The following is a 143,439-nucleotide window of genomic DNA, read 5'->3' on the forward strand; positions in this document are numbered from 1 at the left end:
TTATTATGTTTTCCGACAATGTATTCTGCTAGCTTTCAACAGACGCTAACTCTTTTAATTTTGTTAATTGATGGATGCTAATTGAAATGTACTTATGCAATGCTTTGCTTGTCCAGTGTTTAAGTAAATCGTGTTTATATCTCTGTATGATTTTCAGTTTTACGGATTGGATTGAAATAGAAGACTCCATTAAAGGACAAGAAAAGTCAAGCCTTGTGGTTTTTTGAAGGATTCTATCCGTTATCTGACTGTCTAGCTTTGCATAAGCACACGGCACTGCGAGGGCAGTACAGTAAAAAGATAAATCACGGCGGGCTCAAGCATTTAAACTCAACAATCAGCAATCATGAGTCTACGCTCAGGGAAAAAATATCTTAAAGATACAACTACACAGCAAGAAGAAGCTAGTGGGGAACAACAAACAGAGGTTGTAGATCAAGCAACCAAGAAGAAGGTGACTCATCAAGCACGTGATGCTAGGTCCCAGTCATCTAGAGCATCCACTAGATACTCATCAACAGCCTCTTCAGCCACAAAAGCCTACGCTAAGGCGAAAGCTGCTCAGGCTGAAGTAGCCTTCGCTGAACGAGAGGCTGAGATGATGAAGCAGAAAGCTGAACTGGAAGCAAACCTGCTGAAGCAGAAAGCTAGCTACGACGCTGATCTCCATCTTCTCCAGTGTCAGAGAGCTGCTGCTGCAGCTGACGCTGAGGCTACAGCCTTTAAGGAGGTTGAGGTTGAAAGCGGGGAGCGCAGCCAGCTTCCAGATGTGGAAGAAGAGCCCCTGAGTACAGTTCGACGTACTAGTGAGTACATCCTACAACACTCTGACATGTTTATGCAGGAACAGCCTTTGGAACCCACAGTTGTGGTGAAACATGAAAGAAAGATGGATAAACAGGAAACACTGGATACGCCTAGAGTTTTTCATGACATCCAAAGAAACACACAGCAAGTTTCCAAAGATTTGAAAAAAGAGCCAACTAGGAATATGGGTCTGAGTGACACTTACCCTCATGGTACTCAGCACGCAGCTAACCATGAAAGCAAGTACGTACCTGAGCCTAAAGGCACACAAGACTTTGCAAGATATCTCATCAGGAGAGAAATGGTGAGTGCTGGTCTTCTGCAATTCGACGACAAACCAGAAAATTATTGGGCGTGGAAAGCCTCATTTCTAAGTTCCACAAAGGACTTGAATCTGTCAGCCAGAGAAGAACTAGACCTGCTAACCAAATGGCTGGGAGCTGAATCGTCGGAACAGGCAAAGAGAATTCGTGCAGTGCACGTCCTCAATCCCAATGCAGGCGCTGCCATGGTTTGGCAACGTCTCGAAGAGTGTTATGGGGCTCCAGAGGTCATCGAAGACGCACTGTTTAAAAAGATTGAAAACTTTCCGAGGTTGACCAATAGAGATACTGTTAAGTTGAGAGAACTAAGTGACATTCTCCTTGAACTGGAGTGTGCTAAGCAAGATGGTGCACTACCAGGGCTTTCATATTTGGATACAGCTCGAGGGGTGAAACAGATAGTGGAGAAGCTCCCTTACAACCTCCAAGAGAGATGGATCAGTTTTGGAAGCAAGTACAAGGACGATTACAGAGTGGCCTTTCCTCCCTTCTCTGTCTTCTCAAGGTTTGTCGAACAACAGGCAAAGATAAAAAATGATCCAAGCTTCACTATAACCCCCAACAGCAGTCATGTCTCTTCCAGGACTGAAAAGCCTACAAAGTACAGTGGTAGAGGGTCTGTGGCTGTACATAAAACTGACATCCCTGTAGAGTCATCAGGCATTCAAGCCAATACTGCTCTGAAGAAGACGGAAGAACCTGATCGTCAGTGTCCGATACATAAAAAGCCCCACCCACTGAAAAAATGCAAGCTCTTTAGAAACAAAACTCTAGAGGAGCGCAAATCATACCTCAGAGAGAATTATATCTGCTACAGATGTTGTGGGTCTACTCAACACATGGCAAGAGATTGTAAAATGACTGTCAAGTGTCTTGAGTGTAACAGTGACAAACACATTGCAGCTCTGCACCCGGGTCCTCCTCTTGTGACTACACTGAGTGTGGTGGACGACAGAGATGAAAGCGGGGAGCAAGGTGAAAGCCCACCTTCTCCAGTCACTTCTAAATGTACAGAGGTTTGTGGAAATGCAGACGGTGCACGGTCTTGTTCCAAAATCTGCTTGGTGAAAGCTTACCCTGAAGGGAGAAAGGAGAAAACTATCAAGATGTATGCGGTGCTAGACGAACAAAGTAATAAGTCTCTCGCCAAGACAGAGTTTTTCAGTCTCTTTGAAGTAGTAACTAGCTCCGCTCCGTACACCCTGAAAACCTGTGCTGGGAAATTGGAGACTTCAGGTCGGAGAGCTGCTAATTTCATCATTGAATCTATAGATGGAAAAGTAAAGCTTGCCTTACCCCCTTTAATAGAGTGTGACATGGTGCCAGACGATAGGACAGAAATCCCCTCCCCAGAGGTTGCACACTATCATCCCCACCTACGGTCAGTTGCTAGTAAAATTCTACCTGTGGACCAAGATGCACCAATCCTCCTGCTCTTAGGGAGGGACATCCTAAGGGTGCACAAGGTACGTGAGCAAATAAACGGGCCCCACAACGCGCCTTATGCACAGCGGTTAGACCTAGGCTGGGTCATTGTGGGAGATGTGTGCTTGGGCACAGTACACAAACCATCAGAGGCGAACGTTTACAAGGCAAACGTCCTGAACAACGGCCGCGCATCCTTCCTTAGACCGTGTCCAAATAGTATCCACGTGAAGGAAGACTATGGTGGTATGATGCAGCATCACAGTGCAGCCTTCCCTGCATGTGCGGTGAACACAGGTCTCCATGTGAGTACAGACAACCTAGGGTGCTCTGTGTTTGACAGGTTCAAGGATGACAACAAACTAGCACTGTCCGTGGACGATAAAGCCTTCCTAGCTATTATGGATGCAGAAGTCTACCAAAATGAAGAAAATAGCTGGGTGGCTCCTTTACCATTCCGGGCTCCTAGACGACGCCTTCCAAGCAACAGAGAGCAAGCTTTAAAGCGTCTCTGCTCACTTCGGAGAACCCTGGAGAAAAAGCCAGAAATGAGAGAACATTATATCAAGTTCATGCAGAAGATGTTGGACAATGATCAAGCTGAGCTGGCTTCACCTTTGGACAAAGGGAAAGAGCACTGGTACTTGCCAACTTTTGGTGTGTATCATCCCAAAAAACCCAACCAGATACGTGTTGTTTTTGACTCAAGCGCTGAATGTGATGCAACCTCACTCAATGATGTCCTCCTTAGTGGACCAGATTTGAATAACACTCTGCTGGGAGTTCTCTTGCGGTTCCGTAAAGAACCAGTAGCTCTTACAGCAGACGTGGAGCAAATGTTTTATTGCTTTGTTGTCCAAGAAGAAGACAGGGATTATCTTCGGTACCTCTGGTATGAGGATAATGACATCACCAAGGATGTGACCGAGTACAGGATGAAGGTCCATGTTTTTGGAAACAGCCCTTCACCGGCTGTGGCCATCTACTGCATGAGACGGGCAGCGCAAAAAGGTGAACAAGACCATGGTTCGGATGCCAGACAGTTTGTTGAGAGGCAGTTTTACGTTGACGATGGTCTCGCTTCAGTTGCCACACCTGAAGAGGCAATAGACCTTCTCACACGAACCAGAGAAATGTTGGCGGAATCCAACCTACGACTGCACAAATTGGCATCAAACAGTAGACAGGTGGTGGAAGCGTTTCCAGTGGAGGACCGTGCCAAGGATCTGAAGGATCTGGACCTCGGAGTGGATCCTGTCCCTCTTCAGAGGAGTCTGGGCCTGTCTTGGAATTTGGAAACAGACAGTTTTACTTACCTGGTGTCCTGCGAAGAAAAGCCATACACTCGAAGAGGTGTGTTGTCAACAGTCAACAGTTTGTTTGACCCCTTGGGCTTTGTAGCTCCTATAACAATGCAAGGGAAAGCACTTCTCCGGGAATTGTCATCTGAAAACAGCGAGTGGGATGCTCCTCTCCTCCCGCAAAAGGAGGCAGAATGGAACTCATGGAGAGACTCTTTGAAGGCTCTGGAAGACTTGCATATAAAGAGGTGCTACATACCAGTTTCGCTGTCGTCAACACAGACGAAAGAACTGTGTGTCTTCTCAGATGCTTCCACAGTAGCTATAGGAGCGGTGGCCTACCTGAGAGCTACGGACACTGAGGGACAATATCATGTCGGATTTGTCATGGGGAAGTCAAAATTGGCCCCTCGCCCTGCTCACACCATTCCGCGTCTGGAGCTCTGCGCAGCTGTGCTGGCTGTTGAGCTATATGAACTGATCAGTGATGAGATGGACATCGAGGTGGACACTGTAAAGTTCTTTACTGACAGTAAGATCGTTCTTGGCTACATTCATAACTCTACAAGAAGGTTTTACCTCTATGTCTCCAACCGGGTAACTCGGATCAGGCGATCTACACAACCCAACCAGTGGCACTATGTGCCAACAGATCTGAATCCCGCTGACCAGGCTTATGCCAGCATGCCAGCTCCAACACAGCAGCTGGTTGTCAGGGCCAGCTTTTCTCTACCACAACGAAGCAGCGGAGACATCCGTCTCTGATATCTTTGCCCTGATTGAACCTGAAGCTGATGATGAGATTCGTCTGGAGGCTACTACTCTGGCAACCAAGGCATCAGAGTTTCAGATGGGCTCCCAACACTTCCAGCGATGCTCAAGCTGGAGAACACTCAATCACACTATAGCCAGACTCATTCATGTTGTGGCATCCTTCAAAGTAAAGTCAGACAAGACTGAAAGGAAAGGTTGGAAGTGTTTTGGAGAAGCATCCAGCATAAGTGAGCTTTTAAAAGCCAAAGCTGTGATCATCCGTTCTGTGCAGAACAGCGTCTTTAAGGAGGAATTCAAATGTCTTGAAGGCAAACAGACCTTACCCAAGCAGAGCACACTCAAAAAGCTAAATCCAATTGTGGATCAAGATGGTCTGCTTCGTGTCGGAGGTCGTCTTTCCTGTGCCGACCTGTCAAAAGAAGAAAGACACCCACTGATCATTCCAAACACCCATCACATTGCCACACTACTTGTGAGACACTTTCACGAACAAGTAGCTCACCAAGGGCGACACATTACAGAAGGAGCTATCAGATCAGCTGGATACTGGATAATTGGAAGCAAGCGTCTGGTGTCTTCTGTCATTCACAAGTGTGTTACCTGCCGCAGACTGCGAGGGAGGTTGGAGGACCAGAAGATGGCTGATCTACCTGCTGACCGACTTACGCCTGAGCCTCCATTCACTACTGTCGGCCTTGATGTCTTTGGGCCGTGGTCCATCATGACACGTCGGACTAGAGGAGGATATGCAGACAGCAAACGCTGGGCTGTGTTGTTTACGTGCATGTCAACCAGAGCAGTGCATATTGAGCTGATTGAAACCATGTCAACAGACAGCTTTATCAACGCTCTCCGGAGGTTTTTTGCGACTCGTGGTCCAGCCAAACTTCTGCGGTCTGACAGAGGGACCAATTTTGTGGGAGCTTGTAAGGAATTGAATATGAACACAGACGACACAACAGTCAGGAAGTACCTCCAGGAGAAAGGCTGCTCCTGGATGTTTAATCCCCCTCATGCTTCCCACATGGGTGGCTCCTGGGAAAGGCTCATCGGAGTTGCCAGGCACATCCTGGATGCAATGTTGCTTCAGGCAGGACCAACACGTCTCACACATGAAGTCTTGAGCACTTTCATGGCAGAAGTCATGGCAATCATGAATGCAAGACCTCTTGTAAGCATATCCACTGACCCAGATATGCCTATGGTGCTCACTCCAGCGATGCTCCTTACTCAAAAGATGAGTGCAGTTTCAGCCCCCTGTGGAAACTTTGGCACGGCACAGTTGTATGGGAAACAATGGAAACAAGTCCAGTGTCTTGCTGACACGTTTTGGAAGAGATGGAAGGGAGAGTATCTGTCTACACTACAGAGCCGCAGGAAGTGGACAGAAGACAAGCCAAATGTCAAAGAAGGAGATGTTGTCTTGCTGAAAGACAGCCAAGCCCACAGAAATGAATGGCCAATGGGACTAGTTGTTAAGACTTTGCCAAGCAGCGACAACAGAGTCCGCAAAGTAGAGGTGCGGATCGTGAAGGATGGGACAGCTAAGGTGTTCTTAAGGCCGGTCTCAGAGATCGTAGTCCTTCTTTCAGAGACTTAACGTGTATTGTTTCTAGAAGGCATTCCCCTTTAAATGTGTGTATATCTGGAGTGATATAATGTAATTATATCAAGCGGGGAGTGTTCTGCCTTTAAGGGTTAAAAAGTTAAAATGTTAAGTTAAAGTTCATACATTAAGCATTGAGCAGGTTTAAAAAGTCTATATTCTTTGGTTGTGAGAAACCGCGTCAGAGTGAGTGGTCTTTTCTTTGGTTTAGAGAAACTGCGTCGGAGTGAGCGCTCTTTTCGTTAGTTCCAGCTATGTTGTGTTTTTCCGATGCATGCTCAGGTGAGCACACGCAAGCTAAACAGACTACTGAGATAACATTGTTGGAGTTTTTGACGCTTTTGCCTTGGAGAATATTTATCTGTAAGTATTATTTGTGGACAATTGTCAAATAATTGTGTATTTCTGCAAGGAATTTATTATGTTTTCCGACAATGTATTCTGCTAGCTTTCAACAGACGCTAACTCTTTTAATTTTGTTAATTGATGGATGCTAATTGAAATGTACTTATGCAATGCTTTGCTTGTCCAGTGTTTAAGTAAATCGTGTTTATATCTCTGTATGATTTTCAGTTTTACGGATTGGATTGAAATAGAAGACTCCATTAAAGGACAAGAAAAGTCAAGCCTTGTGGTTTTTTGAAGGATTCTATCCGTTATCTGACTGTCTAGCTTTGCATAAGCACACGGCACTGCGAGAGCAGTACACCAGCCAAAAGCCTTTCGGCCCTTGGCTGTATCTTGTTGCGCCGATTGTTGTGTGAATGCATTGCGCTCTGTCTCTATGCAATTCACTGCAACAACACTACAGAACATAGTGTGATGGCCTTGAGGGTCAAAACACAAAAACACCTCACAAAAACATTTCAGAAAACACAAACACAACATCTTTGATCGCAGATTAAGGTGGGACATTTCTTCTTTGTGATTGTACAGAAATTAAGTCCCTGGCGACAGTTCAGTATCAATTCCTGTTTTAATTGCGTACCACTCCCAGCTTTATTCCCAGTTCCTTCATTCTTTCAGGGTTCTACAGGATATTTTAAAGGGATAACTTTTGAAATGGGTCCTCTACTTATCCACAGTCAGTGTATTACCAACTGTAGATGGAGGTCAGCAATTTTATTCCAATTTTTACAAAAAAGAATGAAAAAATAAGAATGGATTTGTTTGTGTTTTTTTGCTGATGGGAAGTGCAGACAGGAGCATTTTTTTTTTTGCCAAGCTATGAAAGCTTTTTGCCATAAGGCACTCAAGTGTAATGTTTTCTCGCCCTCCTTGTACTCAGTTGGCGAAACTCCTGAACTTTCGTCAACCTTTCTTCTATCTTGATGTAAAAGATGAGGTAACTGAAGGTTGGAAGGCGGTCAATGCCCCCCATCTTCACATAAGAAAACGAAAACCAAAAAAAAAAAAACCCCAGGCAAGCCTCATTCAGCAAGGCAGAAAAGCTCTTGAGGATCAGGAAGAAAAAACTATTGACCCATGAGTCGATAAATGGACAAAGTTACACAAGATTTTTTTAAGATAACACACAATGCTCAAAAACGGGTAGCATGACATAAATGTTGCTTCAATCCTGGATCTACAAGTCAAATCTTAACAACTCTTTCCTTATAATGTGCCCTGTTTTATTTTTCTGTATTATTTTTTCTTGTTAATTAATGAAAACCTTAATTAGCCATTTGCTGTATCCAGGCAGCTCACCACTATCAACAACTGGAAACAGAATCAACAGAAAGCTAATGTGTGATTAAACAGAAAGGTTCACTACTCGCTCCAACATGTAAATTAACATCTGTCTAAAATAGCCAGGAAGTGCAATGTTATTTTCTTGACACAAGACTGCTGAAAACAAACGATAGCTCACCTTTTCCCTCAGTGATAATTTATTTACACTTGCCTTTTTTTCATGCTGCTCCCTGCCTGGCTCTCTTCCGCTCAGTTTATTTTCTGCACTGTTGTGAAAATTATTCATGAAAACCAACACAAAAATGGATACTGTATCTCCAACTTCTTTGATGCGTTCAGGCGCATATATCCCCCCTGTCAGACAGATCGGCCCTGTCACAATTGTTCCAGACTCGCTCTTATATTTCTGGAGAACCAGGAGACACATAACAAATACAAGGAAACGCTCCTGCTCATGGGAGCTATTACATTTTGGAATTCAGCCCTCTCACAATGGGAACGGGGATGCTATATATAACATCATCAACAACAGCAGTAAGTTGACAAGCTGAAGCTCCAGACCAATGTCACATCCACACAGGTGTCTCCACCTATTCTGGTTGATTAGACCTCTTCTCGGGAATGTTTCAGCATTCAGCAGGATTGACAGCTCTGTGACTGTCCCTGTTAGCTTTGTACCTCTTAATAGGCAGCAGAACTCACACCTGTAAGCCGCAGATATAGCTGCTTTTTAACCACACGTTGGCATAGACAAGCAGCTGCGTTGTTAACTTAATCGCTCACATACATACTTGTATGTACGATGTGTGTTACTGAGGGGCAAACCAGAGAACTCAGACTGAAGGGTGTAGCTTAGTTACCAAGTATTTATCATGCCTAACCCAAACCAAGTAGTTTTCTTGACAAAACCTTTGAAAGCCTTCATACATAACTGGTGTACAGCAACATCTATACCAGCAGTCACAGTCCACATGATCTCCTTTCTAATTATGGCCTTCAGGCATTAACTAACAAGGTCAAGGATACTGCCACACAGTATATTTTATTTATGTGACAAATTCAGTGTCTACAAAGTTTTATACTTTATCTTTAAGACCTGTCAGACATTCTTGCTGCTCTGTTACAAGCATTAGCTGATGAGGAATTTTGCCTGTTTTACAGCCAGTAATCAGAGAGTGGCATCCAATATTAATGTTGGGATTTCAATTATGAACTAAACAATATCATAATGAGTTAATGTGACAACTTTTTGGCCTAGAAATGCCCAATCAGACAAAAGTGTGACTTGAGTACTGACCTCTGCTCTGATAGATAAACAGTGTGACAATTTGTGATTTCATCTTTGTTTTTGCTGATTAAACTCGTTCAAGAGCGATTTCCTCTCCCAAACTCCATTTCCTCCATCATTTGGATCGTGGCAGCGGGTCCCTCTGAGAGCCAAGTGGCACTCTGCCCATTCAGGAGAAACTCATCAAGTAAATAGGGGTTGACTTGTAATTTGTCCAGTCCAAACCCGGTTGACCTGCAATTAAGGTGCAGTGCTGAGGTCAGAGCCAGAGTTTGATGTTGAACAGCAGTATTTACAGGGGTCGCTTAGCCTGCTTAGAGAAATGGGTTGCGGTGTGCCAGTATTGTTGTTTTTGTTGGAGTTTTACTTGTTTTACTTGTTGGTATTTTTATATAATCTGATCATTAGCATTTAAACAAAATTTCATAGTCCTATAGTACAGTATGTGTATTATTTTCCAGTATATTTAGCATTAGTTGTATTGGACTGAGTATTCGATGGTATCATATGATGTAAATTAACGGTGGGGTCAGCAATTCTAATAAAATATATTTTTTGCCAAATTCAGTGATTATCTCCTCACTGCGGTTCACTGTCCTGGACTTGCTACTCTTTGCTGTAGACTTATTTGGCTGTATTGACTAGCTGCCATTTGCAAGCTAGTTTGGTTAGCCATGGAGCTGAGTGGCTCTATAAGCTGATGGCTGATGTCTGCTTGGGCAAACAACCTTGGGTTGCGGGCAACTACTAGCCTCCCACTGAACACAGCTGAACACCAGGGACCGAACACAGCCTCCGAGACCAACAGATCCCACTTTGAAGAGAGGGTTTATAGTACAGAGGTTAAGACCAGGGGTTCAAATACTTAATGTAGCTTTTGCTGCATGCAGTAAAATTTGGACATTGTAAAAACCTAATTTTGAACCCCAAGAAGTTCTTTAGATGTCTGTGACTAAAGTTGAAAAGATGTCTAAAAATTACATCGTAAAAACTTACATTTTTAACCCTGTAAGGATGTCACTTGGACATCACTAGTGAACGTTGATAAGATCTCTAAAAAATAAGTCAAAAAAACTTTAATAAGAGAGAAACTTGAATTCAGAGGGTGTATGGTTGTATTTTTCTGTTTAGTAAGGAAAAGTGAGTTTATTCCGTTTACTTTTCAGACTTAGTAGCAAACTCAGAGCTCACATGCATACATCTCCCAGCTGATTTATACCTGGAGCTTTAGTCTTATACATAGTGTATTTACAGTATACAGACACACAGTCACACAAAGGCACAACACATCTACAAAGGCTAGACTAAACAGAAGTATTTCTAAGGCAGAGAAATGTGTTTCTTGTCTTTATTAGTGGCTTTGGCATCCAATCTGGGCACCGTGTGACAGTGATGGAGCAGTCCATCTCAGCCAGATTGTATAGAGGGGAAGGGGGGGAGCGGGGAGCGGAGTGACCCATATCCTGAAGAAAGAGATTCATTTCATTACAGAACTCTAGAGAAAGAAAGAGAGAGAATCAGAGGGGGGAGAGGAGGCTGGAGGTTCATTTTTATTACAGAACCCCAGAGCAGAAACCTGTCCCATGGTGATAGATAGCTACAGCTGATGTTCAGTGTGAAGCATCGAGGCTCTCTGCAGGACACAGCCCTCTGATTAAGACAGAAACATATCCACATCCGCTGTTCAGCCTTCAGACTCTGATTACACATGCACACACTTGCACACTTAAGCATTCACACTCCCTCCCACTGTAGAGTTTAAGTCTGCAGGGGACTCACAACGCAGAATCACTCAGAGAAAGAGCACCTTCATTACATACAAGCAACACTCTTCTGCTGCCTCTCATGAACAAAGGCATGTGAATGCATTTATTCACACCATACAGTATTGATCTAATGGCATTGAGGGCTCTTATCTGTAATCCAAAATATTACAATTTTTTTTTTTCTATACTCAAGCCTGGAAGAGTCTTGTAATACGATTACAGACACCCCTAAACCCCTACATCTAGTATCATCATGATGATGTTAGTTGAAAGTCTCATCTGCCTGCCTTGCTCCTATCATTGCAGTGACTCATGTTCTGATTTGTGTGCATCATGCAAGCCAGTGGAGGTATAGATTAATGTGAGTAGCTGGCTATCTAGGTAGTTTGAAACACTTTTTCTTACCCTCAGAGTTTTAGATGAGATTGAGATTAGTTAGACTGTGTCAAATTTCTACAGATGAAGGCAGTTTCTATATTTTGCCTTAATGTTAGGGTTGGTAAGTTATTCTAGAAGCATTTTTGTTATATTTGTAGAAAATCTCCAGCATTCCGACCGCAATCAATAAATCAAATGCTGTGACAAATAAATTGGAAAAAAATCAATTATCTGTGGCTGCTGCAGGCCTCTAATAAGCCCATCCAGTCATCTCATTCAGCTGGTATGAAAAGATTAAACAGGCCACCTGTCTGTCTACCAACGTACCTGCCTCCCTGCATGCACTCTGAGTACCTGCACTCATTGTGCATGACTGGAGTCTTCCATGAGGCTATGCGGATGTATTGCTGAAGCTATTAGTGAGCTAGTGGCACAACAACAGCAGAGAAAGTGCAGACAAAATTTCAAAATTCTAACACACTAGGTTGACAGAATATTAACAATAGCCAGGTTTGTTGTTTACGTTCATATTGATCATTTTAGATGTTTTCTCACATGTGAGTGAGACGTGATGTGGTTGGATATGGTTAGCAGTGACAACAACATGCTGCTCTCACAGTACACAGCCACTGAGCCTGGTGTTCAGCAGCTTGCTAACCTTATAGCACTAGACACACAGCTCCTGACCCAAAGAACGAGGGAGCAGCAGCAACAGTGACTGACTGTCGTTCAGTTGCTAACCAAGTAACACAAAGCACACAGTCCCTGCGCCAAGCTAGCCGAGTTAGCACAAAGCACACACTCACAGCAGTAAGGAATGACTGTCGTGCCGGTTATTCTTGCTGGACTAAGGTACGTTTGTGATGGCTACATGGTTGCGGCATTTAACAGATTTGTTTATTTACGTATTAGACTAAAGAAGCTAGGAGCATGTTGAACATGGCAAACTAGCCACTAACACATCTCCCAGCTGGTCAGTGAGGGCTACTGGCCAGTTGGTGTTGGTGTAGTCAGGCAGAGTTTGTCATATGTTTCAGAGGAGTGAGGCTACAAGAGAGGGGGTGGGAAATTTTATGGCTGGATACTTTCAAAATTTTGCTTGCTCTTGCTGTGTTTCTATAATTTTATCAGTACCATCTTTAATTTACAGTTTAGCTAACTAACATTAGCTAGCTACTTTGTGTGGATATCAACGGAGCACGTTTGGAAAGCTTTGGTCCTACTTGACTTGTGATGTCCTGGGTGAAAGCTGGCTGTTGTCTTTCAACATCGTAGATGAAACGTGGGCCAGAAAAGCCCAGGAGAGTCAACCTAAACCTTTGTGATCAATGTTTTTTAAGGTAAGACTGATTTGATAAAATCTTTTGCATAAGGTTAGTTTAAAGAGTGAATCATTAGTCTAGCTACTAGTTAAAAGGCAGAGACCGGTTTTCTTACTTTGAACCTAGTCGAAGTACAAATCTATATTCTTCATGATATTTTGCACAGTAGCTATGCGTATGTTTCTCACTTTTTAATTGATAATAAGGGATGAGGAGTCCTATGTTATCATTTAATTCTAGTATTAGGACCAGTACAGGATCTACGATGTGGAATGTTTTATTCTTATATATTACATTTTCTCAATATGCAGTAGGCCCATAACATTACAATATTTCATGGATGCAAGCCAAGACAATCAGTCTATAGCCTACATGACAACACACACACGCACACACTTAACAATTTTTGACAATCCGATATGCTGTAGTATTAGTAAAGCAACACTGACATAGGAGGTTGCATTGGCTAAAGTTGTTTGGATGCACGTTGTTTTATAACAAGGAGAGGCAAAGTTGTGCATTACAATGCAGACACGACAATAATTGGCACCAATCTGGCGCACTTACAAGAGCAATCAACTGAATGAATGCCAGGTATAGCCTGTCGGAGACTGGCACGCAATCAGTGCACTTGCAAATGAGAGCCTGCAGTATGACCGATCGTGTGACATTATTTAACCATCCATCTACAGCAAATACGATCAGACAGATGCATCATTGAACACATACACAAAGCACATTCGCCTAACCGTGCAAACAAGCCATCTCTCAAACTGAAAAAAGCACCACGGCGGATGCTGACAGACAGACAGCCAGACAGCCTACAACAAGCCAAACAGCACCACGGCGGGTGCTGACAGACAGACAGCCAGACAGCCTACAACAAGCCAAACAGCACCACGGCGGGTGCTCTCTCTAAGACCACAACCAACCACCAGGCCTACACAACTTGCGGTCTTTCCATTTGCCCACCTGCTTCGTTGTCCAACCAGCCGGCAAGTCACCTGTGCTAGCAGCAGTAGCAGCTAACGTTACCTCAGCACCTGCTGCGTCTCCGAAGCACTCGGCCTCAACTTCACGTTGTTCCTCTGGGGAGTCGCTGGGCGGGAGAGGGTCCTCTGTTCTGGTAGCGAGTGGGCCCACTGTGTTAGCTGCACCAGCATAGTCTTTCTGTGCCTCTTCATCTCTTGCTCGCTTGCTAGCCAGCCATTTTTAGCATGACTTCTCAACGTTACGTCTTTCTTCTGTTTGGCGCACATGGCTAATTTGCATACGTGCGCAGGACCGGCTGGCTCCGCGTGGCAACAAATACAACATATGTGTGAATAAGTGTTTTGGATTCTGAATACTGGACATGGTGAGCTTGAAAACATTTTAGTGACCATTAGTGACAATAAAATATTTTATTTTTTTAAAAAATTTTGACAAAATTTGAGAGCCCCTTCAAATGTTGTTTTGAGTCTTTCAGGGGGTCTCATGGGTTAATTTCGCACACTGGTAGTAACACATCTGCTTACCTCTTTGGCATGTTGATAGTGTCTTGGTCATGTCTTGGCTATTAAATCTGATTCTGATTATCCTTTAAAGTACAGGAAATGAATAAAGTAATAAAAGTCATGCTTTTTCAAAAATAAACACAGGCAGATTGACCCACCTATGCTCTCTGAACCACTCCTCACTTCTCTTTTTTCCTCCTTCTAAAACAGATATCACAATGAACATTATTGGACTCCTTTCCCACAGGCGCTGGAGTAATGGGATTTTATACAGTTTAGTAGAGTTTTTGTTAAGTCCAGTGGGGGAGCTGATCAGTGTCTGGATTCATTCTCTCTTCCATTACTCTGATCTGTCCCAGTAACTCAACGGGAGGCGAGGCCATAGAGAGCTGCAGATGGGTGGAAATGACAGGAGTAGACATGGGTAACATACATCACTGTCCTAAGAACGTATACAGACACACAAAAACACACTTCGTGGATACACATGCTCAGTGAGCAGGTGGCACCTCGAGGTGGCCAAGTGCATCGTCTATGCAAATGAGCAAAATATTTCGCCTTCTGTCACAAATTCAGTAATCAAAATAATACAGTAGCACCTACTGTGTGAACAAGGAGCCCCAGCTTCACATATATTGGTTAGCTAAACTCTGCTACTAAATATTACTAACTACTTCAGTATAGTTTGAGGTTATTAACTTTCTTTTTCATGTTACTTTATATTTCTACTCTATCAGGCAAATATTGTACTTTTCACTCTACCCTACATTTATTTGACTGCTCTAGGTACTAATTACTTTGCATATCATTTTCTATGATAAATGTAATAGATGTCAGGGAACACGAGGGGGGAAAGTTTGCCTAGACTGTCTCATTCCTCCTGCCTGCATGTTGTTAAATTGGATTACATGGAGAAATCCCATGCAAACACAGGGAGAACATGCAAACTCATTTTGCCCCAGGCCTCTCTGTTGCTGTTTCTCCACCTGTCCACCAATTGCCCTCAGATTTTACCACCTGTCCCAGTTGGTGGACTCCTACTCACCTGTTTCCATTTTGCCTAATCAGTCTTGCAGTTTATAACCAGGTAATTTCCACTCATATCCTGCCAGTTTCTCAACGATGCCTCTGCTTGTTGTGTGGTCTAACCAGCTGAACCCGAATCATAACCTGATCTCACCTTGCTTTTTTCTTTTCTGTTCCTGTGTTTTGACCTCGTGCCTGTTCCTCACCTGTTGTGCCCCTCATGAATATATTTTACAGCTCAGACTATCATCCTGTAGTAAACTTGGAAGCCTGTTCTTAACCATTGGTTTAGCAAATTTCCCTTCATCTTCCGTGCTTGCCTGGTGTGTTTTGTCTGAAAATCCATTCATTGTTCCTTTGTCTCAAACTCCTCCCAGAAAGGCCCAGAAAGGGGACTCTCTTCTATGTTACACCATAGTGCAAACCTTTGATTTACCACCTCCCCCAGACAAGGTGATTGAGGAAAATATTGTGGAAAATTATTAATCCATCAATCTAGTCCATCTTTTTCTTCTGATCAGCTAAGAGTTTCTCAACATCCAGAATATTTAAGAAACCATTCCACTGAATTTATTAGTTCATTTTATAAAGAGCATCATGACAATCTGTGCCAGCAGCATGCAGAGGAACAAGAAGCTTAGAGATGTCCCTGAAGAGATCTCAAGGTGCATCGGGGTGATGAGCCAGATGTTGGATTAAATATGGCAAAGTACTCCACATCCTGCATGATGTTTTTTCGCTCTTCTTAATAATGCTACTGTATGCAGGGAGTCCTTTGACCTGTTCATGCATCAACAGGCCCATCTGTTCCACAGTAATGGGGCTTTGTGTTAAGTCAACTCCATTCTGCACAAAAACAGAGAAGAGAAAGGCAATGTTAAGCTCTAACATGTACCGAACGAACCAACATCTGCTGTTGAGATAGTCTTCATGACTGACCTGAGTATTGACATTTCTGTTCTTCCTGAGAGGAGAAGATTTATTCCTCTACAAAACTTAAATCTTAAATGACCTTGGAGGTAATCCTAAACACTGGATGACTTTTAGATAAAAATCATTACTTGCAGGAAGACTATATTTGATCATAGAATTATACATTTGTATTTGCGTTACTCGTGTGGCACCCTGTTCCATGAATTTCACCACCTTTTTCTAAATAGGACTGTTAAAATCAGTAAGTAGTAACTGTGACCAGCAAGTAAACACTGACTGAATAAATCTGTTTAACCTAATCAGTATGAACCCAAAACAAAGCGATTTCACTGGGATCTGTTGAAAAGGATGCCGAAATAACATCATTCTAATGCCGCCTTGTAAAAAGCCTAAATTCATGCTTTGTCAGGTCTGTCGGCTAGACGACAAGCAAACAACTTTTAAAATGCTTGTTGTATGCCATGTATGGAGTTCGGATCAATAAGTGCTATGCTTTGGTGAGACATTTTTCCATGACTTATGATGTAGTCCAGCTTCACTACATCACTATTCCTCCACGCAAGCTCCTTTTTTTTCTTTTTTTGGTTCTGTCTCGGTATAAGTAAATGTGCTTTCATACAGCTCTGGGTGTCCGCAAACGTCAACAATCATCCTTTCTATGATCCTCGCCTCCACTGCTGTTCATGAATGTCCGGATTCAAGAATGTCCAGATTCTAATTGTGTGCGTTTTCACAAAAGGTTAGACTCCTGTATTGTGAGTCCGGCCTCCCACTGAATGTAAGCTCACACTCATTACTTTAACAGTTAACATTTCTTTTAAAGTTACCTTTAAACATGTTGGAGTCCTTAAGTGTCCTCAGTGGTGGTACTGATGGTGAAATGACTGAGGTAGCTTAAGCCATTCTTGACATTGTGTAATCAAGCTGTGAACACAATTACCTTTCAAGTTGATACAGTGAACTTAAAAGGTGGTTTGTTTACACATCCAGCAATTTTGGAGCATTATTATCAACATTATCATTCACTGGAGTCATGTTTCTGTCCACCTGGCAAAGGTAAGTCCAATATTCTCTCTCTTTAATCTCTGTTTTTGGTCTCCACCATCCTGAGGTATATAACTGAGTGAACTAAGACTAGCTCTCTGTTTTTGGTTTTTGTTTTGGTCAATGAGTGATACATTTGTGACACACATCCCTTTTCTGTCAATAAATAATAGTACTTATAACACACATATAATACACATTTCACCTCACTTGCTCATTTTAATCTTACTGCTCAGCTTAGTCGTTCATAGACGTGTGTCTCCTGTTTCATGTCAACTTTGTTTTGACACTCTCTATCAGTAAACCACAGGTTTATCCAGCTGTAAAAAGAATTTCATGTTACAACAAAAAAAAATCAAAAAGACTTCAATTTCTTTTTGGCTGCAGCCAACACACCCCATTCATCTCTATTCATGTGCAGTCTCTGTCAGTTCTTTTGTGAATTAGGCTGTCAGTGTTTGACTTCAGATACCGAGTGCAGCCAGCATGATTTTAAGTTGAACGAACAGAGTGTTTTGCAAGCTGCATGACACTTTGTCCCCTCACTGCCAGCTATTAGCGGCAGGAGATGTGTTGTGATGTAATTCAGGGACAACAGGGGTCAGATGGGCCAGCGGCAACATGTCATCTGAAGTTATGCTGAAAGGCACAGTGGCCAGTGACACTAACTACAAATTCAACATAAATGACTTACTTAACGGTTTACAGTGCAGTAAATATAAAACCTGAATATAATTAACCTAAAAATTAAATCTGTCGATACTGGAAAATGGCAATAAGGTTGAGGGGAGGAAAACATGCACAATCTCATATTACAGAGTTGCTGTTGTTCCTACAGCATCATAATTAAAGTTGAAAAATGTAACAATTTTAGTTTAAAACATTCAAAAATGAACAAAAATGATCAACAGAGTTTTAAAAAAAATCGTTCTGATGTTTAGTCAAAGACTAGCCCCAGACCTAAAAACCTCTTTCTCTCAGCGGTCCGAAGCTCTTGTGCTAGCAGTGTAAACACAACACTCCCCTGGTAGTCTGGCTAGCTGCCCCGCTAACTGAGCTAACAAGCTAACAGTAGCTGCATTCATGGACGTATAAAAAGAATACAGGTAGCCGCAGTTTACTCTGCTTAAATGCTGCCCTTATTATTGAGAGTATGAATTCAAGGTGGCCGATTTTTACGTACTTAAAGTTGCTTCGGGACCATCGTTGCAGAAATCCCAAGACAGTGGTTATGGCAGATGAATAATGCTTAAGGTACATACATGAAACTAAACTATAGACACAAACACGTTGTTTATGTATGTGCTACATATGTGCTACATGTCTTAAAAGTACTTTCTGCCTCACCATTTTTTACAATGGTGTATTGACATCGGATGTTAATTGTTAAGCACAGAACCACCCAATAATGACCTCATTCCTGATTCCAAGGGACACTGGGTTATAATATAGTATATACAATCAAATCTTTACTTTTCACTAAATAATGCTGCTATTACATTTAACTAAGTTGACAATCTAAAAGTGAGCACTTTGTGTAATTTTCCTGATAAATGGCACCCACAGTCATATGACCTGTTTTTAGGTACAGTGCATGTTATGTGGTTTGGGTATATAGTATATGTGTATGCATGCACCCACAGAAAAAGCATTATCCGACATCTGCGTGCACACAAACACACACACACACACACACACACTCACACACAGGTATATAAACACATCCACTCTCTGGCGGTCATCCCTCAGAGGACAAAGTCATTACAGTTTATTCTGCAATGAAACATGTCCCACTCTTTCCAGTGAAGGCTCTATATGACCTGCCCCGGCCACAATAAATAGGCCACTCCGGCTACCTTCACTACTGCAATTCCCTTTAATAACCTTATCTAGACTGCAGCTCAAGCATACAGTAAAACCCCAGCTATACATACAGATATACTACCAAACACAGTGGCTGGTAAACTCCCTTCTTTTGCGAATGTGTCCAAACGTAAACACGGAGTGCGAGAAAGGAGGGAAACTTTAAAGTGATGGACGTGTATTGGTTTAGAGAGAGACAGAGGCTATCAGGGGAAATTTATTTAGGCTTGGGGGCTGATACTGCTGCTGTTGTAGAGGCTTTATTGGTGTTAGGTGAGAGTTAAGCCCTCTGCATACTGAGGAACTTTCTTTAGAGAATCGAGCAACAGAAAGCAAATTTCTATGTCCAGGAGATAATACTAGTCGTTTACAGTATATTGCATAATATTAATATTTAGATTTGTTTATTATTATTTTGGTAAGAGCAACAATTCAGAAAAAGCAGCACAACCACTTTGGCAATATAATTTGAAAGGGAGTCATTGATTCATTCTGACATTGGCTAATTGTACAAACAGTGAAACAAGATTTAAAGCAGTAGTTTACAAGCCTGAAGGAGAAAATACATGCATATTATTTCACAATTTGTTAGTTATATTGCTGAATTTATGTTTTTTATGTTCTTTTATAGAAGCTGGAGGCAAAAGAAGTTTATTTCTTCACATTAGGACTGAAGCTTTCATAAATATGCGTACAGACATGGTGCAGGAGATGTCAAAGGCCTGAGTCTTGTACCCCATTAAAACAACTCAAACAAACAACACGATAAATATAACCTATAAAACTCAAATGATAAAGCAGGAGGATGCTTGCGTGTGCATGCATGTATGCACTGAATGCAAAATGCAGCTGCTATAAAGCTCTTTTTGCTTTCTTGAATAGGTTGCAGTGATGGAAGAGGGATGTAATGCAGGTGCAAAGATCTTTCACACAGTTAGATATGTGCAAATATCAGGTATACTGTCTATCAGGATGATACAACAAGGCTGTGCCAGAAGTAGATCTATAGCCTGTGCAGTGTCCCACCACCAATCTCCTGTTATACATTCTTCAGCCTTGTAGTCACTGGTTGGTAGGAAAACCACTGAATGGATTTCCATGAAACTTGGATGGAGGATGGGTCTCAGTCCAGAATAGACCCCATTACCTTTTGTTGCTGATCTGGATAAAAGGACGGATCCAGGATTTTTTTCTGACTCATGTTAACATTGCAATGTACAGTGTTTTTAGATATTTTCATTAATTTCTTAGGGAATAATGCATGGATCAGGCTTATTTAGGTCGCTAATATGTATGAGTGAGAACAATTTCATGCCAATCCTAGATCTGTTGAGGTTAAATTATGGTTACGCAGTTACGGATGGTTTAAAATTTAGAATAATATAAGTCTATATAGTTTGATAATGGATTAGGTCTGATTGAATTAAAGGAGACTGTTGGCCTTTGAACTCTTGAGGTATTACAAGACATTTGATTTGGCTTTGATGTGACTTTCACTGGCAAGTCAGGATTAAAGATTGATTTGTTTATGAAAAGTTCAAGCAGCATGCAGTCATTTGAATGTCTAATGGACTCAATTTCTATTGTAAACCATCTGTCTCAGATACACGCTGCAAACAAACCACAAGGCTTTTGTTTCTTGTCATTATTGTCACTTAATTGTGTTTCGTTTTTCATCATCCAGCATTGATTCAATTTCTCCAACTTCCTCTTCATTTATCCTCTTACTGGCTCACTCTGAGTTTTTTTATTGTCTGTATCTCGTCCCTAATGTCCCTCTTCTACTCTCCATTTTCTCTCGGCCTTTAAAACACAAATAAAAATGTAGACACACAGACTGGCATGGGAACACTTTTCACAAACGCACACGTCATCTGTCCATTTCTCACTTTCATACGCTATTCATACTTTTTTTGCGCACGGACACAGCGAGTATACACACAGATTATCATCCCTCCCCCTGTCTGTTCAGTGCGAGTCTCCAGCGGGTTGACCTCCAGCCAAGGTCGCCTTGGTGACATGATGGAGAGCCGGGCTGAAAACATTTAGCCAGCTTCATTACTCCCCTTCCAGCGTCCTTGTGTGAGTCTCTCTCTCTGGATATGTGTGCGTGAGTCTGCACTATGAAGTGATTAACAGAATCAGGGCTATCAGAGCAGGACAGAGTAAAGGGTAGGGGAGCACAGACGGGAGGCTTGGTCTATCCAAGTGTGTGTGTGTGTGTGTGTGTGTGTGTGTGTGTGTGTGTGTGTGTGTGTGTGTGTGTGTGTGTGTGCGTGCATCAAAAAATACCAACAAAAATATAGAACCAAGAAATCAAGACCCCTTGTGAACAGCGTTGAAATTTTTTACGGTTTATTTTTATATGATACTGCAGCTGTGAGGACAGCATGTGTGTTTGTGAATCCAAACAAGATGAGCCATCAGTCTTTCTGGCTCCAACACTGTGGCTCAGGACAGAGGTTTGACAACTGGGTGGCGCTTGCAGGAGGTAGGAGGTAGGAGGGACAGGTGCATGCCAGTGTCCAACAAACAAGGGAGGTTAGTTAATGTAGTTTGGCAGCTGATTTGGCCGATTTATCTTCGGCGTCAGCAGTTGGAACAGCAGCAGTACCTGTGACACACAGCTCATGGAAGCAATGAAGGTGAAGTGTTTGCACTTGATTGCCACATTTTGCCTCAAAATCGCTCTCTTTCTCTGAGTCATAAGAGTGAAATGTGCACACACACATGAATCTTCAAAAAAAAAAGTGTTTTTTTGAACATTAAAGCATGTAAACATTTTAAAGTAGACACCAAAATAAAAGTGTAGTAGAAGAAGTAGGCTCCTCACCTCACGCCTGGCTATCAGAACAGCTTTATGCTCTCAGACAGCAGGAGTAGCGGAACGGGTGAGGTAACACAGAGGAGACACTGAAGGATGTCATGGATCTAGTATTTCTTTACCCAGTCTCCTGTGTCCCGGGGTCAGTCGTGCATATCTGACTGGTTGCAAATCTTTGACTGACTGTTTTTTGCATTTTCTGATCTTCATGACCGTGAGGAATATTTAAACATATGAGCACCTATTTGTCAGTGTTAATGACATTGCTGTGTTTTTCACTTTGAACTTCCTCAGGCGTTCCAGGAGATTTCAGTGGTGGAATGTAACTAAGTACATCTACTCCATTAACATGATTACAATGCAATTCGGCAGACCTCTGAATGTTTGTGCATGTGTCTTTTCTTGGCCAACAGTAGCTGTCACACCACCGCAGCATAAATGTGATGGAAGAACTGCCATTTTTCACCTGACTGCTCTGGATGAGGCCTGACTGTGAGAATAAGTTTACTTTGAGGTTGTAATTGTAACATTCCTACATCATGTTCATAATATTCATAAGCAGCTGTGTAATGTCAGGTGATTTATAGCAGTGTATATGTTTTCAGTTTAACCTGTTCCAATGATATGATAGTCAGTTTATGATATCTGTTTTCATCTTTTTCGGATGTACTGCTCATGGTGTGCACATGGAGTCTCGATATTCAGGTTTAATGCGTTAACTTTTTTCAGCCTCCATGAAAATGGTTTTACTAAATTGTTCAAATTGCTGATTTTGACCTTCACACAAGTGAAACAGCCATGTAAGCAGAGATGTTGCACTTGTATATCTAGAGTAAGAGGAGTGTGAGTGGCTGAAGATGAAGCCGGATGAGACTGGCCTGCGATTATTTATTAACCAACATAAAAGTTAATTGTGGCACTTGCTGAGGATGATGGAGGGAGGCCATTATCTACAGGTTTGTAGAGAGGCTATTGAAGAGTCAAAATGAAGAGCCAGCTCTGCCAGCTGCTCTGACAGGAAATGACTGAATTAGTAATGGCTAAGAACTGTGAGGATCAGTGTTTTCACCAAATGGATAAAATCCTGAATGAGAGGATTCAGTATTTGTGTCAGACTGGAGGAAATCCCAGACCTGAGAGGGAGGACTGGGTGACTTGTGGTGGAAACCAATGCCATGACAAAGAGATCTACGCTGAAACTGTCCTCAACAGGGTAAAAAACAAGATACTCCCAAAATGTTGTCTGCTCACCTCAGTAAAGTAGTATTTTTTTACCTGGCTATATGAGAAGTTTACAGGAAGAAAACGGGCATTGTTTTTGTATATTGATTTTTTTTTATGTCTCTTTATTCCAAAGCTAAATTGTCTCAGCATGTTTCATTCATCTAACGTTTCTGTTTCCCGGTGTATAATGAGCACTGCAGCCTCATGGGGCTGTTTTTTCCAGTACCAACAGAAAGAAAATGAAAGCAAGGACAGTGATTGGCAAGAATACAAATAAAGGTTTAAAGTAGGCCCTATATTTGATTTTTCAGCTTTGTGTGTGTGTCTGTGTGTGTGTGTGTGTGTGTGTGTGATAGACTTACTTAACCTTTGACATTATCCCTGACTGTTGACAGTGATGCACATTTCACTTTTAATGAAGCTAGCCAGTGAAGTTCAACAAAATGTATATAAGGAAATGGCTCAGAACCCAATCCGCACCACCAGAATCTACTACAGGATCTACTTCATCGAACTCAGAACCACCATCAGTTTCCGAATCCCAGGACACTTCTCCATGAGCGATCAACTCTGTCTCTGCTACAAAGCTAGCTAGCCAGTTAGCATTAGCGCCACAGCAGCAGGTTCCTCTGCTAAGGCAGAAGCTCAACTTTGGACCGGAGCTTCATCTTTAACTTTGCATGGACATTTCCCATTATCAAGTGTCACAAGTGTTTCTTTCAGTCATAGTAGATTGCCAGTGGATGGCTAACAACAACAACTGTTTTCAACATGGGCAACTTGAGAATTTATCACAGAAGGCATCCAGTGTCCGAACAACTTTAGAAAGCCTCCAAAAATACGCTGCAATTCAAGCTGGATTACAAAGCTTCTGGAAGGAATGCGATTGCACCGGAGCACTCGATGGGATGTTAAAACAGTCATTTTTGGGGCCAAAGGTAGGCTGAGTGTCTTAACACAGAGATTTTTGAAGATGTTAAGTATGTCTTATATTACAATGTCATCCCCAGACGATGACTTCTGGTGGTAAAAAACAAAAAAACGCTCTGATCTGCCAGGTCATGAAGTCAAGTATTATAACGTTACTGTACTTTAAAATAAACATAAGTAACTTACCATTTCCTTCACACTGGGTGTATAAGATCAGATATTATCAGTTATTCAATATTTGTGCTTGCTGTTCTTCCCTTCTTTGGGATTTTGTCAGAACAGCTGACTCTTCGTACCACTTTAGACCCACAGTGCAGGTAAAGGCTGATAGTCCTTTTGATTGTGGTCCAAATGGATCATTTTGTTGATTGGTTATTTGATAAATTGGCGTATGGTTATAATGGGATTACACAAGGGCTTGGCTGAATACATATTTCTGATGACTTAAATGTGATTATGTTACACTACAAACACTACAAAAAAAGAAAATAACCTGTTTGATGTACCACCATAACTGAGTGTCCACCTGTAAAAACCCTGTGCCCCCTTGCTACAAATTGTCCAGCGCTGGCGCTGAATACATCAGATGTAAATATACACTCATTCTGAGTGGATGCAATAGATACTTAGATACTACTACTGACTAAATGTTTTACCTTAAAATCATTGTTCCTATGCTATGATACATTAAACTTAATGTAAGTGAGCTTCAGTTTGACATTCTGTTGAACATCCAAAAACTACAGCCACAAAATCAGCGAACACAATCAAGCTTCGAGCAACATGCAAGTTATGAATTACAAACAATCTGTCGGGCCTGCCCGCAGGTATTGTATACAAGCAGGATCATGACTCATCTGGATGGGCTATCTGTCTCTGCCAAGGCTCCGCAGCACTGTGGAGGAGCAGCTGGTGGAGAAGCAACACAGCTTTCTTAAGGGAAAACTGCAGTCATCCCTCATATTCAGCAGGGGTTTAGAGACTAGCGTGTGCTTATGGCAAGTGAATGTGTATGTATTTGTATGCATGTGCAGGTGCATGGTGGGCGTGATCTATAGATTATGTGTATGTAGGGAACATCTCCTGTTCTATTTCTGCTGTCTACACTGAACATGTAGTGTCACAGCCTCCCAGAGGATGTGGGGGTTTTTTTTGTTGGCACAAAAGCGTCAAGATATCAGGATCATGTTTTACTTTAGTTTGGTGCAAATTTAGCTTGAATTTTCTTTTGGAAAAGCTGAAGCACTGAATGATTACTGGAAGATAAAAGGAGATATAAATGACAGTGTGTGACAATTTTTTTTTTTTTTTAGATCACACACATTCTCACTTATTTAATCTCTTCATGTCACAGGAGTTCAAAGATATTTTTTTCCAGTTTTCCCGTATCATGTCTGTGTGATGGCGGCGTTCTCCAGCTACTGATTTCTTCACTTCATGAAACCTTATCTAACATATCACACATATGAAAGGTATTCCCACTGGGTGAAGAAGTGTATATATTTCCCTTAATGCTTTTAGTATATAGCGAACACCCTCTGACCTTGCAAATTAATATTTTCAAAGGTAATTACCCACAATCCCTCAAAGTGTGATTAATCATTACAAATGAGCCTGGGGGAGGTACTGAGATGAGCCCTACATCAGTCACATGTATAATGTATGCATACATATTTGAATCCTGAGCCGTGCTTACATGAACATTAATCAAGTCATCATAAATAATTTCTCTGACTGAACACATTACCTCAGAGTAAGGACAGGAGTGATTTGAGCCTGCTGCCTCCAACATGGCCGGTGTCATTGAGGAGTCTGTAAGTTAATCACCTGTTTCATGTGAATGAGTGCCGGGTACAACACACCATGTTAATGAAGTCATTGGAATGTAAGAAAGGTTAAGCTAGCAAGGCTTAGGGCCCATGTCTTATAGAAGGTGTGGCAGGGTTGTTGCCTTCTGTCAGTGGTGAGAGTGGAGTGCAATTTTTCTGCATTTCCAATATAGTAGTGGCTCTTTATGTATATTTTGTAGTACAATGTTTTACTACATATAGGCAATAGTAAATAATGCACAGAAGAGGTTCTACTCTGATGAAAGAATCCAGGCAGCTGTGGCTCAGGAGGAAGAGCCAGTCGTCCACTAATCAGAGAGATTTTATAAAGGATTTTTTTGTGCTTGTGTCACACAGTATAAAAATCAGACCTCACAGAATAATCAGGTGCAGCCAGTAAGGTTTTTGCATGGTTGTACCTTCGTGTCTAAAAACCGCCCCTGTGGACACACACCATCACCCTGCCCAGATAGCAAAATTGTACCAGACATGTTCCTGCCCACATACAGCACCCCTTGGAATGATGGCATTTGGGCGGTCCACTCCTGTTAGCCAGATCTGAGCCACAAGCAGGCCATACCATGGCCACATCAGATCAAGCTCAGACCTGGTAAAGGGCTACTGGTAAAGTAGCCTCAGCTTGATGGATGCAAATAAGGAGCAGACAACGCAGAGCCCCGTCTCTCAAAATGCAACGCTACTCTACCAGTGGACCGTCCAAGTGCCATCATTCCACGTGGGCTGGATGAACGTGTCTGGTGTGGGCCAGATCTGGGCAACAAGAACTTTGCTATCTGGGTGTGTAGGTCGGATTTTCTTACTGTGATGGTTTTGCCCCGGGTGCTCCAGTTTCCTCCCACACACAACAAACAATAAATATGATATTGAGTATTGAGTTTCCACTTTAATATGTCCTTTTTCATCATTAACTGTCAGCATGCCTCTTAACAACTCAAAAAATAAAGTATTAGATATATGCCTCGTACATATGAGAAATTAAGTGAGAGATGTTAAATTAATAGTCATTTCCTCCTTTTGTCATTTTATTGTTTAGCTACTATGTGCAGTGAGATTTAAATTTGAGGTTGACACATGTTGGTGACCCCTGATCACATTTTAAGCCTTTTAGCCTTTAATGTTACAAAGGTTTTCTCATTGTTTTGTTGTGCTCATTAGCACCATTTATGTCCAGGTCACCCTTTAAAGTCTCTCTCTGTCTTAACTCTGTAGCCTCAGGCTCAGGCTAATCACTTGCTTTGATTGGGCCTAATGATGCTCATCAGGGCTGCTTATAGAGGTTTGGTCCCATGCTTCTGTGTGTGTGTGTGTGTGTGTGTGTGTGTGTGTGTGTGTGTGTGTGTGTGTGTGTGTGTGTGTGTGTGTGTGTGTGTGTGTGTGTGTGTGTGCCTGTTAATGAGGTGAAGCTTATCTGACCTCAAGGGAGACTTCGGAGCAAAAAAGTCTCTTGACCTTTAACTGCAGTTGCAATTACAGACATCCTGACCCTGTCCAAAGTAACAGTGTCCCCCTGGGTCAATGCCTAACAACATAAGCCTCCCAGAGAGAGGAACAGCCAAAGATGTTCTTTGTTGTGTTTTTTATATGTTCTCAGTACAGACGGCATGGATTTTCAGTAGATACTGCACCATTATTTACCATAAAATCTGAAGTACATTCCTACAGTGTGCCTTCTCCACTCTACAATAAGAAAAAATATCAGTAGAGATCAACCTTTATGATGACTGCTGTATTTAATGTTAAAGTATACTCAGTTTCAGTTTCATTGGTTACATCTGCTAATTTCTGTAAACACTGTGAATATTAACACACTCTAATAAAAGTCAAAGTGCCAGGGCAGTTTCCAGTTTTCATAGTAATTATCTGCCCTCCCTCCCATGTTTTCTAAAATTGCTAATGTAGATGACATGTTGGAAGAACGGTAATCTATTGCTGGTAATACACTGACTAAGGATAAGTACCTCATACAACCCAACATCAAAAGACCCGAACTATCCCTTTAAGGCTGCTGATCAAGCTGCCCCATTTGACGAGTTGGTCTTGAGAATGTGTTGCCCTACAATTTTGTTTCAATATTGAGGTATGTGGTCAAATATAGAGCACTATTTACTACGACAAGTTTTTTCTGTTTTTCAACATATAGCCTAAAAATATTATATTATCTTAAGGCCACACTTCCCTGCTCTAATGGTGCATATGATGCAGTAATGCTGATTTAAAATGTAGGTAACACTTTATATTAACTGAGGTTTTCATTTCTGCTGTGGAGAGTTATTTCAAAAGACAGTCCTTAAAGAGTCATAAACAACAAAAGATGTGATGTTTTAAAGTAGCAAGTCCGTGCAGTAGATTATTTCATTGTTTCTTATTTACATGCCTGTTTTTTTGCTTGCCATAACTGACTGTATAGGATTAGCAATAAGCTTTAAGTTTTGTCTCCGAAGGTTATTCAGGAGCTATCAGATAGCTACTGTGGAGACTGTTTGACTATTTGTGTGTGCAAGAAAGAGAGAGTATGTGTGTGTGTGTGTGTGTGTGTGTGTGTGTGTGTGTGTGTGTGTGTGTGTGTGTGTGTGTGTGTGTGTGTTTACTGTATAACCATGCTGAGGTTAAGCAGTATCAGAGAGGTCCCGAGTGTTGAGCCTCTTATCTCTATTCTGAATAATGCAGTTGACCCAGGGGCCAGAGAGCGGTCGGACCATCTCACTCTTTAAACACACACACACATTCATACTCATAAATAAACATAAACCTGAACCTACACACTCACCAGCCTCGCAGTTGATTATCTTTTCTGTGCCACACTTGGGAGAAGGCAGAGAGAAAACAGAAACTGGAGGGAGAGACCTTTTCACATCAGGCGAAACACAGCTCCTTCCCAAGCAGAAGACAGAAATCTGTTCAATACAATTATCATTTCATCTAGAAAACCAAATTAGCATAAGCACTGAGAGCGGAGCTGCACAGAGGAATAAAGGTGCTTGTGAGTCAACCTTCACATCCATGAGCTCATAGGGCCTGATATACACAACATGCTTTCATCCTATTTGACCTCTGAGGCTCTATTAGCATGAATCAATGGCAACAATTTGATTATGCAATAATTTGACAGCAAGACATCTTGTAACACACTACTGATGTCAGTCTACATTTCAATGTCCTTGTTGTCACTGCCCACGTCTGTCAGATCGCAATTATTTATTTTATATTGTCTCCATTATTGATAATTGCTATTTAAACTGTGGCATGTCTTTGTTTTGTCCCCTCCCTGAGATTCATCAACCTGACCCATTATTCATAATTATTTTCCAGTGAGTAAAAAAACATCAATTTCTTGTCCAAGGACCTGTCTCGCTTGTAAATATTGTATAGTACCTGTGAGATTTACTTGTCATATAAATAGATGAGACTGTGAGGCTTTAAGCTTTGGTTTCTTCATACTGTACCGCCTACACTTCATTATATTTCATGCAGTATATTTATGGCTCTGGTGTTGGTGGACTCTAATGAAAACTAATGGGTTAAACTAAGAAACAGTGTAAAGGCAGTTTAAAGTGATTCAGTGCAGTGTATGGTAATTATGTTGTGATAACTTTATGACCTATATTTAAACCAGTTCCACCTAACTGGAGAGGAATGGCGATGCCACAATTACTGTGCATGAATCAATACAAACACTAAAGCAAGAGCCTTAATTCTGCTGTAAATGTAGCACGGTAAAGGAGTCCACAGAAGATCACAGAACATCCACAATGTCTCATAGATAGGCAAAAGTTAAAGGAGCACTGCTGAGTTTTCTTGTAAACAAACATTAATGTTCTGTTTAAATTCAGTGTCCTGAAGATGTAACAAATATGTGAAATGCAGTTTCTTCTTCATAAAATCTTTTCAACTGCAGTTTTATCAATGTTTTACATCCTGCATCATTTATATCCCTCCATCTTAATAGTTTTACACCAATGGGGCTTTTCCTTCCACTTTAAGACATGTGTCAATGTTCCTCATATGAGTCACAACTGAGCAATAACATGAGTTTCCCTATCTCCAAAACCAAAAGGGGATTTTACTCTGAACTTCCTCCCTGTCGGGGTTCTCGAGGACTTTTGGCACACTACTCATCCCTTATTTGGCAAAATCAAAGTAATCTGCTAACATTATCTTTGGAACGCACACAAGGAACACCTGGCCAAGTCACTCTGACCTCTTCCTAGAAAACAGTCTGACTGGTGCCAGGCCCTACTCAGTATCCTGTTTTGCACAAAATCCAAGTGTGTGTGTGTGTGTGTGTGTGTGTGTGTGTGTGTGTGTGTGTGTGTGTGTGTGTGTGTGTGTGTGTGTGTGTGTGGTTTTATATAATAAGAACACACATGTAATACAATGTGACCTATAATTAATAATAAGTCTACAATATAGAAGGGCATTCACGACTGCTGCATTTTAGTAGTCATCAACTCCTCCCAAATAGTAGTTGAATAGTCAGATACTGTTTGACTGCAGATAGAAGCTGGCATCCATCAGTCTGTTTCTTAACCAGCAGCATCAACATAGAGACCTACTGTGACTACCTGGCAAAAAAATAAAATTGGGTCCTCATAGCCAACGCATAAGTGGTGATAACATACACACAATAACATAAGATTTAATACACTATTGTGTGTCAGGATAACCTGTCCTTCATCTGGAGCAGGAAAAGACAGCTGCAGCAGTGTTGAATCAAATTATTCCTGGGCACAATGACTCACATAGTCAAATATTGTGTGTGTGTGTTGTGTGTGGCCTAAGTTGACTAAATGACCTCAATCAACTTCAATTTCAGTGTGAGTCTGGGAATTGATTACTGACATTAATCCGATGACATGAACACTGATCTGGTATCTGTGCACTGATTGAAGCTGCAGGAGTGTCCCAGACCCCTAGTCTGGCAGGAATAAGCGGGTACCCTCTCGTCTTAATTTTGCACAACAATTTTTCAAAATAAAGGCACATCTTTAAACAAGATGCTTTAATTAGATGTTTTCACTTTGCATCGATCACACTGAATTGTTGATCATTCAGTCGATGCATTGATCTGGATCAGTGGCTCATTACACCCCTATTGGCTTCTGTTTTTATGAATGTCACAGCAAAAAAATCAATTGTCAAAAAGTATCCCAATTACAAGTATTCATTTAAGGTGATAATACTTCTTCTTTATATGGATCAAATTGCTCCATGATGCCGCTCCCTTCAGTGTAAAGCAATGTGGAGCACCAAGCTATTCGGCCTAATGTTGTTGTATGTGTTTGTCTAGGTTATTTGCTTTTCTCCTTAGGAGTTAACTCTACCATGAAGATGTTTTGCTTGCAAACCAAAGCACATGCAAAGTCAAATCCTTAACAACCCTCAGACCTAAGTGACACCATAACAAAGAAGAGAAACTCAAATAAGAGGACATCTCAGCTCGAGCTACAGAGCAGCGACCATGGACAGAGCCATCTTCTTAATTTTTCTCTGTGCAGCTTCTGAAGGGGATATTGGAAAACAAATTTTTGTTTCTCAACATTTGCCATGGGCTGACGCTCTGGCTTATTGTAGACAACATCACACTGATCTTTCCTATATCAGTCGCCAGAGCGATCAAGACAAAGTCCTAGCGGCATCTGGACATTCCTCATCGGGATGGATCGGTCTCTATCTAGATCCCAACAACAAGACAGCCTGGAAGTGGTCAGCAGGGGGATACATCACATATGAAAGTTGGGATGTTGGACAACCAGATTCTCGCGATCTTGTGCAGAATAGAGCTTTCACCGCTGCTAATGGAAAATGGCATGATGCCAGAGAAACATTATCCCTGCCTTTTTACTGCATCAGTGTTAAAATGGTGACAGATAGGAAGAACTGGGAGGCGGCTCTGAGGCACTGCAGAGACAGTCAGACTCAGCTCATCAGCCTGCACTCTGACAACGACCGCATGATGGCCCAGAGAGAGATTCAAAAAACTTACATCATTGAGCGGGTGTGGATCGGCCTGCGTTTCTTGGTGGACCGCTGGCTGTGGGTGAATGGTGAGCCTCTAGATTACCAGGCCTGGCCCCAAGGCGGAGATCAGGACCACCAGTGTCCAGTATGGAAACGCTGTGGAGCTTTAACCAAAGGGGGACTGTGGGAGAACTGGGACTGCAGCGAGAGACTCAACTTCATCTGCAACTGAGAGATTCAGAATATTATATCTGGTAAAATTGTCAGAATGGCATGACATCTATCACTGTGACTGACCTCTGTCACAATAAAGGAACTGCACTGTATAGAATATGGAAACACATAAACATAATGTAGCGAATGCAAGTACAGATCCAATCTAAATGAAATATCACACCACAGAATACTGTAAAATGAAGTCTTAACTCTGGACCTCTGCCTGAGGGACTATCACTGCTGCAGATTTGTTGTCCTTTGCATTCTTAACCATCATCCTTTAGTTTGGTTTCCATATTCTATACAATTACTCAATACCTTTTCAGATCTTATTACACAAGTTTTTAAACTGGTGAATATTTTATTTATTCGACACATGTCTCATGATTAGCTGACTGTTATTTGTCTGGTTTGACTTTGCGCATCTCATAAATACTGAACGTCAACGTCATCTTTAAAAAGAAATCCTTAACTGCAGTGTGCTGTGTTTGTGCATATTGATATTGATAACACTGTATTTATGCTGGAGTCCAATATTATTGATTAAATTATATCATGAAAAGTGAAGAGGAAATCAAGAAATTACCACAAAAATTGGGCAATCAGAAAAAAGCATCACACACAGCATTATGGCTTGAATCTACAAAAACATATTCTTATTTAAAAATTAAAGCAACATTATGTAGAATTTGGCATTTTGTGCGATTTGGCGACACCCACAGTTTCTGAGTGCAACACCGCTATTGTAAATACAAGTCCCATGTCTGTAACAATTTGTCAGATGTAATGTAGGTGCTGACTACAAACAAAACTCATTACGTCACAACAATGTAATGTGTTAAAAACTTGTATGTTGAAGTAAACATGTATGTAACACTGTGATCCTACCCTCTCACTGAAGTTACATAGTGCAGAAGCAAGTGATGGGGGGCGGGGCAGAGTTGCTGAGACAGAGACACCATTCATCCTATTACAAGACACTGTACCATCAACATGAATTAGAAGCTGTTATTTTAAGGTAAAAAAGTTACATAATGTTGCTTTAACGCAAATAAATTTGGGGATTGCAGGATTTAAAATGGCCGACTGGAAACAAAATTTAGATGTATTGCTTGTAATTGTTATTGGGTGGTGTGCCTGAGCTGAGAATCTTTTCAAATACATGAATTCCTTGGTTATTGTGGAGTTAAGTGAGACATTCCTTTTGGACATATTTATTGTTGTGTACGGCTGTCTTCTAATATGTCTTTTCGACCTTAGTGTACCAGTTTGATATGTATCTTAAGAAGTGATTTGTGTACGTTGTACTGTGATATTTATTTATGATATTAGTAGATGGATCAGTCCGAAATGTTTTTGTATCTCTTTATCTTATGGAAATGTAAGTTATAGTTTGTACAGAGGGATTGTGGTTGATATTGCTTATTGTTTTCAACTTTTTAAAGTGTATTTGTGTTGGGGAATGTGACCTTGCTGTATAATCCGCTAATTAGTACATATTTATATAAAGAAACACCTGTTGATAATCAAGCACAGAGCGAATCTAATGAAACAACATGTGAAATGCTTGGTTCACTAGTTTAATGTAACTGTTAATAAAATAGTGTCAGTCATATCCTCATGTGCACTGGAATATTGATTGTTTTGGTGCACTGTGGTTTTCCCTGCGCCAGCTGGCACCCAGGAGAGAAGCTCTGCTGTGCACGGAGCACCTTGGTGATTTTTCTATTTATTGTTGTGTATCAATGCACTAAAAATAGAAAAGACTTAAGTGTCGTACAGTTTTTAGTATATAGTTTTGTATCAGTGCTAATAACTTACCGAAGCAGCAGCAGCAGTATCTGATTTTCATGAACGCTTATGCTTTGATGAGCTAGGATTGCAAACTGGAGTTCCTGCAGCATTTAAGGACATAAACACCCAGCAAAAGAAAACAGCAGTCATTCACACAAAAGGAGAGGGTCTACATTGTATGCAATCCAGGCAGCTACAAACACTTGATGACTTTAGAAGAGGATAATGTCAGCAGAAAAAAACACTGACACAAGCACAGCAACAATGGAAACCACAGCTACTCTGGGCCTGGCTGTCTGCCAGTAAACAGCAACCCAGCTGTCTCCAAATATGGCAGCAGAAACCAAAAATCTTGAAGTTTAAATCTTTAACTTTTTCAGCTAAGCCAGTTTCTTCCAGGAGACCAAGACAGGTAAAGTGTTACATTAAAACAGCATAACATTAAATAGTACTGTTTGTAGAAGAGCAATATTTCATTAATAATCACCAACTGCAAGCTTTCTTAAACAGACCCTCTGTTATTGTCACAAGTTTGCAAACGATGCTGCAAAACCAATTCATCGCATGACACTCTTAACACTGGAACATGGGTATTCATATTTTACCACTATATGGATTGACACATAGCATGTCATAATGCATGCTAGACAGCAAACACTTTTTACAAAAAACAGAGCGTTAGAGAGGGAATACTGGACTACTGCATCACCTGCAAAGGTGAAATGTCAATGCTGTGTTCACAGCTTGTTTCTGCTGTCGCCTTCTGGCTAAAAATTTAATTTGTTGCAGGTATTAGCCAAGTAAACATTTCCTCGCTGACAGTGGGATAGTGAAACTCAGCTTCTGGTATGAAGTGGATGTTTGAGGACAACAGCCGATATAGGAAATTATCTACACCTACATGTTGTTCACACAATGTATCCTCAGATCCTGATGTGGCATGAGAGTGTTGCTCATGTGAACTGTTACATGAGCGGTAGCAGCAAGTGTTTGCAGCAGTGTAGGGGCATATATATTTTAAACAAACTGCCTTTTTGCAAGAGTGTATTGGATATACTGTTTACTGTATCACAGTGGGTAGTCATCTGTGAGAGTAGCATCAAGATGTCTGCCTGAACTATATCATAGGTTTTGCTCCATTAAAGACTGTCTCCTTTCTGAAGGCAAAATGATTGAATATTTAAACACTTTGGGAATATTTCTGGTTAAGTCTACAAACAGGAAGCATATTTGTACTTTCTCTCTCGCTCGCTAATAATATTCTGCCTCTGAGGCTTGGGTCAAATTGATCATTTAATATTTCATCTACAAAATTGTACGGATTAAAGCAATGTGTGTGATCACTCTCAAAATATTTTTTCCATTAAATAAATGACAGGATTTTCATCACACTGACAGAAAAGAAACATTTCTCTGCCAGAAAGAGTCAAGGTCCTCGAAAATTGCCTTAACAAGTAATGCACCAAAACACACACAACTTTACAAAAAACTCTTGAAAATGAATAAAAAGAAAAGTTTGCTCAGTTTGTTGATGAAAAAAAAACTTTTTCTCTGTGTTGTGATACCTAAAATAATTTCTAAAATGTCACTCACTCATCACTCAGTTAGCCGGCTTCAGAATTCATCAGCAGATGATGATCACAGGATCGAAACAGAAAACAGCATGCCATCACCAAACTCCCCGCTGGGTGTTTGTCTGACCTGCCTGTGTTTGCGTGTGAACATAGACGGACACATGCTGAAAGCTCCAGCAAATGATTTTCAAAGCCATTACTGTCGACTATTCAGCATTCAGTACCTCAGTATATTGTACATACTGAAGACTGAACAGTGGCTGCATGAGGGCACACAGATATAAACTATAATCATCACACATGCTTGTTTTTTTTTTCCTTTCATATTTTTATTTTATTTTCACAAATGATAGAAAACAAACAATAAACAACAATAAACACGCACTCAACAATAACACGTGACAACAACAAAAGCATCACAGACAAAAACCAAACAAGACAAACCGACTAAACAAAGCAGCAAAAAAAAAAAAAACAACAGCCACACATCATCACACATGCTTGTGATGCAGTCACATTATGCATCCATGGAAGCTGCCAATGTCCAAGTTTCTAGCTCTGGAGAAGTTTGAGCATGCACAGGACCTCCGTTTATTATGAAGCACGGATAAATCTGAGTGGCAAAGATTCTCAGCCCAGTGCCCGGGATCAAATGTCGGCAGTTAACATCTCTGCAAACCACTAGATATGTTTACTTTATTACGGGAGGTGGAGGGATGGTGTGGGGTTCTAGGCGAGTTTGTAAGTGTGACACCACTGGATATTTTTAAGGGGACCAAGGGACAATTTCCAGCTGTGTTTATGCCAACAAAAAAATGGCTATTTTTCATACAGTCTTTTGCATACAAAATTGAACAGGATAAATGGCTTATTTATGGTTTTGAAATGGTAACATCAAGGAAAATGTTGCATTTTCCAGACTGCGCTGCCTTATCTTCATTGATTCAGACATGTGAAATCAGACGAAACATCTGCCTGAACAGAGAACTTACAGCCGCCGAGGGGGAAACCCACTCTCATACTGTTCTTCCTCTCTGTGTCAACACCCAGCTATTACCTAAGACTTTGTGTTCACCTCTAGTCCTCCTACAGGTCTACATTTCATGCAGCAAAAGAAAGAAAAGAGCTGCCAGCAGTCTTACACCTCACCCCCTTCTCTCTGCCTGGCCGAGGAGGCCATGACACAGGGATCAAACAGTGCAGCACTTGGGCTTTTCTTGCTTTTTGCAAGCTCAAAATGCTGTGTCAAATACGCCTTTGAGTTATTTCATGGTGTTAAATTCTATTACATACACAGAAAATGTGCTTTTCAGCGATTTGTCATCCCAATAATGGCATACACACCCACACACACACTCTCTCTCCCTGTAAACGTCTTTTTCTTTCTTTTAATGCAAAAAGCACAAAAGTACTCATCAAACACTTTGCTCCAAACACATCATCACTTTATGAGCTACTTTTAAGCATCAACTCATCAACATCAAGGGAAATCAAAGTTCACTATTCACAAATGTCCTCAATCATACCATGTTTCAATTTTAGTAAAGGGAAAATATTGCAGATCTCAATGTGCCTCTTAAATGGTACAATTCGCTCTCACATCTGCAGGTTTTCACAACCGCACAAAAAGATGGTGCAAAGTTTGTGTATTTATAGGTATGTGTGTTATTACAAGAACGCTTTCTTCACATTCTGTTGGTGATTTTAGTACATTTTTTAGATTTTCTTTAAACTAAAATTATTTCATATTTGAAAAACAACAGAGAAGGTTGTAAAAAAAAAACAGTGAATAGTACAACACAGCTAATGAGCTAAGACATCTTTCTTTATTTTGGACCCTCAGGCTCTCCGTCTTGTCCAAGTTACGATGCAAACTCACACTGTGTGCATGGGAAATGTATAACAAAAGCAACAAATACACTGAGAATATTGCCAAGGAATAAAGTCCAAGAATGACAAGGATTTATAAAAAATCACCAAAACCATCAAAGATATAAAGCCATACACAAAAAATAAAGACACACACCTGATGTAGTCTGACAGTTTGATGAGGAGCCAATTTGGATGAAAATACTCTACTGTGTAGTAAACCTTGATAAGCAGAAATCACCTCACAGGTTTGGACTCAAAGAGGCAAACAGAGGGAGTTCTGTTTGTTCAACTAACTGAAAAACCCACTCATGCATCAGTTTCTGCATCTGTCTTCATCAAGCCTGTTAGACCTAATGTTCACTGATCGCACCGTCACAGTGGTGACATATGTTGGCTGCAGCAGAAGCTCTCCATGAGATATTGCCTCATTCTAAAAAGTGGAGGCTCTGAATATATTATCACTTTTTGGTGAGCATAAAGAAGGCTGCACCGCGTCCTTGATGAATTTTTGGGCTTCAGGGTTGCTGCCTCTGTAAGTAGCTCAAGGTGCCCGGGTGAGTGGAATAGACTGTTTTCCTCTGAGGCTGTTTTCTGTCTTCATTTTAAATTAAACATTCCCCCTCTGTCTCATAGATTCGCTTACGTATCCTCAGATCCACACAAGCGCTCATGACTGCAGACTGGTAAGCAGTTTTGCTCCTTCTTTGATTTATTCATGCCCTTCTGCTCAATATGTGGGAAGGGGAATTCAAGTAACAACATAGCAATTTTTTTTGGTCTTGTCCCTTCATTCAAGCGTCAAATTCGTCATGAAACCGAACTCACAGTAGATGGTCTCAGATAGTTTGTATTATAAATGTGGAAAATGAAACAACCAGGGCTCTATTTAAGTGCTTTTATCAAAAATGTTGTTTTTAGATCAGACACATCACAGTCTGCCTTTTTCACAGAAGACATTTTGACATGCCACTGTATAAATAATTAACTTAATGATGAAAATCATTCAGCAGCTTCAGTTTCAGGTCCTGGTATTGTGCATGCTGGCTCACCGTCACACTGTCATGTCTTGAACAGAAAAGAGACATTATTAATGTTTACACCTGCGCTTTCCCTATTATGAAAAGTCAAAATGTCAACTTTGAAAAAGGCCTTTGTTAAGACAGCCCAGCCACATAGAGGAACCCCACAGTTTAAGAATTAGGAGAGCCTCAAGGAACTGTTGGGATAATTAAGGAACGCTGCTCACTCGGGGGTCCTGGAGGAGCCTTTAACAGCTACATTTGGAGACAGACAAGACAGCTTTTTTAAGTCAGTCATGTGAGGATATTCAACATTTATGGAAATTCACCACGATCAACTTATCATGAGTGATTTTATCGCGCTATGTGATCAAATCAGTACTTTATAAGACTAATAAAGGGGAAAAAAACGATGTAGTGAGCAAAGATGGATGATTTAATATTCTATAGCTCGAATAAGATTTGTTGTGTTGAAACTCATAGCCTTTATCTCTCCTCTCCAAACTCTTGTGGAACATGTATTGCAAATTGCACCATCGTGTTGTCTTCCTCTGAGTCTGTAAAAAAAACTCCAATTGTATTTTTTCCCTTAAAAAACTGTGTAAAAGTGGTAAAACATCAATTCACCATTCAACTTGGCTAGTAGTAGTGAGTTGCTGGTCCCTGTACAAGATATAACATGTTTATTCATGAACTTTAGAGCTGCTGGTAGGAAGACTTTATTATTTTGAAGCTGTAAATGTGAGAGTCATATCAATCTTCTCATCTAACTCTCACTCAAATAAAAGCAAATAAGAATATTTTCCAAACCGTCTAACTATGCCTTTGAGTGCTCTATCTAATATCAAAGAGTAACATGATTTGAATTGCTTTGTCTCTTCATCTGCCAAGTCATATCAGAGGTGTAGAGCCAGAAAAATATTCAATGACCTTGATTATCAAATAGCCTCTTCAGATTTTCACTTCATTTCCTCCGTAATTGAAATCTGATGAGCTTCAAGCGTCTGAGTCGCCATCATGGCTGACTAATGTCTTCAGCTACTCCAGCCAATCATGTGTAGGCCTTTTTCGCCGTTCCCTGTGGACAAAAATTGTTGCTGTGAACTATCAGGCAAGACGCTCTGAGGAATGGAAGAACTCCTCGGGAATTCCCTGCTGCAGCTGCGAAGGAAGCAGATGGGAGAAGGGTGAGGAAGCTGAGAGGCCTCATACATCTTCATAAGACCCTCATTCCGTCAGGGTCGGAGCAAGCAGAGGAAGAGGAAACCGAGGAGAGGGAAATGAAGGATGGAGGGAGGGAGCAGAGAGAGATGTGGGTTATCTGTAAATGTTGCAGACTGAGATATCTGTGTTAGCGCGCGGCAGCTGATGGAAGGTTGCATCCGTTGTCAGCTTGTAGTGCATCTCCACAGGGATGGGGAGAAAAGGGTGTGCGCGTGTGAGGAATAGGTGGGAAGGAGGTGATGGATGAGGAATGGGAAAAGACGGGAAGTAGTAAGGGAGGGTGGGATGTTTAGCTCTGGACAGATGGAGAAGGAGGAGGGGTTAAGGAGTAAGGAAAAGAAGATGGCTAAGGAGAAGAAGCATGGAATTTATCTCAGTTCAACTTTGTTCTCAGCACATTTGTAAACAAGGAAAGATACCGTTAATCCAAAACAGTGAAACCTTCTAAAGATAAATAAAAAGTCTACAAGGAACGTAAAAGTTATGTGCAAAATCTTTTTAAGAAGCAGGATAATAAAGAGCGTACTGTTGTGTAAGCAAATATACAGAGTAATGCTACAAGAGTCTAGAGCAATCTGGGAGGCATCTGCATGCTAACATGCTTACAATGACAATGGCAATGTTAACATGCTGATTTTAAGCAATTATCATATTTACCATGTTCACCATCTTAGCTCATAATGTTAGCATGCTAACATTTCTAAAATATGTTTCATCATGTTCAGATTACATGTAAATGAGCTGATTTTCATGGTGACTTAACAGCTAGGCGAGAAGGTTTCCAAGCCACACACCACTGGGCAGGCTGGTGTTTCAACATTTGTAAGTGTGACACCAGCGGATATTTTTAATGAGATTTCCGGGGACAATTTCCAGGCATGCTTGTACTGACTGAACACTGTGCTATTTTCCTAACCCTATCCAAGTAGTTTTTGTGCAATATATCTGCACTTTGCCAACATTTATTTTGGTGATTAGGTCAGGCCTCCTCATTGTAGGCTGAACCATCATCACCGTGGTATAGTCTGCAAACATAACTATGATGTGAGATTGGAGAACAGGCACATAGTTATGTGTCGAGAACATAAACGACAGGTTTCAGCTGTTTATATATTACACTACGTTTACTATTTATCTTGTCCCACCTGCTTACATACATTTTCTACCTCTGCTGTTATTAGCGAAAAGTGAAACACAGCTGAAAGGCATGTTGTCTAAATTCACATGAGGACATATCCACCCCAAATCTGTTTTTCTTGTTACTTTATCCTCCAAACACGCCGCCTGTATACACACTGTATATCTCAGGCAGGTAAATGAATGGCTAATCACTGCTTTAAGGTAGCTGAGGGGCTGTTCAACATTTCTTAAACATCTTGAGCAGCTAGTCGCCAGCAGGCCAGCATATGTCTCCAATCAGTATTAAATGATTTGTTTATCTACATAAATCTATAAGCTTTCATGTAACTGGGTGTTAATTGCCAAGGGCTAAAATCCTGTCTTACACCACACATCTGCCCTGACAGCAGCTTCTGTGGAACAACCTTCCATATTTGTGCTTTTCACACCCAAAACTCCCATATGGGAAACAAAGGATCTAGTAGCTGGCCAAAGGGTAATCCCTGCCACCCAAACGAGCAGGATTTGGCTTATAAATCTTCAGCCAGCGCTGCTTCTACTCTGCCTGGGAAAAGCTTTTTCCTTCCCTGTCAGTCGGCTGCTCTGAGCCCCAGTGACTGCTAAAGGCTGGGGGGCAGTCTAATCAGGAGACCACGGGTGATGGGAGACAAGAGCGTGCTCCGAATAAAACCAGGTTCAAAGCAGCTACGCTCCTGCTGTCACAGTCTGGAGAAAGACAGGAGAGAAGAGGCGGGGAAGAGGACAGAGAGGAAAATAGGGAGGGAGAGGCAAAAGGGAAAGATAGTCAGAGAGGTTTAGTGAAAAGACATGAATTGGAAAAGATTGGAGGAAGGGAGGGAGAAAGATTGATAGTGAATATGAGGAGAAGGAGATGGTGTTCCTCAGCTCCACCACCTACTCACAGTCTGTTGAGGAGAGTTTAATTACATATCAGTGAGGGTGGACGAGTGAAGGAGGGAAGATGAAATAAACTAACATTTAAAGGTGGTGCAGCAGCCATTATTCTCATGAAATTGTTTGACATGACCACAACATGTAGACCTTCAGCGTGGTGTGTCTGGAGTGAAAACTTGATGCCTTTTAGTGACACATTGTTGCCTCAACACAACAATGTGTCTCTGACACCAAGACTGTGAAAAAAGTTGAAGTGAGCAGTTGTGAGTTATGGACAAGTTTCATGATGCTGATTTGGCCCTCTGTGGGTCTGCAGTGACGATGTTGACTTCGTGGCTCAGTACCTTTGTGCCAAACACTGGATCACATCCTGCCCTGGAGGCATGCACTTTTATCTATATTGTTGTGTTTGTCTCCATCTTGTGGAGGTTCAAGAAAAGATCACAGCCGATCACTGTGCGGCAAATTAATACAGAAAAAGAACAGAGTTTAAAGAGTTGATTAATATAATGACAGCAGTAATGCCTTAAAAAGCGGCATAACTCAAGAGCTGTTTTCAGAACAGATATCAGCACTTATTCAGTCAAGTTTCTGCTGTTTGTTCTATCCATTACTTTTTTAAAGGACATATTGTGCTCATTTTCAGGTTCATAATTTGGTTTCGGGTTACTACTAGAATAGGTTTACATGCTTTAGTGCTCAAAAAACAAATCAGTTTGTTCATACTGTCCAGTGCTGCAGCACCTCTCTGTCTGTTTTCACACCTATCTCAGTAAGGCCCCTCTCGAATACCCAGTCTGCTCTGATTGGTCAGCTCACACACACCTGAGCCAGCACCACTAACAACAACAGAGCAGCTGAGCTAAATCAATTCTTACATGCCAAACAAGCTGCAAGGCATGAATTATATAAATATGTGGCATGGTGAGGTAGTGTGATGTCACAAGGGACTCCTGACGAGGCGTTTCAGGAGCAGTGTTTTCCGTGGGAGAGAGGAGCTTCAGTTAGTGCGGAAGGTATTTTATACGCAGAAGAACATACTGAAGGAGAGGGGAAAAAAATAAAAAGCATAATCGGCCTCCGTTAATGTTCCCCTTCGATCCAAGCTCTGTTTTTCTTCTGGCTCCTCCAGTTGAATATTTGGGCTTTACTGTGTAGATTGATGTCCGTGCACAGTTTGACACTACAAGGCTGTTTTCACATTTGTTGATCAAAGTGTACATTATCTCTGAGCTCATTGAAAATCTGATTTTAAAAGGGCAGTGTGACTTGTGACATCACAAATTTTTTGGATGCCAATCCTGGTCCAATATTCAGCAAACACGTGTGATGTGGAAGCCTGAAGCCTCCAGTGCACATACACTGAGATTGGACTTTTCAGTGGAGCAGCAGTTACATTTAGTTATATTAGAGTACATTTTTAATGAGGGAGAAGGAATAGGTGCCATTTTAAGGATTTTAATGAGGTAATTATGCTTTTTTTATCGTCAAAAACCTTTCAGACACACATTAAAGAAGCTGAATGTTTGCATTATTACATGTCTGGAGAGGATCTTTAAACCTCCACCAGGGGGAGAAATTGCCCCAAGGAAGGTGTCTAGAGTTCAGTCTCTGCCAGGCCCGGAAAGCTGAGTCCTGCTCTCTTACGTAACTTTACGATGCTCTGTGAGTTTGGACTGCACAGTTCATTAACACAGAAACCAAATGTCGATGCCAGATTTAGCACATATCACATGACACATTATAATATTATATTATGAGTTCGGAGTGCGCACAATCCCAATCTCACTTGGAGCTTTCTCACACTTTTCTTATTTAAAAAAAAATGACACACACACACACACACACATTAACATTTTCTCCTTTCTGCCACCTCAAACACATACATATAAATGAGGTTCCCACACGTTTAACTTTTTTTCCACTGTTGCAGCAGTGAAACCTGTTTAATCACCCTGTCACCACCACTTGCGCTCTTTCTTCCTCCTTTTTCTCTCAGGACGTGACTTTTCTCCACAAGTCTCAATTTCATGCTCCCATTTGGATAATTACATTGGAATTATGTTATGCAACCTGTATTTCTTTACGTCTCTTTATGTATTTTAAAGTATATGACCTTAGTATCATGTAATTTGGTTTGTGTGACCTTAAAAGTGGTGTGGGCTGAAATACCAGCAGTGTGTTTTTGTGTGAAATACCAGACTGCCAGAACCCCATCAGGCCAGGGTGGACTAGACTAGGCAGCAGCGGGGCACTTGCTCACTCCTCCCCTTGAAAAAACAAACTCTCTTACCATGAAACACCTGTCGCCCCCCCCTCTACATATTTCTCCTCCTTCCCTCTGCCTTTTCTTCTTCTCACTCTCACACAACACCCTCACCTACTTTTATTCACTGTTCTTTCCTCTGGTCGTTTCCTGTTTTCCTACATCAGCCCTTTTTCATTAATCTGTGTCTCTCTCGATGTTTTTGTGTATCGTGTTGCACCTCTCAGGTGACAAAAGAAACAGAAACAGCACAATATCAGGCCTATCGCCCCTCTGATATCACCTCAGTACATCTTGTTACTGTTGTTGCTTCAGGAGAATCAGTAAGTTACAGTTAATTACCTCTACCAAAGAGGTTATGTTTTTGGCTGTGTCTGTTTGTTTCTTGGTTGGTTGGTTGGTTGGTTTGTCAGCAGGATTACACAAAAAGTACTGAACAGATTTCCACCAAACATGGATGGAAGATGGGTCTCTGCCCAGAATAAACCTCATCAACTTTTGGTGCGGATCCGGGAATTTTTTCGCACTTTCTTTAAACATCCTATTTGTAAGAAAAATGATTTTTGAGTCTCATTCCCAACTTGTCAAAAACTTTGGGATTGTAGGACGGGTTGGCCGTCATCCTAAAGCGTCAGTTTTTGTACTTTTCTTATGAATGATAAGTGATTTTGTTTCACAGTAGTGTGTTTTTAGGTTGTGAATAAATGCTGTTTGTGGTGTCACTTTGTTTCACTTTTTATCAACCTACTATTCTTTCTATTCTATGATCTCATCTGTATTATTTTGTTGTGCTAGTTGTTGACCGTTACAGATCTGGTGAGCTTAAAGGAGCGGTACGTAAGAGTTTCAGAATGTGAATGTGAAAAAATAGCAGTTTTGAACTTATGACCCCTATGTATTGTGTTGCAGATATATCTACTGGAGTTAGCATTCGGTCCAAAGCTCCTGTGCACCAACACACCGCTGCTTCTCTGAGCTCTGGACCGCTAGATGCACGGCTTACTGAGCTAACTAGCTAACGTAAAGCTGGCAGGGATTAGTGGTCACTCGAGTGATATGCTGCTCTCTATTAAGTTCGAGCATGAATTTGAACGGTGGCCAATTCTTACATATTGCACCTTTAAATCATGGTTTAGCAGTTGAGGGTGGTTTCAAATTCTACTCTACTGAGTAATTCATACTGAGTTCACCTGATTCACTTTTGAATAGGAAATAAACTGATGAGAAAATCCAAAATTGATTCCACTCTCATGTCCTTTCATGAAATACAAGGCTGCAGCAAGCAGGCAGTTAGCTTAGCACAGATTTAAGACGTGTAATGGGGGATATGGCAACATTTTACACTTCATGAGATGAGTATTAACTAGTGAGCTTTAGAGGTGATTGTAGACACATTTTGTTACTTTTGGACAGGGCCAGGCTAGTTGTTTCTCCTGTTTCCAGTCAGGTAACCAGCTGCTGGCTGTATCGTCATGGCAAACATACTGTATGATATTCAAATATATTAGAAGTTAGATTATTATCTAACTCTCCGCAAGAAAGCCAATAAGTGTATTTCCCTAAATGTCAAACTGTTGCTTTAAGTGAAGGAACTGAATGCTTCTACAAACATTGAAAAGTAATTGTAAGAACCATTCTAGCAAAACTATTGCACACTTCCTGATTAAATTAGGAGCAAATTCGCTGACCTGACTGTGACTCAGGCTCTGGTTTGAATATCTGCTTGGAGAAAAGTTTTCAGAGCTCCAAGGATAGACCGGCCCGTGTGAGACAATTTATAATTGTCTGATACCCTGCTAAACAATGCAGATAGTGTAGAATTAAACCATACAACTTCTCGCTGCTTACATACAGTACATGATTCTCCTGTCTAAATAGACTGGTCGACTTCATAACACATGATTAGTTTTACATCTCTGCCAGACTTCTGATTCACGCCCGTTCGGCATCAGTGCAGAAACTGAAAACAGCAGCAGTCACAGGACTTGCAGAACTCCCCCTGTACCATGACCAGCGGAGGATTAAAATAGATGGGCCATGACTTTGTCTCCTTGGTCACACTATTAGAGCTATGACTGACAGCTTCCTGAGGTGGTTTCTGCCTTTAAATTGAGAGTCATGACTCCAGTCCTCAACTTTTAATGCGTTTTTCAGTGGCACGCTCGTCTGACAGGTGGCCGCAGAACAAAGATGATTGTTAGAGAGGACTTGCCAGCTAGCTTAATTTCTTTAAAGCTAAAGTGGGTTCAACAAAGGAACATCCTGGTTGAACACAGGTCAGTTTAAGTAGGTAAGTAAGTGAAGAGTTATTCTTTAGTTTGTAGGGTTACAGGTGGTAACAAGATTAGTTCGACTGTTAATAATTAAAAATAAGACTGATAGGAGAAGTTCAAAACCACTCTGTCCGTTAAATATGAAGCTGGAGACGCTTAGCTTAGCATATGCTGGGAACTGTGGGAAACAGCTAGCCTAGCTCTGTCCAAAAGGTAACAGAAGTCACCTACCAGCACCTCCAAAGCTCACTTATTGCTAGTACTTTCTATGATATTTCATAATATTGTAACTAATTTGTTTAATCCGTACAAAAACCAAAGTGTAAAACAACAAGTTGTGCTTCTTTTGTTGGGTTTTGTGCCTGATGCTGATGTGCCTGGCCAGGAGCAGTGACTTCCCGGAGTCTCTGCTGCCAAAGCTAAGCTAACCAGCTGCTAGCTGTCGCTTCATATGTCCTGTACAGACGTGATAGTGGGGTCGATTTTCGTCAGGAAAAAAGCAGATACTCAAAATGTTGAGCTACTCCGTCAAGAGGTGTTACCTCAACCATCTTTCCACCTGGGCACACAGTTTATCTGTGTGTATGTTGGCAAGTTCATGAAGAAATCCTGCCTTCAGGAATAACATTGATTTTGGAGTCATTGCTGATCTGAAGGCGGTTTGCTTTTGTGAAGGAAACATACGTTTGTCAGGATGGAAATCAACTCAATGAATCACAAAATATGCCAAATTTTCCAGAGGCTGGTGATGATTTAGTTATGGGGAGGAACATGAGCGATGAACAGCTGGGGATGTTTACTGTGTCTGTAACTTAGACTCATCTGTCTCTCCCTTGTTAGGAGTGTGCATGTTGTAGCAACTGCATTAGGGCACTGATGAGACCTGCCAAATCGCCGAGGGGTGTGCATTTGTACACTCAAACTGAAGAACATTGCTTGTCAAGGCAGTGGAAACACCCAACATTTGTCACATGGCACAATCTAAACGGGGGATGAAGAAGAAGGTTGTCTGCTCAGCTAGATCTTTCAACTTGGAAAATTTGATCATTTTGAGTCTTAGTTTTAGTTTAAAGTCAAGAGGCTCAGAGATTTATTCGTCAGATACACTGTCATACACAGCGCAGTGAAATAAGTTACAGTCTTTATAGGCTTTGGAAAGTGCAAGTCAAGAAAAATACATTATTCAAGTAAAGAACATTATAAAGAATAAATTTAAGCAAAAGGAAATAGCGTTGGGATGAAATATAGTCAAAGTGTACAATAGTTGCAGAATAGTTACCAGATACAGCTTAAAGCATTTTCATCTGTGTTGGGTCTGTCAGTGATGTGCAGGTTTAAAACAAATCACTTTTCTCAAGTTGAAAATCAGTTATAGATTACCTCCTGATCATGAGTATCAGTATAGATTTAACTAATTCATTACAATATTTTTTCTCAGCACTTGAAAACACCACAGTAAAAGTGAGAAACCATGTGCGATGTTTGCCATTTTAGCTCTGAGCACACATATGTGGACAGTAATAGCAGGAACCTACCGCTGCCTATCAAATTTCTTTCATCAAACGAGGCCTCTGTGTTAGGGCAGGTGTGGCTGAAAACCTGTGGTTGAAAAGGAAGACAGCGAGGGGGGAGGAGGAGGAGGGGGAGGAGGCCAACCCTCATGTGAGCTGCCCTTAAAACAATAATCCTGCTTTCACCCTCGACTCGAACCATTCTTTCCAAGTGATCATATCCTCATCAGTCCCATGTCAGCACCATGTGGTTAGAAATAATAGTCAGAGGGAGACAGTCCACCTGAAGTCAAGATGAAGCATTCAGAATGAGAAAACAATCAAATGAACCTTTAAAAGCCATGGAAACACATTTTCTCAGGTTATGGGGTGTGTTCACTCTCTCTGACAGCTGCTATTATCTTACTATTTGCTTAATACACTCCACTTTAATTCTCTGCGTTGGCACCTACCTTGGTCTGGAAAAACAGAGGGAATTCCTGCCCCCTCCTTATTTTTTTTTTTTCCCCCAGAGGTGGAGGTCTTTTTAATGCTGTCTGGCCCCGGCTGAATATATTTACTTAGTGTTGGGAAGGTGGTGGCCACAAAGGCAGGAATGTGCCTAAGTGTGACTTGAAAGCGGCTGTTACATTTTAATTTTAAACCCATAAAATAAATACAGAGCGGCCCTGCGATTTTTTATGAATGGCTGCATTCATTCCAAACCACGCCCACTAATCAGCGCACTCACTCCGTGGTGAAGCCACGCCCCCTGAATGTCGGGGCTGTTGCCTGCGCGCTGATTGGTCGGGGGGCGGGGCTTCCTAGAGGCTCACCAGCGGGTATAAAGTAGAGTTTAGACGCTTTCCTCGGTAGAATAACAAGGAATACGCTTCAAACGACACTGAAACTCAGTGTGAAACAACTTTAGACTAACAATCTACCAGCAGATTGAAGCTTAAGGATATTATTTTATCTTCACTGGTATTTTTCTTCAATTTATCACAGGCTAATCATGGCGTTTCTGATATACCTGACTCTCCTGACAACAGCCGTCATCACACAGGTAAGATGTTTCTCTCCTGACTGAAGCTCCTCTCTGAGCCAAAAAAGTCTGCGTACAGAAATAAAAGATTCAGATTAGTGCAATGTGTAATCTGTCATGGATAATGTTGTCAAAATGTGATTAAACTTTGACCTCCAGGCAGGGTACGAACGGCATAAACATCCCCTGGTGTAAACAAACCTCAAAATGTATTTTTAGAAAAGCTCTCAGACTCGTTTCATCTTCAAAGACTCAGTCCTCATTAACCAAACATCAGATTAACTGTGATGACTTTATGGCTGTCAGCCTATAAAGTGGATTCAATACAAAGTTTGGCAAATAAAGTTTAGGTGAGGTTATTATCACTTTATTGCCGCTTATAAAATAATGAAAAGTTGGCTGACCCTGCTGGTAATCAGCATGTCTGCTCACGTCCTCCTTTTTGAAGCACAGTGACAAGTTAATTCCTACAAACAGTAACAAGTTGGCTCTAGTGCTGAGAGATGACTCAAATCACGAGCCAGCAGGAGACTGTGTATAAACTCTGAACTGTCTAGACATTCAAGGCTGACTGGCCAGCAGTGACTTGACTTACAGTAGAGAGAGGCATGTAGAAATCAGTCACAGTGTGTGTGGATAATACAAAATAAAAAAATGAGTGTACCAGAGCTCTTCCTCACGGGGGAAGAAAAGCTGGAACTAGTGCACTGAACACCCCTCATGATGACTTTGGCACTCTGGTTGCCAAAAAGCTGTTTTATGTCTGGATTTTCCAATCAAGTTCTCTATGTGTGGCACAGAATTGTCAAGGCTGTGGAGCTTGACCTCATTTGTCTTGTCTGACCATATGATCTCCCTCTCTGCGCCCTCCAGGTGACTGCTAGCTGCCCAGCAGTGTGTGAGTGCCCCAGCGAGCCCCGGCTTTGTCCTCCAGGAGTTAGCGCTGTGCCAGATGGATGTGGCTGCTGCAAGGTGTGCGCTGCGCAGCTTAACCAGGACTGCAGCCCCGTGAGGCCTTGCGATCACCACAAAGGGCTGGAGTGTAATTACGGCAACGATGTGACCATGGCCTGGGGCATCTGTCGAGGTGAGAGAGAAGGGAGCGATGTTACTGGGAGAGAAGGAATTTCACTTAGGAAAAAAGCTGCTTTCTAGTACAGCTACTTGCACTGCTCCCATATTCATATCAACCTATTCTAGATTATTTCTGTATTCTATATTTTAAATGAATATTGTGTATGTGCTGTAAAAGGTGCTACAATGTACAAAGATATCCCAGAAATGTGTGTTAATTGACCCTCCTCTCCATAAAGCCAAAGCCATTACATCTCAGTGATCAAACAACATGTAACCTTGCATATCCGGGAACAAGACAGGATGTATTTTAATGAGTAGTCAATGTTTTATGGCAGCAGCAGGGAGTTTCAGAGATAAAAATACACTGTCCATCTGCACCATGCCGGTGCTGCCCCACTAACTATGAATAGCTGGTTCTTCCATGCATTGGAGACAAGGAGTCTGACACTTCCTGTGTCCTTATTTCCACTGACCTTTCATTCTTAGTGGTAACCTGTGTGGTTTTGTAAACTGGTGCAATGTGAAGTCATTGTGTGTGTTTTGGCAAAGCCAGGAGAAGATTTGCTCAGCAGGGATCGTTTCAGCTGTTGGAATAAGTCAATGTGGTGAATTCCTGTGAACATACCCGCTGTAAGCGGAAGCATCATCATTGGTCCCTGTAGACTTTAAAGCATGTCCTGTAGAGCGATGTATCTCTGGGATGGTGCCAGGAATACCCCTAGTTGCCCTGTGGTTAATGCATAACAACAACCAGTTTGTGTACTTAATTTGGGTGTCATTAAAGCTGAGTGAAATGTGTCTTTCTAGCAAAATCAGAGGGACGCACATGCGAGTATAATGGCAGGATCTACCAGAATGGCGAGAGCTTCCGTGCCGGCTGCAAACACCAGTGTACCTGCATCGATGGCGCGGTCGGCTGCGCTCCTCTCTGTAGCAACAAGCTGCCACCTGCCTCACCATCCTGCCCCTACCCACGACTGGTCAGGATACCCGGGCAGTGCTGCTTCAGCGTCGACTGCCATAAGGGCACCTGGCGGCTCCCACCTAAGCATCAGGTTTGTTTTTTTCATGTAATGACCAGGAAACGAACCAACAAATAGGAATTTATTCAGCAATACCAAGTGATGGAGGTACAATCCATCATCTTCCACTGTGGCATTCTTACGATGTAGAAAACAAAGGTGACTGGGATGAATTATTTATACAAAAACCGAAATAAAAAAATGTTGATCAACCAATCAGCTGATCGACAGTTTATTTCAGCTCTTCATTACAGTATGTTCCAGTTTTAGACTAAGTGCATATGCTGATCAGTTCCCTGCAGAGTGCATGGACAAGGAAGTGTGGACACCAACTTGTTTACTTATTTCTGAGAAGCACATTGATCATATCTCTTGATAATAGAATGAGAGTTGTCCGTGATTAAAAGATTATGAAGGTTGGGTGAAAATGAGATATGAGACTAGATACTGTTCAACAAGTGCTATAATAACGACAAAGATTTATAGGTCTGTAGGTTCAAAGAATTAAAGTGTTTCTCCTCTGACTGACTACCCTGGAGTAAGCCTTTGATAGTCAGGGCGCCATGGTGTGAGTAACACTGTGAAAAAACAAACAACACATAGACATGACTGCGGTACAGATGAATCCCCAGTAAACAGCGCTGTCTCCTCTAATCTTTTCTCTTATCACAGGTGCCTCCAGCACAACAACACCTGCCCACACCTCAGCACCATCCTGCCCCGCACCAGCCTGACAACGAGCTAGCCAACGAGCTTGCTGACGTCAAGTCCAGCGGCTGGGAGAATGAACATGGCTACAAACACCTGCCTGGTAAGGGACAGAGAGACTGAGAGAGGAATATTTAGTATTTATTACCATGGTGTGACTCACATTTTAGTTTTGTCACATCCTCTTTGAACACTTTATACACAAATGTTGTTGTTTATAACCTTTTATTCTAGGATTTTGCAATCTAAGTAATACGAAAGTAATCATGAGAAGTGAGTTTTATAGCCTAATCCAGTAGTTCTCTGAGATTTAAGCTAACAAATGTGTCCATTTATGACCATTTGTCATTATTTGTTATTGTTGTGTTCTATCCTGTTAATCCTCCTGCGACCGCTCAGATTTGAAAGTGATCCCTTGATGGGGTGCCAAGTTACCACCAGGTTGGGAACCATTGACCTAATTAATTGATTGATTGATTGATTTTTCTTTTTCTTCCCCCCTCCTCCGTTTCTCTGACGCTCCCCAGAGTGGAATCACCTGAAAGAGAAGAAGTGTCCAGTCCAGACCACTGAGTGGTCCCAGTGCTCCCGCAGCTGTGGGATGGGCGTGTCTTCTCGTATCACCAACAAGAACCCCCAGTGCAAGCTGGAGAGAGAGACGAGAATCTGCACCGTACGGCCATGCCAGGGCCTCACTGCCCCCACCAAGGTGAAGTAGGCTAAAGGAGACATAAACAGCCATAGAGCATAGGTCACATATCCATGACTTCTTATCATAACAATTTATCTCTCACACAGTGAAACCTGAATGCCTCATGATAACACTTATCAATACGGCACCTCTTATCTGTCCATGTCTGACTACGCGTGGAAAAACAATACCTGCACATTTTTCTGCTTCCTTGTTTCACTCTTTAGACGTCAATTCTGTGAAGCAAAGAATGAATAATTAGATGCTCTGGCCCTGTGTAAATATGCTCTTAGTGCTAAAGCCATCTTTATCCCGAGCTTAAGAACAGAGATTATCTTAGCGGTACTTTTGGGAAGCTCTACATCCAGTGGGAACTGGGCAGTGCTGATTTACTCAGCGGTGTTTTGGTGGCAGGCAGGCGCCTTTTTAAATATAGTCCCCCACCCCCGGCATTCCTGCCAAGCAACTGTCCATAGCTAGGCCCCGTCTGTGTACTCAGAGTCGAGGGAAGTGGTGTGTCTATATTAATCCTCCACGTTGGACACACACTGAGTGATCTTTTCTCTAGTCTGCTGAGTTAAAATCTCTGGTGCCAGGAAAGATCACAGGTGTCGGTGAGTTTAACAGAATAAACAAATGTTAAATAAATTGTTAATTTTAAAATTAATCACTTAATCGCAATCCCTGTTTTGGCATAACATGTTGAAGTGTGGCCCTCTTTATGTGAAGCTAATGAGTCTGAGTGCAAAGCAGCTTAAATCTGCTGTTATGTAAAAGGACAGGGCAGATAGAAGTCAACCTTTATTAGATTTTACAAAACTTGTTTTGGGGAATTTTGCGATTAAGGCCAATTAGAAAGAAAAGACTGTGACATTCATATTTTTACTTCCACAGAAAGGGAAGAAGTGCACCCCAGCCCAGAAAGCCCCAGAGCCCACCCGCCTGTCCTATGGAGAATGTGTGAGTGTCCGCCTCTACCGGCCCAATTACTGCGGCGTGTGCACGGATGGACGGTGCTGCTCGCCACGTCGCACACGCACCGTCCCCGTGACCTTTGTCTGCCCGGACGGCGAGCGTTTCCAGAGGTCGGCCATGTTCATCCAGTCATGTAAATGCAGCGACGACTGCGGCCACCTGAATGAAGTGGCCCTCCCTCCGCAGCACTGGATGTACGGAGATACACACAAGTTCATAGACTAGTACGGAGGAGTTTTTTTAATTTTAGTGTAAAGACTTTCTTGATGAAGGAAGATGCTTCAAGACTACGAGCCTTTCTTCTCATCTGGCTCCGAGTGAGTGAAGACCACAGGCACCCATGAAGGGCCGCCTCGGTTCACAACCATAAAGGCAACTCTTATTGTAATACTATTGTGTGACCGGAGTGGATTGTACACTCGCCTGCTCCTGTTCAGACGTGGGACCTAAATTAGAGCCCTGAAGCACCCCTGCACTTCCTACACTCTGGACTGATTGCTGGTTTAGGTGTTGAGGATATTTTTTTTTCTTTTTTGAGAACCTCAATTCAGCCTGAGAGGAGAACGAGCAACAAAGCACTTTGATTAGCACTGAAACTTTAACTATGACAGCAGTGCACAAGGATCACCTCACCTGCAGCAACAGCCAGACATACTGTGATTGTGGATGACTACATATCCCACAATGCACTGTGCTACTCAGTGACAAGCAAAAGAGTAACTTTTACAGCTTTATGAACATTAGCAGACTTATTTGGCATGCTGACATGACAACCCATGAGACACATGTATACACAGCACTGAATGACTGTTTTGTGATAACGCAATCTTGAACCAACAGGCGTTCAGCGAGGACTGGACCAATGCCAACTGATTTCTTGTTTGTGCATTAAATGCAGTGTAGAGAAATGTCTTACACAAACCTGTTATTTTGGATCACACTGTACTCTGTACATATATTTTCTTTATTTGGATCCAAGTTTGCATTTCGTCACATTTATACACATTCTCTGGATGTAGACACGACAGCGAGGCTGTCACGTTTTGTAGTTGCTTCATCCATGTGATAAAACTGGCTGCTGAGCTCCAGTTTCATGTGGTTTTATTTTAAGTCAACTTGTACCGTTTCAAACTTGGCAGCCAGTTCAAAGTGGCTGCTTGGGAAAACAGTGGCTATGTCTTCATACTATGCAGATAGCACCCTCTGCTTGTGAGGTTTATTAACTGCAACACAAAGATTGTATTTTATGATTCGCTGTACTGTTACTGTATGTTTAATGTACCATCCAACACACTAAATGTTTGAAACTAGGTCAAATTAAATCAAAACAACACCATTACATAAGGTATAAAAACTTTATTTCTTCAACCAAAAACAATATATCCATGGGTTTAACAAGGAAAACACTAAAGCACTCTGCAAAGACAGGATAAAATTACAAAAAAAAGTTTTATCATTATGAATTTGCCAACATTTATGGTGGGAGGGGGGGACTTTAAAATAAAAGTTGAGGGTTTTTTCTCCACCAAAACACAGCAACACCAAGGGCCGTACACATCTTCACTGGAAAGACTCATCTGGACTGTTCAACTGCGAAGAGAAAAGTGAAAGATTTTCAGATTTGAGATCACAGGATGTAACGGAAAAAAGTAAAAGATGACAAAGATGTCGAACATCAGTGTGCTTACATAGTAATACTTTGCCTTATGTGTCATTCCATGTGTTTACAACCTTACATCACTGGATTTTATCCTCCAGTAATGTGGTTAGTCACTGTGTTGGTTGACATGCAGACTAATATCCTGATGTCTGATAATAATTTTGACTTTTTTTTTTAGGGCTGGTCAAAAAGTCATATTGCGATGATTCATGATTAGTGGGAATGATCATTTCTGCATTCAAATTTTCATTTTTGCTGAAAAAAACGTAATCATGATGATGTGACATTTGTTGTTGGTCTGTACCAAATAAACATGATTTCTTGCATTTGGAGAACAAGACTGTTGCACTACAGGACTTCATTATACTGTAAAGTCATTTGTCACATTTTACCTTTATCAAAAAAATTGCAGCTTCTTGCAATTTGGATGCTGCACTTTTCATTTATATATTTCAATTAAATGTGCAGAGTTAAAAAAAAACACACTGTACAGGCATAACTTCAACTTCTGGAAACTGCTGCCACTGTTTTCTGCCCCCACTGAGGTATCTGAACAGTTTAGGTTGAACACACCAATTTGTGGCTGCCTGCATCGTTCAGCTCTAATATTTTCTCACTAACAAGATGGGGCAAAAAGCCTTAATACATCCTCCACATTAACAAAGGATACGACATGTAACACATCAATGGGTCACCTAAAAACTGTTTAAACCCAGGATATTAGTATACATGTACAAAACTTGGTTGCTGAACGCGAGCACCATCACATGCAAGGCAGCTTGTGAGGAACGACAGAACTTACTGTAGGAGGAGATATCGATCTCATCTGGTAGCTCTGCTACATTGACCTCGAATCGGTCTTGGACGTCATTCAGGGTCTTAGCGTCCGTCTCGTCAGACACAAAAGTGACGGCCAGGCCTTTGGTCCCAAACCTGCCGGCACGGGCCACCTGAGGTACAGAGAAAGAAGCTAGGGCTTAAAACAGGCTCTGCTCAAAGCACCAAATCTATAATGAAGAAAGGGGTCTTAAAATCACAGACAATGGTTCAATCTCATTGATTACTTCTGATTGTACTATGGATTTCTATTAACATTTTCAATTACAAATTATATCATAAAACATTGACTAAACACAACATCCACAGTAAAGGTACCTGTGCCTTTTTACAGGCATCACATATAAACAAAGGTATTTTGGTAGTTTTTTTACAAGCTACATCTCTTTGTTTGTTTTGCAAGTTAAAGTAAACAGATATCTGATATAGATGACATAAAATGATTAAAGCTGGACTGACTCTGTGAAGGTATGTGTCGGAATCCTCTGGCATGTCGTAGTTGAAGACGATGTTGACTCGCTCAATGTCCATGCCCCGGCCAAACAGGTTGGTCGCAACCAGGATCCGCCGCTGGAAGTCTTTAAACTGCTGGTAACGGGATAACCTGGGGTGTGGGAGGCAACAACAGGACAAGGAATAAGTGAGATTCGATTCTAGTGAGCAAGATTAAGCACATAAACTGCCGATCAATCAAACAGTCTCATCTCTCTACTGTTGGCCATTACAGTACTGTGCTCTTTTCCACATTTTTTCATGCTCAAGACATTGAAGCTGCTGTTGAATCCAAGATCATGCTGGATTAGAATAGGTAGAAAGCCTAACATCAAAGGGAAATAAACCAGTAGCACCTACCGCTCCTCCTGTGCCATGCCCCTGTGGATGGCGATGGCAGGGAAATTTTGCTCCACCAGCAGCTGAGACAGAGCCACACAGCGATGCACTGACTTGACAAAAATCACCACCTGATGGGAAACAAAAGGACAAGATTGCATATTTTTGCTGGGATAGGAGAAACCATCATTGAGATACAAACAGGCTGAAATCAACATAAATATCTCCCTCTAGAGGAGACAAAATTATAGCTTTTAAAATGAGTCATACATACGTATATTTCATAATATTAATCCCTTTCAAAGATTTTAAATATTCTAATACGTACATAACTGATTTAGTATGTTGTAAAATACGTCTAGCCTTACCTGGTTGAACTCGAGCACATCAAGCAAGTCGAAGAGCTTTCGGTTCTTCTCACTGTCCTTCAACTTGCAGTAATACTGCTGTAAGCCGTGGAGAGTCAGCTTTGTCTCGTCATCTACAAACACTTCCATGGGCTGTACAGCAAGAGAGGAGTCAAATATTAGTCTCATTAACACCAACACACACACACAACTCTGCACACCACATCAGAAATGTGAGCATGAAACAAGACACCTTGCACACACACAAGCAATGTGGTAATAACATAAACACATGGTTCGTATTTGTCTGAGCTCTAGATGATACAAATCTCAATCTGAACGTGCACCAAGTTCTGTACATAAACTGTACATGACAGCTCACTGAACATGTTCTCCTGGGCTGCAGCAAAGCCAGGAGGACTGACTGTCCTGACCAAGCCAAATCTGCCTAGGAGGATCACTTTACCCCTCTGACATGGCCACTTATGACACTGACAGCCACAAGTGGGCAAAGCTACGAGGGATGATGCAACCAACACTGAACAGCCCTAAACCATCAAAATATAACAGATACAAATCAATTAAAAGCATGGCTTTTTGCTAAAAGAGCGATGACCTCAGGCTTATGCAGCCATTTTTTATCCTTTATTTATCCAGGGAGAGCGAGAGCCAGCAAGTTTAAACATGTCTTTAATCAATCAATGAAGCCAGCAATATTCATGTTGTAAAAAGACAAGGCCATGTATTCCAATTAAAAACAGATCTATTTGGCCATATCATAGTCATGTATCAATTTTCATTAGCATAAAGATTGCTTCCACTGGATGAAATGTTGCCAAATGAAGGTTTACACATCAGTAAATCATCATAACTCACATCCTGCATGAACTTGCGGCACACTGGGCGGATCTCCTTGCTTAGCGTTGCACTGAACATCATAACCTGCTTCTCATGGGGTGTCAGCCTGAAGATCTCCTGGACGTCACGCCTCATGTCTGTCGGAAAAAGAAAAACAATAGTACTCCAAAAAAGATTCATTGCTTTTTGATTCAACCTTGTCTACAAAAAATGAGAAACTTTCTAACCATGCTCATTATCTCTAAAAATCAGGTCATTTTTCAAGTTTATTTTTGAATTAATACATTTGCTGATTACTGCTCTTTAACTTGAGTTCTGCAATGTCAGCTTTTTTGGGAAAATGCTATGGAAAAAGTAATGAGTTGACCAATAAGAGAAGATGACTGAGATACAGAGCAATACCTGGGTCAACAGGAAGCCTCCAGTCTAATAGGTTGACCACAGACCCAACCAAAGCTACTTGTTTCTAAACACTACAATATTAAACACTTCCTGTCACTCACCCAGCTGCTCCAACATCTTGTCGCACTCGTCAAGCACAAAGTGCTTAACGTTCTTCAAGTTGAGGCTCTTGTTGGCAATCAGGGCCAGGGTACGTCCTGGAGTTCCAACGACAATGTGAGGGCAATTCTTCCTCAGGACCTCCTCGTCCTTCTTAATGGCCATGCCACCGAAGAACACAGAGACCTTGACAGTGGGCATGTACTTGGAGAAGCGCTCATACTCTTTGCTGATCTGGAAGGCCAACTCTCGCGTGTGGCACATTACAAGGACAGACACCTGGTATAGAGGGAATAAAAGATACTGGTCTTAGTAACTGCTTTGTCATTATGGAGTGCATTACCTGCTAACAGCTAACCTGTTTTACTGCTGCCTGACTTCAGGACCTGATGGACTTTTAAGTAATGATTCAGAAACAGTTCCTTGATCATACCCAAAGGTCATTTAAATGATCCCTTAGAACTTAAAAGGACCAAACCAAATGACACTTAAAATAGAGATTGCAGGACACCATGTTGGCCATGAACCACAACACCCCCAGTGTTTTGTTTAGCTGGGAACTTTTGTTGCATGTCATGTCTATCTGTGTCTCTCTCTACACATTCCCTACCATCTATCTAATGTTGGCAAGAAATGAGAATAAATAAACAATTAAATTAAAAAGAGGAACAGGGATATCTCAGACTTAAATTCCCAAACTGAAGCTGTATTTTGTTTGTGATCATAGTTCTGACATGACCCATTCATAAAATGGTATTATACTAAAAGGGCCATATACCACATTCCATACTAACAAGCCGATGTACATGCCTCTGTTATTGTAGACACACCTGTCAGGAGTGTTTTCCACTTAATGAAGCAAACACAGAACATGGTATTGAATGAAGCAGCTGTTGCTGTTGAACCAGGCAAACAGGCCAGTCCTGTGTCCAGGTCACACCTTTATAGATTGTGTGTCTTCTATTCAGAGTCTCTCTGAAATATCTGTACTCGTTATGGGGTGTCACAATTCTCCAAATTCTTGAGTTGATTTGTTTTTTTCTTTCTTTTAGCACAGATGGCTATGCCATTTTTAGACTAGTCTAGTGTAGTCTAGGATCATTAGTTTTAAACCATGATAACTCTTGATTTTTAAATTCTTTTCCACCTTGGCACACCTGCTGGACATGACACTTGGGGCGTGGCTAAATCCTCGATTCCACCTTCGATTTCGAAGGCCGAGATTGTGGCATCATTTCGATCAATATCCGACTTACAAATGAGGTCGTGACACCCCTGGTGCTCATGGTTCCATAAAAAAGTGCAACACATATGCCTATCAAGTTTGTGTTCCCAAATACAAACTATTTGTAGAAACATGGCATATGCATCTCTTAAAACCTTTCAATACATATGCAAGAGGCCTCAGGTCTGAGAACTAAGCATGGAATTGACATCTACCAACAACCATACAAAAGTAATCCAGAAGAGTTGAGATTTTCACCACCCCATCAACATGTTAAAATTCTGAGATAGTTTGAAAACATTACTACTCTTTAGCATGAAAGACAAGCAAACATAAATAATGTCAAACTCACCTGACCATCCACAGGTTCAATCTGCTGCAGGGTGGCCAGTACAAACACTGCTGTCTTTCCCATACCAGACTTGGCCTGACACAAGATGTCCATGCCCAGGATAGCTTGGGGAATACACTCATGTTGCACTGAAAATAAAACAAGTGGAAATTGTTAGTGAGGGGGAACAATTTTAAGGACCTTAACATTAATTCATAAAATCAAAACATGATAACAGTCACAAGAGACAGTAGGAGTTAATGTGGAGGTGTAGGAAAACCCACAACTGCTATTCACCTTCTGAGGGATGCTCAAAACCACAGTCGACAATGGCACGAAGCAGCTCTGGTTTGAGAAGAAAGTCCCTGAAGCCTGAGCTGTGGATGGATACATAGGACCCCTTCACCTCCTTCTTGCTTGCGGGGGTCCCACTCTCGGGGGCTCCCTGGGGCTCCTCGTCTTCCTCATAGTCCAGAAGTTCATTGTCTACGTCAGTCTCTGCCATCTGTATGAACAGGATGTAAATCTTTGTCTCACAACTGCTCTCAACCATTGACTGTGTTAAAGTCCCCTTTAACGTCCAAGCTCATGTTTGAGGAGAAGGCCAGGTGGTCTTTCACTTTAAGTAATAATTGGATATTGGAATATCTGGTACTGCCATTTTAAGGGTATTACTTGTGTCCATATTAGAAATACGCAAATGTATGAATTGGCTGTGTGTTATAAATTCGCTGTTAACGAAACAGTTTTAAAAAATGTTGATACAACCTTAACACGACGATGAACTTAAACCCAACAGCTGTCTCGAGCATTAGCCAAGTTAGCAGCCGGGTTCAAGGATCACTTGGCTAGCGTTAGCAGGCCGCAGTCGCAGTTCACATCAAAGTGAATTAATTCTTGAGGAGAAGATGTTAACATTGCCCTGTGTGTACTGACTTGAACTACCAATGTGGTAAATAGCATCTGTCTGACTATTACCACAACGCCGACCCAAAAGGATCCCACACGAGACGGCACGTCCATAAACAATGGAGACCCCGTCCTTCTCCTTCATTCAAACCGGCTAGTTAGCAAGCTAGCAGCTAACAGTTGAACGGGACGCACGAATTACTTTTAACAAGCATTAAAGCTTCGTGACTAACTTCTCTAACATTACATCGTTAATTAAATGATATTGTATAGTGGTCGAGCTCTCAGAAAAATAAAAATACCCACAATAATTAGTTAGACAGCTAAAGGTAATTGGCTAAGCGAACTCCGAACGAAGCTAATATAAATGCGGCTAGCATGTCCTGCTACAAAAGCAACACCTCAACGCCCCAACGTTAGATACCGCTGCAGAATACTCAAAACATTTCCCCATTATTAACAATTACATACATTTACAAACTGGCGAGTCTGGCGTGAAAAGTACGCAGGCACCGCAATATTACCTTGCTGTGATATTTTGTGTCCCGCCGATGTCAATGTGCGTGATACTGGCGAGTTTGCGAGTGAACTTCTTCTTCTGTAGGTTTAACGGCAGGCTGCACGCTTGGTGACGCACTACCGCCCCCTCCTGGAAGTAATCGACTGCTACAGTGTGCGGGTTGATAAACATCAAGTCATGCGGGACAGTGCTTAGAGCTGTGATTTTGTCACTTAGACTCACAAACAAAAACTATATATACGATTTAATACATTTTCTTAAATTAATGACAGGATTTTTGGTATTTTTGGAAGTTCCGACACGTGAACTCACGCTAACTATGGAGCCGTAAAAATCATGTAGACATTTTATGTTGTAATCTGTTTACAGTGACTGAATTGTTCCTGCTGTTTATATATTATGATACAGACAATATTCTCATAGGAGGTCATTTATTTTCACTTTTTGTCTAATGATGGGATGTATTATAAGGAAGAATAACACATTGTTGTGCCATGACCATAAAGGATATTAGACTGTCCATCCATTATCAGGCCTATAGCTCCCATATAGCATTGAGCGTTGGGCTGCAGTTTACACTTTGGCCACTTGATGGCAATAAAGTAAAGACATCTGGCCAGTTGACAGATGGCATTAAATGTCATTCAAACTGTGCTCAGATTTGTTATACAGCACGGATGCTGAGAACATCCCTCAAGGCCCTTTTTTTTGTGTGTGTTTTTTTTAAAGAAACAGAATAGGGATCTAATCAGAACTGGATTAACAGATGCCCCCTCCCGAATGACTGTCTGTCTGTTTCTGCTATGGAAGGCCACAGGATCAAATCTCCATTTACAATTCAATTCAGCCCGACTCTAAAAAAATAAGAGGAGATGCATTTGACTTCCCAAAATGTTACAGTGATCACACAATACTGTTTATGTATCTCAGAAAATAAAGAAAATGTGTGATTTATGTGGGAGTGAATCTCTACAGTCATTTGAACAACTTAAACAAAATACAAAATCTCCAGATGTCATTTCTGTAGCTGCCTCCGAATTTGAGATTTCATAACCAGAACATTTACCTTCCATATCAACATCATCATGAGTAGAGCAGTTACTGCGTCAATGTCCAACTAAAAAAATCCATAACTTGTTTCCATAATGTCTTAAGCCAGACTGATGCGTTGAATGTGCCGGATGTTGCACAGACATGGCAAAATGAACTTGGTATAAACATTGAGGAGGATAAATGGGATGTGAACCATACAAGGAAGATATCAGTGTGTAACTGTGCTGGACTGTTACAATTTAAAATTTGAATATCTCTCCCAGTAAAAGGCATACCATGAATCCCCAGATTTCTGGTTCTGGCTTAAAAAACAAGCATATTTGTGGATATTTTGCAATATATAGAAAAATGTGGAGTATTTTCCTCTTCAGTACTTGACCCATCTGCTTCACTCTGCAAAGGGACAGTTTGAGTCATCACAGATCAAGTTCATGTTCGCTGGCAGATGAACCAAAAAGGATTCTTCTTTGCACTTTTACATAGAGCGTACAAAATCACTGTTGCACCATCAGACACACATTCCTTATTGTTTGTTGCTGATATCTCTTGTTAGGGTTTAGGGTTATGTACAAATAATCCACTTGCCAAAATGACACACAAACCTGCACAAATATTATTATTTAACATTTCTCTATCAATCAATGATTTTTGCATGCTCTTTGGACACCATGTTCTTCTCCTGTTACAGCTTCCTGTTGCTTTATCTCAGCTGGAAAGCAGTTCTCAGAATAGGCTGTCTGCAGCATCTCGTCTCCTGCAGTCCACTCATCCTGCACCTCTTACACTACTGCATTACTGTAGATGTATGTGTTGTAGCATGGATAGCACTGGTATTGAAGGTAAACAAACAGGTTTCCCGATGATAGCTCTTTTATTTAGGAAGTGGTCTGGGCAAAAGATCCAAGGCCTAAATGGCAACAGTTGCAGTGTTTTCCTCCTTAACAGCTTGGATTAACAACCTCATCATGAAAATCACTACAGCACATGCACAAGAGCCTTTTTCATTACCTGGTTCATGTCACATCTTGTTTAATATGAGTGAAGTTCTACGGTTAACACATTTAATTGAGGAGCTCAGGGATAACACAGGTGGATTTTGTATTACTGGTGCTCAGTTTTGTAGGCTCAGAGGCTTCCAACGATGAACATAAATTCAACTTCAGTGTGTCATGGATAACAGGACAAAGTCTTTCTTTAGGTGTGTACAAACCTATTATCAATGTCACTCAGATCAACGTGACAGTCATGGTTATAAGTTATAATAGTTCTAATATTTTTACATTTAGCCCACTTTTTACTTTTGATACTCTAAGTACATTTTGCTGATAATACTGAACAGGCACTTGACTGACTGCCAATAAAATATAAAAGAAGGGTAAAATAGGGCTTTTATTTAGGCTATTTACTTATTTATGTATTTATTATAAAAAATAATAATGAAAAGAGCAATGCCGCCCAGACTACAGTTGGTTGCTATCATTTAATCGATCACAAAACGGAAGACTGACTGAAACTATTAGTACAACATGTCAGTCACATAATTAATCAGATAAAGCACCGCTGGATGACACCTGCGTGCCCCGCCTTCCCGCAGAATAAAGCTCCTCAGTGATTGGCTCTTGCTGTTGCCATTCTTGAGGAATCCCGCAGACCTCTGCAGGCCATTGGTCCCTGCCGTGCCAATCACGTCACGTTCTGTCACCTGATTGGTGCGCCCCTCCTCGTGCTCGGCAGAAGGCAGAGGACGCCAGCCATTCTGTGTGATGTACCCGCTATGATTGATGCCGCCGTTCACACCGCGTCCCCGTTGATCCGTCGGCTCCATCTACCCGCTGTCATGGTTATTTTAGCGGAAATGTAAAAGCGATATCTTTCTCCTCGAGATTCAGCCCTCACACACGAGCCTCTCCGCGTGCAGAGGCTCGCGGCCAGCTGTGCGACGCGGCGGCGCTGCCTCCCGGTAGGACGGCGGCAGGAGGATGGCTCTGCGCTGGACGGTCTCTCTGTGATTGTCCTCGGTGGTCCATTAAGATTTTAATTAGCTGATAACACGGTGGTTGACATTAACGACCGACTGGCGTGGCGGCGACGATACACGCACCGCTCTGAGTATGGAAACAGAGTCCAGGTAAGCAGTTCAGAGGGTTTCTCTCTTTATTGAAGGTGTTTGTTTTTAAACTGAATATCTGTGTTGTCGCGTGGAGACGGGCCCTAGCTTATTAGTTTGTGAATTTAACGTGAAAACTAACATAGCAGCAGAGGCCCGCACAGCTAAACGCGCCCGGTGATGGCTATTCATGAAGCGGCGTCAACAACAGCAGCGGCTCGGTCCGTCTGCTCCGGTTATCTCTGTGTAAAATTCCACTGTACAGCGTGCCAGCGGAGACACGGCCCGTTCATTAGCCCGTCAGCCGATTTTATTGCTAAAGCACATAGCATGTTGCTCTGTGTTCAGTCAGTGCTGTCTGTCCTCGTTGTTTTTTTTAATGTCGTTATACAATCGTCGTTGTTGCGGGGACGCCGGGACATTTGGTGCCGCAAAGAGAGGATGATGTGTCATTTTGGCCACAGATGTTGATCCAGCCGAGCCATGAGTCGACTGCAGAGCATGTAGGCCTGTTGTTTAGGCATCCTCAAGCAGCAGCAGCAGCGGTAAAGGCCAGGCCGGGATAATAATGAGCTGTCATGTCCAAACAATCCTTTTAATGGGATTACAGGATCGTCGAGGGTGAAACTGCACCGCAGTGGATTGTAGGAGTCGCTGTCATCTTCTTCTGGATGTGGCTACATGTTGGATCCACCTGTGTGTCTCTATCCAGATGTTTGTTGAGCTCCTACCTGCCCATTCAGTGGTTCAGTTTGCCATAACATGTCATTTCAATCAAAGGGTTTTCACTGTCTGGACTGGTGAGCCCACCGTCTATACTCTATCCATCTAATCAGACAGTGATTTGGAGGTGAACCCCTTTTAAATAAGACAGAAAATCAGCACTCATGTAAACGCTGAGAAGCAGGACTAGAGTTAAAGGGACACTATGTAGTTTTGGAGAAGAGATTCAAACAAAAAAATTCAAGATTTTTAATATTTGCAATATTATGGGGTAATAATACAAAGTCTGAGATATTTATTTTTCCATAAGTGAAAAAACAAATAAAGGAAAATAAAGTCATTAGAACTCTGTTTGAAGCTACTAAGGTGGCAGGGTCCGCCACATATAAACAAAGTAAGACAGTATTAGTGTTGTCCTTTTAAGGTCAGCTAAAACGGAAACAGTTTAATTAGTTTGTTTAGGCATAAAAACAAAAACAAAAACGTAATTACATTTTCTTCCCCAAAACTTCAGAGTGCACCTTTAAATGACTTTGTGTTTTAAAACTAGGCCAGGCACATCTCATTTTTACCTCGCTCTTGGAATAAACATCCAGGAACTGACATTGTTTTGGAGGTATGATGTTGAAGCATGAAGGATAATGCTGACTAGTCACAAAATGGAAGAGCTCCCTCAGGCGCTTATCTTTCTTTTTTTAGGAGGGCGAAACTATTCAAGGAATTAATTATCTCACTCTGTTGATTGTAATTACGTCTTGAATGCTCCACGACTAAGGACACGCAGCACTGAGTAAGAGGCTCATAATATCGTCATATGAGATACAATGAGGTCACTATCAGGCTTATCTGTGAATCCTCTCACCATGCAAAAGGCATCTCACATGTTTCCCCGTCAAGGAAACAGGTATCTGATTCTCACATCCTGGCGACCTTGTTTTTAAGTGCGGCAGCCTCGAAACTTCTTCTTTATCTGATCCCACGATCACATGCGCACACAAAAACACACACAAAAGCTTGCATACAACATCTGTGACACGCAAGCACACCTCAGCTTATCCCGGCTAACCCTTTCCTCTGCACTCACTCGCTGCTGCTGCTGCTGCTGCCACATTATTCATCCGTGTGAGAGAGTGGTAAGCTAATAGGCTCTGGACAGCGTCGTCAGGATAAACAGTTTCTGAGTTGTGCCCGCACTCGTTTGTGAATGTGTGCTTGCATGTGTGTGTTGCCTAAAGCAAGAACAGGAGGAGGGATGTCATCTCGCAGCCTTCTCCCTGTGCTGTGCAGTTTGCCTGTCTGCTGCTGTCCAGGTTTATTATTGTCTGCCGATGTTTGGTTGTAGAGCAGCGACAAACAGGAGCCACATGTTCAGGTCATATCAGAGGAAGGACGCATTGATTTCTCTGTCATGACGTCAAAACAAGATTAGCTTGTGATAAATTCTGGAAGGGGGTAATCCTAAGTCTTCTTTTTCTTAAGCTTGCAGTGGCATCTAACATCCACTGGATAGTGGCTTAACAAAGCAAGAAATTAGGGATGCATGATATGGAATTTTTCCGCTGACACCGATAACGAATAGTTACCTGTTTTTCATGGCCACTACCGGTGAGATAACTGATAATTTCAGAATTTTGTATTTTAAAAAGGAGGTTATAACCCCTCTACACAGTGTTGCTACCCTGAAAGCAACTTGGCTTTGTGTTATCTTTTGATATATATATTGGCTAAAATTTTACCAATACTGATATATAGCCGATGACATTTGACATTTGACATTTCCTAATATTTTTACAATAATGCATCTGCTTCATATATATCATGCATCTCTACAGTTAAACTTCAGATGAATGATTAAGGAGGAGTGTTGTGACATTTTGATGAACTTGTATTTGTGACTGCAGTAGCCAATCATCATCAGATGGAGAGCAGTTTACATTACATATGTTTGAACTTGATTGCACAATGTGATGACTATAGAATAATGACACCATAGGTATTTAGATTGGTTCCCCATTAACCTTGCTGACACTAAGCTTTTTTGTCTGCCACCAGGCACAAAATGTCCTGGAAAAATGAAAGCTGACTGGTAATCCATTCAGGCTGTCAGCCTGGCACCATTTCTATGTACTTTCATGTCTCCATTGTAGACTAAATGAATGAATAAACTTAAGTTTGGTCCCGTGTTGTCTGTATTTGCTGCTCTGGGGAAAACAGAAAGCAATCTGGTTGCCTTTGGGACAGTGGCGCCAACAATAACAAAACTTGGAAACAGCACAGTTAGAAAAGTTGCCTTTTTCCACTTTAACTTCTATTTGTTTGCAACTCTGTTTTCCAGATTCGAGGCAATGTTGCTTGAATAAATCAACGACTGTTGCACAAAAGGAAAGATTCAGTCTCACATTGTTTCTCTGCAGGTGTAATTTGTCTCTGAGAAGCCCTCAGATGCTCTTTCTGTTTCAGTGAAAGTTTTCCTCACAATGCAGATCTGAGCTTTATTAATCCCGAGCGGTGGCTTGTTGTGACAAGGGTGCCATTTATGAATGATGTAGGTTCCTTAGTCGAAGGACAAAACTGAGAAATATAAAACTAAAACAAATGATTTTCAGTAATCTTTGTTCTGCTGATTATTTTCTCAATTAAGTGATCAATTGTTTGGTTCATAAAATGTCCCATAGCTGAAGGTGACGTCTTCAGATGTCTTGTTTTGTGCAACCAGCAGACGAAAACCCAAAGATATTCAGTTTACTGTCACTGGAGACTAAAAAAACCCAGCAAAAATACAAACAAATTTGAGAAGCTGGAACCAGTCATCAAAATTGTTGCTGATTACTTTTGCTAAATAGCAGCACCATCCACAAGTCAGTCAGGTTTTTAAAGCCTTCAGTAACATCTGTCCTGGCTCATGCTAGTCTAGCTGGCTGCAGGCTGACAGTTGTGGTGCTGGCCTGGCCTGTGTGCACGTTGCTGCACTTCATCTCATTTGCTGACACATGGAAACAGGGAGCAGCTTGATGACCTGGCTGCCGCGGTTCAGGCTCACTACAACTGCAGCTCTCCTCTCGCTTTACTCTATTGTTCTTGTAGGCTGCAGATTTGTAACTGGATCTGTGTCGGCCTGCAGATTTTTACACTGACTGAATTGTGATCTCATTTTCAGACTGCTGCACGTTGGGTTTGTACCAGCATGCAAATGATCTTCAAACAATGAGGCAGGAATATGCACAGGGCCATTATAAACACTGTAGAGGAACTTTTTGAAATCAGTTAAGCTCTACTCTAAATATTGCCCTCTTTTCTATTCATTCATCTGTTTGAATAGTAATTTGATCTGTCTATTTACCCAACGTTAGGCAGGGGTGGAATAAATACTCTGATCCACACCTCAAGTAAGAGCACCAGTCTGACAACGTCACAATATTTCAATACAAATAAAAGTTCTGCATTCAAAATACAAGTATTACCAGCAAAATGTTCTTAAGAATCAAAAGTAAAAGTACTCAGTCTTTAGAGATCTGTAGGGCTGTAATTGAATTAACATTCAGATGTATGTATCGCACATCAGTGATTTTGGAGAAACATAGTTAATTGTTGAGTCTCGTTCCCAGGTTGTTGCTGCTGGTTTGGACTGAGCCACCAGACTGAAGTGTTGGTATTTGGGAATGACACTCAACAATCAACTTTCTCCAGAATCGTTCACCTTAAGTGGGGCAGCAAAACAAAAAAAAATCTATTACAATGAATGAATTAAGTTGTTCAAAAAAAGAGATCATAATATGTATTAGAGCCCGACTGATACTGGATATTTGGGGCCGATACCAATATTGGGGAGTAAAAAAACTCTGATATTGATATATCGGCTGGTATTCTTATATACATAGAATATACACATAAACACACATGTTTTGCAATGATCAGATAAATGCGGTGGTTAGTGAAAAGGCATCATATTTCTCTAAAATGTAGTGGAGTACAATTATGACATGGCATAAAATGGATATACTCAATATACTCCTTAACTGAGTATTACTAAACAGCAAAGACAAATATTTCACAAGCATCACTTAACCAGTGTATGGCTTTAATTAACACTATTTCTGAAGTAGTCAGATAACAAGAAGCTACTTCTCTGTACAAAGCATTTCATCAGCCAAGTTGAGGTATTGTTATTGTTTAAGATTAACATGAGGAGATGATTTACCTCAGGGTGAATCTGTGGGAGTATGATTAACAACACAGACGTGTTCTTGAGTGAGACACTGAGGCATTTTGAAACCTGTGTGTCGTCACACCGTGGCTGTTGATGATGCTTCCTTTGCACAATCAATCTGCAACATGTCAGCGAATGGGCCACGATGTGCCTGTGCTTTGGAGTAAACAGTGTGGACGTTAAAAAGGTTTTTGCAGCTCAAATTAGGTGGTACAGAAATTTCTTTAGATTTGGTTGATTTACAAAGGAGGTTTGCTTTCTTGCTAGCAGATGCCAGAATGAACAAGGGCCATAAATTGTGTTTTACATCTTTAGATTTCGGTTTCAAAGTCAACCTGATCCTCCCACAGAGCAGTCTTTGTGAACACCTGCTCGGATCATCTAACTAAAGGCACAGTTTGATTCATTTCCTCATCTCCCCAGGAGGCTTTAGGTCATTATGAAATAGAAGAAAACAAGCTTGCAAAAATGAATTACATTTTTCAGATGTTTGTGGATTTGTAGTGTTTGACTGTTTCATTCTCTCACAGCCGTTTCTAAGGCAAACAACAGATGTTTGTAATCAGACCAGGTGATTAAACAGCAGCTCAGCTACTGATCAGCGTTCGTGACGGAGCTGCTGGTAAAGTATGAAAAAAAGATAATATAATGAATGCAGCGGGAGAACTAGTGTCAGTCATTGCTTCAGCATCACATTAAGCAGTAGCTATGTGCCTGCAGTAGCACCCAGTTGGTAGCAGTTATCCTCGCCTGTGTAATCCAGTTTTGAGATTAGTGAGTGATTAGTGGATGTTGCAGTCAGTTTTATCATGCATTTTTTTTTCAAGATTTTAAATAATCTGAGCAGTATTAGGACTAATGCACTGACCAGTCAGTGGTGGAAAAGAGCAGAAGAGCCGCCTGTACTTGAAGGTAATTGATGGGTTGTGGGGATGGCTATTTCAGGACAATTTCCTCTCACAGTGGCACTCAGGGGAACCGAATCGTCTGGAGAGGGATACTAACTAAATTTAGAGCAGGAAAGCATTAGTCATGAAAGTGAACGTAGTTGGTAGATTTAGGGGACCAAGTCTTGAAAACATTTGTTGTCGGTGTCGCTTCGATTGCCCCAAATATGTCTCCTCATTCATTCAGGCTTAATGTCACACTTATTGGACAAATCCCCCCAAAAACATTTGCTGCATTGCACAGCACGAACATAAGAGAGTTACCAATTACATCTCTGTGATCTATACAGGGCAGTTGGTACATGAAGGCTGTTTGGTCGTTACTGTAATGATGGGGCTGGAGGGCTGATGTTCTCAGAGTTAATAGGTAACCATTCATTCCCAGCACACAGAGATATGAACATGAATCTCTGTGTCAGATTCACTGTACAGTAAACTACTCAGATCATTAACTTAGGTAAAAGTACCAGTACCAGTGTAATGGAATATAAAAATATTCCATTACAAGTTAAAGTCCTTCATTCAAATGTTTACTTGATGCTTGCTGCTGCATGTGTGACAAAAGTTGTATAAAGCTTTTGAGGCTAAAGATTAAGCTGTGTAATCTGATAAATCTTCTTCAATCATCTTGTTCTGTTATTACAGAATTGTCATAAAAAAGTACAATATTTGAAATGAAAATACTCAAGTGAAGCACAACCTCAAGTATCCTTCCACCACTGTCAGGCAGATGCTGTTAGGTCATTTAAAAGCCTGCTTTCATCATACACTAATTGATTGGTATGTGTTTTGCACCCCTGTGCACTATATAGAGAGTGTGTTTATCTTGTCAATATGTGCAGTCAAACTAATCCCATGCACTGGCTTTAGCTAATCGAGCTGCTTTCACAAACACGAAAAACATCCCTATTTATTAATGGGACACTTGGAGCAACAACATGCACAACGGCAGTCACAAGGACAGTGAGTCCAGTAGATCAGAAGCGTGGAAATGAACAGTCCACGTGTCAGCAACCAAACATGAGATCATGAGTTGGAACAACAGCGAGGTTAGCTGCTACGGATTAAGGAAAGGGTCGCCTAATGTCAGGGATGGAAGGACCCGAGGGTGAGACGCACACGCTAATAGTAGGAGGGAGGGGGTGACACATCTGCGAAGCTGGGATTTCTTTGAAAAAGGAGCTGATTTCTCTGTTTTTCCTTCATAAAATGCTGTTCAGGTTTTTTTCCATTTTTGTGTGTCTATGATTTTTCAGCCTCTGGGGAAATAATTTACACCTCAGAACGCATGTAATATCACCGCTTACGTCACAAGCAGGAAAATATGAATGGATATGTTGTTGGTGGGTGTTGTGAAAAGATCAAAGGGAGGGTATCTGCTTTATTTTTTTTTTTTTAAACCCTCCCTTATTTTATTTGCCCCAGGCTAGCTCAAAGTCACTGAGCCCAGATGGAGACCGTGAAAAGCTTCTTTACAACCCAGATGAAAAGTATTTTGTAAATCAGACACATCCTGCACTGATACAACATTATAAACATGGAGGGGCAAAGGGGATGTGTGTGTGTGTCTGTGTGTCTGTGTGTCTCTGTGTGTGGTGTGTGAAGGGGGGTCAGAAGAGGAAACAATAGCTCTGTCTGTTTCTGTAGACAGCGAGATCCACGTGTACACATTACACAATAACGTAGTTGTGCATGATATTAGTCAGGAGGAGACTAAACATAAACAAAAAACACACCAAAAACTTGCACATATGTGGGGTTAGGTTCCCATATCTATCACATTAACTAACACACACATACTGAGGTGGAATGTAAACATAGACACACCAAGCATGGTGACATGTCAGTGCACATGCTAAATAGTAACCTTTCATGCAGCACACACACACTGACACACTAAACATGCTTGGAAACACAATTTTAAATGGATTACAATGAAAGCAACTCCAAGCTGCCTTTATCTTTGTCCTCTGCAGTTTCTCCCAAGTACACAATGACATTAGAGGGAGCCTGCTGTCATATACAGAGCAACAGCCAAGCTCAGAAAATCTGGTGTGTTTTGCTTTGTCAGAGACCTTCAAAATGTCCTTCCATTAACCAGTGTATGTGTGCGTGTGTGTGTGTGTGTGTGTGAGAGAGAGAGAGAGGAAGGATAGGAAAAACACTTGCTTTAGTACCACTCTGCTGCATGACTCACACCTTTTACAGTGTGGCCTGACCACAGTGACAGAGCTGAATTGCCCTCTGTAGTGCTGAAGTATCTCTGAAGCATCTCTTCTTTGGTACTGTCGTCACTATCAGGCTGATACTTATGATGTTTAAGATGTTTTCACGCTGCTTGTGGGTTTCTTTTTAAATGCAATTCCTCCAGCAGACGTTGGTTTAATCCTCGGACATCCTTATTCACAAGTCCAGATTTCTGTTTCAACAGAATCTTAATTGTTTTGTGGTGGAAAAAATGTGGTTCTTCAGATGTAAGAAGCTGTTGGTGAGAATTCCAGTAGTGGTCAGTTGTCTGTGCAGGTAGCTAGCTGAAGAGCTTTGGGAACATTTTGCCATAAATCCAAACGCTCAGGCTGGTTTTATTCTCCCAGCCCGAGTAGTATCACCTCCAACAAGCTTTATCGTGTTCAGTTTGAGGGAGGCTATTATGTTATTGATTTTAAAGTTAAGGGTTAACAGGCCAAAATGAAAACAAAAAAATATGAATGTGAGATTTTATTTCTTCACCAACATGAGGGACATGAGTAGTCTCTCAGTTCCTCGCAGAAAATCAAATTTTTGAATTATTGTCATACTGTACCACAAACTGATCTAATGCTAACGACTGTGCCGCACACACAGGGGTGAGGATGTGTTAAAAACTGCGGACAATCTGCAGCGTTGTCGTCTGAATTCTGTGTGCGCAGACTCCGCGTGGGCCTGATGATTATCAAAATTTATAAAAGTTCCTTTAGCTCGACTGTTGTTTGCTGAAATATTCTGAGAATAAGGCGAAATTGGAAACTGTCACAAGCAGAATTCACAAGAATTATTGCAAATTATTACCACAAATTCCCGGGTGTGCTGTGATTCTGTATCAGTGACAATTCAATTTTCCCGAATTAAAGAAGATGGCTGTGTCAGCTGGGTAAATACTTTACTCTATGAGCCTAAATCCCAATGTGGATCTGCAGCAGAGAGTCCCGTCAACAATAATTTAAAATCTGGAGATCGGACCAAATGAAAATCAGGAGGAGGATGTGTACGCTGAAATCCAAACTCTGATCTTAGCATAAGAGAGCTGAACTCACAACGTCGTTTCTCTCTTGTGCCTTTGATTTAGAGTATCACAGACTGGACAGGAGGGTGAACACAAGCCTGCTGTATTCAGCTCCACAGTCGACTTACTGAAGGGTTTGTGGGTAATTAGATCAAGGTGAAAAGTGTCTGGCACAGTTATAAAATTTGTAAATAAAAACAGAGCTCACTGCTCGGATCGAGGTGAATTTTTGTGACTGAGAAGGCAGATGCTTGGGAGCCTGAGGCTCAGCCATCTGTCCGATGATTTTAATCTTAAAAGAAAAGGCAGGCTGACACTGTCAGTTCTGAGATCGTTGCAGTAAATTCATGCACAAAAAGTTGGTTTAGCTGTACCAGATTTAACATGAGTAAATATAAAGTATCTGGGAAAATCTGTTCTATGAGACTTGTCCTTTGACCGAGCCCTTTTACACATGTGATTTGGTCTCATTGGCTTGTTAATGGCTCTTTTGATCGGGCTGGTTTCTGTGCATGAATGTGGTCCTTGTCTCTTCCCCATGTAGTGTTGTCCCTGTTCAGATTGTTATTATGCTCCTCTCCTCTCCGCTCTCCTCTCCTGCAGGCTATTTTTCTGCTCTCCTTGTTTTGTGGCACATGTCTGCATCATATGCTTCAAAAACTGTACGTTGCTCTCGACCTTCATGACTGATTACACGGCTAAAATCAATTCTGTATTGCATTGTTGTTGAGTTTTCAGTTGTATGATGGTAATTGTCGATTAATTTACTGTACTGTTGTTGTGTATGTGACTTTGACTACACCACTGTGGTAATGTATTTTCTGTCTAGGATTTCTCTCATCTGGCCCTATATTTATTTTATTAATAGCTGGTTGTCAGCTACACTGTGTGTGTGTGTGTGTGTGTGTGTGTGTGTGTGTGTGTGTGTGTGTGTGTGTGTGTGTGTGTGTGTGTGTGTGTGTGTGTGTGTGTGTGTGTGTGTGTGTGTGTAAAGATGAATATAATAAAGGAAAACAAATCACAGCATCTCAATGAGCTGTCGAACATTAGCAAGTTAAATGTTGCACTAAAGAGTCAAGTATGCTCATAACTAATTAAACTTGAACGACACAAATACACATATTTGTTTTTTTGATCATTTATAAAACCCCCAATCAAACTCACAGCGCCTTCAGCCGAAACAAAACAGTTTTCCACAGTTTTTTCTTGGTGTGAAGTCACGCCTAGGTTTAAATCAGAAGGGAAGCAATTAAAAGCTCCCCGAACTCTTCTGTTTCTGCCAGAAGCCTCAGCTTGTTATTAGCTCTTTCTTATTGCTCTGAACTCACTCAATTATTAATCTGATTTATCAGTGATCTGATTGATTTATTACGACTTAATGCACATTAATCGCCCAGGAGCCGTGACCATAGCTCAATTCTTCTGAAAGCCATATGGTCTGATATTAATCGGAAAATCATTGTAGGTCATTATGTGTGAAAAGCTAATGACAGGTTCGTTCTTTCGTGTCAAGGTTCATCATTTATTTATAACTACAAAATTCTGTCTTGTGTAAAGAAAAACAGCTCTCTGATAGCAGAGTTTGTCTGTAGTGATGGGCTGTGATGTTCTCAGCCAGAATGATGTCATTACAGTGACTAAGAGTCACTCCCTCAGAGAAGTTTTTTGAACGAGGGTGTGGAGGGGCCATATTGGCATCTTCATGTGGACTGAATCACTGACATAACATGCTCCTCCTAATTTTCAAGTGCACAGACTAAACATGCAAAGGAATGGGTGTTTGCACATTGGTAGGACTGTGATTTGTTCATTGTTTGACTAAATTATGTTTATGCATTGGAGTTGGGCACTAAAATCTTTATAGGGTAATCTTGATATCAGTATGTTCTATTGAATTGAGTTCATCCCACTGAATTAAAGATATATAATGTAACATTTCTGCATTGAAATGAAAAAAAAAAAGAAAAACGACCAGAGTTCTGTTAGACATTTGTTGAGTTGTGTACTTACATTGTCCCAGATGTTTCAATGAATGTTCAAACCCAGATAAATCTGTAATTTTAGGTAACAACCAGGAGAGAACCAGAGAGTGAGGAGGAAACTTTAAAACCTTACCTTGTACATGAACATTTCTGCCTGAGTCACGTAGATAGATTTTCATCAGCAATGTTGGTTGTTGAGGACAACTCCCATGATCCCACACTGCTCAGGTTTTTTGTTCGGTTGTTATTGAGAGACCCCGAGCAGAAGCAGTTACTGTGCAGTTGAATTTTTCCACCATTACAAACTGGTATCATTTTCAATAATAAATGTTAAAGGTCAAGTATTTTGGATCTCCAGCAGATACAGATTTCAGCTCAAATTAGCTTCATAGCCCTTAAAAAAGCCCCTTTATTGCTGAAATGATCAGTCAAAACAATTAGTCAACAACAATCGATAATAATAATCGATACAGTATTGAAGTCATTGATCAAGCAATAATGAGCTTCTCAAATGTGGGGATTCTGTGCTTTTCTCTCTGTTGATATTGTAAATTTAATATGTTTGGGTGTAGGCCACTGGTCAGAGAAAACACGAGACTTGAATGTATCACCTAAAGTAGTGATTTTCAGTCCTGTTCCTGGCGGCCCCCTGCCCTGCATGCTTTATTTGTATCCCTGCTCCATCACACCTGATTCAAATAAATGGGTTGTTATCAGGCTTCAGCAGAGCTTGACAATGAGCTGATCATTTGAATCAGGTGTGATGGAGCAGGGAATCATCTAAAACATGCAGGAACAGGACTGATAAACACTGACCTAAAGATTTGGGAAAATGCGAAGGGATTAGTCAGTAAGAAAATGTGTCATTTGTTGCAGCCCTGCTCTTAAGATACAACTTATCAGGGCTGGACAGATGAAGCTGTGTAGCCACAGGTTTTGCGCATCTAGAGGATGTATTTGTCACATTAATTTGGTGATTTAATATTTACTTGTTAATTATCCGTAGTCAGCCATTTTCATTCATCTTTTCTGCATCCATGACAGGATTGAAGACCTCTGATCATATCTGCTCCACGGCCGGCCAGGCGGCCAATTAGGAGACAGCCAGGCTCACTGAGGAGCGAGACCAACAGACTGGAAGACCCTCTTACCACACCCACACAGCTTCACCCATCACTCCATCGTCACTGCCATGTCTATACCCAGCAGCAGCCCAGAAAGAGAGGGCTCTAGTGGGGCTCTCCCTCAGCTAGAGTGCCCTTCTTCTCCTACTGGCATGGATCCAGACCCGCCATCAACAGGCAGCCCAGTGCTCAGCCCAGATTCATCGTCCCATGATGCAGTGCTGTCAGCACCAGCCGCTTCCCCTGCAGACTCGGAGAACCTGAGTCCAGATGAACTGGAGCTGCTGGCCAAACTGGAGGAGCAGAACAGGTGAGAGCCGCCCTCATCGTATTAACCATTGTAGTGAAAACAAAGCATGTCTTACAGTTGTACAGTAGCAGCTTCAACCAATTAATTTGTCAATATTCATTGATTCTAATAATTGACTGTTAGCTAAACATCTCCTCTTGTCCTGTCTAGCTTTGCAACACAAGCTAGGCACAGCAGGTCTGTCAAGCTGTGGTTGCTCCGCATGCTGAAGCACTGTGCAGAGGGCTCAGGAAGTCTGGAGGGTCTTGTTAGCGTGTCCTGCTAATTAACTTGCTGCATCTTCATTAAATGACTACATTGGTTTTTTGTTTAGCGGTTATGTTTTTTTTTTGTTTTAAAAAAGCGCACTTCATGATTATCGTGATAATATCATGACATCAAATTTCTCAGTGTAGGTGAATCCTGTAAGGTAGTAGCTGTTTAACCAAAGAACCAACGATGGACAAGAAAAGTCTATAAACTGTAGAAAGTCGATGTTTGAGGTAGAATCTCTTGATCAAGGACATGAACACAGACTCAAGAATATAGATGAGTGGGCAAATAGGTCAAGTTCAAAGTGTTAAAAGTTCGACTTCAGATACAGAATGAAGTGCAGAAAATAATGAGGGTTGCAGGTAGTGTTAAAACAGTATCTTATTAATGAGATGGTCTAATATGGCATTTAATTAGTGCTTCATGATAGGAGATGAAAATTCGATCTCTAGAGGTGGTTTGTTAAATTCTGATAGGGGTGCAGGTTATCAGCCATCTAGAGAGCTGTTATCATCCTGAAATTTTAAAAGTTTCACCAGGAACATCAAAGAGTGTGAGTTGTGATCCCATACAGAGAACATGTTTTGCATTAAAAGCCCAATATTGTATATTACATAGCAACCACTGATATTACAGTTACAGAAAATAAACAGAATATGGCCGAACACAGTCCTTCACAGGCCACTCAAGAGCTTTTAAATGAATCCCTGATTTTCAAGAGACCATGAAAATATCAGAAATAGATTTATATTTGTGAGGCTTAAAGTGATACTCAAACATATCTATAACTTTTGAATGTGAGAAGACTGACATTTGAAGAAATGTCCGTTTCGGTGGATTTTTGCTTCCTAACCATCATGAATCCAAGCAGACTGCAGCCACTGTGCTCCATTAAACAGAGAAACCGAAGGTTTTACAGTCACCTTTCAAGCACACAAGGTGTGAGGTTCTCAAGTAATATATTTCAGGCGCTCTAAGGTTGTGGTCACAGTGACATCTGGAGAAACAGTGATAGTGTATTTTGCAGCGATATGACACAGATCCTTTGGGGCTAGAAATATAATTGGCATTGTTCAAATCGAGGTGTCTATGCGCTTAGTCCAGTCTAAAGGATTTTTTGAGTGACTACAAGCTAATGTCAGTTTGACCTAGAATCACAAATCTCAAATCCTAGCATGACTTCCTGTCGTCTGTTCCTGTTACCTGTTGCACTCCATAAACCAAACAACCTTTAATTCTCACTGAAAAGTAAAACACACACATGTACCCAGGATGTTACTGCATGTTCTTTCAGTAAGCTCATTATTTAATCAGTTCGAGATCTGTTTCCTCAAGGATAACATCGGGTATGTAATCACTTGATTTCACTATTCAAGGGGAAGGTTTAATCCCTGTGTTAGATAAGGCTTAATCCCACGCAAGTAAGAGCACCACGTTCTCCGTTGGAAATCTCTGTACATATAGTTTTGATTGGACTTTATTGAGTGCAGTGGGGATGGTAAATAACTTTCAGAAGAATAAACAGTAGCACTGTGATAGTTTTACTTTAAGGAGTCACATACTGTGCAGATCTTTATCCAGCCATCACATGTTTAAGCACAGGAGTCAAAGGGCAGGATGCAAGAGTCAAGTGATTTAAAAGAATCGGACATTCAGGGTTAAAGTGGGACTGAACTTAACACCCTCGGGGTAAAGAGCAGTCTCTTTAATCACATCATCTCTGCTTCCTGCTGTCCTGTTGAACCAGACTCAGAGGAATATACAAACAAAAAACTTATAAAAGGCCAGTTTGGGAAAGACGCTGACATGTGAAGTGACAGCCAGGTAGCATAGCTTAGCATGAAGCCTGGTAAGAGGGGAACACATCGGGCTTGGCTCTGCTCAAACAAAGGTGACAAAATCAGCCTACCAGCAACTGTAAAGCTCAGTAATTCACATATTTTACTTTGTTTGTTTAATCTGCACAAAACTGTGGCATAAAAACAAGCTGTGATATTATTTGATGGACTATTTATTGACCGGGAGCAATGAATTACTAGCTAAGCTAATTGGCTGCTGGCTGAAGATTTACGTTTACTTGTGCAAACATTAGAGAACTATTGGCTTTTTTTCTCCAAAATGTACAGCAATTCCTTCAACGCTTGATTGTTTGTGAGAAATACAGAATAAGGCTTTCTGACTTGGCTTGACCTCAGAGTCTAGGTTAATTATCAAGTGAATGTAGTGGAGTAAGTGTAAGTAAGTATAAATAGCAGAAAATGGAAGTACTCAAGTAAAGTACCTCAAAAATGTACTTGTACAGCACTTGAGTACAGTACATTGTAGTTAGTTACATTCCATCACTGTTATTCTAAATTTTGACACTAAGATTTCAATTTTTAATGCAAATGAATATCGTTTCCAAATATTGGTTATCAGACTTCTGTCAGCCAAATGTCATGTAGGCAGTGGCAGACAGTGGAAAGGTGACCTACAGATAATCCACCAAGCTCTTCGGTTACAATATACTACTTCTACTGTATGCAGAACAAACTATTACTGCAGATGACATATGGACTATTTTCTGCTGTATTTTAAATCAACTCGTCTACTGGGATATCTTCAGAAAAATGTCAGACTGTCCTAATATTTACAGTACCTTTTAGGTCATATTGTTTAGGCCGATGGGTCTAATATATAAATATATAAAAGCTAGATTATCTTATTACTTACTGTCAGTTTTTTATTACTTCCTTTCCAATTAATCTGGCCCTGTATACAAAGGCGTATTGTTGTTTTTCTTCTATATGAATTTTTCATAACCATCCAGCTGTGTGTCTAAAATCCTTGTGGGTTACTCAGCCTCTGATTCTGTAGTTTAAGGTAAAAAGCCCTGAGACTTCTGGTGCCTCTGCAGTGTTTCCACAAACCCACTGATCTGTGCAACGTCACAGTCTGCCTCAATGTCATATCTGCCTGCCATGGCTCCTAATGCTCATCTTAGCGTGTGTACCATGTTGTATAAGACCAACATGTCGTGCCTTGTAATCATGTGCCTTTTCCATCACAAGTAATCGGTCGTAATTTGAGCTTCCTGTCTTCTCTTCTTGCAGGTTGCTGGAGGCCGATTCCAAGTCGATGCGCTCGATGAGCGGTTCCCGGCGCAACAGTGGCTCCTCGCTGGTGTCCAGCTCCTCGGCCTCCTCCAACCTGTCACACCTGGAGGAGGACACCTGGATCCTGTGGGGCCGCATCGTCAACGAGTGGGAGGAGTGGAGACGCAAGAAGGACAAACTCCTGAAGGTGGGGATCCAGCACTGGAGAGGGAAAATGAGAGATTATGTGGCAGTATTTTCTCCAGAATGAGTCATTGAATGTAATTAAAAATGAGAACATCAATAAGAAGATTATCAGCCTCCTCGTTATGTTTTTAAATCTTGTTCGTCAGGTTTCACAGGAAGTTTACTGGGTCAGAAACAAAAAGAAAGAGGGCCCCATGAATCCCTGACTCATCGTAGAGGCTGGCTGGCCATCTATAACTACAGACTTTATCGCTGCTCTGTTTTTATTTAAAGGGTTATTTTTAGTTGTCAGAAACATGGCCTCGAGGTTTATTTTGCTGACGCTCCCCTTCAACTGAACAATTTTTTTTTTCGGAAGATAAACCTTCATAATAATTCAGATGCTATGTGTTAATACAATCATTTTGATATGACTGCACCAATGCCTTAAAGCTGCAGTGCATCAGTTTGCCTCTCTCTTCATCCTCTTTCCCTCCTACTTTGTTCTTCGTGTCTGTCTGTGTCCTCTGTGACAAAAAGAGAAAGCCCAGGGGAAGAGAAGATGGATGAGGGGACAGGACAGCAAAATGAGTCAGGGCGAAAGGGAAGGGCAGGCGAACAAAACAGCAAAAATTAAGACAGAATTTGTTTTCGACGAAGAAACATGAGCTGAGGGTTAGGAATTATTGTTGTAAATGCATTATAATGTACTGAGTGGCTGTAATTATAAAACAATCCTAACTTGTCCTTGTAAATACATCTATTCATCATCTGTAATTGATTTCTGTCAACTCATCTGCCTGCTCTTTGCTCTTAAAGAGATGCTTAGACATTTTTAAAATTACATCCATCAGCATATAAAGGAGAGGTATTAATCCTCTGTAATGTCTCTCTGTCTTTGTCCTGCAGGAGCTGATCAGAAAGGGCATCCCTCATCATTTCCGGGCCATCGTCTGGCAGCTGCTGGGCAATGCCACGGACATGCCGGTGAAGAACCAGTACTCTGAGCTGCTAAAGATGTCTTCCCCCTGCGAGAAGCTCATCCGCAGAGACATCGCCCGCACCTACCCCGAGCACGAGTTTTTCAAAGGCCAGGACAGCTTGGGGCAGGAAGTCCTCTTCAACGTCATGAAGGTGAGCACTGCAGAGTTTGACATCACATCAAGGTCTGGAAGTTATATAGTCATTTATGAATTAGGCATTCACACTGTGAGTGACTTGGTGGGTGTGGCTCAGATGATCACCTGTTGGTCTGCTCATCTGGTACCAGATGCAAAGGGTATGTTGTTAAAATTGTTAAGAATCAGGCATCCTGGTGGCCTACAGAGGTTTAATATGATGATCATGTAATTGCAGTGTTGCCAGGGACCTTTGTGTTCCCTTAAAGGACAAGTTCACACAAAAATGAAAAGATGGAAAGTCAACAAAACATTTCTGAAGTTTCACAGCAAAACAGCGTTGCACCATTCTTCTAAATAACTGAAGTAGATGGGGACTTGTTGTAAAATGTGAAGAAAATCAGAAAAAGCATAAAATGTCTCCATACAGCATATCTGGCATAATCCAAGTGTCTTGAAGATCCCAGATTGATTTGAAAAGACTTTATTTACACCCTTGGCTTGATTGCGTCAAGCTCATGCACCCACTTCAGACGTGGGTACGCTAACGCTTGTAGCTTACCAGCTACAGTGAAGATTTCGGCATAAAAAAGGGTCTAAATAATGTCTTTTCCAACCGATTTGGTATGTCGGGGCTTCGATGGACTTCGATAACATCGGGATTTTGTTATTTTGTTGTTGTATGGAGCCATTTTATGTTTTTGTTCTTTTGTTGTTGTTGGGTTTTTTTCCTGGTTGTTTTTTTTATGTTTTAAGTCCCCATCTACTTCAGTTGTTTTGCAGTGAAGCTCCTTTTCGGGTGAACTTTTCCATTTTATTTCCTGTCAACTCTCGATAAATACATTTATCCATTGCTTTAAACTCCATTGAGTAATTTTTTAATATGTTGATTATTTCTTCAAATATTTGAAAAAATGTCCACCACAAGTTCCCAAGAGCCTAAAGAGGTGCTTGTTTGGTCTAATCAACCCTTTGAAACCCTAAAGATGATTTACAATAGAGTAAAGGAGCAAATCTTCATGTTTTAGAAACTTGAACCACCATATGTTTTAAATTTTTGCTTAATGATTTGTCTTAAATCATTTAAGTGTTCAAAATTGTCAAATTCTTTGTTTCAGCATGACAAGCAAGTATGTAATACTACCTGAAAAAGGTAACAATAATAAAATCAGAGTGCAGTTTTGTGGCTGCAATTAACTGATCCATTTTGTATTTGCCAGGCTGAGTGTTACTTTCCTGATGTAATTTATATTCATGAGACAGAATCTGTAGGGAATCAAAAATGTGGACAACTGTTGCTCACAGCCATGGAAACAAGTTTGTAGACCGTCTACATATCAGTCGATTTTTCTGGTGGCTCAGCTGCGCAGGAAATGAAGAGACCTCTGGTGACTTGTTGATCCTGCTGCTCACAGTCTGGATGTTCGGTCAGGATTACAGATGTCATCTGTGCTGCTTTCTATAAATACAACACATTACGTGTGTGTGTGTGTGTGTGTTTCAGGCGTACTCTCTTGTGGATCGAGAGGTGGGCTACTGTCAAGGCAGCGCATTCATCGTTGGTCTGCTGCTTATGCAGGTAATGCTCAAATATCTCAGGATCTATAATGAGGATTTTTTTTCCTAAAGGTTCAGCGTATTATGTCTGAGCTTTGTTGTAATCAGTCCCACTAGATTTCTCTGAAATAAACACGTGATTTTTTTGAAAAACTGCAGGGCAACTTAGTTGTCTCTTGAGGTTATCTGTAATATATGGTCACTGTATAATAAGCTGTTCAACATAAGCTGTCTGTAATTTATACCTAATGAGGAAACTTGACTGACCCCTCTTCCCTCCTCCCAGATGCCCGAGGAGGAGGCGTTTTGTGTTTTTGTGCGTCTGATGCAGGAGTACCGCCTGAGGGAGCTGTTCAAACCCAGCATGGCCGAGCTGGGACTCTGCATCTACCAGTTTGAGTATCTGCTGCAGGTAAAGAGGAAGCAGTGCAGTCTGTTAACGAACATGAGGCTTGCAGTGTGAGACTCATCCACAGAGGGGCAGCAAATCATTTATTTGTGTCCAGCACACATGTCCTTGGACTGTATTGTATTTATTTGAGGCTTATGATCTTCCTCTTTTCATTGATCTCAGGAGCAACTTCCAGAGCTGAACGTCCATTTTCGGTCCCAGAGTTTCCACACATCCATGTATGCCTCGTCCTGGTTCCTCACGCTTTTCCTCACCTTCCTCCCTCTGCCTGTCGCCACACGCATTTTTGATATTTTCATGTATGAGGTAGGAAACAATACATACACAAGTATGTGTTTTTATGTATTTGATGTGCTTAACTGTGCATTTTCAGCACATGTTTTAAATAAATGACCTGTCTGCAGGGCCTAGAGATTATCTTCCGTGTGGGCCTCGCCATCCTGCAGTACAACCAGACTGACCTCATTCAGCTCGACATGGAGGGCATGTCACAGGTTAGCAGCTGCAGCTTTACACCGCTTGTCGTTGAAATTAGTTTCATGTACAGATTCAATCATGAGTGAATTGCTCCGCAATGTCCCACTTTCCCTTTTGCACAAGAGCTTCCTGAACGACAGATCTGCTTCACTCGGTCACATTAATTCAAAACAGAAACAGGAACTGGGGCTCATTCGATGATGTGTGATGGTGGAGCAGTAAGGCAGGAGAGAATAAACTCTAATTGGATGCTGCTTGGTAAAAGCTCTCCTAACCAGTGAATTAAGTATTGATTTGTATCTGATCTGAACTATGAGGCAAAATCCCCAACTTAGATCAAAGGTTGGACATTTTCACCTTGTTGTTTTGTTTTCATTTATACACTCTTAATAGCCTTTTTCCATTTCTTTTTCTTTCTATTGGGGTAAAATACAGCAGAAAATGGAAATGACCTAAAAATGTTATTTTCATAAGTGATAAATCTGTTGATTATTCATTTAGTTAATTGAGCAAATGTCAGACAATAGTGCTAAAATTAGCCATTTAATTTCCATTTCCACTATTCAAGCTCAAATTCCTTGTTTGATACAACAAACCCTCAAAACCTGCAGGATATTCAGTTTATACTGATAAACAGAGAGAAGCAGCAAATCTTGATATTGGCATTTTTGATTGAAAAATGACTGAAATGATTAAGTCTCATCTCAGTTTATGAAATGAAGTATGTTTGAATTCAAAATAAATACATCTATATAACTTAATTGTGCATCAGAACCATCGTAACCTTAGCTGCTTGTCTTCATTCTTCTAAAACGTGTCTGCCTGCTTCTTCATAAAATATGAATGAGCAGCTTTGTCTGTCTTGAGCTCTCTAATCTTGTGTTTCCCTCGGGGTCTGCCAGCATTTCCAGAAGGTGATCCCCCACCAGTTTGACAGCTGCCCAGACAAGCTGATCCTCAGGGCCTACCAGGTTAAATACAACCCCAAGAGGATGAAGAAGTAAGAGTGCTCATTACTCAGCTAACAACCAGTGAGAGTCAGAGTGGACGGGTTTCATGTAGCCCAGTAGGATTTTCTTGCTATCTGATTAATGCTCAGGGCTTCACACTGATCTGTTTGTTTTTAGCATTACTATTAAAATAGAGAACTAGTCAATGAAACACAGGAACCGAGGAACTAAGTTTTTAAAAAAAAAAAGCATAATCCTGTTGTTTTTGTTTATTTTTTTATCAGACTTGAGAAAGAATACACCACAATAAAGAACAAAGAAATGGAGGAACAAATTGAGATCAAGGTGTGTTTGTTTCTCTGTTTTTGTGCACGATGTGGATTACACAATAAACCATTTTTTATGCCTTCTAACTTTTCTGTACCACCCTCTCTCTGTTCAGAGGTTACGCACAGAAAACAGGCTGCTGAAGCAGAGGATCGAGACGCTGGAGAAGGTAAGAGACGGGGTTGGACTCCAGCCTCTCTATATGCTAAAATAAATCAGGTAAATGCAGCATCATTGAGAGGAAACGACGGAGGACTCTTCGTGTTCTGATTAGATCTTGTTAATGCTGTGGGTTTTAGATTAGCGAGCTCCTTTTCTGTGGTTGGTATTCTCTTGTGGAGGAGCTAGTTCTTGCAGTGTGTGTGTTTGTGTGTTTCTGGGTCAAGATGCTTCTCTCTTCTTCAGCACTACGCTGTAAAGAGACACTACAATTTTTAATCTTCTCCTCCTCTGAAATACTTTTCTCTGAGTGATCTCACGCTGCCTCTTGTTTCTTCACAAACATCTCCACATTTGTTTCGATTGATTGACTCCTCAAACTTCGATCCCGTTTCTTTCTTTTCCCTGAGTTTCCTCTTGGGTTTTGTTGTGGTTTATCCTCCCCGGTGTCCCATTTTCTTTTACTCTCTCTTCATCTCTTTTTTTCATCCTGTTGTTGCTCTACTTCGCTGCGCTGTAGGAGAGTGCCGCTCTGGCAGACAGACTGATACAGGTAGAGTACTGTGAACCACATTCCCACTGACCTGACTGTCCTTCTCCCTCCTCCTCTTTCTGCTCTCCTGACCTGCTTCTCTTCCTCTTCTAATCAGTAACCAGCCAAAAGTGCATGAGAGAATATTGCTTATGTTGTATATCTTTTCAGTCCACAAGGTGACCCTGTAATGCCTGAATGCATGTACTGTTTATCCATGATGGAAACTTTAATATGAGGTTGTACAATCCCTGCATGTGGCATGTAAAAGTGTATTATTATCACTACTACTATGACCAGTACAAATTATTATTATTATAAATACACATAGTTTACCAAAATGTGAATGAAATAACATCAGTTCAACTTTTTTTGGAAATGTACTTATTCGCTTCCCTGCAGAGGGTTAGATAAGAAGACTCATGTCAAACTACTGCCAGAGGATGGTTAGCTTAGCTTAGCACAAGACTGGAAACAAGGGGAAACAGCTAGCGTAGCTCGGTCCCAAGGTAACAAAATCCACCAGCACCCATGAAGCTCACTGATTAACAAGTAAACTCATTACTGGACAGATTTCAATGAAACTTGGATGAAGGATGGGTGTTGTCCCAGAATAGACGTCATTAACTGTTGGTGCAGATCTGGATAAAGGGACGGATCCAGGAATTTCTTTCTCACTTTCATATACATTGCAAGACAGGGCTTTTTTCAACATTTTCATTAATTTCTCAGGAATAAAGCATGGCTCTTGATGAAAAAAATCAGGCCTATGTAGGTGGCTGGTATCTATGAGTGAGAATGGTTTGATGCAGATCCTAAATCCTAAATGGTGAGCTTTAATTATGCAGTTGTGGGAGGTTTAAAATTTAGAGTGAAACAAGGCTATCGAGTTTGATATCGGATTAGGGTTGATTGAAGCAAAGGGGACTGTTGGGCCCTGGCAGAGGTATGCGCTCTACTGAGTGCCCTTGTAGTTTGTTTAATTTGGACACCAGCCGAAGCATTAAAATGACACATTGTGCTTTTAGCTAAAAAAAAAACTTGTCATTTTTAGCTTCTGTTTTTGAATAAATAAAACAAAAGAGATGTATGAATTAGTGAGCTTCAGAGGTGCTGGTTGGCAGATTTTGTTACTTCAGTTCAGAGCAAGGCTAGCTGTTTGCCCTGTTTACAGTCTTAATGCTAAACTATCTAATCAGCTAAACTATCAGCTAAACTATCTAATCAGCTTCATATTTAATGGAATTAAAATGAGAGCAGTATTGACCTTTTCAGCCAGATCTCTGCAAGAAAGCAAATAAGGACATTCCCCAAAATGTCAAACCATACCCTTAAAGGACTGTGCACCATGTAACAAATCTCACCTTGAGCATAATAATGCCGCAGATTCCCAAAGATGCTCAGAATTAACCTTTTCCCTCCATTGGTATATATGTTTTCTGCATTTTAAAGATTGAACTGCAGAGCTGATCTTGATGTTTTTTCTTGTTCTGGCCTGCTGTTGCAGGGTCAGGTGACGAGGGCACAGGAGGCAGAGGAGAACTACGTGATCAAGCGAGAGCTGGCTGTGGTGAGGCAGCAGTGCAACACTGCCAGCGAGAGCCTCGAGAAGGCGCAGGACACCATCAGAGAGCTGCAGCAACAGAAGGTAAACACAAATGCACAGTCTATGGACAGACTCTGTGCTCGCAACAGAAACAATTGTTCCAACACAGCAGACGACGGAAGCGAAATATCATTTTCCCCTCACGTATAACCAGTGATTTATGGTGATTTTCTGTCAAGTACAGTTGAGTCATTTGTTAAGTGATGGTTCATGAGATCAAGAGATCAGATAAGCTTTCAAATGTGTGAAATCTTGAATGTAGATTCAGCTGATACCAGTTTGGAGTACTGATTGTGCAAAAGTGTTGACAAAACCCATTTCCCAGTCATAATTACTTAAAGGACTAATTCGACTTTTGGGAAATTTCTTTTTGCTGAGAATTCAATTAGACTGATACCATTCTCATATCTGTTTGCTAAATGTAAAGCTGCAGCCTGCATGCACATAGCTTAGCTTAGCATGAAGACTGGGCCCCAGGGCAAATGGTTAGCCTGGCTCTGTCCAAAGATAACAAAGAAATTGGTCTCAAGAACCTGTAAATCTCACTAATTAACATTTGATCTCATTTGTTTGGTTCATATAAAACCTATGAAACTGGTATTAACAAAAAGACAGTTCCAGGCTACATGTACCCCCTGCTTCCAGTCTTTATGCTAAGTTTAGCTAAGTGTCTGTTGGCTGTAGCTTCATATTAAGAAAAACAGACATGAGCATGGCGTCAATCTTCTCAGCTAATTTCTGGAAAGAAGGCGAAAAAGTGGGTATTCCAAAATGTTTAGCTTTTCCTTTCATGCTGAAATATACCCATTTAAAAAGTTCAGGTCAGAATTATAGCAGCCAGTGTTTGACTTTAATGAACTGATTGCAACACTGAATATCGTCCAACTTCAGTGGAAATTTCTCAAAAGTTCAGATGTACTGTATGCAACACAAGCCACTAAAACCTAAGACATGTTTCACAACCCAGTAACATGGAATGTGTGTGCTGAACACGCCACCAGAAATATTAAAATTACAGAATTTAAGTTTGTTCGTCTTCTCTTCTTCTTTCTAAAATCTTGTGTTCAATAAATTATTCTATTGTAAAGAAATTATAAAAGAAAACGGCACCATTTATTGACACAAAGCACATCAAACATGTATAACGTGGTACCGGCGCTCGTGTGCTTAAAACCAACAAAACATTAAAAAAAAACTTTGCTTTAGATGTCAAATACTTTCTGATTGATATCATCTGGGTAATATGTTGAAATATTTCTATAGTAATTGCTGTATACTCACCTATTGTTCTGCTTTTATTGCATTTTACTTCATCAGCACTGTGTTTCCTCTGCATTAGTCAAACAACCACAACTTGAGTGGCATATTCAAACACACCCACATCAGGACCACACGCAGGGCCACAGCGCAGCACTGTCCAGCACTAATGGGACATTTTGTTCACACGTATGAAAATCATCGAGAAGTTTGGTTTCGATTTTTTGTTTCCTTCACTTTTTTTTTATTTACAAAGAAGCGACTAAATCCAAGATGCATCACTGCTAAATAGTGTCGAGGGGGAACTTGTTTTGTGTAACATTTGCATGTAAGGAGCCAAGCCGTGGCATTAAAATGGTTAAATCCCGTAAAAGAAATTTGAAAACAGGCGCTAGCTTGTTTGAGAACATTTGAACTTTTGATTTGACTTTGTCAAATAGATTAAGTGCATTTACACAAGTACTGCACTTAAGTACAAGTTTAAAGTACTTTATATTCCACTGCAATTCAGTGGAAAAAAATGTTGTTGGTTTTAAAACAATTTGTTTACCTTTTACACACTTAAAGTTGATAGCTGGAGTTACTCTTTACTTTACGAACTAAGATTTTTCATTCAGAACAAACAAAATAGTTCTAAAATATGATGTCTTGTTATAGATTAAACTACCCAACACTATATAAGTACACAGGGAAAATAGTTCTTAGTATATATGAATCATCAGCAATAATAATCTAATATGATAATATGTAATAGTATAACAATCACAGGGTCGGATTATATTCGTTAAGTTCTTTTATTTTTGATATTTCAAGTATATTTTAAAAACAATATTTGTGTAACACTTTAAAAGCAGGACTTTTTCCTTGTAACAGAGTATTTTTACATTGTAGTATTGTTAGTTTTACTTAAGTAAAGGATCTGAAAGCTGTCTTCATCAGTGGATTTTAAAACGTATTTAAATGATGATCTCTACCTGAAGGTGATTTGTTGTTTTACCATAACTGATTCTGTTGGAAGAAAAATTGATCAGGACTATAAATGCTTGAAGAGCACAAAGAGGCTTATTGTTCTGCATACATTAGCAGCTGTTTGTAATGATGAAGTAAGAAATACGAATGAGTAAAATGCCTGTTTCATTTGTCCAGCCACTGCTGACAAAACAAAGCCTTCTGCTCGCTCTCGATGGTTTTTACAAAGAATTCACAGTTTAAATTCACACTGCCACTTCAGCAGATCTTGTCTGTGAGAGTTTAAGGTGTGACAAAAGTCTAACATCCTCTCTGTTCAATGCTGCGTACATTCACACAGAATAAAGAGCAAGCGTCAGTGTGCCATTGATTTATTTTCTTAACGTTTTTAAAGACGGGACCTGCTCACAACTGATGCCATTGTGACGGGTGATTTTTATTCCAACTCAGATTGCTGAAAAAAAAATCACCCACCAGAGTTCACACACCTCCACACATTCACAGTTGTCTTTGATAACGAAGACTGAGAAACCCAAAATGACAAACCGAAACTCCCTTACGCACGCGATGTACCCAAATTCAAGCTTGTGTATTTTGCGTTGTAGGAAAAGTATTTTTCCACTCAGCCCAGTGTGTTTTTCTGCTGCGCTCACAACCCTCGACTTTGTAGTTTCACTTTGATGAGGTGACAATAAAATCTACAGTAGCTTTCTATTTTCTGACGTCACGCTGAGTCAGTCGGGCAGGAATGAGCTATTTCAGCTATTTTTAATGTTGGGTTACTTCAGTTTAGAGACATTTACTAAGCACTGTCAAGTTGTCATACAAAATTGAAATCCTCTACCCTAACCCTAAACAATTTCTATTTTGTAGCTACAGATGATTATGATAAGGAGTCAAAGTTGCATGTTGGCATTGATGCTCTTGAGTTACTTGTTGGAGAAATGAAGAATAACACAATAACTCTGCTTGGTGGCTGCAGCCAAAGAAATCAGATGTATGGCTGCAAATTTCCTGCTGTCTTTTCTGCTTCTTGATGACAGTGCTAGCTCTCACAAAAGCTCTCAAGGATTCATGAATACTGAATTTGCTGTTTCATTTCTCAGCAGAAAAGGAAAAAGAAAGAGAAAGAGATATAACGGCAGCGTGTGGCAGAATTCACACTGTGGTAATGCTGGCTTAACTGAGCTCGCAGTCGTGACAAATACATGTGACAATTAAAAAATGAAAGATTTTAATTTTGTCTAAGCCCAAACAAGGCCACTCTGTTCAACTAAGGCTCCCAGTAGTTTATAAATATCAACACACTCTCAAGAAAGATGATCAACTGGTGATGAATGTTGGCATCAAGCCCAACTGTCCCGTTGTACAATATAGCTGCGTAACACCTCTGATGTTTCTTTCAGTACACAGAGCAGTTTGTGAGCAATCTGCAGACCCAGCTGGAGCAGTCAAAGCTGCGCGAGGCTGAACTGCTGGGGGCGTTGAAGGAAATGCAAGACAAGGTCCTCGACCTGGAGAAGGTGAGCTAACAGACATGCATTTGTCCGTGTGAGAGAGAAGTGTCATAGTCGAGCGGAGGCCGCAGGCGTGTGCAGCTGTGAATGTGTTGAAGATAATAGTTCAGTTTACTGGAAGATAAATGTGTCAAAGTTGTTCCAAATGATGAGCTTTCAGTTTTACTTCATAAGGTGAGAAAGGACAGCTCTGCTTCCCCCTGATGATGATTTTACTGTAAGATAAAACTAAAGCTAGAAAAAGCAAATATGAGCCCGACCTGCTGTTGTTTACTTTTCCAGTTTGTTAATATTCCTGGAACTTGGTATGCTAAACCTCTATGGATGACAATGTCTGTGTGTCTGTTGATTGTTCAGTTGGTTGGTCTACTACTTTGGTCCAGACTGAAACATCTCAACACCTATTGAATAGATGGCCATGGGACTTGATACAGACATTCATGTTCCCTTCAGGATTAAATGATGATAACTTTTGATGCACCTTAGGCCGGGCTCACAGTTCAGGACTTATAAAATCCTAACCGACTGTGAAATGGGGTTGCATTACTCACAGAGGGAGAACCTTAACAGATGTCCCTAATCTCAAACCTGCACACACAGCCAGCAAGACTAAGAAATAATGATGCATCACACACTACAGGATATTATTAAGCTTACTGTGCCAGAGGAAGTCATGCACCACCTCATGTGATCTCTGTCATGTGATCCCATGGGGCAGCAAATGTAAACAAATGGAGACTTTGGCGCATGTAGTAATGTGAGTACTTTGCAGTAAGAAAAAACTAAAACAGAAGAAACGAGTCTGCATGAGAAAATGTTTGGGGAGACGTGGTCAGCGTGGGTGATTCCGGCATTGGTGCCATCTCGTCAAAAATGTAATAAGTCCGGTACTGGTTTATGAATAATAGCTGCAAATCTGATATCATTCCCATCAGCCTTCAGTACGGCCTCACAAAGCCGCTGCCGTGGCTGCAGACTAGTCAGTCTTTTTAAACTGTGTTATGTCCCCAAGAAAATCCAGGGAAGAAGCAGAGAAAATGAAAAGTACAAAAACAAATGTATAATTTATTCACAATTTAAATCAACTTGTGACAACAACAGAAAATAAATCAGATTACAGACTCAAGTTTAAGTAGTTCAAGTTTAAGTAGGCCTGCAACACACGGACTAAATTTGACCTTTGTTGATGATGCCCTGATGATGGAGCAAACACAGGCCTGACCAAACTGTAATCACAACATGTTTTTCCCACAGAGGAGCAGTTGTCTGCCTGATGAGAACAACGTGGTGGCTCTGCAGGAGGAGGTGAAGCAGATGAAGCTGAGGGAGCTCGAGACGCTGCGCTCATTCAGAGAGATGCAGGAAACCGTCACTGAGCTCAACCAGCGCTGGCAGGTAACAAACTGCTGCTGATTCTCTATAAACTACCTCTGAATGTTCACGTGTCCCACCTGTGCAGTTACACCTGCGACTCTGTGTCTCTGCAGCATCACATGTCCCGTGGCAGCAGCACAGGTGGCGGGGGCGGCCACTGGAAGGAATCCCCGAAGAAGAACGCCATGAACGAGCTGCAGGACAAACTGATGACGGTCCGACTGAGGGAGGCCCAGGCTCAGGCTGAGCTCCGAGAGGTCAAACTCAAAGCCTTGCAGCTGGAGAGCCAGGTCAGACGCACTGTATACATCGTCAGTCAGTCATAGAGGGATAATGCTTCAAACTATATGGCATTTTTTCTCCTCTATGGTCCTTAAACAATTAGTCAAATAATCAGTAAGAAGTTATGAAACAGCCATAATGCCAAACATTTACTGGTTCCAGCATCACCGTATCACTGTAAATGGAGTAGTTTTTGATGTTGACTGTTTCAAGATGTCACCTCAGGCTCTTGGAACTTCTCTACTCAAAAGTCTCCTCAATTTTCTTAAATTTGGAGACTAAATGATTCATTTATCACTCACTTAACTCAGTTTTTTAATGATGAAATAGTAATTTGTTCTACTCACAGTCTCACATTTTACTTCCTTCACTCTAGAACCAGATCAACAGCAAGCTGATTGGTCGCAATGACCAGGAACGCTCCGCTCTGCAGGACCGGCTCCAGATGCTTGCCAATCAGAACAAAGCTCTCCAGGCCCAACTCAACGAGATGAAAAGGAAGCAGGCAGAGTTTGACTGCAAGGTCTGGTTGGAGGAGGAGAGAGTGAAAGAAAAGGAGTTAGCAAGGGGGGAGGAAAAAGGCAGATTGATGGGGAGAGCAGCGTAACGAAACGTAAAAGATGCAAACATACAGTAATGAGACAAAACTGGAATGATGGCATAAAAAGACAGGAGGCATGGCAGATAAGGATGGAAAGAGGAATGGAGGCTCAGATTTTGTAGGACAGAAATAGAAAACGTTTCAGAAAAAGAGAGAGCAGAGTCTGACTATAAATTCAACGATTCATGTCCAGAAAAGAAGGATAGATGTTAATAAATGAGGACAGAGCGGGATGTAGATGGAGGGCTGAGACAGTTTATGATGCATCAATATCCATTTCTGAATCAGTCATCCACAGTGTTCAGCTTTTAAACAGGAAATATCTTCTTTCTCCTCTCATGCATGTAGAGTAAAGAGGAGGTGATGGCAGTGCGACTGAGGGAAGCAGACAGTATGGCGGCCATGGCTGAACTCAGGCAGAAGATTGCTGAACTCGAGATACAGGTGTGTGTTTATGTGCAGACAATTTTTTAATGTAGATATTACTGCCGTCTGTATGTGGATGATTGATTTAACAATAAGCAGACTGTGACGTTAACCGTCTGTGTGAAACAATGTGTTTTTCAGAAGGAGGAAGGGCTGATCCAGGGCCAGCTGAACCACTCGGACTCCAGACAGTACATCAACCAGCTCCGGGACCAGATCGCTGAGCTGAAGAACGAGGTTGGACACACACACACACACACACACACACACACACACACACACACACACACACACACACACACACACACACAAACACACCCTTTCATCACAGGGCAATCTTTGTTGTCTTTACTGTAGATGAGAGTACAGTATGTGTTTTCCATCCGATCTTTCTCTGATCTGACTTCTGGCAAGTAGAGATCTGACCTACTTGCTACTGATTTAAAACATTAACATTGAATCCTGTTGTTGCCATTATTCTGTCCCTGATTTTCATGTAGCTGGTTAGCTAGCTAGCTACAGTATGTTGAACAATGACATCCCCATTCGTTATCAGGAGGTGGCAAAGTATACACATTCTTTACTCTGGTAAAAGTACAGATACTTATGTAAGAAGACTGGTAAAAGTAGAAGTACCGATGCAAGTTATTTACTCAAGTAAAAGTACAGGCTCTGAAATATACTAAAAGTATAAAAGTAAATACTTCCCTCTGATGTTGCTGCCTTTGTCACTACTCGCCTTTTCTCCCCATTCAAGTCTTGCTACGTCTGCCGTGCATGATTTGCACTGATAGGTTGAAATGAGTCTTGTGATATTGGGAAGGGGCCGTGCAGAGATGCAAAATAAAAATAATTGTCAATTCCTCTAAAATGCATTACAACTAAAGTTACCAGCCTGTTCTGAAAATGTAAATAGGAAGTACAAATATCTGTGTTAAAATGTAGGGAGTCAAAGTAAAAAGATATATACTCAAGTAAGGAAAGGATAGCTGAAAAGTCTACTTTAGTACTGGAACAAAGTATTTGAACTTCTGTCATAATCCCACCATAACTCTGATTAGTTGACAGCTGTTTATAGAAAACAAAACCAGACCTATTTGAATCCTATTTTATATTTGAAGCCTTCAGCCTGCAGAGATTTAGAGGTCTGGAAGCAGGCGTTTCCTGTCAGTGACGCATGATTTAAAAAGAGGTTCAGAACCTGCAAATGTTTCAGCAGTTAATCATATTTTCTGATCTATGTACCTATGATTTATTTGGGTTAAATTGATATAGTTAACAAGCACATAGTCAATAACACTGTGATTTCATTGACCGATGGGTGCTGCTTCAAAATGGCGTTCAAATGTGTTAGACCCACACAGGCACTCAGTTCGTGTAGAGTGTAGAGGTGGATACCCTGCAGCCTTGCTAACCACCACAGAAGAGTGTTATCATCTACATGCAGCCTCACAACAGACACCACTTCCACCCGACACTCACAATCGGGTCGGTGTCTTTCTTGTAAGAGGAGACCAGTTCTCCTCCCAAACCACTGTTCTCTCCTCATACGGTTCCCAGTTAACTTTCATTCTGACAGATGAATGCGCTGCAAAAGAAAAAAATGTGTGACAGTCTGAAAGGTTTGATCGTTTCATCTTTTAGGTGAAGCCACAGCTGTTCAGCCTCTGTACACAGTTGCTCACTCACTCTGCCGGGTTAAAACATTTGTCATAACTTGAGTTTTGCAGATTTCCATATTTTAATTTCACCTTGAGATGATTTGTAGGTTGAGAAAATTCGATGACCTCTCAGTTTTAAGACGATCTTTCCAACCCCGTTTTGGAGATCAAGTTCTCACCCGATATGCACTCTGAGTTTGTTCATTCAGAGAGTGGCGGTGCGTGACTAGGGGGAGAGTGTTAAAGTTTAAAGTGAGGGGGTGTGATGAGACGGCCCTGCCCTTTACTGCTCCTCTCCTTTCTTCTCCTCTCCCCACCTTTTTTCATCAAAGCGGTGGTTTGATAAATGAGAGCGAAACTTGCGTGAGTAGTAATGAGGAAGCAGTGAACAATTTAGAAAAATCTCAGTGTAGTCTTCAGAGCGATCATCGTGTGATTGAGTCATAGTAGCAGAGCTGAGACATAATGCCAGATTGTACATCATGCAGCTGTGATCATTTGACACACATATTTTCACAAATTCTTTATTATGATTCATCTTGAAATGAATTCAGCAATTTTTGAAAGACAACACATTTTCTCAGAATTTCAGCATTTGCTCTTGCTAATTTTTATTAATTATTAACTGTTTGTTTTGAAAAAACGTTAGTAAAGGACCCAAAAGAACGGCCTGAGAAATTGCTGTAGCTTGACGAGCAGTCAAAACATTTCCACTGGTTAACCACTGGTTTCCCCCTCCCCCCGCTTTGCAGCTAGCCTGAGACTATGTTGGGGGGAAACAAAAACCTCTGAGATTTGTCATTAGTCACTGTGGTACATACAAGGTTAACACAGCAAAAGCATGCACATGCAGATAAACTGTTGTGGTAGCTCCTCTGTCGGGCGACAGCAACGGGCGTAATCTAGACAGCAGCAACGGAAAAGGAACACGAAAAAACGTTTATTTCAAAGTTTTTCTTAAAATCTAGCTGTTTCATGTGACTCTCATGCCAGGTAGTCACTCTGGTGCTCAGATTTCGCTGTAAAGACCCCACTGCCCTATTTACACAACCTCAAAACAGTAAGCAGGATACACGTCAGTGGCTTTCACAGGTTTTATTTTTACACCCAACAACCCATAAAAAAAAGTACTCTCCTGCATGACATTTAATGCTCTTACAAAGGCTCAACTTACGGTTTTAACACCATTCAAAGACTATTAAACATATTTACTATTATATACAAAGTTATCAAGTTCTTGCATTTCTACGATGAAGTTTTGAAACTCAGCTGAGAGCGTTTGTCGAGTTTCAAAACATCAACACGGATCTCAGAGGAGGAACAAACACAAAAACTGTATCTAATACTGTGTACTGCATGCTTGCACTGATGTACTATTGAATTTCTATTGAAACAAGACATCCGTAATCATCATATTATCGTCATCCTTGCAGACAGGACCGATGTTTTGCTGGAAATATGAAAAAATTCTTATTTTCCCTGCTGTTAGCCTGAGGTAAACAAAAAAAAAAACATTTATCAAACCTTCACTTGCCCATTTCTCCCTCATTGATATCCAATTAGCTTACACTTTTGATTGTGAATGTAATCTAAATATAAACAACGAATTGATAATTTAAAAAAAGCTGATAAAAAAATAAAACATACTTCTGCGCCACGGAGCTCTGTTATTGTCCAAAAATGTATAAAGGCAGATCGAGCTACACTGTAACTCTGGATGACTTATACCAAATATACAATGTACTCTTGTTTGAGTAACATTTGCTCAAGTGCCAAGTTGTGTAGGGAAGAAAAAAAAGGGAAGAAAGAAAATTGAGCTATAAACTTAGGAGCCATGTTGAAAGATGTACAGTACATCTTCAGTAGGATTGAGTGGACTTGGGTGTGAGTGCCTCTGACAAGGTAGAAAAGAAGCCCCTATGGAGGGATGGACTGACACATTGTAGGTAGTTCTTGGGATTTATTAGGGAAAAAACTACAGTAGCCTTTTAAATCTAGGTCCTCCTGTCCTTCAGTAGAATGAAATGCTTTTAATAGCAATGAAATACACTAAAACCGACTAAAATAAAATCTTCTAATAAAATAAAAATCTTCTTCTCTGTGTTCAGATCAGGCGCTTGCGAGGACAGAAGGCAGCCCCCCGGGTCAGCGGTGGAGGAAGTACCAACTACCCGGATCTCTGTCTGGCCAGCCCCACCTCCGCTGAGGGGGACTACCTGAGCTCAGACGAGGACCTCCTTCCCAGCCCGCTGCCTCCCAACGCCCTTTACCCCACCCTGTCCGGCCCGTGTCACCCATCTCCCCGCCTCGACAGCGAGGGCAGCACAGACAGCGAGGCAGAGGAGCGTGTGCGGACACATCCGGACCCACAGCAGCTGTACGGCAGCATGGTGTGCGCCGAGGCGCTGGATAACTGAGACCCGCACAAGGTGTGATGGTTTCATTGGATTTCTTTGACTTAAAAAGACGCTGGAGCTCTACAGGACGGGACCGCTGCTGTAAAATGGGACCAGACCTCCTCCTCTGCTTTTCCAGTGTTTACTTTTAACTTGATGCAGACATAGTGGCATTGACCGGACCTCTTCTGATCGTCACTCCCCTGTTAACTGTCTCCAACACTGTCCTGTGTTCCCTCAAAAAAAGAGGTATAGCCTCTCTCTTTGTTCCCACGTGTAACTGCGCCAGAAACTGTCTGTCTAAAACATATCCATCTAAACATATAACACACAAACAAACAAAATTGACCCGAACTGGACCAGCAAGAGTGCTGTTGCTGATCAAGATCGACCACTGGACCTGAACCTGTGACTGTGACGAGGAGTGAAACCTGGGTAGACAGACAGACAATAACTTTTCCCTCTCCCTATAAATAGACCCTTGACATACTGTATGCTCTGTCTACCCTTATATAACTCTCCTTCCTGATTGGTTCGGAGTTAATCTTTATCCTCTCTTTCCCCTTTTTATGCCTCTCATTAGGAAGACAAACAAGAAAAAAAAAACTTCTATCAGCCATCCATTTACCTCTCAGTAGACCAAGTGTTGAAAAGAACTGAGTATGAGAGGTGCAGTGTAGGAATATGTACACATCAAACTGTAGGGATATCACAAGATGGCATTCATAAATGAATCCTGAACACTTTAACGTACTAAATACGTGTGTTTTCTGTCTGTGGCTTGCAGATGACAAGAAGGCAAGCAAGTCTATAAAACAGCTCATGTCAAAACATATTCACAGTCACCCACAACAAAGGAAGGAAGAAACTCAATGTTGCCAAATCTTTTGTTTTGTTTTTAATTATTTATATGTTGTAATTTATTTTGATAATTTTTTATTTTTTATATCTATATGAAACTATAGGAGTGTAGAGATACCGACAGAGGCCAAACTTTCACCGTCCTTTGTGCCAACTCGTCGTCTGTCACAGGTTGACTGTGACACAGAGCGTTTCAGAGACAGAAGATGTGCTGCTATGATTTTGGATTAACTTCCTCCATTTTGTTCTTTCTATTTGTTGTTTTTTCTTTTAAATCTTTATGAGGTGAAAATGCAACCTTCTGTTAACTCTGCCGTATGTTAGGTTGACAACTACTGTGCAGACTGATTGAATCTGAAAACTGAGCAGTTTCACCTGATTCCTCCCTGGAGCTTCTCAGCATTTAGCAATGATGGGAACATCACGTGTTCCTTCAAATCAAGCGTGATCATTGTGTATGTGTCAGTTAAAGGTAGTTTAAAGTTTGACATTTAAGGAGATACTTTTATTCACTTTGCTGCTGAGAGTTAGATGAGAAGATCAACACCACTCTCATTTCTGTCTGTCAAAGGGGATAGTTAGCTTAGCTGGATGGGTTTATGTGCTGGATTATTTGTTGGTCGGGCCGATTTTTAAAATTTGCAAAGCGCTTTGATATGAGGCTTAATACTGGAACAGATCGGTAATACCCAATTCACCACTAGCTGTCACACGTGACCCAACTGGTCCCAAGAGGAACATAATGAGAGCCCATTAATGAGAGCAAAGCAGCACTACAGTCAATCAAGGCAACTGTGACACACCACGGATAAAGTGACATTAGGGCAAGTAATCCAAAAGTCAGTGACTACTAGGCTACAAGCTGCTACACACTCACTTTGTTTAATACGACCAGTAGCAGGAGTACAATGTTAGCTAATGTTAGCATATCTTAGCTCGATATCGCATTGTGCCTGTAAATACAATGTGATATCTAGGTTTGCTCACATTAGCTAACATTATAAGCTACTGGTCACACCCAGTAACATACATAAAGATGGATGACACATCTACGCTTCTTCCAACTCTACAAAAATGAAGCCAAGGTATCCCAGATATGAGTGCTGCCATATTGCACTGGTGGCGTCATTTGGAGCCAGATTCTGCGCAGTAGTGAGCGGGAGGTGGAGTCCTTGCCCGTACACCCACCCACTGAATCAGGACTCAGCTGTTGTATAGGATCAAATGACTTACGACAAACCATTTTTGGCATGAACTTTGAGTTTTTAGTTGACTCATATCTTTTCTGCTTACATTGAGCGGGAGGGGTTTAAGGCCACCAGGGGGCGATTGAGATGTTTTGGCTTCACTCTTGAGGACCTGTCATGTCGGCCTCTTTATGCACAGTCAATGGTCGTAACAAACAAAGTGAGTCTATACCAGCTGGTGAAACCCTTGAGATGTTGAATTAAGCAAGAGGGCATTTTGTTTCTCATTAATTAGACTTTTAACTTGCTTTAAACACAGCAGAAATAAGATAAGTGAGCTTTTAAAGGTGGATTTGTCACCTCTGGACAGCACTAGGCGAGCTGTTTCCCCTTGTTTCCGGTCTTTATGCTAAGCTAACGATCCCTTGGCTGTAGCTTTATATTACCAGGCAGACATGAATGTGGTACCGGTCCTCTAATTTAAGCGAATAAGCATATTTCCTAAAATGTCAAACTATTCCTTTAATTATCAGTATCTCATACAGGTGAAAAGAAATCCAGGTAACAGCGCTGATCTCATGTGCTCATATCACTTTCTGATGGCTAAAACTGCAGCATGTGGGCCAGTGAAAGCGGAGTGAGTAGTGCATATTGTAAGGCTGTCATCATGACTAGAGAGTGTGTGGGTGGAAAATATTTTACATATCAAACATTAATATATTCTGTGTAGAGAAAAGGGGTGTAAAATGTATGCAGAAATATGAAATATACAGTGTAAGAGGAACAAAGGTATGTAGAGGATATTTAAAGCTGTATCACTGTCAGTCGAGTCTTACTGAAGGTGGTGAGAGTGTGTGTAGTTTATCAAACAGGGTGTCATATGTAGAGCAGTGATCTGCTCTTTGCACTACAGAGAAAGAGGAAGGAAGCAGTGAGAGGTGGTGTGGATTAATAGATTCGTGGTGGGATCATTTCTTATTATATTAAGATCAGCCCTCCAGACTTTGTATCGTGCTTCATTATTCTTCAAACTGACTCAAAATTCACTGAAGGCCCATTTTATGCTGTCACAATGCTAACTCACATGTTTGTGCAATACAAATGAAGGGATGATAAAGGAGATCATTATTGCCATTCTTCTAAGAAATAAGGAAATTGGATCTTCCAGCACTGGCCATCAAAGAGCTAAAGAGGATGTTGGTTTGCCCACCATACTGTTGCAAATAACAGCTTTTTACTGGTCATTAGTGGGTGTAACAACTGAAATCTCGACGCTGAAATCAGTGTTTGGATATCATCAGACCAGAGGAGTGTTGACCAAGTGATTTCAGTTGAGTTTGTTCACGTTCTTTGTACAGAAGGATGACTGAGATTTAGACCCTTACACTCATTCACTTTGGGTCATAACTGGCTGAATTTCTCACTTCAAGTTATAATCCTTAAGATTTTCATTCTATCAAACTGCATTTTTGATGATATCCCTGACTGGAAATAGCAATTCCATACGTTTACACTCTCAAATGGCCTGTCTATATAGCATTTGTCAGTGTTACTGGTGGGGCTGTGAGATTCACACGGTGCATGCACAAGTCAACACTGGCTCAAACAACAAACTCCAACAATTTCCTTAATTTGCAAAACCAACAACCGAACATCCACTGCCACCACCTCATTCAGTGATTGGCCATCTGCGGCGGTGACATTATAAGCTGTGTTTAAAATTCATTCTCAATCCTTCGTCATGTAAACTGATTCAAACAATATTGTTTTCGCTCCTATGGCCTTCAGTTCAGACTGCAGGCCCAAATCACCTTCACACATCATATCATATAACAAATTGTGTTCCGACTTGTTTCAGAAAGTCTGTACAGCAAAGTAAGAAACGATGAAATGTGATTGGATCTTTTGGTTTGAAATGCCATTCCAATTGGATTTTTTTAGATGTGTTTCTGTCTGGATGCATTTGCAGCTCAAATTGGATTCAGACTTCAGTCTTTTGCATCACTTGCAAACATCCTTATCTGTTTCTCTATATCTGTTCAATCAACTAAATGATCTTTATCTGTATCTTTACTCATACTGGGTGGGACTTAAACCTGTTGAGCTTCAGATCAGCGTTTTTGATCACAAGAAGAAGAGAACTATTTACAGAACAACTTGAATAAACAAAATTTCAGTCAGCTTCCCAAAGAGGATTTTCCTTCATCATGAGTACAGATATTGACACATTTTACTCAGATGACAATCTGATGATCGTTCACATTATCTGCACTGGATACTCGCTTTAGAGGAGTACTCGCTCAACCCTAGTAGTTACCGCCACAGCAACCCATAGGTTGGTGATGTCTATACAAAGAAAATGGGATCTGATCATTAGCCAATAACAGTGCAGAAAGTCTGTCTTAAAGATCTGATTCGCCTGCAATCTGAACCAAGTGTGAGTCAATTTCTCTGATAAATCCTCTCAGCCGATGACATGATTGGTTTTGTCTTCTGCTCTCTTCACGACAGGGAAGCAAGTTTCAAACTGACCTCTGGGAGTTGTAGTATTAAAACGTGTTTATCATTGCCACCACTAACCACAGGTGTGCTAGATCGACCACAACTGGAATCTTAAGGATTATAACTTTCATATTTCAGTCTGGATTTTATTGTTTCCGTTCCCTTTCCAAAATGAACCCTAATCTGGACCCAGATCAGTGCTCAGTGTCCTTCAACACATTATACCACATCTGTACACTGCTGTTCAGTGATGGTGCTCTGTTCTCACCACTGTCTAAATACAACTCTATCTACTGTGACGAAACATTTTGATATGTTTGTAAATTACTTTTGAATATGGTACTAGCTCTCATCCTTAATATTATTTTTATAATTGCCATCAGTACTTTGGTTCCTCCTGCTAACAGCGTTACATGAGATGATCATGATTAAACATCAAAATGTGCCATAAAAGTAGGTAGATTTACACTCTATGCTAAATGACTTCATGTATGTTTAACAAGGGTTTCATCAACACGTCGGCCACTACAGCCCTTCAATAAACAGCCATGTAATATAAAGTGAATTATGTGTGGGCGGAATAAAGATGTTGGTCCAGATTTATCATCTTAAACTGGACCTAATCTGCACGTTTTCGACAATTTAAAGCAGGAAATAAGAACAGTGTGTCACATGCGAGTGTTTGCTCACAGACAGTAAGAAAAAACAGTGTTCATCCTGGTTAGTGTGTTAGGATTTCTCAGATGTATGTGCTGTATGTGACGGCTGTTTGATATCCACAGCATCATACCCAGGAACCCTGTCCACCCTTTCTCTTTCTGTCTTGCAATTCAGCTGATGTTGTTATCAAATATATTAAATGACAGTAAAGATTATATAAATTCCAGTATGATGGGGAAAAAATACATTTCAGTGTTCTGTATCCTAGGAATGGTACAAAATAAAACTTTGACATTGCACCTTTGCAAAGGCTTGATTGTGTTGTAACTGGTTATTACTGGGCGATTTTATTTACTCAAAGCTTTTCAGGTGCAGTTGTTAATGCAGTTCATGGATTCTGCCTTTATTTCCCACAGGTCCATGTTGAACAGGGGCTGGTTGAACCAGCGCTTCACAAGTTCAAACATAGCTAAAATAGTGCTAGCTTTGTCTTTTTAACGAAGATGAAATTTACGCATTACTACATACAACATACAATATGTAACTTGTGCTCCTGGAGGGCTTTCTATCAAGATAAAACCAAAAATGTTTGCTGAGTGTTGTGTTGAGGGCCGGACAGAGAAGGTGGCAAGAACAGCTGCTTAGTTTATGAGTCAACTAGAGAGTGTATTACAGCCAGACCCTCTGGACAATAAACACCTGGAGTCACTTCAGATTCTGCTCTGATCCGGAACCGTTTACCGACAGGAGGGTGTTGTTTATGGGTGTTTATATAGGCTACTGTAATGTTGACTGGAGCTGGAGGGGAAACATACTTTACTTCCCGAACATCTACAGAGAAGAGGGGAAAAAGAAAAGAGAGAACCAGAGTCTCTGGTGAGTAGGCTGCTGAATTTCATGAGAGTTGTCCTGGATTTAACCACTCTATTGCTCACTAACGTTACATTGTTAGTTCAGGGCAGATAAACGCTCAATCAGCAACGCAGATAAACACAAATGTTCCTGCCATCAAACTCGCTTCACTGTTGATGTACAAACTGTTGAACAACCACCCCTGCTGATGAAAATCTACCTCATGTGTCTTACGCACAAATGTTCTCAGATGAGGTCATGTTTAAAAGTTTTATTCACCTTAAATTTAGTCTTGTTCACCAACTATCCCATCCCTGACTTTATCAAGATGCTATTTAATGATGACTTAAAATTACGTAAAATATAAATGAAATAACTCAATATGCCTCAAATTACGAAACGTTATGCTAGTTAGCTAAATTGCACTGGTTGGATTAGCATAATTGAATATTTCCCGCTCTTACTGACCCGGATGAATACTACCAACTGTGAAACATATATCCTCAGTGTATAAACATGAAGTTATACCTAAAGATTAGCAGTTATTTTAACATACAGATTGGCCCTTAAAACTGTTCTTGGCAGGTAGTTGTGACAACTTTGTGATGGTACAGTGACTTCCTGTTCATAATTCAAAGCTGATAAATGTCAAGTTGGAAACGAGCAAGTAGGGTGCTACCTAGCAAGACCTTTACACGCAGAGATATATTTAGGCTTTATATAGATGTGCAGCACAATTCTGAGGGGCACATGGTTTCATCAAAATGTAATAGTGTTAGTTTGACAAAAAGTAGCCTAAATGTTCTGTTAGATTAACACCGCCACCTAAATTTAACAGCTATCTGGACATCTTCCTCTTTCAAACACGAACACATTTAAAATGATGTGCTGTAGACTTCTTGTGTGAGACAGCATCAGTTTTTAAAGTTCACCATCAGGTCACCGGTCTTCTGTCTTCCGGGGGGTGGGGGTGGGGGGGCAATGCGGGCCATTGTACTCATATTTTCTACTGAAGACTGCTGGTCACTTTAATTTTTAGCAAACATTACTCAAACAAAAGTAAATAGTACATTTGCTGAGGACTACTTTCAGCAGTGGATTAATACACACAGAGAGCTGTTGGTGTTTTTGGTTTTGACTCTTAAAAAATGACAGTGCCCATGTTTATATATTGAACAGTGTAACTCACTGATGTGTTTTAAGGACAGCAGCTGAGCTCTGTGGCAGAAAGAAATGAGCTTTATCAGGCTTTGACTCAGAGACTGCTTGTTGGTCGGATCAATGCATTGTTGGTTTTGGTGGTTTCATGGTATTTGTTGACAATAAGAAAAACAATGAATGCTTCTGTCTTATTCTTTGAGTAAATAGAAAATATCAAGCCAATTAAAATAAAATAAAAACAGAGAATAGAAGCAACAACAACAAAACAACAATAGAAGTTCCCCATCATTTATAGCACATACATCCATAGACATCACACAGATGTATTCACCTCTTGCCGTGTCTTCTTGTCATTAATGAGCTGTATTTATTCAGCACTCTAAAAGGGAATCTGCTGTTGCATCAGCCAGCTTTTTTAAACTTGACCTCAGAGGTTGATTTTGTAACAGATCTGTGTCACCAGAGTGTGTCAACATTTTCTGAAGAATTTTCACAGTCGTCCTCCCTCTTCCTCTCACACACCAGCTTTATCTATCTTGCCTAGATTCATCTGATACTCAGTTTCAACACTGCTACGTATCCACAATTTGCACATTCATGATAGATAGAGTTATGTGCCGCTGCGAGTGTGCAGTGTTTGGGTTTGTGAGTGAGGAAGCAGTGTGGTTGTCGGCTCAAAGATGTCAGAGCTGAAACACTTCCTCGTCCTCCACTCTCATCACACCGGCCTGCAGGCAACATCAACGGCTCACTAACAATCGATCAGAGCAGACTGACCTCACACATGGCACACTGACTCTCCAGCTCTTAACTATATTAGACTTTTATTTCAGCTATATTATCAGTGTTGGTGGAAGCCTTGGTGGAATGTAAAAATCTGGTGAGTATTTTCATATTTAATTTAGACAAAGATCATATTTCTGGTTAGATGAGAGATACATCAGGCTTGGTTTGGTTCGCTGATGTTTGTTTCCTTTGAATATTGATTTAAAAATATTTTGGGCTGTTTGACCAGTGTAGTGTGTCCTTAATTTTAGATACTTTGTTTTTATAATATTAATAATATTTTTTAAAACAAGTTGTGATGAATTGTTCCGGTATTGATCTGATTCAGTCAATCGGTCAGTTTTCAAGTTGTCTTATTGTGAATAGCATTTTTCCACATTCCACATAGATTTGTTGTGTAGTGTAATTTTGTCAGTTCGACACGCGGCTGCCTGTATGTTGACACACGGTACGTGTGGCGTGTTCAAGCCACAACAAAGCTAAAAAAGTCAAAGTAGGAGAAAGCTATTGAAACATCTGCCATCATAAAGAAGAAAAAGGTCTAAAATACCTTGACCTCTATTCATACTGAATGTAACCAGGAATGTATAGGCACATTTTTATTTGACTATTCACATTGTGTTGTTCAAAGAATTACACAAATTAAATGGATAATTGATATAAATAAGAAAGAATGTCATCAGGCAAACTACGTTTTTATCACATAAAATGTGATTTAGCTCGTTAAAACAGGCAATCTGCAGTGCATGCAGTCACAGCAGTTACTTTTTTAAAACACATGGTCATTGAATTTGTGAAAAATAGTTCAAAGAATAAAGTGTGCTCATGTCAATATGTGTATGTTCAAACAGACGTACGAACAAGCAAAGATGGTGAGGTGAGAACAATTAGTTGATCTAACAACTCGCTTTGGCTACAAAAAACCTCAAAGTAGAAGATAAGAGATTAAAAGATACAATTCAAGGCAAAAGTTTCCTTCAGATTTCTTTGCCTCAATAAAAGATTTCAACATTTCCTCAAAGGTAAAGTTCATTGTACTTTACTTGAGTATTTCCATTTTATTTAACTTTATTCCATCACATTTCAGAGGCAAATATTATATGTTTTACCTGTCTAAATGTATCCAACAGCTGTAGTTATTGTTCAGATTAAGGTTTTATATTAAGTATCATACAATAAGCTTATAAAATACATTGCAGTGTTAAAGATCAATCCAGTCGTTTTGCCTGGTGACCTCTTTCAAAAAAGCTGTGTCGTGTTCAGGCCCCTTGTCTCGTCATACAAATCCATAGGCTAAATAGTGATACAGATCTGTGGACCAGAGTGTCCTCCTTTATTTATCTCAAGAACCCTCCGATTTATCTAATGAACCTTTGGAGGGGCCTGACACCGAGCTTTGGAACCACCACACTAAACTAACTGTATATAAAGTTGTTCAAAATAGCTCCACCTTGAACAGCTATGACCCTAAAATCACTACTTATACATCCCCATCAGTAACTAATAATGTAATATATAATATTTTATATAACATTCAGAACGAGCACCTCTACTTCATACTTGAAATATGTATTTCTGTATTTACTTAAGTAGAATTTTAATTACACCACTCGTATTTCTAATTATAGGCATTTTTACATTGACGTATTGGTACTTTTACCGAAACATCTGTGTACTTCTTCCACCACTGCAGACAATCTTATAATGTAACATAAGACAGAAAATCTTTTGTCCAGAAACATCGGGCTGTCCAATAGAAATAACGTGCCTGTTCCACATTTGATACATATATCAGTAATACAAGCACTAAATCGATTGTAAAAGGATGCCATTATATACAACCTCATAACCTGTTTATATTGGTGTAATTTAAATCAAACATTTATTGATTGTGTGTGAGCATTTGAACAGATCTCTGATCAGTCCTCTGATGTCATCACGTTATTTATGTGCTCACACCACACAAGCCTTTTATTGTCTCACAGTGATGGCTTACTCCTATTTTTTCTACAGACGGGAGAGCAGATGAGAATGTGTCTTAAACGTACAGCCTCTAATTTATTTGCAGTTTAAGCATCTTAACCTATTGTTTGAAATCACTTTTGAACACGCATGTCACTTTTTTAGTTTTTTGCTATGTGGTGTAACACTTCATTATTGTCCTCCACTGCAGCTTCATCTTTGCTTAAATGCAAAAGCAAGTATTGCTGTTAGTGTTGATGTTAAGTGATGTACTTGCAATTCTGCTTGGACTGTTTGTGTCACACACTTGCAGTGTGAATGTACGTTAACGGAAGCTCCAAAGGTGGGAGAACTTACTCGTGAAAAAACATCTCTTAGGCCTTGAGAGAGTCAAGAAAGCCACTGCTGACAACACGGCATCTGACAGGCCTACCGGAGTTTGTCAAGCAGGATTTAGAAGACTGATGGAGAAGAAAATTTAATTTAAAGTGACAAAAAAGAAAAGAGACCTCTGATTTAAATGCCAGGTGAACCTCTGAGGCTGGTAAACAGGTGAAGCAGTAAATTCATACAACAACCTGACACATATAGAGAGCAGAAGTCACCCTCCTTCCTGTGGACCCCATGAGACCTTATTTCAGAAATACTTTGTATTGTAGTGAATCGAGAGAGACAAATCCATTCTGATCCTGTTTGAATTGTGCCATTAATCACACATTTGATCTTTGTCAATTGAAAAGATAATTTTCCAAGTCAAGAAAGTCACAATTTGTCATAATTAAAGTAAAATACATCGAAACTAAAACATCTCGCTCAACACACTTCACCAACACCAACATGGCTGCCAACTCGGCACAGAAAAGGTACTAAATTAACAAAAACTAATTGTTGGGTGTGTAGTGTTCGTAATTATGTATTTTCACAGTCTTACAGTTTTATAACTTTCTCAAGATGAAAAACCATCTTTTAAATTGTGATTCATGGCACAATTCAAACAGGATCAAGAAATTGCTTTGTCCTTCCCCATTCACCATATTAAGTTTTTCTGAAATAAGGTCCCATGTGGCAAACCGGATGGGGCGTGACTACAACGCTGGAGTAGATTCATGATGAGTCTGAATAAAGAGTCTGAATACCGAAGTAAATGAGATATTTTTAAGATATCTTTTTTCATATTTGTATTTATACGTCATTATATATCTTTACATGTCATGTAAAGGACAACTTTAAACAAAAGATGCTAAATCATCAGCTGTAACTAATCAAGACAATGTAATCGACATTTGAACACAAAATGTTTTGTCATTTTCTTCTCTGGCGCTGCTTTAAAGTATCAACAGAGCTACAGTATGTTAGTATTTACACAGATTCAATCAGGAAGTATAGACTGTGCAGTTCTGCTGCCCTCTTTTGGGCAATACAGATATCATGCACAGCCCTTTGAGCCATCTTTTTTTTTTTGTGTATGAGTGTATGAGGTGCAGAGAATTTTCACTGGCTTTGTTTTCATAACTTATACAAATTGGAAACCTTTAAGATTCAGATAAGGAAAAGCCTACTGTACATTTTAATTTATTTCATTTCTTTTTTCCTCTAGACGACTTTGATTTCATCTTCCTCCCTCCTGAGTGATGCCTCGTTCGTTCTTGGTGAAGCGAGGAGGGTTGCACCACCACCGGCCCATAGCAAGAAGCCCTGGTCCTGGATTGACCCCGGTAACATTTAGCCCACTAGGACAACAGACGGGGTCCTGGCATGCGTCCCTGGAGTACTCCGCAGTAGAAACACCAGATGTTAATGCAGTGTCCATCGCATTATTGCAGCAAGACCTTCAGGCTGCCAACCACTCTGATGGAAATGGACACATTCCTCCATTTAGTCCTATATCTAACGGTCAGTGAAAGACCTATATTTGTTAACTTATTTGCAAAATACCCAAAATGCTTACTAGATAACTTCAAATTAAAACAGCCAGTTAATCTACCTTTCTTATCTTTGGATTTAGACTGTAGATCTGCTGAGCCATGCTGTCCTGTCAACTCAAAGACATGTATCCCCGTGGAGAAAGTAGAGTCTCACCCTCCCACACCAGCAGTATGGTCCGGACCTCATGTGAGCTCAGGATATCCAGACAAAGTGTCTGTGGGACTGGGAAACATGACTCAGCACCCTCAGATCCTGAGGGAGACCAGGAGCCGAGGCAGCTTGAAGATCAGTGCTCTGAGACAGGAGTGTCCACTCTGTATCAAAGTATGACATCCCTGCATTACATTGAATTTAATTTGTCTTACAGACCAGCAACTAGAGAAAGAAATTGTTTAAGGGGAGAAGGGAAGCTAGAAGATACAACATGAGTTGAATTAAAGCTACAAGGAGCTTTCGTTTTAGTTTAGCCCCAAAGGAATTATTTTTATAGCGCCTTAAAATACCACAAAAACTACAAAGATAACCATTTGCTGACAACTCAAGTGTTGTCAAGCACCTTGTTAAGGCTTAACTTAAATAACCTAGCTGCACCATCAGACTGATGAGTTAATCAATGCTCTGTGACTCAGGAGAGAGAGCGGTCGTCCACCAGTCAGAGTGTCGGTGATTCATTCCCCGGCACCTGTAGTCTACATGTTGAAGTTGAACCCAAAATTGCTCCTCCGGGGTTGTAGGAGTGTGTATATGAAAGGTTATCACTCCTGATGAGCAGGTGGCGTCTTGCATGGTAGCCTCTCACCATTGTATGAATGGGTGAATGTTGTAAAGTGCTTTGAGTGGTCAGTAAGACTGGAAAAGCGCTATATAAATACAGTCCGTTCATTTATTCTTGCAGTTTTAAACATCAAGCTACAGCTACAACACACAGTAAGCTAGTTGAACCTAGGTTGCAGTAGCTTGCAGGTGAACACGAGTTGACGCTGTAGGTAAATTTGAAACAAATGAACAACAGACACCATCTTTTAGGTTTTAGTTCTCCAGTGTGAATTGTGTTCATCTTTTCTTTGCAGATATTTTCATGTCTGTCAAGTTTGAAGACTCACATGTGCAAGAGTCATGGAAGCCGAGCACCTCTGTCAGCAGCACACATCAAGTCCGGCAGGACTGATAGACCCACTGAGCGGCCTCTATGCAGGGGCAAGGTTAGCATCACATTTGTTTTTGTGTGATATTATCTTGTCATTTCTTTGGACAAAATGCAAACTAAACGAGTCAATGTCATGCACATATGAGGTACAACACTCTATATCTATAACCACAGTGCCTGTTGTTTTAGGAGAGGACATTCGGCTGTTCAGTGTGTGGGAAAGTATTCAAGCGCTCCTCCACCCTCTCCACTCATCTGCTCATACATTCAGACACCCGGCCCTACCCCTGCCAGTACTGTGGCAAAAGGTTCCACCAGAAGTCTGACATGAAGAAGCACACCTTCATACACACCGGTGGGTTTACATATCACCTTTGGTTGTTTCTTCAGTCTACAGCTCACATCATTCATTTGAATTTGTTAAACTGAACTGCAGTTTAAATTAAACATCCTGTGTATTCACATGACCTGTTCTGTGTTTGTGTGCCAGGGGAGAAGCCTCATGTGTGTCAGATATGTGGGAAGGCATTCAGCCAGAGCTCGAACCTCATCACCCACAGCCGTAAACACAGGGACGACCGGCCCTACCGCTGTCCTCGCTGCCTCTACAGCTTCCAGCACAAAGTGGACCTGCGGCAGCACCAGGAGCACCACTGCGCCTACCGCTGACTCTGACAACGTCTTCAGCCTTTTACCAGCAGAAACACATTCAGGACAGAAAGCTACTGACTGTGTTGTTGCTACCAGGAAGTCTCATCTCACATCCAATGCTATAGTGGTTTATATTTGACATTTAACTGTCTTTAAGGACACTGAGAGGAGACAGATGCTGTTATTACTCTGCTCAGAGGTTTCCAACACAGCAATGTTGGTCATGATCAACTTGAATCCCCTCTGTACTTACTTAGTAATAAAAATCCAGAATTGTAGTGTTGTGAGTTACTCTCATTTTAAAAAGTGTTTTATATTTATATCCAAGAACTGTTGGCATTATTTGTGTGTTGTTTTTTAAATTGACAGCATGTCAACAGCTATGAACAAAATGTGGTTGTAAATTAAAATAATAAATGGCATTACTAAAGACGACATCCAACAAAGTCAATTCATAGATGTTTTTGTTCTTTTCTACACATGATGTGTCCATCTTCTCTGCAGATCTGTGATCATGTTCGGGCAGAACTTCAAGGTTCATGTGCAACTTAACTTTTACTTTCCCAACAGCACTTAATTTTACAGGTCTGCAAATTTTTCCAGTAAGTACATTAGAATTTTCTTTGAAATGATCCCCAAATACCACATTATTTACCTCAAAGGTTGTTGTGTATACCCCAACATGATTTATAACCAGTGGTAATTTCTTTGCCATTTTAATCTATAACTCAGCAGGCCACTAAATCGAAATGAATTGTTGCAGCTTAGTTTCCATCTTGTTTCTGCCAAACTTCTGCAGGGTAGTAAATTGAGGTAAAGGGGAAGTTGGACAGAAACTACTCGCAAATCAAAATGGCATGATCAACAGAAGTTAAGCAGAAACCAGTTTGAAGTTTCCTGGAAATGTATGAAAAGAATTAGCAGCTACTTATTAACTGCCTGTTGGGAAAAAGCAGAATATTCATATTTAAAACAATATTGTGGTAATTTCAATGGATTTTGAGGTCATTATTGTGGTAATTTGAGGGTAATTTCAAAGAAATTTCAATTATATTGCTCTATAATAACCACCTACTTACCATGACATTTCTGGACCTGTGAAATGAAGTATTACCACTTTCCCTTTAGATTGAACAGATTTAGCATTGAAGAAATGTTGCTTTGACAAAGAGAGCTGTGACACTACATGTTTTTATTATATCCCTCACTTTGAAAGCAGCTGAAATTAATTGCGATAATCGATGCAGTAAATCATCAGTATTAAGTAAATCATGTAAATCATGAAGCAGCCTCAACAGCAGTGCAGTTACAGTCTTAAACAAGGATACAGAGAATGTTACTTTTCTCCTTACATTTCTTCAAATTATCTCAACTAGAGTTCACACTGAGCCCTCAGCTCAACAAACAGATATGTCATTAGTGGTTTAGCTTTGCATTAGTTTCATTTATATGATTAAACGTGGGGCACACATCAACATCAACTTCCTTTAGAGGTTTGTGCTGTTAATAGCCCTTATTGGTTTTGTACCACTGAGCTCTGGCAACAACATCATTGGAGTAGTCTCCACCTGTTGAGCCGACATCAACACGTTCAACGGTGCGGACGTTTCCAGCCCCCATATTGTAGGCTGCTATCCCTCCTGCAGAGACAAAATGAGAACAAAGCTGAGCAACAAACAGTGAAGAGAGATGGTGAGTGATGTGTGAGCATACTGGTTCAATAAAACAAACCTTTCAGCTGCTGCTCCTTGGTCCAGCCAGGTAATTTGTTGGTGATCTGTTTGATAAAATCAACTAAGATCTCGGTGCCTTGGCAGAGGTGTTCCTCACTGTCCCATGCGCCCCGTGCAGTGTGTCCACCTCCTTGTGGATTCACGTCAACCTACAGTATTGGGACTGCTGTTATTGTATTGGACTGTGAGGCTCAACTAAGAGGACATGAGTAAAAGAAAAGTATTTGTTACAACCTGCATCAGTCCCCAGGCGTTACCCCCATCTCCCCAGCCATCCTTAAGTGCATTTCCAGCCCTGGACTCTCTGGAGATGATGGCAGCGATGACAGCTGGATCGATTCCATATTTACCTCCAACACTGTTGATTTTAGACCTGTACTTTTCCATTCTGCCGGCATCAGTCTCTGCCATCTTGTGTGATGCCTTCACACCTTAAGAGAGAAATCAGACAGAACAGGATTATGGCCTAACAATGATGATGAAGACTATAAAATTAGTTTTCCTACAATTTTTGATCTAATCAGCTCCTGTGTTTGTCTACTGTAGAGTTTACCTGTGTATCCCAGCCCATCCTGCCGAGCTGTTTTCTCTGAGGCACCAGTAGTTTCAACATCCATGATGTTTCCATAACCTGCAAATGTTCAGTTTATTAGATTGTTTTTCAACACACCTGCACATTTAAATTAACGTAAAGCATGTGGACTTTAAAAGGTGCTATATGTAAGAACTGGCAACCTGTCGAATTAATTCCAGAAACAAATAAAGAGTAGTATATGACCCGAGTAACTGCAAACTGCTGCTAAATGTAGCGGACATTAGTTACTAAGCTCAGCTAGCCATGCAGGTAATGCTCCTATTAGCTTACTCTGCCCGGACTGTGAGTTCAGAGCGACAGGCCAGCGTTGGTGATCTTTTCTAACAGACTATCACCTCCTGGGGTACAACGTGGCTAGGGGGCTAGCTGGTTAGCCTGCTTACTTCAGTGGACATCACTGCAACACACGACAAAGACATCTTGATGATGCATGGACAAGCAGACTTGCAACCCCACATATCTAAGTCCTATGACCTTTGTTGAAGAGATGCCTCTAATGTGTGCGACATGGCCTCAAATTAATATCATATTTTAAGAAGTGTTGTAAAAAGTACCCAAAAGTCATAAAAATATTAATTTAGTAAACGTGAAAGTCACCCATATGAATAGTACTTGAGTAAAAGTCTCAAAGTTGCTGATATTAAGAGTAGTGAAGTATCAAAAGTAATTTTCTGGCACTAAATGTACTTAAGTATCAAAAGTACAAGTTAAAGTAAATAATACATATATTTAGATGCACATCTATACTGTATGTGAGTTGACCAATTATTAGCCAGGCTGATTATTGGATCCAATATTTGTCATTTCTGACTCAAATGAAAGAACACACTAATGACTAATGGGTAATGACTGGTTGGTCCAGTCCATGCATGTCCATTAGATTACAATAGAGTTGGCTCCTATGCAATATTTGATTACGCCAAGTCCCTTCCTTCTTTTTTTGACTCCCTGTTCTTTTTCAGGAAGTTACAAACTCTTAACTGCCATTAAAAATATATGTGCAACAGCCTTTTTTGGTCACTGTTACCTGATACTGGTGTATAGGTGAGATAAAGGGCAAGACATGAGATACAAACAGCAATTCTGACTTCATGGGAACTTTAAGGGAGTGTACAGTTACATAAGCCTGCACATCTTTACAAACAAGAGGCACAGTATTGTGGGTGTGTACAGCATACCTGGCACTACTACGAAAGTACAACTAAACGAAATAATAAAGGTTCAAGACAGATACAGTCCATTAAAGTAATAACTTGAAATGATTTTATATAAAGATACAAAGTGATAACACACACTATTATTTCTTGTGAGTAAGTATTTTAGTTTTTTTTTGTTTATAACACAAGCACATTCACAACTAGAAGTCAAGTTCAGCGATAGGCTGATACACCCCAAGTGTGTGAAGGAGAGGTATCGCAGGTCCTTCCTTCCTGCTGCTGTTAGACTGTACAACCAGCACTGCTCCCAGTAGACCTCACATGTGCACTCAAAGTCTACACATATCCCATTCTCATTCTCACTTTGGTTTGCACTAACTGGACAATTTTTAATACCCATATTTATTATTTGTAAATAAAAATACACTGCCCACACTGTGTATAATTACACTGTTCATATTGTAAATATTATGTATATACGAGTCTATTCTATTTCTTATCTTTTGATTTTATTATATTGTTTATTTTTTATTATTATTATTGTCTATTGTAATATTCCTGACCGTTGGCTGCTGTAACAAAGAAATTTCTCCATTTGCGGGACAAATAGAGGAATTCTGATTCTGATTCTACCAACAGTCAAACAACACAAACACTCACCCATGTTTCCTGCTTTCTCCTCTGATGGTCCACTTGAGACTGGAATGTGAGAGCTGCAGCACAGTGTCCCTCTGTACGCTCTTGGGTGTGAGCCGGCAGTGCACCAGTACTTATACTGGTGGTTTACTTCTGGTCTCACTACGACTTCCTCATCTTGGCTGCTGTTCTACTTCTCGCCTGCAGAGGGCTTTGTTCAGTAGGCCTGGATGGTTTGCCAGTGAAGACAATACATCATTTTATCAACTAAAAACTGGGCTAAGAGTACAAAACCAGTACCTATTTGACTTTTAGTTCACAGTATAGTTGCAGTACAAAATAAAACTCAGTTGTTAAAATAGTTGTGTACTCAAAGTCTACTAATCTTACACTTAAAGTATACTCGGAAGTTTACTTTTATAAAACAAAAGTGGGCCAATTTAGTCCCGAGAGGTACGGAAGTAGCACACATACAAGTACACTATTAGTACATAGATTTTATTGTACTTACTACATAAAGTAGACTACGGAAATATACTTGAACTGATACTTATACTAGTATATTGTATACTAGTATACTTTTTTGTAGGGGTACAGTAGTTTATACTTTACATTTGACTGTCCTCAGGATCCAGAGGGAAGAAAGACACTGTTCCTACAAAGCTCAACGGTTTCCAACACAGTAATGTTAGTCATGGTTAACTTGAATCCCCTGTGTACTTTTTTCAGTCATAGAAATCCAAATAGTACTGCCTATTGTGGGTTACTCTCATGGTTAAATTCAGTCTTTTATATTTACATGTATATATAAAAAACGTTACCTTCATTTGTTTGTTTTTTTTAACTAACAGCATTTCAAAAGCTGAGAAAAAAAATCAAGTGGTTCTAAACAAATAAATGAACAATATTCCCAAACATGACAGCTAATGGATGCAGTTCATAGGAGATGTGGGTTTCTCTGATGGAAAGTTTTTTATTTCATCACATAATTTGTCAAGGTTTATGTGCAATTTCCCTTTTTTTTTTTTTAACTTTCCCTCTTTATTACACTGATGTAACATTGTAAAAATGTCTCTTTGACTCAGAGCGGTGACACAACAGGACTTTATTACATCTCTCATTTGCAGCTGAAACAAATTGCAATAATCAATGTAGTAAAAGAACAGTATTAGGGAAATCATGTAAATCATGAAGCAGCCTCAACAGCAGTGCAGTTACAGTCATTAACAAGGATACAGTGACTATTTCTTTTCTCCTTTCTGCAAATGACGACAGCTCTCAGCTCAATAAACAGAGATATCATCAGAAGTTTTGCTTTGCATTATGTTGACACAGTGCACACATCATCATCATGAACTGTAAGAGTTTGTAAGAGGTTTGTGTTTTGGACAGCGTTAGCTCTTGAAAGCCTTAAATGGTTTTGTACCACTGAGCTCTGGCAACAACATCATTGGAGTAGTCTCCACCCGTTGTGCTGCCGTCAACTTTTTCATAGGAATGGACAATTCCATCCCCCATATTGTAGGCTGCTATCCCTCCTGCAGAGACAAAATGAGAACAAAGCTGAGAAACAACCAGTGAAGAGTGATGGTGAGTGATGTGTAGGGTAGTGTAGTGAATTAGGTCCCACTGAAGACAGCTGATTAAATGATCAGAGGGCTGGCAAAACACAGGACCAAAGACCGATGGCTGCCTATTTGACAACAGGGATTACAGTACTATAATAGATAATCTAGGTAGTTTTATGCTGGGTTTGGCTCCTGGCAACCCCAGGCAGAACATTAGTCATCTAATGTGGCTGCTCGCATTAGCTGCATGACTAAACGTGGAACCAGTGACTGTCTAACAGCAGCTAAACTCTGTAAACCACCTCTGTACTAGAAGAATCTAACAAACAGAAATCTAGAAAAGCAAACCCCCTGGATCAATATGCTCAGGGGGAGCCCATGTTCTATATATTCAATATGATGGCAGAGACAACTGACAGTTGACAACAAATGGATGTTTTCTGTTAACTGCTGTTATCTCTCTTCCATGAGTCATTTGTCCTGTACATCAGTGATTGTGTGATAGTCTCAACGTTTAAGTCGCAGCTTGACTTTTACTTTCTCTGAGCAGTACACAGATATTTCAACACAGTGATCAAGGTCCATTAGTTGTCCTGAAGCTTTCAATCATACCATATATTCTCAACTGTGTGGTCACATACATTTCTAATGTACAAAGGGTGTATAACAGACTACAATGTAGCTGTAAGCAAATAGAAGGCTATTTAAGAGCTTATTAACATGTTTCTGAACAACAGTAACTCATATGGAGAATCCATAACTGGTGGGTTACCAGTTAGGAGAAGAATAACTGTTGAATGCAGAAAGGAGATAAAAAGTAATATTCTAAATGTGTGAACAAACAAATGCACTTTATTGCATAAAAAACATCCTCAGCACTCTGCCATAAAAAAACAGTTTGAATTTTATGACTGATCTAACCTGGATAAGCCAGAATCCGACCCAGTGGCAGGCATTACGTGTTTTAATGATACAGTCATATAGAGGCATCAGTATTAAGAAATGTTGATAACTTAAATAACCTAGCTGCGCCATCAGAGTGATAAGTTAATCAATGCTCTGTGGCTCAGGAGAGAGAGCGGTCGTCCACCAATCAGAGTGTCGGTGGTTCATTCCCCGGCACCCGTAGTCTACATGTTGAAGTTGAAGCAAGGTACTGAACCCCAAATTGCTCCTCCAGGGTTGTAGGAATGTGTATATGAAAGGTTATCACTCCTGATGAGCAGGTGGCGTCTTGCATGGTAGCCTCTCACCATTGTATGAATGGGTGAATGTTGTAAAGTGCTTTGAGTGGTCAGTAAGACTAGAAAAGCGCATATAAATACAGTCTGTTCATTTATTCTTGCAGTTTTAAACATCAAGCTACAGCTACAACACACAGTAAGCCAGTTGAGCCTAGGTTGCAGTAGCTTGCAGGTGTACGCGAGTTGTATATATATATATATATACACATGTATATATATATATATACATGTATATATATATATATACATGTATATATATATATATACATTTATATATATATACATATATATATATATATATAAACATATATATATATACATATACATATACATATATATAGATATATATATATATACATATATACATACATATATATATATATATATAGATACATATACATATATATGTGCACAGGGTACACGATCATTTGATTTCGTTGTTTCCATGTCCATCAACAGAGAGGAGGATGTTCAGCATTCAGTGATATAAATAAAGCTTTGGCTTTGATATTTTTTTTGCTGTTGTTTAATGTTACTGTTCTTGTAGAAATTGGGTAATTGGCTTTCAAACCGTCAGATCAGTGTGTACAAATTAAACATCCTGTGTATTCACATGACCTGTTCTGTGTTTGTGTGCCAGGGGAGAAGCCTCATGTGTGTCAGATATGTGGGAAGGCATTCAGCCAGAGCTCGAACCTCATCACCCACAGCCGTAAACACAGGGACGACCGGCCCTACCGCTGTCCTCGCTGCCTCTACAGCTTCCAGCACAAAGTGGACCTGCGGCAGCACCAGGAGCACCACTGCGCCTACCGCTGACTCTGACAAGGCCGAATCAACGTCTTCAGCCTTTTACCAGCAGAAACACATTCAGGACAAAAAGCTACTGACTGTGTTGTTGCTACCAGGAAGTCTCATCTCACATCCAATGCTATAGTGGTTTATATTTGACATTTATCTGTCTTTAAGGACACTGAGAGGAGACAGATGCTGTTATTACTCTGCTCAGAGGTTTCCAACACAGCAATGTTGGTCATGATCAACTTGAATCCCCTCTGTACTTAGTAATAAAAATCCAGAATTGTTGTGTTGTGAGTTACTCTCATTTTAAATAGTGTTTTATATTTATATCCAAGAACTGTTGGCATTATTTGTGTGTTGTTTTTTTAAAATTGACAGCATGTCAACAGCTGTGAACAAAATGTGGTTGTAAATTAAAATAATAAATGGCATTACTAAAGACGACAGCCAACAAAGTCAATTCGTAGATGTTTTTGTTCTTTTCTACACATGATGTGTCCATCTTCTCTGCAGATCTGTGATCATGTTCGGGCAGAACTTCAAGGTTCATGTGCAACTTAACTTTTACTTTCCCAACAGCACTTAATTTTACAGGTCTGCAAATTTTTCCAGTAAGTACATTAGAATTTTCTTTGAAATGATCCCCAAATACCACATTATTTACCTCAAAGGTTGTTGTGTATACCCCAACATGATTTATAACCAGTGGTAATTTCTTTGCCATTTTAATCTATAACTCAGCAGGCCACTAAATCGAAATGAATTGTTGCAGCTTAGTTTCCATCTTGTTTCTGCCCAACTTCTGCAGGGTAGTAAATTGAGGTAAAGGGGAAGTTGGACAGAAACTACTCGCAAATCAAAATGGCATGATCAACAGAAGTTGAGCAGAAAGCCGTGTGAAGTTTCCTGGAAATGTATGAAAAGAATTAGCAGCTAGTTATTAACTGCTTGTTGGGAAAAAGTATAATATTCATATTTAAAACAATATTGTGGTAATTTCAATGGATTTTGAGGTAATTATTGTGGTAATTTGAGGGTAATTTCAAAGAAATTTCAATTACATTGCTCTATAATAACCACCTACTTACAATGACATTTCTGGACCTGTGAAATGAAGTATTACCACTTTCCCTTTAGATTGAACAGATTTAGCATTGAAGAAATGTTGCTTTGACAAAGAGAGCTGTGACACTACATGTTTTTATTATATCCCTTACTTTGAAAGCAGCTGAAATTAATTGCGATAATCGATGCAGTAAATCATCAGTATTAAGTAAATCATGAAGCAGCCTCAACAGCAGTGCAGTTACAGTCTTAAACAAGGATACAGTGAATATTACTTTTCTCCTTACATTTCTTCAAATTATCTCAACTAGAGTTCACACTGAGCCCTCAGCTCAACAAACAGATATGTCATTAGTGGTTTAGCTTTGCATTAGTTTCATTTATATGATTAAACGCGGGGCACACATCAACATCAACTTCCTTTAGAGGTTTATGCTGTTAATAGCCCTTATTGGTTTTGTACCACTGAGCTCTGGCAACAACATCATTGGAGTAGTCTCCACCTGTTGAGCCGACATCAACACGTTCAACGGTGCGGACGTTTCCAGCCCCCATATTGTAGGCTGCTATCCCTCCTGCAGAGACAAAATGAGAACAAAGCTGAGCAACAAACAGTGAAGAGAGGTGGTGAGTGATGTGTGAGCGTACTGGTTCAATAAAACAAACCTTTCAGCTGCTGCTCCTTGGTCCAGCCAGGTAATTTGTTGGTGATCTGTTTGATAAAATCAACTAAGATCTCGGTGCCTTGGCAGAGGTGTTCCTCACTGTCCCATGCGCCCCGTGCAGTGTGTCCACCTCCTTGTGGATTCACGTCAACCTACAGTATTGGGACTGCTGTTATTGTATTGGACTGTGAGGCTCAACTAAGAGGACATGAGTAAAAGAAAAGTATTTGTTACAACCTGCATCAGTCCCCAGGCGTTACCCCCATCTCCCCAGCCATCCTTAAGTGCATTTCCAGCCCTGGACTCTCTGGAGATGATGGCAGCGATGACAGCTGGATCGATTCCATATTTACCTCCAACACTGTTGATTTTAGACCTGTACTTTTCCATTCTGCCGGCATCAGTCTCTGCCATCTTGTGTGATGCCTTCACACCTTAAGAGAGAAATCAGACAGAACAGGATTATGGCCTAACAATGATGATGAAGACTATAAAATTAGTTTTCCTACAATTTTTGATCTAATCAGCTCCTGTGTTTGTCTACTGTAGAGTTTACCTGTGTATCCCAGCCCATCCTGCCGAGCTGTTTTCTCTGAGGCACCAGTAGTTTCAACATCCATGATGTTTCCATAACCTGCAAATGTTCAGTTTATTAGATTGTTTTTCAACACACCTGCACATTTAAATTAACGTAAAGCATGTGGACTTTAAAAGGTGCTATATGTAAGAACTGGCAACCTGTCGAATTAATTCCAGAAACAAATAAAGAGTAGTATATGACCCGAGTAACTGCAAACTGCTGCTAAATGTAGCTGACATTAGTTACTAAGCTCAGCTAGCCATGCAGGTAATGCTCCTATTAGCTTACTCTGCCCGGACTGTGAGTTCAGAGCGACAGGCCAGCGTTGGTGATCTTTTCTAACAGACTATCACCTCTTGGGGTACAACGTGGCTAGGGGGCTAGCTGGTTAGCCTGCTTACTTCAGTGGACATCACGACAGCAATACACGACAAAGACATCTTGATGATGCATGGACAAGCAGACTTGCAACCCCACATATCTAAGTCCTATGACCTTTGTTGAAGAGATGCCTCTAATGTGTGCGACATGGCCTCAAATTAATATCATATTTTAAGAAGTGTTGTAAAAAGTACCCAAAAGTCATAAAAATATTAATTTAGTAAACGTTAAAGTCACCCATATGAATAGTACTTGAGTAAAAGTCTCAAAGTTCCTATGCAATATTTAAGTCCCTTCCTTATTTTTTTGACTCCCTGTTCTTTTTCAGGAAGTTACAAACTCTGCCATTAAAAATATATGTGCAACAGCCTTTTTTGGCCACTGTTACCTGATACTGATGTATAGGTGAGATAAAGGGCAAGACATGAGATAAAAACAGCAATTCTGACTTCATGGGAACTTTAAGGGAGTGTACAGTTACATAAGCCTGCACATCTTTACAAACAAGAGGCACAGTATTGTGGGTGTGTACAGCATACCTGGCACTACTACGAAAGTACAACTACGAAAGTACAACTAAACGAAATAATAAAGGTTCAAGACAGATACAGTCCATTACAGTGATAACTTGAAATGATTTTATATAAAGATACAAAGTGATAACACACACTATTGTTTCTTGTGAGTAAGTATTTTAGTTTCGTTTTGTTTATATCACAAGCAAGTTCACAGCTAGAAGTCAAGTTCTACCAACAGTCAAACAACACAAACACTCACCCATGTTTCCTGCTTTCTCCTCTGATGGTCCACTTGAGACTGGAATGTGAGAGCTGCAGCACAGTGTCCCTCTGTTCGCTCTCGGGTGTGAGCCGGCAGTGCACCAGTACTTATACTGGTGGTTTACTTCTGGTCTCACTACGACTTCCTCATCTTGGCTGCTGTTCTACTTCTCGCCTGCAGAGGGCTTTGTTCAACAGGCCTGGATGGTTTGCCAGTGAAGACAATACATCATTTTATCAACTAAAAACTGGGCTAAGAGTACAAAACCAGTACCTATTTGACTTTTAGTTCACAGTATAGTTGCAGTACAAAATAAAACTCAGTTGTTAAAATAGTTGTGTACTTGTGTAAAGTTTACTAATCTTACACTTAAAGTATACTCGGAAGTTTACTTTTATAAAACAAAAGTGGGCCAATTTAGTCCCGAGAGGTACGGAAGTAGCACACATACAAGTACACTATTAGTACATAGATTTTATTGTACTTACTACAGAAAGTAGACTACGGAAGTATACTTGAACTGATACTTGAATTTACTTGAAGTATACTACTTTTTTGTAGGGGCACAGTAGTTTATACTTTACATTTGACTGTCCTCAGGATCCAGAGGGAAGAAAGACACTGTTCATACAAAGCTCAAAGGTTTCCAACACATTAATGTTAGTCATGGTTAACTTGAATCCCCTGTGTACTTTTTCAGTTATAGAAATCCAAATAGTACTACCTATTGTGGGTTACTCTCATGGTTAAATTCAGTCTTTTATATTTACATGTATATATAAGAAACGTTACCTTCATTTGTTTGTTTTTTTAACTAACAGCATTTCAAAAGCTGAGAAAAAAAATCAAGTGGTTCTAAACAAATAAAGGAACAATATTCCCAAACATGACAGCTAATGGATGCAGTTCATAGGAGATGTGGGTTTCTCTGATGGAAAGTTTTTTATTTCATCACATAATTTGTCAAGGTTTATGTGCAATTTCCCTTTTTTTTTTAACTTTCCCTCTTTATTACACTGATGTGACATTGTAAAAATGTCTCTTTGACTCAGAGTGGTGACACAACAGGACTTTATTACATCTCTCATTTGCAGCTGAAACAAATTGCAATAATCAATGTAGTAAAAGAACAGTATTAGGGAAATCATGTAAATCATGAAGCAGCCTCAACAGCAGTGCAGTTACAGTCATTAACAAGGATACAGTAAATATTTCTTTTCTCCTTTCTGCAAATGACGACAGCTCTCAGCTCAATAAACAGAGATATCATCAGAAGTTTTGCTTTGCATTATGTTGACACAGTGCACACATCATCATCATGAACTGCAAGTCTTTTTATAGGTTTGTGTTTTGGACAGCTTCAGCTGTTAGAAGCCTTTATTGGTTTTGTACCACTGAGCTCTGGCAACAACATCATTGGAGTAGTCTCCACCTGTTGTGCTACCGTCAACATTTTCATAGGAATGGACGTTTCCATCCCCCATATTGTAGGCTGCTATCCCTCCTGCAGAGACAAAATGAGTGCAATGAGCAAACAGTGAAGAGAGATGGTGAGTGATGTGTGAGCATACTGGTTCAATAAAACAAACCTTTCAGCTTCTGCTCTGTGTTCCAGCCAGGAAATTTGTTGCTGATCCGTCCGATGAAATAAACCAAGATCTCCGTGGCTTGGCAGAGGTGTTCCTCACTGTCCCATGCACCCCGTGCAGTGTGTCCACCTCCTTGTGGATTCACGTCAACCTACAGAAATGGGACTGCTGTTATTGTATTGGACTGTGAGGCTCAACTAAGAGGACATGAGTAAAAGAGTAGTCTTTGTTATGACCTGCATCAGTCCCCAGGCGTTACCCCCATCTCCCCAGCCACCATTTAGTTGATTTCCAGCCCTGGACTCTCTGGAGATGATGGCAGCGATGAGAGCTGGATCGATTCCATATTTACCTCCAACACTGTTGATTTTAGACCTGTACTTTTCCATTCTGCCTTCATCAATCTCTGCCATCCGGTGTGATGCCTGCACACCTTTAGAGATAAATCAGACAGAGAACAGAATTATAGCATCAGCACAACAAATGCATCTCTTTCTCTGTCAATCCATCAAACACTGTGGATGCAGATGATGAAAGCTACACGATGACTTATTCTATCATTTGTGATTGTATCAGCTCCTGTCTTTGTCTACTGCAGACTTTACCTGAGAATCCCAGTCTGTCCTGCTGCGATGTTTGCCATGAAGCACCAGTGGTTTCAACATTCATGATGTTTCCGTAACCTGCAAATGTTCAGTTTGTTAGATTGTTTTCAATACACCTCCACATTTAAATTAGCACAATGCAAGTGGAATTTACTATTACAGTCAAATAAAAATAAAAGAATAAGGTTAAAGACAGATAAAGTGCATTAGTGTTTTAAGTTTGGAAGTAAAGATTTCATGTAAAGTTAAAGTGATAAGAAATTATTCCCTGGTTGTGTGTTTATACCACAAGCGCGTTCACAGCTAAAAGCCAAGTTCTACCGAGAGTAAAATAACACAAGCACCCACCCATCTTTCCTGCTTCTGCTTCCAACGGTCTCCTTGAAACTAGAATGTGAGAGCTGCAGCACAGTGTCCCTCTGTTCACCCTGTGGTGTAACAAGGGAGGTGGTCTGTATTTATACTGTTATATTTACTTTTGGTTTCACTGTGACTCCACTAATAGGTTATCTATTTGGAGCTCAGTGTCTCATTACAGATTACTGTAGTAGGCTGTTTATTAGTCAAAAGGAGCAGACACAACTGAGATTTAGAAATTATAATGCATCCAAGTCTACATTACAATAATTTAGCAACTTGCAATGAATGCATTCAACCATGTGTACAACCCAAAAACTATTTTCTGTTTGATTTTTATTCCCTGCTAACACAGACATAAATCCCAAGGCGGCAAAAACTCCCCATTTTTGGGAAAATATGATTTTTATCTCACCCAATATATGTAAACACAACGTTACTTAAATAATAATTCAAAATGGTATCTTTATATGTTTCAAAAGTTTACAACCACCAGCCTTTGCTTCACAATCATTTTATCCACTGGCCCAACTCTCATGTTGCAGGTACAGTGCATGTGATAGTCTGTCATTATTGGTGGCTGACCTCTAGTAAGTAGTTCAAATGAAGAATATGTAAGACATTTCTTTACTTCTATCATTTATTCCCATTAAACCTTTGTATATCTATCACCAATTTTTATTTTTGCTGCATTAAATTACAGGCCACAGGTATTTGCTGTCAGTATGAATGACATTTCACTAGTTTAAACTAATTTCAAGTTTTCAAATTCAGACTAAAGAGGAAACAGTTAAAAGTTCAGCATTTAGGACAACAGGCACCGTGAAAGTCATCTGCTCATACTTTTATTGTATGTGCTGCACAATACTGAAACTGAAACACTGAGACCTCAGATGACATCTGTGTTCATGTTAACGTGTAACATCACGCATTAAACTTTGCTCTTTTTACAAGGCCAAAGAGATATTAAATCACTTACGACTGCAAATGTCTTGTTTTCTCTTTGTTTTGTGCTGATTTTCAAAATCCCTCATGACTAATTGCAGGGGATTAAGATCGCCTGTGCGCAGGGTGGGGAGACTGACTCCTGATTGAGGAGTGGAAGCAGCTTGGGGTATTTCCCTCCCAGCCAATCATGGCTGCCCACATCATTCTAGTGAGGAAACTGTGTTTATTCGGGAACCCCTTGAAACCCAAGCCCCTATACACCTTCAGTTTACCATTTTATATCCCCGGGGCTTGTAGGAGGCATTTGTTTATTATACCCAGAAGAAGTATTTGTTATTGGTTTATTGTCCAAGTAGACATTGGGCATTCCGCCTAGATTTACATGTTTTTGGTTTATATTTTTATGTAGGTTGGGCTGGCCTGTAAGCATTTTATGGCCAGTACCGCCACAACCTAATTTCCCCTTGGGCATTAATAAAGTTATCTATCTTATCAATCTATCTATCTATCTTATCTATCTTATCTATCCATCCATCTATCTATCCATCTATCCATCTGCATACAGAACTAGACATTTGAATCAGAAGGGAAACAAATCAATGGAGGGTGTGACTAAAATCAGAGGGAAAAGGTTACATAAGTGCTGAAAAAAACAGTCATAAAAAATGGGAGTGTACATTTTCCTTCACACATCATGTTATTTCTTCCAGATTATTAAGAAAAGGTGCTCAGTCACAATATATCATCCTCTCTTTTCAAGCATCCGCCCAACGTCAAAAGCATCTAGCACAGACTCTGTCTTAATTGGAGGTAATTTTATAACAATTAATCAATCAATCCTTAAAAAAACAGAGTTTTGTGTACACTTCAGGCATGTTTAATGCTGGCTTGGAGCAAGCTAAAACAGAATATACTGCATATGCTACTGTCAGTGTGGAAGATGTTAATTTTTTGCCACCCTAGCAGCACGGCTCTGTCTGCTGGTCCTGACTGAAATGTCTCAACTAATTGATGACTTGCCTTGAATTTAGTTTAGAGCTTCATGGTGTCGGAATTTACACAAAATGACCCAAATGCAAGACCATGGGCGTAGGTTTCTATATAGATGGTCGTGACATGTCACAACCAATGTTCGAGGATTGCAAAATAGTCACTACCAATATTTGTCTGCTGCTGAGCCAGTAGTAACGTTAGTGAGTGGTAGTAGTGAGCATCTTCCAAACTGTGTCCGCTACTTGAAATGGATAAGAGGAAGAAACAGCTGAGAAACAGCGATTAAAAAGTTGAAGTCTCTGGAGGTGGAGGCTGCTAAATGTGCGAAGTTGACGGAGCTTTTTGGTGCCGGGACCAGTGACACCGACCCGCCAGCAGCCACAGGTGCTGCTGCGCCGGGAGACGAGGGAGGAGGACCTGACGATGATGAGCGAGTGGAGGCAGACAGGGTCAGTAACGTTAGCCTGGGGCTGGCTCGGCTAAATGTTTGAGACATGTCCAAAACAAAGTAAAAAAACGTTTTTACATTGAATGTGATGCGACCTCACTAACTGCATACTGATGAATGCAGCTGCCGCTAATGCTAACGTAGCTGCCGCTAATGCTAACGTAGCTGCCGCTAATGCTAACGTAGCTCCTCAGGGACTGAAGTCGTTATTTTCTAACTTTGACAGTCTAACATGTGGCAGCACATCAGCCCAGAGTTAAAGGGCTGTGACTGTTGGTAGTTGTGGTTGATTTTGTTCAAATACGCCGAATTGTGATATTATGGGTTATTATTGTTCAGATGATTTAGCTAAGCTAGCTAACAGATGCTAACGTCAGCGGTCTCTTGTTGCCATAGCAACAGTAAACATTCACGTGGCCTGATGAGCTGTAAACAGAGATACAAAACACAAGTAAACCTATAGCAAATAATAAATTTAATTTGCAATATTTACCATTTAATTTATTGTAATCTTTCAATTCATTTATTGTTTACTGAGGTGATAACTAATAGGTATAATTTGTGTGTAAATGTGTTACTTTTACTGTAGTTTTCAAATGGCTGTGTATAGTGTGAGTGTATAGTCTTGAGCATTTTCAGGTCACAAAGATCTGGCTTTTTTGCATTGGGAAACACTAGTAAAGTGTCCTAATGAAAACACGACAAAGCCATTTGACTACCTTGTTCATAAATGATGGTGTCAGGACACACACACTTTCATTGATAGGAATACTTGGTTTTGAGGAATGACCTCTATTTTGAGCATGTGACATGCTTTTGCAGGTTATCAACAAAGTTTTGCAGTTTGTACTAATTGTTTTGAGAAATGCACCAACTGTTGTGCAAATGTAAGTAATGATGTGAGAAAAACTCCACCCCGTCTCTGGTTTTGGGTTCTTCCCGTTAGTCTCGTCCCACCCCTGGTCATAACATAACTTCTGTTGTGATTTGACACTATAATGAACAAAGATTGATTGGTTGATTGCTATAGCTGTCAGTTTTAGTCCTTGAGTTCATAGCTACGTGCTTTATTTGTTAACTGCTATCAAGGAATATGACTCTCCTTTGTAGTATGTGTGAGAAAGGACGCCACGAGATTTGTGGACTTCTTCGTGGTGTCCGCTGATAATATAGTGGGCTGGTCTGGACAGAAAATGCCAGAGCTGAATTTTTGTCCCAGTCCACCCCTGGTAATGTCACTACCAAAGCTGAGACCAAACCTACGCCCTTGTGCAAGACACACACACAGAGACAGGTGGGTAAATGAACAAAGAGCAAGCTTTAATACTGAGTCCAAAAAACAAAATCAAACATTATTAGATGACAAAAATGTTAGCATGCTGAAGGTACCGTGTAGCTTAAAGCACAAATGTGCCTTAGTGCAGCCTCACAGAGCAGTGACACACCATGACTTTATCATATCTCTCACTTTGTAAGCAGCTGAAACAAATTGCAGTAATCAATGTAATATAAGAACAGTATTAAGTAAATCATGTAAATCATGAAGCAGCCTCAACAGCAGTGCAGTTACAGTCATTAACAAGGATACAGTGATATCATCAGAAGTTTTGCTTTGCATTATGTTGACACAGTGCACACATCATCATCATGAACTGTAAGAGTTTGTAAGAGGTTTGTGTTTTGGACAGCGTTAGCTCTTGAAAGCCTTAAATGGTTTTGTACCACTGAGCTCTGGCAACAACATCATTGGAGTAGTCTCCACCTGTTGTGCTGCCGTCAACTTTTTCATAGGAATGGACGTTTCCATCCCCTGTTATTGTAGGCTGCTATCCCTCCTGCAGAGACAAAATGAGAACAAAGCTGAGCAACAACCAGTGAAGAGTGATGGTGAGTGATGTGTAGTGTAGTGAATTAGGTTCCACTGAAGACAGCTGATTAAACGATCAGAGGGCTGGCAAAACACAGGACCAAAGACTGATGGCTGCCTATTTGACAACAGGGATTACAGTACTATAATAGATAATCTAGGTGGCTTTATGCTGGGTTTGGCTCCTGGCAACCCCAGGCAGAACATTAGTCATCTAATGAGGCTGCTCACATTAGCTGCATGACTAAACGAGGAACCAGTGACGGTCTAACAGCAGCTAAACTCTGTAAACCACCTCTGTACTAGATTCCCCCGTCCTCAAACTCGCTGCAGTTGGTCTCAGTAGTTTCAACTGTCACGATGTTTCCATAACCTGCAAATATTCAGTTTACCTGACTATTTTTCATCAACACACCTGCACATCTAAATTAGCACAATGCATGTGAGTGTATGTACACATCATGCCTGGCACCACAGTAGCTCCAACAATCAATACAATTCAACAAAAGGGTTAAAGACAGGAACAGTGCAGTATTCCCTTTAAATATGAAGACTTCATATGAAGGTAGATTAATAAGTATTACAGGGCTTCTTTCTTAGGGAAGTCATGGTTGTGTGTTTATACCACAAGCACATTCACAGTTAAAACAGTAAATAAACACAAACACTCACCCATCTTTCCTGCTTCCTCCTCTGAGGGTCCACTATATTCCACCTTGTGCATTACGCTCTCAAAATTCAGGGCTCCTGACGGTTCCCAGGGTTAAGAAGAAGTCAGCTGGCTGCAGGGCTTTTTACTATCGGGCCACCATCCTCTGGAATAACCTCCCAGCTGACATCAGACAATCTGGCTCTATTGACGTCTTTAAATCTAAACTCAGAACTCACTTCTTTGACTTAATCTCTAATTAGTCCTTGACTTCAATTACTAGCTTCTTCAGTGGGTCAGTCTCAGTCTCAGTGAGTTACCTATAGTATCAGAATTCACATTGTCCTGCCGACAAGAAACAATCTGTTTATTCTGACTAACACTGCATTTCTCTAACTTTTGTTTATGTTTTCTGTTCCCACAAGCTGCAACCTCTGTCGCTCTCTCACTCTCTAAAGCTTTCTCCTCCTCCTCTTCCTCTCTTTTCACTCAGGCTCCCTTCTGATGGACCTCAGGCCCCTGTTTTACCGCTAATTATTTTGTGTGGCCTGCTCTCTTCCAGGTCACCATGGTGGAGAGGAGGTCATGGGTCCTGAGAGAGGGATCACTCCTCTGTGGTTTCTTCCATCTTCTTTTTTTCCCCTGTTAAAAGGTTGTTTTTTCTCAACACATCAAGTTTTTCCTCACTCGAATCGAGGGTCTAAGGACAGAGGATGTCGTTCACTGTACAGATTGTAAAGCCCACTGAGAAAATGTGATTGTGATATTGGGCTATATAAATAAAATCATAAATACATAAAATTGATTTGATTCGATTTGACTTGACTTGACTTGAAACTGGAATGTGAGAGCTGCAGCACTGTGTCCCTCTTTACACTCTTTGGTATAAGCAAAGCAGTACACCTGTAATTATACTGGTATGTTTACTTCTGGTTTAACTATGACTTCCTCATCTTGGCTGCTATTTTATTTCTCGCCTGCAGAGGGGCTCATTCAGCAGGCCAAAATTGATCTGATTTGATTTGATTTGATTTGACTTGAAACTGGAATGTGAGAGCAGCAGCACAGCGTCCTCTTTACACTCTCTGGTGTGAGCATGGAGTTATACTGGTGGTTCCGGTGCTAGTTCCTAGCTGGTGCCAGTGCCAATGGCGTTATATTAAAACCGGTGCTAGTTCGGAGTTGTTGCTACTTGAGAACCTTTGAAGAAACATTTGCTTTTCCAAGGGACACGGGGCCACCGTAGAGCCACGTCATTACGTCACGAAATACGCCTTGCGTCACTAAATACATCACCGCTCAAAAGGGTTTGAACCATGGATCTATGGTTTGAATAAATACGACGGACAAGTGTAGCTCCTGGCTTTACCGTGCCTTCCTTGGCATCAGAAAAAGACAGATCCTATGTACTTTTGATTGCTATAAAGTTATAAAGTGATAACACATTGTTTCTAAGTATTCCAGTGTTTCTTTTATACCACAGGCACATTCACAGCTAGAAGTCGTTTTCTACCAACAGTCAAACAACACAAACACTCACCCATGTTTCCTGCTTCCTCCTCTGACGCTGCAGAGCTGCAGCAGTGTCCCTCTGTACACTGGTATGTTTACTTCTGGTTTAACTATGACTTCTTCATCTTGGCTGCTATTCTATTTCTCGCCTGCAGAGGGGCTCATTCAGCAGGCCTGGATGGTTGCCAGTGGAGAGAAAGTGGAGAAAATCAGGTGGAAGCAGCTGATTTACAAGAAACAGCCCTCACTGACTGTTACTGCAGCAGGTTGTTAAACAGCCACAGCAGTGAATGCAAGTGTATGTTCCTTTTTTTTGTTTTTACATTTATTTTGCTGACGCTTTTATCCTAAGTGACTGACCGTAAATGTTATATAAAATATTATTGTTCATTTTTATTCCTTATACAATAAGTTAATGAACCCCCTGATATTTGGCAGATATTTTAAAATCTGCTAAGTAGGTATTCAGTGTTTTTTTGTTTGTTTGTTTGTTTTTTACCTTAGGTTAACCATGTTTTACCTTTATACAGGTAAATTTGCTCCAAATATTGTCTTCTGATTTTCCGATATCTGTGGTGGATGTGGTGGTCAGGTCAGATGAACTCCACATAAATGTTGATATGTGGTCCCATATAAGTTTATAGCAGATTGTGTGAACTGATCATGAGTTTCCTGTAGGCCGAGCCAGCAACAGCGACCAGAAGCTAAAAGACTAAACCAGAGATGAAACAAAACAGACACCATCATTTAGCTTTTAGTTCTCCAGTGTTCATCTATTCTTTGCAGATATTTTCATGTCTGTCAAGTTTGAAGACTCACATGTGCAAGAGTCAATAGTGTTTTATATTTATATCGAAGAAGTGTTGCCAATATTTGTGTGGTTTTATTTTAATTGACAGCATGTCAACAGCTGTGAACAAAATGTGGTTGTATATTAAAACAATAAAATGGCATTACTAAAGACGACAGCCAACAAAGTAAATTTAAAGATGCTTTTGTTATTTTCTACACATGATGTGTCCATCTTCTCTGCAGATCTGTGATCATGTTCGGGCAGAACTTCAAGGTTTATGTGCAGCTTAACTTTTACTTTCCCAACAGCACTTAATTTTACAGGTCTGCAAATTTTTCCAGTAGAATTTTCTTTGAAATGATCCCCAAATACCACATTATTTACCTCAAAGTTTGTTGTAAATACCCCAACATGATTTATAACCAGTGGTAATTTCTTTGCCTTTTTAATCTCAGCAGGCAACAAAATCGAAATGAATTGTTGCAGCTTAATTTCCATCTTGTATCTGCCCAACTTCTGCAGGGTAGTAAATCGAGGTAAAGGGGAAGTTGGACAGAAACTACTCGCAAATCAAAATGGCATGATCAACAGAAGTTAAGCAGAAAGCAGTTTGAAGTTTCCTGGAAATGTATGAAAAGAATTAGCAGCTAGTTATTAACTGCTTGTTGGGAAAAAGCAGAATATTCATATTTAAAATAATATTGGGGTAATTTCAATGGATTTTGAGGTAATTGTTGTGGTAATTTGAGGGTAATTTCAAATAAATTTCAAATACATTGCTCTATAATAACCACCTACTTACCATGAAATTTCTGGACCTGTGAAATGAAGTATTAACACTTTCCCTTAACATTGAACAGATTTAGCATTGAAGAAATGTTGCTTTGACACAGAGAGTAGTGACAATAATATGTTTTTATTATATCTCTCACAATCAATTGCGATAATCAATGCAGTAAATCAGCAATCTTAAGTAAATCATGTAAATCATGAAGCAGCCTCAACAGCAGTGCAGTTACAGTCGTAAACAAGGATACAGTGAATGTTACTTTTCTCCTTACATTTCTGCAAATTATCTCAACTAGAGTTCACACTGAGCCCTCAGCTCAACAAACAGATATGTCATTAGTGGTTTAGCTTTGCATTAGTTTCATTTATATGATTAAACGCGGGGCACACATCAACATCAACTTCCTTTAGAGGTTTGTGCTGTTAATATCTCTTATTGTTTTTTTTGTACCACTGAGCTCTGGCAACAACATCATTGGAGTAGTCTCCACCTGTTGTGCTGCCGTCAACATTTTCATAGGAATGGACGCTTCCATCCCCCATATTGTAGGCTGCTATCCCTCCTGCAGAGACAAAATGAGAGCAAAGCTGAGCACCAAAAAGTGAAGAGAGATGGTGAGTGATGTGTGAGCGTACTGGTTCAATAAAACAAACCTTTCAGCTTCTGCTCTGTGTTCCAGCCAGGAAAGTTGTTGCTGATCCGTCCGATGAAATGAACCAAGATCTTGGTGGCTTGGCAGAGGTGTTCCTCACTGTCCCATGCACCCCGTGCAGTGTGTCCACCTCCCTTTGGATTCACGTCAACCTACAGAAATGGGATGAAAACTGCTGTTATTGTATTGGACTGTGAGGCTCAACTAAGAGGACATGAGTAAAAGAGTAGTCTTTGTTATGACCTGCATCAGTCCCCAGGCGTTACCCCCATCTCCCCAGCCATCCTTAAGTGCATTTCCAGCCCTGGACTCTCTGGAGATGATGGCAGCGATGAGAGCTGGATCGATTCCATATTTACCTCCAACACTGTTGATTTTAGACCTGTACTTTTCCATTCTGTCAGCATCAGTCTGTGCCATCTTGTGTGATGCCTGCACACCTTTAGAGAGAAATCAGACAGAGAACAGAATTATAGCATCAGCACAACAAATGCATCTCTTTTCTCTGTCAATCCACCAACACTGTGGATGCAGATGATGAAAGCTACACGATGACTTATTCTATCATTTGTGATTGTATCAGCTCCTGTCTTTGTCTACTGCAGACTTTACCTGAGAATTTCAGTCCGTCCTGCTGCGATGTTTGCCATGAAGCACCAGTAGTTTCAACATCCATGATGTTTCCGTAATCTGCAAATGTTCAGGTTTATTAGATTGTTTTCAATACACCTGCACATTTGAATTAGCACAATGCAAGTGGAATTTACTATTACAGTCAAATAAAAATAAAAGAATAAGGTTAAAGACAGATAAAGTGCATTAGTGCACAGCTAAAAGTCAAGTTGTACCAAGAGGAGAATGACACCAGCTTCCACCCATCTTTAGTGCTTCTGCTTCCAACGGTCTCCTTGAAACTAGAATGTGAGAGCTGCAGCACAGTGTCCCTCTGTTCACCCTGTGGTGTAACAAGGGAGGTGGTCCGTATTTATACTGTTATACTTTCTTTTGGTTTCACTGTGACTCCACTAATAGATAATCTATTTAGAGCACAGTGTCTCATTACAGATTACTGTAGTAGGCTGTTTACTAGCCAAAGGAGCCAACACAACTGAGATTTAGAAATAATAATGCATCCAAGTCTACATTACAATAATTTAGCAACTTGCAATGAATGCATTCAACCATGTGTACAACCCAGATTTTTATTCCCTGCTAACACAGACATAAATCCCAAGGGGGCAAAAACTCCCCATTTTTGGGAAAATATGATTTTTATCTCACCCAATATATGTAAACACAACAATGTTACTTAAATAATAATTCAAAATGGTATCTTTATACGTTTCAAAAGTTTACAACCACCAGCCTTTGCTTCACAATCATTTTATCCACTGGCCCAACTCTCATGTTGCAGGTACAGTGCATGTAATAGTCTGTCATTATTGGTGGCTGACCTCCAGTAAGTAGTTCAAATGAAGGATATGTAAGACATTTCTTTACTTCTATCACTCAATTCCATTAAACCTTTTTATATCTGTCACCAATTTTTATTTTTGCTGCATTAAATTACAGGTCACTGGTATTTGCTGTCAGTATGAATGACATTTCACTAGTTTGAACTAATTTCAAGTTTTCAAATTCAGACTTAAGATGAAACAGTTAAAAGTTCAGCATTTAGGACAGCAGGCACCGCGAAAGTCATCTGCTCATACTTTTATTGTATGTGCTGCACAATAATGAAACTGAAACATTGAGACCTCAGATGACTGTGTTCATGTTAACGTGTAACATCACGCATTAAACTTTGCTCTTTTTACAAGGCCAAAGAGATATTAAATCACTTACGACTGCAAATGTCTTGTTTTCTCTTTGTTTTGTGCTGATTTTCAAAATCCCTCATGACTAATTGCAGGGGATTAAGATCGCCTGTGCGCAGGGTGGGGAGACTGACTCCTGATTGAGGAGTGGAAGCAGCTTGGGGTATTTCCCTCCCAGCCAATCATGGCTGCCCACATCATTCTAGTGAGGAAACTGTGTTTATTCGGGAACCCCTTGAAACCCAAGCCCCTATACACCTTCAGTTTACCATTTTATATCCCCGGGGCTTGTAGGAGGCATTTGTTTATTATACCCAGAAGAAGTATTTGTTATTGGTTTATTGTCCAAGTAGACATTGGGCATTCCGCCTAGATTTACATGTTTTTGGTTTATATTTTTATGTAGGTTGGGCTGGCCTGTAAGCATTTTATGGCCAGTACCGCCACAACCTAATTTCCCCTTGGGCATTAATAAAGTTATCTATCTTATCAATCTATCTATCTATCTTATCTATCTTATCTATCCATCCATCTATCTATCCATCTATCCATCTGCATACAGAACTAGACATTTGAATCAGAAGGGAAACAAATCAATGGAGGGTGTGACTAAAATCAGAGGGAAAAGGTTACATAAGTGCTGAAAAAAACAGTCATAAAAAATGGGAGTGTACATTTTCCTTCACACATCATGTTATTTCCTCCAGATTATTAAGAAAAGGTGCTCAGTCACAATATATCATCCTCTCTTTTCAAGCATCCGCCCAACGTCAAAAGCATCTAGCACAGACTCTGTCTTAATTGGAGGTAATTTTATAACAATTAATCAATTAATCCTTAAAAAAACAGAGTCTTGTGTACACTTCAGGCATGTTTACTTCTGGCTTGGAGCAAGCTAAAACAGAATATACTGCATATGCTACTGTCAGTGTGGAAGATGATGATTTTTTGCCACCCTAGCAGCACGGCTCTGTCTGCTGGTCCTGACTGAAATGTCTCAACTAATTGATGACTTGCCTTGAATTTAGTTTAGACCTTCATGGTGTTGGAATTTACACAAAATGACCCAAACGCAAGACACACACACAGAGACAGGTGGGTAAATGAACAAAGAGCAAGCTTTAATACTGAGTCCAAAAAACAAAATCAAACATTATTAGATGACAAAAATGTTAGCATGTTGAAGTTACCGTGTAGCTTAAAGCACAAATGTGCCTTAGTGCAGCCTCACAGAGCAGTGACACAACATGACTTTATCATATCTCTCACTTTGTAAGCAGCTGAAACAAATTGCAGTAATCAATGTAGTAAAAGAACAGTATTAAGTAAATCATGTAAATCATGAAGCAGCCTCAACAGCAGTGCAGTTACAGTCATTAACAAGGATACAGTGAATATTTCTTTTCTCCTTTCTGCAAATGATGACAGCTCTCAGCTCAATAAACAGAGATATCATCAGAAGTTTTGCTTTGCATTATGTTAGTAATAGTCTCCACCTGTTGTGCTGCCGTCAACTTTTTCATAGGAATGGACGTTTCCATCCCCTGTTATTGTAGGCTGCTATCCCTCCTGCAGAGACAAAATGAGAACAAAGCTGAGAAACAACCAGTGAAGAGTGATGGTGAGTGATGTGTAGTGTAGTGAATTAGGTCCCACTGAAGACAGCTGATTAAATGATCAGAGGGCTGGCAAAACACAGGACCCAAGACCGATGGCTGCCTATTTGACAACAGGGATTACAGTACTATAATAGATAATTTAGGTGGTTTTATGCTGGATTTGGCTCCTGGCAACCCCAGGCAGAACATTAGTCATCTAATGAGGCTGCTCACATTAGCTGCATGACTAAACGAGGAACCAGTGACGGTCTAACAGCAGCTAAACTCTGTAAACCACCTCTGTACTAGATTTCCCCGTCCTCAAACTCGTTGCAGTTGGTCTCAGTAGTTTCAACCCTCACGATGTTTCCATAACCTGCAAATATTCAGTTTACCTGACTATTTTTCATCAACACACCTGCACATCTAAATTAGCACAATGCATGTGAGTGTATGTACACATTATGCCTGGCACCACAGTAGCTCCAACAATCAATACAATTCAACAAAAGGGTTAAAGACAGGAACAGTGCAGTATTCCCTTTAAATATGAAGACTTCATATGAAGGTAGATTAATAAGTATTACAGGGCTTCTTTCTTAGGGAAGTCATGGTTGTGTGTTTATACCACAAGCACATTCACAGCTAAAACAGTAAATAAACACAAACACTCACCCATCTTTCCTGCTTCCTCCTCTGAGGGTCCACTATATTCCACCTTGTGCATTACGCTCTCAAAATTCAGGGCTCCTGACGGTTCCCAGGGTTAAGAAGAAGTCAGCTGGCTGCAGGGCTTTTTACTATCGGGCCACCATCCTCTGGAATAACCTCCCAGCTGACATCAGACAATCTGGCTCTATTGACGTCTTTAAATCTAAACTCAAAACTCACTTCTTTGACTTAATCTGTAATTAGTCCTTGACTTCAATTACTAGCTTCTTCAGTGGGTCAGTCTCAGTCTCAGTGAGTTACCTATAGTATCAGAATTCACATTGTCCTGCCGACAAGAAACAATCTGTTTATTCTGACTAACACTGCATTTCTCTAACTTTTGTTTATGTTTTCTGTTCCCACAAGCTGCAACCTCTGTCGCTCTCTCACTCTCTAAAGCTTTCTCCTCCTCCTCTTCCTCTCTTTTCACTCAGGCTCCCTTCTGATGGACCTCAGGCCCCTGTTTTACTGCTAATTATTTTGTGTGGCCTGCTCTCTTCCAGGTCACCATGGTGGAGAGGAGGTCATGGGGCCTGATCAGTCGTCTCCTGGATCCACACACTTTACATATTATAATTTGTATCAGATATTCTGTCAATGAAATGTGTAAACTGTGATTTTGTTGTTCTGTTCTGTTCATGCGACATCTATTGCATATGTCTGTCCGTCCTGAGAGAGGGATCACTCCTCTGTGGTTTCTTCCATCTTCTTTTTTTTCCCTGTTAAAAAGTTGTTTTTTCTCAACACGTCAAGTTTTTCCTCACTTGAATCGAGGGTCTAAGGACAGAGGATGTCGTTCACTGTACAGATTGTAAAGCCCACTGAGAAAATGTGATTGTGATATTGGGCTATATAAATAAAATCATAAATACATAAAATGTATTTGATTCGATTTGACTTGAAACTGGAATGTGAGAGCTGCAACAAAGTGTCCCTCTTTACACTCTTTGGTATAAGCAAAGCAGTACACATGTAATTATACTGGTATGTTTACTTCTGGTTTAACTATGACCTCCTCATCTTGGCTGCTATTCTATTTCTCGCCTGCAGAGGGGTTTATTCAGCAGGCCATAATTGATTTGATTTGATTTGGTTTGATTTGACTTGAAACTGGAATGTGAGAGCAGCAGCACAGTGTCCTCTTTACACTCTCTGGTGTGAGCATGGAGTTATACTGGTGGTTCCGGTGTAGTGCCGAGAAGAGACTGCTTGCCGAAAAACGACTGCCCCCGACGGGAACGCGCATCAGTTCAGAGGAAGTGGGCGTAGGTCTACTACGGGTCAGCTGGCAGACGCAGCACCGAGAGAAATGTTTTTTTTACTGTGCAGTCCTGTAGCCCAAGTGAGGAGGCTACGGAAAAAGAACGGTGCAGATAAAAAAAGTAACCTGATGTTTCCATAATGTAGGCTAGTTGTCAACAATTGATGAGGGAAGATGCTTTACCTTGCCACTTTTATTGTTGTTGTTGTTGTTATCGTTGTTGCAATGTGATTTTACACCGCTTTGATCTATAAATAAAGTCATAATTCAATATCCCTGTTTCAGTGATTTTATAACGAGGATTAGGAAATCAATGCAGAAAAGAATGCAGGAGTGTTTCCACGTCACATTAGATAGCAATCATATAACACATACTGAGAAATTAGTAAGTGCTATCAGAGGTGGGTAATAACGATTTACATTTACTTCATTACATTTACTTAAGTAACTTTTTGGATAACTTGTACTTTTAAGAGCATAATTATGAATACAATAATGCAGTATATATAGAACTGTAGGCTAACTGTAACGGATTGCCTTTACATTCTGCATAACATTCTCTGTGTTTGCCAGGTGCATGTACAGTGAATTTGGTCAATATCACTGTGTCACTGTGCAGTGACTGCACCCTGTAACTCTGGATTGGGAGGGGTTACATTCTCTGTCTTTTCAGCAATAATAGTAGAGGAAACCAGGTGCATGTACAGTGAATTTGGTCAATATCACTTCTTGCAATAAGGATTTACAGGGTGCAGTCACTTTTTAGCGGGGTCTGCCGAAAAGTGACTGCACCCTGTAACTCTGGATTGGGAGGGGTTACATTCTCTGTCTTTTCAGCATTAATAGTAGAGGAAACCAGGTGCATGTACAGTGAATTTGGTCAATATCACTCCTTGCAATCCAGAGTTACAGGGTGCAGTCACTTTTCGGCAGGCCCCGCCGAAAAGTGACTGCACCCTGTAACTCTGGATTGGGAGGGGTTACATTCTCTGTCTTTTCAGCATTAATAGTAGAGGAAACCAGGTGCATGTACAGTGAATTTGGTCAATATCACTCCTTGCAATAAGGATTTACAGGGTGCAGTAGCTTTTCGGCAGGGCCTGCCGAAAAGTGACTGCACCCTGTAACTCTAGATTGGGAGGGGTTACATTCTCTGTCTTTTCAGCATTAATAGTAGAGGAAACCAGGTGCATGTACAGTGAATTTGGTCAATATCACTCCTTGCAATCCAGAGTTACAGGGTGCAGTCACTTTTTAGCGGGGTCTGCCGAAAAGTGACTGCACCCTGTAACTCTGGATTGGGAGGGGTTACATTCTCTGTCTTTTCAGCATTAATAGTAGAGGAAACCAGGTGCATGTACAGTGAATTTGGTCAATATCACTCCTTGCAATAAGGATTTACAGGGTGCAGTCACTTTTTAGCTGGGTCTGCCGAAAAGTGACTGCACCCTGTAACTCTGGATTGGGAGGGGTTACATTCTCTGTCTTTTCAGCATTAATAGTAGAGGAAACCAGGTGCATGTACAGTGAATTTGGTCAATATCACTCCTTGTAATCCAGAGTTACAGGGTGCAGTCACTTTTCGGCAGGGCCTGCCGAAAAGTGACTGCACCCTGTAACTCTGGATTGGGAGGGGTTACATTCTCTGTCTTTTCAGCATTAATAGTAGAGGAAACCAGGTGCACGTACAGTGAATTTGGTCAATATCACTCCTTGCAATAAGGATTTACAGGGTGCAGTCACTTTTCGGCAGGGCCTGCCGAAAAGTGACTGCACCCTGTAACTCTAGAATGGGAGGGGTTACATTCTCTGTCTTTTCAGCATTAATAGTAGAGGAAACCAGGTGCATGTACAGTGAATTTGGTCAATATCACTCCTTGCAACAAGGATTTACAGGGTGCAGTCACTTTTTAGCAGGGCCCGCCGAAAAGTGACTGCACCCTGTAACTCTGGATTGGGAGGGGTTACATTCTCTGTCTTTTCAGCATTAATAGTAGAGGAAACCAGGTGCATGTACAGTGAATTTGGTCAATATCACTCCTTGCAATAAGGATTTACAGGGTGCAGTCACTTTTCGGCAGGGCCTGCTGAAAAGTGACTGCACCCTGTAACTCTGGATTGGGAGGGGTTACATTCTCTGTCTTTTCAGCATTAATAGTAGAGGAAACCAGGTGCATGTACAGTGAATTTGGTCAATATCACTCCTTGCAATAAGGATTTACAGGGTGCAGTCACTTTTCGGCAGGGCCTGCTGAAAAGTGACTGCACCCTGTAACTCTGGATTGGGAGGGGTTACATTCTCTGTCTTTTCAGCATTAATAGTAGAGGAAACCAGGTGCACGTACAGTGAATTTGGTCAATATCACTCCTTGCAATAAGGATTTACAGGGTGCAGTCACTTTTCGGCAGGGCCTGCTGAAAAGTGACTGCACCCTGTAACTCTGGATTGGGAGGGGTTACATTCTCTGTCTTTTCAGCATTAATAGTAGAGGAAACCAGGTGCATGTACAGTGAATTTGGTCAATATCACTCCTTGCAATCCAGAGTTACAGGGTGCAGTCACTTTTTAGCGGGGTCTGCCGAAAAGTGACTGCACCCTGTAACTCTGGATTGGGAGGGGTTACATTCTCTGTCTTTTCAGCATTAATAGTAGAGGAAACCAGGTGCATGTACAGTGAATTTGGTCAATATCACTCCTTGCAATCCAGAGTTACAGGGTGCAGTCACTTTTTAGCAGGGTCTGCCGAAAAGTGACTGCACCCTGTAACTCTGGATTGGGAGGGGTTACATTCTCTGTCTTTTCAGCATTAATAGTAGAGGAAACCAGGTGCATGTACAGTGAATTTGGTCAATATCACTCCTTGCAATAAGGATTTACAGGGTGCAGTCACTTTTTGGCAGGGCCTGCCGAAAAGTGACTGCACCCTGTAACTCTGGATTGGGAGGGGTTACATTCTCTGTCTTTTCAGCATTAATAGTAGAGGAAACCAGGTGCATGTACAGTGAATTTGGTCAATATCACTCCTTGCAATCCAGAGTTACAGGGTGCAGTCACTTTTTAGCAGGGTCTGCCGAAAAGTGACTGCACCCTGTAACTCTGGATTGGGAGGGGTTACATTCTCTGTCTTTTCAGCATTAATAGTAGAGGAAACCAGGTGCGTGTACAGTGAATTTGGTCAATATCACTCCTTGCAACAAGGATTTACAGGGTGCAGTCACTTTTTAGCAGGGCCCGCCGAAAAGTGACTGCACCCTGTAACTCTGGATTGGGAGGGGTTACATTCTCTGTCTTTTCAGCATTAATAGTAGAGGAAACCAGGTGCATGTACAGTGAATTTGGTCAATATCACTCCTTGCAATAAGGATTTACAGGGTGCAGTCACTTTTTGGCAGGGCCTGCCGAAAAGTGACTGCACCCTGTAACTCTGGATTGGGAGGGGTTACATTCTCTGTCTTTTCAGCATTAATAGTAGAGGAAACCAGGTGCATGTACAGTGAATTTGGTCAATATCACTCCTTGCAATCCAGAGTTACAGGGTGCAGTCACTTTTTAGCAGGGTCTGCCGAAAAGTGACTGCACCCTGTAACTCTGGATTGGGAGGGGTTACATTCTCTGTCTTTTCAGCATTAATAGTAGAGGAAACCAGGTGCATGTACAGTGAATTTGGTCAATATCACTCCTTGCAACAAGGATTTACAGGGTGCAGTCACTTTTTAGCGGGGTCTGCCGAAAAGTGACTGCACCCTGTAACTCTGGATTGGGAGGGGTTACATTCTCTGTCTTTTTAGCATTAATAGTAGAGGAAACCAGGTGCACGTACAGTGAATTTGGTCAATATCACTCCTTGCAATAAGGATTTACAGGGTGCAGTCACTTTTCGGCAGGGCCTGCCGAAAAGTGACTGCACCCTGTAACTCTGGAATGGGAGGGGTTACATTCTCTGTCTTTTCAGCATTAATAGTAGAGGAAAC

The 143,439-nt window shown here is 40.8% G+C and overlaps 8 protein-coding genes across 12 annotated transcripts in view; 3 read left to right on the forward strand and 5 right to left on the reverse strand.

Moving 5' to 3' along the window:
* The first annotated feature begins 48,413 nt into the window (after positions 1–48,413).
* LOC141000696 (CCN family member 1-like) lies at positions 48,414–54,018 on the forward strand. The gene is made up of 6 exons (XM_073471489.1): positions 48,414–48,658; positions 49,511–49,724; positions 50,522–50,769; positions 51,409–51,547; positions 51,972–52,153; positions 53,030–54,018. Exons 1-6 carry the CDS (start codon positions 48,608–48,610, stop codon positions 53,333–53,335), a joined length of 1,140 nt encoding a protein of 379 aa, XP_073327590.1. The 5' UTR covers positions 48,414–48,607; the 3' UTR covers positions 53,336–54,018.
* A 433-nt stretch (positions 54,019–54,451) lies between these two features.
* LOC141000688 (ATP-dependent RNA helicase DDX39A) lies at positions 54,452–61,221 on the reverse strand. The gene is made up of 10 exons (XM_073471476.1): positions 61,134–61,221; positions 59,998–60,205; positions 59,722–59,849; positions 58,147–58,423; positions 57,662–57,780; positions 56,807–56,938; positions 56,460–56,569; positions 56,067–56,211; positions 55,573–55,720; positions 54,452–54,700 (listed from the first exon to the last, which is right to left on the reverse strand). The coding sequence occupies exons 2-10, from the start codon at positions 60,203–60,205 to the stop codon at positions 54,684–54,686; spliced, it is 1,284 nt and encodes a 427-aa protein (XP_073327577.1). The 5' UTR covers positions 61,134–61,221; the 3' UTR covers positions 54,452–54,683.
* A 2,817-nt stretch (positions 61,222–64,038) lies between these two features.
* Positions 64,039–103,413, forward strand: evi5l (ecotropic viral integration site 5 like). Of its 3 annotated transcripts, none has more exons than XM_073492406.1 (19): positions 64,039–64,310; positions 76,455–76,844; positions 80,189–80,378; positions 81,266–81,490; positions 82,979–83,053; positions 83,318–83,443; positions 83,606–83,749; positions 83,848–83,937; positions 84,823–84,920; positions 85,155–85,215; positions 85,313–85,366; positions 87,396–87,536; positions 91,127–91,243; positions 92,492–92,632; positions 92,725–92,901; positions 93,270–93,416; positions 93,843–93,938; positions 94,062–94,157; positions 97,690–103,413. In XM_073492406.1, the coding sequence occupies exons 2-19, from the start codon at positions 76,603–76,605 to the stop codon at positions 97,996–97,998; spliced, it is 2,529 nt and encodes an 842-aa protein (XP_073348507.1). In that variant the 5' UTR covers positions 64,039–64,310; positions 76,455–76,602; the 3' UTR covers positions 97,999–103,413. The 3 variants fall into 3 exon arrangements, with proteins under 3 accessions (XP_073348507.1, XP_073349279.1, XP_073349820.1); XM_073493178.1 differs by lacking the exon at positions 64,039–64,310 and adding an exon at positions 76,239–76,260; XM_073493719.1 differs by lacking the exon at positions 64,039–64,310 and adding an exon at positions 76,350–76,363.
* A 6,166-nt stretch (positions 103,414–109,579) lies between these two features.
* LOC140996750 (uncharacterized) lies at positions 109,580–112,004 on the forward strand. Its single transcript, XM_073467270.1, has 5 exons — positions 109,580–109,841; positions 109,954–110,198; positions 110,945–111,076; positions 111,211–111,376; positions 111,512–112,004. Exons 1-5 carry the CDS (start codon positions 109,580–109,582, stop codon positions 111,688–111,690), a joined length of 984 nt encoding a protein of 327 aa, XP_073323371.1. The 3' UTR covers positions 111,691–112,004.
* An 843-nt stretch (positions 112,005–112,847) lies between these two features.
* On the reverse strand, positions 112,848–115,894 carry LOC140992764 (lysozyme g-like). Its single transcript, XM_073462770.1, has 5 exons — positions 115,818–115,894; positions 113,959–114,036; positions 113,640–113,836; positions 113,404–113,554; positions 112,848–113,312 (listed from the first exon to the last, which is right to left on the reverse strand). Exons 1-5 carry the CDS (start codon positions 115,819–115,821, stop codon positions 113,176–113,178), a joined length of 567 nt encoding a protein of 188 aa, XP_073318871.1. The 5' UTR covers positions 115,822–115,894; the 3' UTR covers positions 112,848–113,175.
* Positions 115,895–120,590: 4,696 nt separating this feature from the next.
* Positions 120,591–122,988, reverse strand: LOC141006113 (lysozyme g-like). The gene is made up of 5 exons (XM_073478238.1): positions 122,875–122,988; positions 121,693–121,770; positions 121,374–121,570; positions 121,138–121,288; positions 120,591–121,046 (listed from the first exon to the last, which is right to left on the reverse strand). The coding sequence occupies exons 1-5, from the start codon at positions 122,876–122,878 to the stop codon at positions 120,910–120,912; spliced, it is 567 nt and encodes a 188-aa protein (XP_073334339.1). The 5' UTR covers positions 122,879–122,988; the 3' UTR covers positions 120,591–120,909.
* A 943-nt stretch (positions 122,989–123,931) lies between these two features.
* LOC141005898 (lysozyme g-like) lies at positions 123,932–126,490 on the reverse strand. Its single transcript, XM_073477959.1, has 5 exons — positions 126,408–126,490; positions 125,072–125,149; positions 124,703–124,899; positions 124,467–124,617; positions 123,932–124,381 (listed from the first exon to the last, which is right to left on the reverse strand). The coding sequence occupies exons 1-5, from the start codon at positions 126,460–126,462 to the stop codon at positions 124,245–124,247; spliced, it is 618 nt and encodes a 205-aa protein (XP_073334060.1). The 5' UTR covers positions 126,463–126,490; the 3' UTR covers positions 123,932–124,244.
* Positions 126,491–133,535: 7,045 nt separating this feature from the next.
* Positions 133,536–143,439, reverse strand: part of LOC140994146 (lysozyme g-like) — an 11,980-nt gene continuing 2,076 nt past the window's right edge. The window contains exons 1-5 of one of the 3 annotated variants that reach the window (XM_073463710.1): positions 135,926–135,996; positions 134,693–134,770; positions 134,324–134,520; positions 134,082–134,232; positions 133,536–133,990 (exon numbers count right to left, since the gene is read on the reverse strand). In XM_073463710.1, coding sequence (XP_073319811.1) covers positions 133,851–133,990; positions 134,082–134,232; positions 134,324–134,520; positions 134,693–134,770; positions 135,926–135,980 — 621 coding nt within the window. In that variant the 5' untranslated portion in view covers positions 135,981–135,996 and the 3' untranslated portion in view covers positions 133,536–133,850. Of the gene's footprint in view, positions 133,991–134,081; positions 134,233–134,323; positions 134,521–134,692; positions 134,771–134,928; positions 135,034–135,925; positions 135,997–143,439 lie in introns of those variants that run through there. The other 2 variants (XM_073463711.1, XM_073463717.1) reach the window with 2 other exon arrangements.

The sequence above is a fragment of the Pagrus major genome, chromosome 1 (assembly GCF_040436345.1).
Source record: "Pagrus major chromosome 1, Pma_NU_1.0".
Classification (NCBI taxonomy): domain Eukaryota; kingdom Metazoa; phylum Chordata; class Actinopteri; order Spariformes; family Sparidae; genus Pagrus; species Pagrus major.

What these genes read in the sequence shown, in the direction of transcription:
- LOC141000696 (XM_073471489.1), top strand. Translation starts at nt 48,608, where the DNA reads ATGGCGTTTCTGATATACCTGACTCTCCTGACAACAGCCGTCATCACA. An exon ending in CAACAGCCGTCATCACACAG is followed by an intron (nt 48,659 to 49,510) that starts GTAAGATGTTTC and finishes TGCGCCCTCCAG; the next exon opens with GTGACTGCTAGCTGCCCAGC. An exon ending in GGCCTGGGGCATCTGTCGAG is followed by an intron (nt 49,725 to 50,521) that starts GTGAGAGAGAAG and finishes GTGTCTTTCTAG; the next exon opens with CAAAATCAGAGGGACGCACA.
- LOC141000688 (XM_073471476.1), bottom strand. Translation starts at nt 60,205, where the DNA reads ATGGCAGAGACTGACGTAGACAATGAACTTCTGGACTATGAGGAAGAC. An exon ending in TTTTGAGCATCCCTCAGAAG is followed by an intron (nt 59,850 to 59,997) that starts GTGAATAGCAGT and finishes TTTTATTTTCAG; the next exon opens with TGCAACATGAGTGTATTCCC. An exon ending in CCGACACATACCTTCACAGA is followed by an intron (nt 55,721 to 56,066) that starts GTCAGTCCAGCT and finishes TCTGTACCTCAG; the next exon opens with GTGGCCCGTGCCGGCAGGTT.
- evi5l (XM_073492406.1), top strand. Translation starts at nt 76,603, where the DNA reads ATGTCTATACCCAGCAGCAGCCCAGAAAGAGAGGGCTCTAGTGGGGCT. An exon ending in AGAAGGACAAACTCCTGAAG is followed by an intron (nt 80,379 to 81,265) that starts GTGGGGATCCAG and finishes TTTGTCCTGCAG; the next exon opens with GAGCTGATCAGAAAGGGCAT. An exon ending in AGCTCAACCAGCGCTGGCAG is followed by an intron (nt 92,633 to 92,724) that starts GTAACAAACTGC and finishes GTGTCTCTGCAG; the next exon opens with CATCACATGTCCCGTGGCAG.
- LOC140996750 (XM_073467270.1), top strand. Translation starts at nt 109,580, where the DNA reads ATGCCTCGTTCGTTCTTGGTGAAGCGAGGAGGGTTGCACCACCACCGG. An exon ending in ATTTAGTCCTATATCTAACG is followed by an intron (nt 109,842 to 109,953) that starts GTCAGTGAAAGA and finishes CTTTGGATTTAG; the next exon opens with ACTGTAGATCTGCTGAGCCA. An exon ending in GGCCTCTATGCAGGGGCAAG is followed by an intron (nt 111,077 to 111,210) that starts GTTAGCATCACA and finishes CTGTTGTTTTAG; the next exon opens with GAGAGGACATTCGGCTGTTC.
- LOC140992764 (XM_073462770.1), bottom strand. An exon ending in GGATGGGCTGGGATACACAG is followed by an intron (nt 113,837 to 113,958) that starts GTAAACTCTACA and finishes TTCTCTCTTAAG; the next exon opens with GTGTGAAGGCATCACACAAG. An exon ending in ACGCCTGGGGACTGATGCAG is followed by an intron (nt 113,555 to 113,639) that starts GTTGTAACAAAT and finishes CCAATACTGTAG; the next exon opens with GTTGACGTGAATCCACAAGG.
- LOC141006113 (XM_073478238.1), bottom strand. An exon ending in GGATGGGCTGGGATACACAG is followed by an intron (nt 121,571 to 121,692) that starts GTAAACTCTACA and finishes TTCTCTCTTAAG; the next exon opens with GTGTGAAGGCATCACACAAG. An exon ending in CAAGGAGCAGCAGCTGAAAG is followed by an intron (nt 121,047 to 121,137) that starts GTTTGTTTTATT and finishes TTGTCTCTGCAG; the next exon opens with GAGGGATAGCAGCCTACAAT.
- LOC141005898 (XM_073477959.1), bottom strand. Translation starts at nt 126,462, where the DNA reads ATGAGGGATTTTGAAAATCAGCACAAAACAAAGAGAAAACAAGACATT. An exon ending in ACGCCTGGGGACTGATGCAG is followed by an intron (nt 124,618 to 124,702) that starts GTCATAACAAAG and finishes CCATTTCTGTAG; the next exon opens with GTTGACGTGAATCCACAAGG. An exon ending in CACAGAGCAGAAGCTGAAAG is followed by an intron (nt 124,382 to 124,466) that starts GTTTGTTTTATT and finishes TTGTCTCTGCAG; the next exon opens with GAGGGATAGCAGCCTACAAT.